This window comes from Grampus griseus (assembly GCF_964374135.1).
Source record: "Grampus griseus genome assembly, chromosome: 13".
In the NCBI taxonomy this organism is placed as follows: Eukaryota; Metazoa; Chordata; class Mammalia; order Artiodactyla; family Delphinidae; genus Grampus; species Grampus griseus.
This window is the reverse complement of record NC_139007.1, coordinates 86,978-231,156: the sequence shown is the minus strand read 5'-3', so window position 1 is coordinate 231,156 and position 144,179 is coordinate 86,978. Positions and strand designations below refer to the sequence as shown.

The window sequence follows — 144,179 nt, the reverse complement described above, 5'->3', positions numbered from 1 at the left end:
GCTGTATCAGTTTACATTCCCACCAACAGTGCAAAAGGGTTCCCTTTTCTCTACAGCCTCTCCAGGATTTGTTTGTAGATTTTTTGATGATGGCCATCGTGACGAGTGTGAGGTGATATCTCATTGTGGTTTTGATTTACATTTCTCTGATGAGCAGTGATGTTGAGCATCCTTTCATGTGTTTGTTGGCAATCTGTATATCTTCTTTGGAGAAATGTCTATTTAGGTCTTCTACCCATTTTTGGATTGGGTTGTTTATTTTTCTGACATAGAGCTGCATGGGCTGATTGTACATTTTGGAGATTACTCCTTTGTCAGTTGCTTCATTTGCAAATATTTTCTCCCATTCTGAGGGTTATCTTTCCATCTTGTTTATGGTATCCTTTGCTGTGCAAAAGCTCTTAAGTTTCATTTGGGTCCCATTTGTTTTTATTGCTATTTCTCTAGGAGGTGGGTCCAAAAGGATCTTGCTGTGGTTTATGTCACACAGTATTCTGCCTATGTTTTCCTCTAAGAGTTTTACAGTGTCTGGAATTACATTTAGGTATTTAATCCATTTTGAGTTTGTTTTTGTGTATGGTGTTAAGAAGTGTTCTAATTTCATTCTTTTACATGTAGCTGTCCAGTTTTCCCAGCACCACTTATTGAAGAGGCTGTCTTTTCTTCATTGTCTATTCTTGCCTCTTTTATCAAAAATAAGATGACCATAAGTGAATGGGTTTACCTCTGGGCTTTCTATCCTGTTCCATTGATCTATATTCCTGTTTTTGTGCCAGTATCATAATGTCTTGATTATTGTAGCTTTGTAGTATAGTCTGAAGTCAGGGAGCCTGATTCCTCCAGCTCTGTTTTTCTTTCTCAACATTACTTTGGCTATCCAGGGTTTTTGTGTTTCCATATAAATTGTAAAATTTTTGTTTCTACTTCTGTAAAAAATGCCATTGGTAGTTTCATAGGGATTGCATTGAATCTGTAGATTATTTTGGGTAGTATAGTCATTTCCACAATGTTGCTTCTTCCAATCCAAGAACACGGTATATCTCTCCATGTGTTTGTATCATTTTTAATTTCTTTCATTACTGTCTTACAGTTTTCTGCAAACAGGTCTTTTATCTCCTTAGGTAGGCTTATTCCTAGGTATTTTATTCTTTTTGTTGCAATGGTAAATGGGGGTGTTTCTTTAATTTCTCTTTCAGATTTTTCATCATAAGTGTCTAGGAATGCAAGAGATTTCTTTGCATTAATTTTGTATCCGCTACTTTACCAAATTCATTGATTAGCTCTAGTAGTTTTCTGGTGGCATCTTTAGGATTCTCTATGTATAGTATCATGTCATCTGCAAACAGTGGCAGCTTTACTTCTATTCCAATTTGGATTCCTTTTATTTCTTTTTCTTTTCTGATGGCTGTAGCTAAAACTTCCAAAACTATGTTGAATAACAGTGGTGAAAGTGGGCAACCTTGTCTTCTTCCTGATCTTAGAGGAAATAGTTTCAGTTTTTCACTATTGAGGATGATGTTGGCTGTGGGTTTGTCATATACGGTCTTTATTATGTTGAGGTAGGTTGCCTCTATGGCCACTCTCTGGAAAGTTTTTATCATAAATGGGTGTTGAATTTTGTCAAAAGCTTTTTCTGCATCTATTGAGATTATCATATGGTTTTTATGCTTCAATTTGTTAATATGATGCATCACATTGAGTGATTTGCATATATTGAAGAATCCTTGCATTCCTGAGATAAACCTCACTTGATCATGCTGCATGACCCTTTTAATGTGCTATTGGGTTCTGTTTGCTAGATGTTTGTTGAGTATTTTTGCATCTTTGTTCATCAGTGATATTGGCATGTAGTTTTGTTTTTTTGTGACATCTTTTCTCGTTTTGGTAGCAGGCTGATGGTGGCCTCGTAGAACGAGTTTGGGAGTGTTCCTCCCTCTGCTATATTTTGGAAACGTTTGAGAGGGATATGTGTTAGCTCTTCTCTAAATGTTTGATAGAATTCACCTGTGAAGCCGTCTGGTCCTGGGCTTTTGTTTGTTGGAGGATTTTAAATCACAGTTTCAATTTCAGAGCTTGTGATTGGTCTGTTCATATTTTCTATATCTTCCTGGTTCAGTCTTGGAAGGTTGTACTTTTCTAAGAATTTTGTCCATTTCTTCCAGATTGTCCATTTTATTGGCATAGAGTTTCTTGTAGTAGTCTCTCATGATCCTTTGTATTTCTGCAGTGTCAGTTGTTATTTTTCCTTTTTCCTTTCTAATTGTGTAGAATTGAGTCTTCTCCCTTTTTTCCTGATGAGTCTGGCTAATAGTTTATCAATTTTGTTTATCTTCTCAAAGAACCAGCTTCTAGTTTTATTGATCTTTGCTATTGTTTCCTTCATTTCTTTTTCATTTCTTTCTTATCTGATCTTTATGATTTATTTCCTTCTGCTAATTTTGGGTGGTTTTTTTTCCTCTTTCTCTAATTGCTTTAGGTGTAAGGTTAGGTTGTTTGGATTTTTCTTGTTTCTTAAGGTAGGATTGTATTGTAATAAACTTCCGTCTTAGAATTGATTTTGTTGCATCCCATAGGTTTTCGGCCATCATGTTTTCATTGTCATTTGTCTCTAGGTATTTTTTTATTTCCTCTTTGATTTCTTCAGTGACTTCTTGGTTATTTAGTAGCATATAATTTAGCTTCCATGCACTTGTATTTTTACAGATTTTTTCCCTGTAATTGATATCTAGTCTCGTAGTGTTTTGAAAAGGAAAGATACTTGATACAATTTCAATTTTCTTAAATTTACCAAGGCTTGATTTGTGACCCAAGATATGATCTATCCTGGAGAATGTTTCATGTGCACTTCAGAGGAAAGTGTATTCTGTTGTTTTTGGTTGGAATGCCTTATAAACATCAATTAAGTGTATCTGGTCTAATTTGTTCTGTAAAGCTTGTGTTTCCTTATTTATTTTCATTTTGGATGATCTGTCCATTGGTGAAAGTGGAGTGTTAAAGTCCCCTACTATTCCTGTGTTACTGTTGATTTCCCATTTTATGGCTGTTACCGTTTGCCTTGTGTATTGAGGTGCTTTTATGTTGGGTGCATAAATATTTACAGTTGTTATATCACCTTCTTGGATTGATCCCTTGATAGTCTTTATTTTAAAGTCTATTTTATCTGATTTGAGAAATGCCACTTCAGCTTTGTTTTGATTTCTGTTTGCATGGTGTATCTTTTTCCATCCCCTCACTTTCAGTCTGTATTTGTCCCTAGGTCTGAAGTGGGTCTCTTATAGACAGCACATATATTCGTTTTGTTTTTGTATCCATTCAGACAGTCTGTGTCTTTTGGTTGGAGCATTTAATCCATTTACATTTAATGTAATTATTGATATGTATGTTCCTATTACCATTTTCTTAATTGTTTTGGGTTTGTTATTGTAGGTCTTTTCCTTTTCTTGTGTTTCCTGCCTAGAGAAGTTCCTTTAGCATTTGTTGTAAAGCTGGTTTGGTAATGCTGAGTTTTCTTAACTTTTGCTTGTCTGTAAATCTTTTAACTTCTCTGTTGAATCTGAATGAGATCCTTGCTGGGTAGAGGAATCTTGGTTGTAGGTTTTTCCCTTTCATCACTTTAAATATGTCCTGTCACTCCCTTCTGCCTTGCAGTGTTTCTGCTGGAAGATCAGCTGTTAACCTTATGGGCATTCCCTTGTATGTTATTTCTTGCTTTTCCCTTGTTGATTTTAATATTTTTTCTTTGTATTTAATTTTTGATAGTTTGATTAATATGTGTCTTGACATGTTTCTCCTTGAATTTATCCTGTATGGGACTCTTTGTGCTTCCTGGACTTGATTATTTCCTTTCACATGTCAGGGAAGTTTTCAACTGTAATCTCGTCATATATTTTCTCAGACGCTTTCTTTTTCTCTCCTTCTTCTGGGACCAATGTAATTTGAATGTTGGTGTGTTTAATGTTGTCCCAGAGATCTCTGAGACTGTCCTCAATTATTTTCATTCTTTTCTCTTTATTCTGCTCTGTGGCTGTTATTTTCACCATTCTATGTTCCAGGTCACTTATTCATTCTTCTGCCTCAGTTATTCTGCTATTGATTCCTTGTAGAGAATTTTAAATTTCATTTCTTTTGTTGTTCATCATCATTTGTTTGCTCTTTAGTTCTTCTAGGTCCTTGTTAAATGTTTCTTGTATTTTCTCCATTCTATTTCAGAGATTTGGGGTCTTTACTATCATTACTCTGAATACTTTTTCAGGTAGACTATTTCCCTTTCATTTGTTTGGTCTGGTACATTTTTACCTTGCTCCTTCATCTGCTACATATTTCTCTGTCTTCTCATTTTGTTTCAGTTACTCTGTTTGGGGTCTCCTTTGTGCAGGCTGCAGGTTCATCATTCCTGCTATTTTTGTGTTTATCTCCAGTGGGTGAGGGTGGTTCAGTGGCTGTGTAGGCTTCCTGTTGGAGGGGACTGGAGCCTGTGTTCTGGTGGATGGGGCTGGATCTTGTCCTTCTGGTGGGCAGGGTTCCATCCGGTGGTGTGTTTTGTGGTGTCAGTGAACTTAGTATGATTTTAGGTAGCCTCTCTCTTAATGAGTGGGGTTGTGTTCCTGTCTTGCTAGTTTTTTGGTATGGGGCATCCAGCACTGGAGCTTGCTGGCCATTGGGTGGAGTTAGGACTTAGTATTGAGATGGAGATCTCTGGGAGAGCTCTTGCCAATTACTACTACATGGGGCTGGGAGGTCTCTAGTTGTCCAATGTCCTGGACTCGGATGTCCCTCCTCAGAAGCCCAGGTGCAACACCTGGCTGTATCACCAAGACCCTGCCATCCACATGCCTTGAAAGAAAAGGAAGAAAAAAAACAGATAGAACCCCAAAACAAATGGTCAAAGCAAAACTAAACAGATAAAATCAAACAAAGAAACATACAGACGCACACACTCATTAAAAGAAAAGACAAACAAGCAAACAAAAAAAACAAAAATAACAGAAAAACGAACAGACAGAACCCTAGGTTAAATGGTAAAAGTAAACCTAGACAGACAAAATCACACAAAGAAACATACACACACACACACACACACACACACACTCATTAAAAGAAAAAAAAGGAAGAGAGCAACCAAACTCATAAACAAATCCACCAATGATAACAAGCACTAAAAATTAAACTAAGTTAAGCATAAAACCAAAAACAAATCAGATGCAGAAAGCAAACCCCAAATCTACAGTTGCTCCCAAAGTCCACCACCTCAATTTTGGGAACATTTATTGTCTATTCAGGTATTCCACAGATGCAGGGTTTATCAGGTCGATGGCAGGGATTTAATCCACTGCTCCTGAGGATGCACGGAGAAATTTCCCTTTCTAACCTCTGCTCACACAGTTCCTGGGGTTCAGCTTTGGTTTTGGCCCTGCCTCTGTGTGTAGGCCACCCTCAGGTATCTGTTCCCTGCCCAGACAGGAAAGGATTAAAGCAGCGGCTTATTAGGGCTCTCTTGATCACTCAGGTCAGAGAGGAGGAAAGGTATGATAGTCATAATTGGAATGCGGGGTGAGCCTGCAGGGGGAGAAGCTGGCGTGACATTGCAACAGCCTGAGGCGTGCCTTGTGTTCTCCTGGAGAAGTTGTCCCTGGATCATGGGACACTGGCAGTGGCAGGCTACACAGGCTCCTGGGGGAGTGTGGTAGTGTCCTGTGCTTGCACACAGGATTTTTGGTGGCAGTGGCGACAGCATTAGTGGTCCGTGCCTGACTCTGGGGTTGCACACAGGATTTTTGGTGGCAGTAGCGGCAGCATTAGTGGTCCGTGCCTGACTCTGGGGTCTGAGATGATAGCTGCAGCTCATGCCTATCTCTGGAGCTTGCTTAGGTTGTGCTCTGCTGTCTGTGGGCACACAGAGCAGGAAGCGCCTCTCCTCGCGCATCCCGAAACAATGGTTTCTGGCCTATTAGGCAGGTCCAGACTTTTTCCTGGACTCCCTCCCGGCTAGCTGTGGTGCACTAACCCCTTCACACTGTCTTCACTCTGCCGACCCCAGTCCTCTCCCTCGGATCTGACCCCCGATCCTCAACTCCCAGTCCCCAGCCCCCCGGCGGGTGAGCAAAGCGTCTCAGGCTGGTGAGTGCTGGTCAGCACCGAGCCTCTTTGCAGGAATCTCTCCGCTTTGCCCTCTGCACCCATTGCTGCACTCTCCTCCGTGGCTCTGAAACTTCCCACACACACACCCCGCCCCCGTCTCCGCCAGTGAAGTGGCTTCCTAGTGTGTGGAAACTTTTCCTCCTTCACAGCTCCCTCCCAGAAGTGCAGGTTCCATTGCTATTCTTTTGTCTCTGTTTTTTCTTTTTCCTTTGCCCTCTCCAGGTACATGGGGATTTTCTTGCCTTTTGGGAAGTCTGAGGTCTTCTGCCAGCATTCAGTAGGTGTTCTGTAGGAGTTGTTCCACATGTAGAAGTACTTTTGATGTATTTGTGGGGAGGAAGGTGATCTCCACGTGTTACTCCTCTGCAATCTTGAAGGTCTCTCTCAGATTTTTTCTTAATGGAAAACACGTTTGTTCTTTCACTCTTAGTCTCATAAAATACTATACATTTTTTGGATAGTATTCATCACAGAAAAATATGTTATTGTGAGATTTTATTTCGCATCTCTCTCCTCAGTACTTTGTAAGCTCCATGATAACAAGAATCAAATTTCCTAATGAATACCTAGTACTAAATTTGAAATACATAAGCATCTTGCTAAGATAGGAATTCAAAAATAATTCTATTGAATAATACTGATTTTGTATAAAAATATTTATAGAGGCATTACTTACAAAAGCAAAGGACAATAAAAAATGTAAGTATAAAAACTGGGGAAAGATGGAGTAAATTAAAGTTTACACCTAGGATTGAATTCCAGTCATTCACTACACATAGTGTTTCAGAAGAAATATTTAACAACATTAGTATTCTCAAGCATGAGAAAACATTATACTGTTTTGGTTATCATTTTCCTCTGGGCACACAACCCTCCCTATTGACAAAACTAAAATGAAATAGAATATTCTTATCATGAGCTGTCCAGACACTGAAATAAATACCCAGTGTAATTTTTTGCTCTTCAAGGAAACCTGAAGTCACATGGCTAAGTACCTGAATAGTCCAGAAATGGAGTACAGACATATATAGACCATCCAGTTTTACAGGGGGTTATCATAAAAGAGGACAGAATGGAGGAAAAAGCACTTAGTTTTCTGTAAAACTAAGCCACAGAGATGCTTGATGTATGGAATTACTGTGGATACACCTGGAAAACTGTCCTGTGTCCATTGGGAGCTGTGTCCATTGGGAGCCAGTCCTCTGACATGGCTCCCAATGGTCCAGTGATAAGGTGATTTATCTTCCTTAACTGTACACAAAGTGGTAAAAAGCATGATAATTACAATAAAAAACTCCCTTTCGTAAAGGTGGACAACGGGAAAATATGCAGTTGTCTATAATATACTTTACTTGTTGGATAGGGATACAAAAACTTCCTGTTCTGTCAGTGAAGTGATTTTCATAGCTTGTGAATCAGAGAGCTTTTATTCTCCTCTCTCAGAGTATAGCCATGTCTGTTGTCTCTGTGACCTTAGAGTGGACAGTGTAAAATTTCTTTTCTGGGTCTGCACCACTTTAGCAATGTACTTTCTGTAGGTGAAAATTCTTGGGACTAGTGTTTACTTTAGAAGGTTTAGCAATCATATACTCTAACCAGGCTTGGGGTCACTTTGGTATACATTTCTTTTAAAACTAGTTATACAGTCTACTTGTTTTCAATTAACTGCATGAATACTAATACACAATCAGCAATTATTTGGGCCTATGAATCTGGAAGTTTCTGGTTTATGATAACAAGCTCTGTGCTCTGTCTGTGCCATGAGACCTTAATGTAACACTTTCCTTTCCTCCTGGTCTCAGTTACCAGGTGATTTAACCAACTGCCTCTGGCACGAATATCGCTGCTTTAGACAGCTGTATCTTCACAATAATCAGACTGTGCCCTTCATCAGTCACACAATGCTTTACAGGAGGTGCTTGGAAGAGGTTTGGGGGGGACAAGTGTTTTGTTCTAATCTTATTTTCTCTCAAATTCCCAAACGTTTAGAGTATCGTTCTTACAAGCCTTAGCTTTTCTAAATTATCCAGGCCCCTGATTACTAAACTTCCAAATGTTTTGATTATAATCCATAAGTGAAGATGACCTCTCTTAGCAGAGACATATTTTTCTCGCTCAGATTTCATATGAGTCACTTGCAGACAAAAGTTTTCTCATATTTAAGGTGTTATGTAATGCCAAAGAAAAGATTCAACCTAGTTCAATCTCATAAATATTTCCTACTAGGATTCAGGATGACTCAGCCATCATCAAAAGTTGACACATCTCAATATACAATAGGCAATAGTTAAACAGAACTTTTCTGTAGAATAACTAGTATTTTCAGATTCCTGTGACAGAAAAATTATCCTTATTGCCTTGTAACAATTTTACTCAATTCCATATTTTAGAATGTTATTTTCAGATTTCCATTTCTAACACAAATATTTTATTCATTTAGGATGCTGACTCAAGGAACTCTGATTCAAACAGCTTAAATATGATTGCTATGATTAAGCTGATACAGAAGAAGTCTAGGAGAAAGACAATCTTCAGAATTTATCAATTTAGGAGCTCATTAGTATTATAAAGGCTCAAGTTTTACTATCTCTCAGCTCTCCTGGCCACAGTATTGATGCCACCCTAAAATTGGTTCTGTACATACTTGTAGAATTACTGCCAAGAATGATCATGATTACCTGCATTTTCCTTCACATCAGTGATAGAAGAAGAAATGTTTCTGGAAATCATTGCTAATTACAGAGAAATGATTTTTCCAAAAGCAAATTTCTTTATGATTCTCTGTGATCTGAATTTCACTACATTTCTACTCCTGAAAAAAAAAAAAAGATCACTGACAAGTAGAATGACAGCTTAACCAGAATGTTTGATGAATGGCACGTTATTGGTTTCCAATGTGTCATCCACAGCCTATGGATATCCAAGCTGCCTGTGGGAAGGTTGATATCTAATCAAAATCAGAGTTGTATGTAAAAGGAAGCAATGCTATGGCTTAAGCAAACAACCATATCTACTGTGAAGACACTAGGAAATTACTGGATTTCTTGATAAAAAAATGTGTTAAGGCTTAGGACATGAAGATTGATAGAACTGATGGAAATATAAGAGCAGTACTACCCCATAGGTAAGTACAGTAATCATAGGGACTCCATATATAGTTTTTCATGATTACAAGACATTCGGGAAATTCAACTAACTTTAGATGTATTTTCTTTGGAGAACTATGTTGTATTTCTTCCTACATTGTTTTACTATATTATTAACAGATATTGTTCCCAAGAACACACATTAATAGCTCTACTACATACAAATCTCATATTCTTAGAGTCTGTTTCCAAGGGAATTCTATCTGCTACAGAATCTGATTGGGCCAATTAGATATTATCGCATTATCCACTACATGGTGTTTCTAATAGGATGAGTTTCTGATGATGAATAAACTCCTGGTCTTCCTTATTCCTGTCTGTACATGGTGGATTTTACCAAGGTGCTAAAAAGAAAACAAAATTGATATTAAGAATATAAACATACCTTTTACAAAATATATAAATAAGTGTATTAGAGTAGGTCTTAAAAAGAATACCAGTCCACAGTATTAGTAGAGAGAGGATAAAATAACATAAAAGTTAATACATTGCTGAGACTGTAAGACGATAAGGCAGGCAATTAAGTTCTCCCACCAAAGAAATAAAACACAAAACAATAAAAATAACAAAAGATGACTTGTAATCAGAGAAGTGATTTTAGTCAAAGAAATCTGAGACTGTCTTAGAGGAAAATTCAATATCAGTTTAGGAAAAACTGACTAAATCATGGACTTTTGCTAAGTTGGGGATGAATCTTACACCTGTATATTAAGTGCAGAGTCTTACTGGGGGCTAAAACAGGAGGGTACAAAAATGTGCCTATCACTAATGGAAGGCTGTAAGAAATCATATTTTTATGCTGTGGCTGGGGGTTAATAATAATATGCCCTGCATGTTTGCAATTACAGATCTCACTTGGGTCTGAATTTCAAATTAGAAGTAGATCTCTAATCATAAAAATCATATATTGATAAATTGAAGCTAAGCTCAAGATAGTTTCCCAGGTTAATAGTGTTCCTTGGAACCCAGAAGAAGCACATTTAAACCTATTTTAGAGGAAATTATTCTCTACTTAAGCCCTCAGAATTTCAACAAACTAAATTGAAAAAAAAATGACCTCAATATCAAATATGAACTATAGATGAAATGAAGTCAAACATAAATAAAAGTCAGCTAAAAAAAAGAACTGATATATATACCATGTCTTTCAATAAATCCAGTGATTTTTGAAAATTCAGTTCTAAATGTAAAGAAATTATATAAAATATTTTATAAAATAAAGACAAAATCAAGAAAAAGTCTAGATCTATTTGCAAAATATCCAATGAAGTTCTTAAGAAAGAAAAATGTTAAAATTAAAATCACAATAAATACATTAAACATGAGATTTAATTTAGCTAAATAGACAATTATTATTATTTATTTATGACATACCCAATTTAACAGGACATAGAAAGTCTGAAGTAGAAGTGACAGAAAGAATCTAAGGGGAGAATACTGATCAAAAAGAAATGGATTTAGTTATAATAATATCAGAAAAAGAAGTCAAAAATACTATCAGGGATTAAAAGATCTTTACTATGATAAAATGTATGAATCATTAAGAAGACCTAGTAACTCCAGCTTCTCAAGCTTCTATAAATATAGCAACTCAGTCTTCACAAGGGAAAATTGAAAATCCACAAACTGGGAAATGTTCTCACACTTCTTTCACTTAATGCTATGTCAAAAAATATTTATAGATATAGATAGGTAGATGACAGATAGATGAATGAATGGATGTGTGTGTGTGTGTGTGTGCACGTGCACATGCATATGTGTATCTTATAAGAGTCTTGAATCAGCAACTGAATTATTGAATCTGACACTGACCTGGAGTAACATTCAGACACTTCAAAAACATCTAGATAAGTGGTCTGAGGTATCAATAACATCTATTAAACAGAAATGATACCCTCTCAAGTTGTTAGCATGAGAGATATAGAGGTCAGGTGATAAACTGAGTTCTGACCCAAGCCCAACTCACAGTGTGCTCACTGGTTCATAATGAAATTTGTGGATATTTATCCCATTCCTGATATATAAGTGGAAAAAACACAGTTAGTGATAGAACACCCCTTGTCTTGCTTTTCAAATTTGTGTAGGAAAGCCAAACGAAACTAAACTGAACTTGTCTCCCATTCCAACAAGCTTGAAATCAACAGCAATACTGCATTTCTGGAATTATTGAAGAGATGTGTATTACTGTCAAAGATATGAAAAATGTAGTAGTTGTGATTCCTAGATATCCCCATTTAATTTTCTTACATGGCTTTAGCACAACAGTGATGGATCATGGCACATAAACATGGACTCCTGTATATTTAACAGGTGGTAGCTTGACTTTGAATTGAAACTGCTATGTCTACATATGATACCCTGACTAGAAAAGCTTGTCATAGACATTATCATTGGAGATTTAGGTGTGCATCTATTGGTTTGGAAAACAATAAATATGTAAATTTTCAATCTCCATTAAGTGTGTGTGTGTCTATGTGTGTGTGTTTATATGGTAAGGACCAAGGACGATAGTTCCACCTTCATGGTTTTATATAAGTATTATGTCAACTCTCTTGCTTTCTATATAATACTGTATATAGGGCATTTATGATCTCAATAATCCATAGAAGATACCAGTAATTTGCTATATTGATTACATCAGAGTGCTCATTTAACCCCTTTGGGTCCCCACGGGAGTGGAGGAAGACTGGACAGAGAGGGAGAAGGGGCCATTGAAGGTACAGTATTTACTATGGGATTTAACTCCTCAAAGGCCTCCCAGTAGCTTCAGATCTTCTCAAGAATCCTTCATGTCCTGCTGGTTTGCAGCGAGTGGCTCACAGCTTCAAGGCCTCCTCTGCCAGATGGAGAACTATTTCAAACATCCTGCCTCTATTTTGTACTGTAGCGATGCAGACAGCAAACCTGACCCCATTTTCAGGTTCTAAAGAGAAATTCTAAGTACCTGAAAGACTGAGGATCATGGTGGCTTTTATTTAAGATGTGGAGATAGAGAGCACATACCTGGACTTGGGCCTGCAGCAGCACCAAATTGCACCAAGAGTTCCCTTTATTTTCTCTCACATCTCTGTTTCTCATTTTCTCTCTGCTGGATTAGCCACGGGGACTCCAAGTTCTTCATTGTGTGGTCCTGGTACCAAGATTCTCCTGGGAATTATAAAGCTATTCACCTTCTACATCAAGCACTTCTTATTTTTTCCCCAGCAACATAAGTCATCCTTAAGAGGGGTCAGGGTGCTAGCTCTTAAATATATTTTAGGCATCCCTTTGCACATTAAATTCTCTTTCGGAGACTGCTCCTGACATGGGGTTCACCGTGCTCCCAGCTGGCCTCCTGAAGTTCTGCCCTGCCTTCCCCACCAGGTACAGTTCAGGAGCTGCCTACCTCAGGGTGATAGGTTCTCTTCTAGTTGCTTTATTCCTTTCCGTTTTACATTTAGAGAGTATAATTGGAATACATAAACTTCTCTGTGACCAGAGCTTTATTTGCAACCCACAGGTTTTGTTATGGCATATTTTCATTATCATTCAATTAATAAAATTCTAATTCCCATTGCGACTTTATCTTTGACCTACATAATGATCAGAAGTATGTTTTTAATATCCAACTATTTGGTAAAATATTGGTTGTATAGTTTTAAATTTCTTGCTTATTCGGAGTCTTGTTTTATAACCAGAATGTAGTCAATTTTATAAATGTGCCATGCGCACCTAAAAATTTCTGCGTAATATATATATTCCATCATTGTTGGTCCAGTGTTTTATGTAAATTTAGGCCAAAGTTTTTAATGATGGTATTCAGATCTCCTATAATCTGCTGATTTGTTGCTGTGGTTCTATGTTACTGATCTAGGTAATTCAGATTTTTCTATTTCTACTTAGATTTTTGGAATTTCCCTTCATATATTGCATTGAAGTTTAGATTTATAATATATTCCTTGTAAAGTAACAGTGGGTTTTATTATCCTGCCTTATCGCCAGTGATACTTTTTGCTTTCAAATCTATGTTAACATTAAAAAATCTTCTTCAATTTTGCTTACTGTTGTTATGACATAATTTTTGAATCCTTTCATTTTCAATCTGACTCTTGTCTCTTGTAGGTGGCATAGAATTCGGTTTTTTGTTTGTTTCAATAATCCTTGTCCTTTAATTTGAGTATTTACAGTTAATGTATTTTCTTATAGACCGTTTACTCCTTGTTTACTATTTGTCCCACCTTGTTATGTTCCTTTTGCTCTTCTTTCTTCCTTTGAGATTTCTTCAAATTCCATTTTCCCTTGTATTAGCTTGTTATTTTTGCATAAGTAGCAGTTACACATGTACCATGACTTATTAGCTCTTTTACTGCTTCTCAAGCAATGCTGAGATCTTAAATTTCTTTTACTACTTTTTCCTCTTCCATTTGTTTTAATGCATTCTAATTTTTTATATATTTTATTATTACTCTTTTGTGCTGTTAGATTTTATTTAGGTTTATCCACTTATTTATCCTTTCTGTTATACATAATTCTTTATAAAGTCCTTATTTTCATCTGTGATAATCTTCCTTCTGCCTGCAGGTCTCCCTTTATAATTTAATTCAGTCAGTTCTGATGAGAAAATATTTTCTAAATTTTGTTTGTCTGCAAATTTCTTTATTTCATCTTTCCTTCCAAACAACATTTTCTCTGCCTCTAGAATTCTCAATGGGAAGTTCTTTTCTTTAGCACTTAAAAATGTTATTCCATTATTTTCTAGTATCCATTCAGTTTCACTGAGAAGTAAACTGTAATCTTAATCCTATTGTTCCTTTGAAAGTAATCTCTCTCTTTTTCGTCTGGCTGCTTCTAAGATGTCATGTTTTTCTTTGCCATTCATGAATTGTACTGCGGTGATCTTAGGTGTGGTTTTCTTTGTATTTGTTCTTGTTGCCTTTTTTTAGTGCTTATTGAATTTATGGCTCCATATATTCTTTTTAGTTTTAGAGAACTCTCAGCTGTTAACATTTCTGAAATATTGTTTTCACCCCAATCTCGGTCTCCTTTTTTCTTTGGACTCCAGTTTACACATATGATAAAAATGTTTACTGTGGCCCATATGTCTCAAATGTGCTTTTGTGTCTTTTTTATTCTTTTCGTTTCCCGTGCTTTAGTCTTAATATTGTTACTACTCTATCTTCCAGTTCACTTACCTCTCTTTACCTGTGTCCAATCCACTACCGAGTTTTAAATTTCGTATAATTTTTAATTCTATCAGTTCAACTTCAATCAGTTTATAGTTTCTAGTTGTCAAGTTAAATTCTTCACCTTGTCATCTATTTTCTTGAACTTGATAATATTTACCAAAATATGTATGAAATTTAATGTTTAGGTCATCTATGATTCTGATTCTGTTTTGTTTTTTATTCTAATTCTCCTTTTCTTGGTAGTCTTGGTTGTTCGTCAGTGAATACCAGATTTGGGATATGACAAGTTGTAGAGAATCTGAATGACATTACAGTTGCCCTTTGAACAACCTGTGTTTGAACTGCACAGATCCACTTATACATGGATTTTTTTTTCGATAAGTAATACAGTACTACATGATCTGTGGTTGGTTGAATCCTCAGATTCAGAACCACAGATAAGAAGGGCCGACCATAAAGTTATATGTGGATTTTTGACTGCACAGGGAGTCAGCGTCTCTAACCCCTACATTGTTCCAGGGTCAACTGTATTTTCTTGAGGAGAGAATTTCCTATTGTTAGGTAGGGAGCAGAGGGGAAGATCACCTCAGTCACTGGACCAACTGCATACTCACTTTCCTAATTTTTAAGATGGACACACGAAAAAAAGTTCCACCTGTATATGCCACCTAACTCAAGCTTTTGGTAAGGATCATATGAAGTAATATGTGAGTGTCCTCTAAAAATTATAGGACTTTAAAACATTACTTTGTAAATCTATCTTACTTTTTTTAATATGAAACCTTTTAGGAATACCACAGTATGGTTGAAACATATTGGAGTTTAGGTTCTGAAATTTAGGATTCACATTTTATTGGACTTACCATGAGCCTTTCTTATAATTGATGCCAATAATGAAATAAATAAAGGAAACTACTGTAATCATGCAAAGTAATTTTAAGTTGTTATTAGAAACAAAATTATTGTGTTATTCTATGTCAGAAATGCTGATTATAATATAAGCAATTAAACAGTGTTGTATTAATAGAGGATAATTGTATTCAGTAAATAGAACCCTTCTCATATTAAAAGGTAGAGTATGATTGTTTTGGGGGGCATTGAACCGTGAGAATTTCCATCAAATTTATTTTAAATGGAGCAAAAACTTGCCTGAAAAAGTCCTTATATATGAGTGCATAAAAATAATATAGTTTCAATTTCAAAACACAATTTTTTTAATTTGGGTTATTTTATTTCTAAGAAACCCTTATTCAAGTTTCAGTCACTATATTTCTATATAAAAATCACAAGTGACATGTGTTGCTTCTGCCTAGATAATTTAACAGAGGGAGTGCCTTTAACTCTCTCTCTCTATCTCTCTGCTCCCCCACCCCCTGCATCTGCCAGCTGGATGTCATTTCCTAAAAAACAAAAAAATCAGCAGCTGTATGCTGAGGATGATCCGGTATCTACCATCACCACTGACTTGCTTTGGACTCTTATGTGACCCAGGAGTAAATCTATTTTGGGGTTAAGCCACTGAGAGGTGGGGGTGACTTATTAAAGCTATTGGTATACCCTAATTCTTAAACACCTTATCTTCATTTAATCAACAAATATTTACTGAGCATCCACTAGGTGACAGGCACCCAGGGGAAAGGAGAGGACAAAACAGACAAGATTCTGCATTTACAGGGCATAGCTTGTGTGGAAGATACAAACATATATTTATGTAATCAAAATAATTTTAGATTATGACTCAACCCATGAAATAAGTAAACCAGGTTATAGAGTAGCTTGGTATCCTTTGCCTGAGCAAATGCATTGTTTAGCTACAAGGGGACTTTGAACATAGCATATAAGTGATAGGTCTAGTAAAATAAGTATTTATTGAATTGAAATTATTTAATCTCTTCTGGATGAGCCACCATTCCATTTGTAGCAAATCACAGCTGTCAGACGTTTTCTATCCTTCTCTTTTCACCCTGTATCTCCATTCTAGAAGTGATCAGTGAGCATCTTTCTGAAGTCTTGCAGAGATGTAGAATGGAGCAGCAGGTGAAATATTAATTTCAGGATATGGGATATGGGAACTGGCTAGAAAAATATCAAAGATTGGTCATTTTTTCCCATACTTCCCTAGTTCCACAAATATACCTGTTTACTGCCCCAGAGCTTAGCTAAAAGGGAGAAAAGGAAAGCAGGAATATATACTTCAATTTTGTAGTTACAGACGGAGGAAAACTAAACATGGCTCTAATTGTGATGTGGGAAAATTTGCCTTTTTTTTTAACCACAAATTTTTTGTTAATTTTTATTTATTTATCTTTTTACCACTTACACCCTGTTGTTTTGTGGACTTTCATATGAAATGTTTGAGACAAAAAATATTTTAATTGGAGATAGGAATAATTTTGTTTCCCTCATTCTGGATGAATAGTGACATAAAAAATTATCTTGTATTTGGACAATTACTTTTATAAAGCCAGTGACTGTTATCATATGACTGGCATTTAGGTAGAGATTTCATTTTAAGTGCTCTCTTGTGGAAAGAAGAAACACATTATTGCACTGCAGCTTAGAGTTGGTGCTTCTTCATTTAGAAAGCTATTTTACTAGATTCTCCTTTGGACCAGTTAGCTGAGAACCAAGTCTTTGGCTTTGCTGCCAGCAAATAATAGACTCTACAAGGATTGTTTTTAAATCATTTTTCATCTGACAGAAGTGTCATGTTAACATTGTCAACTGAAAAAAATGTGCAGCCTAAAAGTTGAGAATTATGTTTTATTTGGTGGACAAAATTGAGGACTTAAGTTGGGGACACAGCATCTCAGATAGCTCTGAGAGACCATTCAGAAGAGGTAAGGGAGAAGCCAGGATATGCAGGACTTTGCAACAAACACCAGGCAGTTTGAATGTGAAAAGATTACTGTTAATTAAAGAAAACCAGGTATCTCAAGTTAAGGAATTTAGTGCTTTTCTGTGTATGGGAACATACAAACGTCAGGGCTCATTGAGATTATTCCTTTGATATGCATCTCAGCTATCTGGGGCCAGTCCTGTGCTTTCTCATCCTGAGTGTCCTCAGGATGCACCTTCAGGGGGTGGCTGTAGCAGTTGACTGGTAGATGGCAGGCATCCTGTTTCTATCCCGAGTTCCCTCAGGGCTCACCCTCAGGCTGCTGTAATGTAATGGCTTGAGGCTGCAACATCCTTTGTTTACTGATATGGAAGGCAACATTTTTTTTCATTGATAACATTAAGTTCAAAAAGTTGTTTTTGTTTAAATCAGTTTATATACTTATAGTATTGAGATGAATATCGCAGTCCCCCAAATAAAGGATATCAACTCTCTTGGCAAATGTATTCTGTTTTTCTGGTAGTATATGGATATTTATTCATGAATATTTGATAGTTTAAATATATTTTGAATGCTCATTAAATATTCATATATTATGCATTCATTGTGTGATAAATTTAATACATGTTAAAATGAATACAACTTTCAATTGAAATAAATTACCTCCAGGTCTCATCCAGAAGCTTTGGTTTTATAGATTGCCCATGTAAGAGGAAAAATCTCAGAGTGCTTGTGGATTTGTGAATGTCATAAATTTCACTGGGAAGAACTGTTCAAGTGCTTCTGCCTGTGGAGTTAATGGCTGGCCTACTCCTCAGCTCCTGCAGTGCCAACCCCTATAGCCCCGAGCCTACTGTGTCCACAGAGTGGGTCTTTACTGAATGTGTAAGTAGACCCTGAGCACTCGCTGTGGGCAGTCTTGTGATACAAAGCCTCTTTCTCAGATTCAACAAAAGATGCTGCTGTGAGGAAAGGTGTTAAGAGGTAGGGGAACATGAAGTGTGATAGTATAGTAAAGTTCATTGAATGGTGGTCATGGGGATTTTCTTATTTTATTATTTGCCTATTCTTGTATAGTAACAGAACTCCTTATTTTCTTTTGGGAACCACTCTTCCATCTCTCAATCAGGTGGTTTCTGCATGCTTGACACCCACAGTCCCCACCCCCCATGGCTCACAGGTGGTCATGTGACTCAGACCTGGCTAATCTGAGTACCACACACTGTCCATAGTGCTTAATCCTCTGTGTTTAATACATGCAAAACCATTGAAAACCTAGAGAATTTGTTTTAATTTTTATTTCTTCTGGAATTATTAGGAAATATGTTGAATCTTTTTGCTGCAATCACTAGCTGTAAGAATCACTTGAATCTAAGAGTCATTGGGGAACACCTTTATTACCACAAGGATTTCGAGTATCTGAAAGGGTGAAGATAACAAAGAGGAAAACGGATTTAAGAAAGACAGAGATGGAGTTGTGTGACATAGTTGGAATCCATAGATTCAGAGTGCCTGACATTTCTCCTGTTCTCTATTATTTCCATTTAGTGTGTGAGCTCCTTTGAGTTTTCAGCATTACCTGCAACTGAAAGCCTCACTCATACAAGAATGTTTTGTTGCCTCATCTTGAAACAGGATTGGAAATGGAGCAGTGTTTTCTGTTCAGTTTTAGATGGGTTTTTTTCACTATTTTTTTGCTATTTCAAAGTAGTTTCAAATTTACAAAATTTGCAATAATAAAAATAGTGTGAAGAAAAACCATTGTTTACACAGACTACCCAGCTTTACCTGTCTTAACACTCTAGCCAATTTGCTTTGCCATCTATTCTTTATCTCCCTCTCTCTCTCCTCCTGTTTTTCTCCATCTTTCTCTCTCTAACATATATATTATAACATGTTATAACATATATATGTCTTTGTGTATATATATATACACACACACATATACATGACATACACACACCACATACATACACACATATATGTATATATGTGTATCTATATAAACACACAGTATATATGTAAGTAATTACATATATACATATATACATATGCACATAATATTTTGAGCTATTTTAGGGTAAGTTACACATGTATAATAGTTTGACCCTTTATCCCTAAATATGTCAGTGTGTGTTTCCTAAGAATAGGGTTACCCTCTTACATTTTCACATCATAGTACAGTTATTAACTTTATAAATTTACATGAATATAATCCTTTAATCTACAGTGCATCTTTCAATTTTGTCAGTTTCTTAATAATGTCTTTATAGAATAACCCCGACCAACTCCTCCAGGAGACAGTCAACTGGGTCTGTGACGAAGCTCCAGTTAAAACTCTAGAAACCAAAGCTTAGGTGAGCTTTCCTGAATGCAAATTCTTCATGTCTATTAGCACACGTCATTGATGAGAGGAGTTAGCAGTCTAAAAATTGATTCAAACAAATGTACCATTAGAAGCATGCAGTTAAAGTAGTGAGTAAAGATGTGATGCTTTATTTCTTACAATTCTTTCTATGAACATCCATACTTTAGGACCATAAAAAGGATCAATGGATGTTCTTTCTTTTTTATTAAATTTGTAAGTCATTGGAAAATATACAAGTCCACACTTCTTTGCTCATATCCCGTTCATCTGTGAGAGAGGGTGAAAATAATGGCTCAAAATGTTTCCCATCTTTGTCAGAGTCATATATCCTATTGATTGCTTGTTTCCAACAAATGGTGATGAGCCATAAACTCTAAAGCCCTCCATGCCCCATCTCCTTAACATTCTCCTCATAACAACCAGAATCAGGTCCATTCTATCTGCTTTTGTGATTTTAATCATTAGTTTGTAACTTTAATACCATCCATTTTGCTATCAACACGGTAGGTAAGGGTTTTTTTTGGATGAAGAAAAATGAACCTTTTGCATTTTAAAATTGCATTTAATAATTTAGAACCACCATGGGTTTCTGTTCTTAGAAACTACAACCAGATCTCATATCGGCAGATTTGATTATTGAAAGCACAGAGTAAAGTTGCATTATAATGTATAAAAATGTTGATGAAGAGCAATGGAGTGCTGTGTGGTACAGCTTTGATTTACAGATCAACTAGGGTGACCAGTTATTGATCATTACCTGTGAATTATTGGTACCCTGAGATCAGTGAAATGGTTTCTTTTCAGCTTGTCTCAGTTTACACTTCCTTCAAAGAATGCAGGTTTTGTTTGTAGGACTGTCTTTGTTTGACTTCCCTGAAACCTAATGGTTCACAGTACTTGTTAGAAGAGGATTCTATTTCATCTTGATATTTTAGGTAAATAAAATGTCTCCTTGGAAGGGAAGTCTTTCCGTTCAGTGTAGTAGTATTACCCCTTTGTATCAGATTCTTGTAGGGTCCTGGTTCTTTTAATATGAATTTGCCTTAATCATGTAACTACCTTTCCCACTTTTCTTGACCAAGTGACATTAGAGGTATTCTTTTCTTTTCTTCATTCCTTCCTCCCTCCCTCCCTCCCTCCCTCCCTCCCTCCCTCTCCCTCCCTCCCTCCCTCCCTCCTTCCTTTCTTTCTTTTTCTTTCTTTCTTTCTTTCTTTCTTTCTTTCTTTCTTTCTTTCTTTCTTTCTTTCTTTCTTTCTTTCTTTCTTTCTTTCTTTCTTTCTCTTTCTTCCTCCCTCCCTTCCTTCCTCCTTCCCTCCCTCCCTTCCTCCCACCCTTCCTTCCTTTTCCTGTCTTTCTCTCTTTCTTTCTATCTTCTTCCTAATGTGAAAAAGTTGTCAAGTGACAATTAAAACCATCATTATTTCACCCCAAATCAGAACCTTGAAACCACTTTTGAGTATACACTCCCCTTTACTCTTCTTGTGCAATTAGTTATCAAGCTGTATTGATAGTTTTCCTTGATATCTCATCAGTCTTTCCCCCCTTATTCTAATTGTTGCTACCATAATTAAGCACTTGCAATAATCAGCTATTTTCACTATCTGGAGTCCTGGCTCTCTATAATACATGATGTTCTCCACTTATAAATTTCAACTGAAGTTGAATGTAAAATACTACAATCAGATTTTGATCTGATTTTTAGAGGAAATCTATGATTAGAAAAAAGTTAAAGATTCCTTCTGTAAATCATCTTCTGGCACATTGCTTTAAATTTTTAACATTATTCTATACAAGTCTGTATGGATGTTCAGAGTGGACAGCTCATCTGTGCAATAGGATGTTTTATTCTAGATCAAAGAACAATTACCACTCTTAGTATGTGAGATATTTTAATGGTTATATTTAAACAGTTTCTTTTCTTTAAAGTTTTTGTTGTCTATTCAAAATCATCAGTGAACTCAAATGCCAATCAACAGGGGCTTGGTTGAATCAATAATGCTGTATCTGCAAAGTAGAATACTATGTAACTATTAAAAGAGATAAATCTACCTGGCTTAACATAGAAAAATCCCCAAGATGGATTGTCAAATAAGAAAGCAAGCTATGAGGGATTTTAGAGTAGATACACAATTTAGTTGAGAAAATAAGTATGTGTTTACATATGTACATCTGTATGTGCAGACAAAGTTTGGAAGGCTATACCCTATTTTATTAAAACAGCTACCTCTTAGAAATAAATGTAAATAGATTTTTAAAAATTTATACATTTAATTACTGATTGCAATTTTCATTAGGAGCTTGTATCACTTTTATATGCAAATTTGAAAGAAAAAAATGACATATACCATGAGCGTTTGTAACTATATAAGCAAGTCTAAAGTTAATATTCAAAGCTCCTCATAATTTAGCCTCTGCTGATATTTCCACCATTACTGTTCACTTTGTTAGGATCAGTTGCAGTTTGCTTCTGGTTTACTAACTCTGTTTTGGCCAAAGCGATCTCCCTTTTCCCGAATATGCCTCATGTGAATGTCTCTGAACACCTTAATTCACAGGGATGAATCCTGGCCTCCTTTACATGTTAGCATGTGTTCTTGCATCATGTTTTCACATACCTAACACTCCTGCCTACCGATACCAAGAGCAGAATTGTCTGAATGACAGGGATTGTGTACCACTGACATTGTTTTCTCCAGATCCCTGTGCAACCTGTAATTTACATAATTTATTTAGATTGCCCCATATTTTCTTTTTTTTACATGTTTATTGGAGTATAAATGCTTTACAATGTTGTATTAGTTTCTGCTGTACAACAAAGTGAATCAGCTATATGTATACATATATCCCCATATCCCCTCCCTCTTGAGCCTCCCTCCCACCCTCCCTATCCCACCCCTCTAGGTCGTCACAAAGCACCAAGCTGACCTCCTTGTGCTATGCAGCAGCTTCCTACTAGCCATCCATTTTAAGTTTGGTAGTGTATATATGTCAGTGCTACTCTTTCACTTCATCCCAGCATCGCCTGCCCCCTCCCCTGTGCCCTCAAATCCGTTTTCTATGTCTACATCTTTATTCCTGCCCTGCCACTAGGTTCATCAGTATGGCTTTTTAAAATTCCATATATATGTGTTAGCGTACGGTATTTGTTTTTCTCTTTCTGACTTGCTTCACTCTGCATGACGGATTCTAGGTCCATCCACCTCACTACAAATAACTCAATTTCGTTCCTTTTTATGGTGGAGTAATATGCCATGTATATATATATGCGCCACATCTTCTTTATCCATTCATCTGTTGATGGACACTTAGGCTGCTTCCATATCCTCACTATTGTAAATAGAGTTGCAATGAACATTTTGGTACATGACTCTTTCTGAATTATGGTTTTCTCAGGGTATATACCCAGTAGTGGGATTGCTGGGTCATATGGTAGTTCTATTTTTAGGTTTTTAAGGAACCTCCATACTGTTCTCCGTAGTGGCTGTATCAATTTACATTCCCACCAACAGTACAAGAGGATTCCCTTTTCTGCACACCCTCTCCAGCATTTATTGTTTGTAGATTTTTTGATGATGGCCATTCTGACCAGTGTGATGTGATACCTCCTTGTGGTTTTGATTTGCATTTCTCTAATGATTAGTGATTTGCATTTCTCTAATGATTAGTGATGTTGAGCATCCTTTCATGTGTTTGTTGGCAATCTGTATATCTTCTTTGGAGAAATGTCTATTTAGGTCTTCTGCCTATTTTTGGATTGGGTTGCTTGTTTTTTTGATATTGAGCTGCTTGAGTTGTTTGTATGTTTTGGAGATTAATCCTTTGTCAGTTGCTTCATTTGCAAATATTTTTTCCCATTCTGAGGGTTGTCTTTTCGTCTTATTTATGTTTTCCTTTGCTGTGCAAAAGCTTTGAAGTTTCATTAGGTCCCATTGGTTTATTTTTGGTTTTATTTCCATTTCTCTAGGAGGTGGGTCAAAAGGGATCTTGCTGTGATTTATGTCATAGAGTGTTCTGCCTATGTTTTCCTCTAAGAGTTTGATGGTGTCTGGCCTTACATTTAGGTCTTTAATCCATTTTGAGTTTATTTTTGTATATGGTTTTAGGGAGTGTTCTAATTTCATTCATTTACATGTAGGTTGTTTGTTTGAGATGTTTCTTCTTTCTTAAGGTAGGATTGTATTGATAGAAACTTCCCTCTTAGAACTGATTTTGCTGCATCCCATAGGTTTTTGTGTCATCATGTTTTCATTGTCATTTGTTTCTAGGTATTTTTTAATTTCCTCTTTGATTTCTTCAGTGATATCTTGGTTATTTAGTAGTGTACTGTTTAGCGTCCATGTGTCTGTATTTTTTGCACATTTCTTCCTGCAATTGATATTTAGTTTCATAGCATTGTGGTTGGAAAAGATACTTGATACAATTTGAATGTTCTTAAATTTACCAAGGCTCGATTTGTGACCCAAGATGTGATCTATCCTGGAGAATGTTCCATGAGCACTTGAGAAGAATGTTTATTCTTGTTTTTGAATGGAATGTCCTATAAATATCAATTAAGTCCATCTTGTTTAATGTATCATTTAAAGCTTGTGTTTCTGTATTTATTTTCATTTTGGATGATCTGTCCATTGGTGAAAGTGGAGTGTTAAAGTCCCCTACTATGATTGTGTTACTGTCGATTTCCTCTTTTATGGCTGTTAGTATTTGCTTTATGTATTGAGGTGCTCCTTTGTTGGGTGCATAAATATTTACAATTGTTATATATTTTACTTGGGTTGATCCCTTGATCATTATGTAGTGTCCTTCTTTGTCTCTTGTCTTTGTTTTAAAGTCTCTTTTGTCTGATATGAGAATTGCTACTCCAGCTTTCTTCTGATTTCCATTTGCATGGAATATCTTTTTCCATTCCCTCACTTTCAGTCTGTATGTGTCCCTAGGTCTGAAGTGGGTCTCTTGTAGACAGCATAAATATGGGTCTTGTTTTTGTATTCATTCAGCCAGTCTGTGTCTTTTGGTTGGAGCATTTAATCCATTTACCTTTATGGTAATTATTGATATGTGTGTTCCTATTCCCATTTTCTTAATTGTTTTGGGTTTATTATTGTAGGTCTTTTCCTTCTCTTGTGTTTCCTGCCTAGAGAAGTTCCTTTATCATTTGTTGTAAAGCTGGTTTGGTGGTGCTAAATTCTCTTAGCTTTTGCTTGTCTGTAAAGGTTTTAATTTCTCTGTTAAATCTGAATGAGATCCTTGCTGGGTAGAGTAATCTTGGTTGTAGGTTTTTCTCCTTCATCACTTTAAATATGTCCTGCCACTCCCTTCTGGCTTACAGAGTTTCTTCTGAAAGATCATCTGTTAATCTTATGGGGATTCCCTTCTGTGTTATTTGTTGTTTTTCCCTTGCAGCTTTTAATATTTTTTCCTTGTATTTAATTTTTGATAGTTTGTTTAATATGTGTCTTGGCATGTTTCTCCTTGGATTTATCCTGTATGGAGCTTTCTGTGCTTCCTGGACTTGATTAATTATTTCCTTTCCCATATTAGGGAAGTTTTCAACTATAATATCTTCAAATATTTTCTCTGTCCCTTTCTTTTTCTCTTCTTCTTCTGGGACTGCTATAATTCAAATGTTGGTGTTTTCATGTTGACCCAGAGGTCTCCGAGACTGTGCTCAGTTCTTTTCATTCGTTTTTTCCTTATTTTTCTCTCCAATAGTTATTTCCACCATTTTATCTTCCAGGTCAATTATCTGTTCTTCTTCCTCAGTTATTGTGCTACTGATTCCTTCTAGAGTATTTTATTTTCATTTACTGTGTTGTTCATCATTGTTTGTTTGCTCTTTAGTTCTTCTAGGTCCTTGTTAAATGTTTCTTGTATTTTCTCCATTCTATTACCAAGATTTTGGCTCATCTTTACTATCATTACTCTGAATTCTTTTTCAGGTAGACTTCATTTGTTTCTTCATTTGTTAGGTCTGGTGGGTTTTTACCTTGCTGCATTATCTGCTGTGTTTTTACCTTGCTCCATCATCTGCATGATACTATGTATAGTATCATGTCATCAGCAAACAGTGACAGTTTTACTTCCTCTTTCCAACTTGTATTACTTTTATTTCTTTCTCTTCTCTGATTGCTGTGCCTAGGACTTCCAATACTATGTTGAATAATAGTGGTGAGAGAGGACATCCTTGTCTTGTTCCTGATCTTAGAGGAAATGCTTTCAGTTTTTCACCACTGAGAAAGATGTTTGCTGTGGGTTTGTCATATATGGCTTTTGTTATGTTGAGGTAGGTTCCTTCTATGCTCACTTTCTGGAGAGCTTTTATCATGAATAGGTGTTGAATTTTGTCAGAAGATTTTTCTGCATCTTTTGAGATGATCATATGGTTTTTATTCTTTAATTTGTTGATATGGTGTATCACATTGATTCTTTTGTATATATTGAAGAATCCTTGCATCCCTGGAATAAGTCCCACTTGATCATGGTGTATGATCCTTTTAATGTGTTTTTGGATTCTGTTTGCTAGTATTTTGTTGAGGATTTTTGCATCTATTTTCATTGGTCATATTGATCTATAATTTTCTTTTTTGTGTGATATCTTTATCTGGTTTTGGTATCAGGGTAATGCTGGCCTTGTGGAATGAGTTTGGTATTATTTCTCCATCCACAATTTTTTGGAAGAGTTTTAAAGGATAGGTTTTAACTCTTCTCTAAATGTTTGTTAGAATTTGCCTGTGAAGCCGTCTGGTCCTGGACTTTTGTTTGTTGGAAGGTTTTTAATTATAGTTTCAATTTCATTACCTATGATTGGTCTGTTTATATTTTCTAATTTTTCCTGGTTCAATCTTGGAAGGTTGTAATTTTTCAAGAATTTGTCCATTTCTTCCAGGTTGTCCATTTTATAGGCATATAGTTGCTTGTAGTAGTCTCTTTTGATCTCTTTTGATCTTTTGTATTTCTGCGGTGTCGGTTGTTATCTCTCCTTTTTCCTTTCTAGTTTTATTGATTTGAGTCCTCTCCCTTTTTTTCTTGATGAGTCTGGCTAAAGTATTATCAATTTTTTTTATCTCCTCAAAGAACCAACTTTTAATTTTATTGATCTTTGCTATTGTTTTTGTCATTTGTATTTCATTTATCTCTGCTCTCATCTTTATGATTTCTTTCCTTCTACTAACTTTGGGTTTTCTTTGTTCTTCTTTTTCTAATTGCTTTAGGTTTAAGGTTAGATTGTTTATTTGAGATTTTTCTTGTTTCTTGAGGTGAGCTTGAATTGCTATGAATATCCCTCTTAGAGCTGCTTTTTCTGTCCTATAGGTTTTGGTTCTGTCCTATAGGTTCTGTCCTATAGGTTTTCTGTCCTATAGGTGTTTTCATTGTCATTTGTTTTAAGGTATTTTTTAAAATTGCTCTTTGATTTCTTTAGTGATCTGTTGCTTATTTAGCAGTGCACTGTTTAGCTTCCATATATTTGTGTTTTTTACTGTTGTTTTTTTTTCCTGTAATTGATTTCTAATCTCATAGCGTTGTGATTGGAAAATATGCTTGATGTGATTTCAGTTTTCCTGAATTTTCCAAGACTTGACTTGTGACCCGAGGTGTGATCTATTCTGGAGAACAGTCCATGAGCAATCAAGAAGAAAGTATATTCTTCTACTTTCGGGTGGAATGTCCTAAAAATATCAGTTAAGTCTCTCTGGTCTATTGTGTTATTTAAAAGCTTGTGTTTCCTTATTTATTTTCTGTCTGTATGATCTGTCTGTTGGTGTAAGTGGGGTGTTAAAGTCCCCCACTATTATTGTGTTACTGTATTTTCCCTGTTCTTTGGCTGTCAGCATTTGCCTTATGTATTGAGGTGCTCCTATGTTGGGTACATAAGTACTTATAATTGTTATGTTTTCTTCTTGGATTGATCCCGTCATCATTATATAGTGTCCTTCCTTATGTCTTGTAACAGTCTTTATTTCAAAGTCTATTTTTTCTAATATGAGTATTGCTATTCCATCTTTCTTGTGATTTTCATTTGCATGGAATATCCTTTTCCATCCCCTCACTTTCAGTCTGTATGTGTCCCTATGTCCAATATGGGTTTCTTGTAGACAGCATATATAAGGATCTTGTTTTTGTATCCATTCAGCCAGTGTGTGTCTTTTGTTTGTGGCACTTAATCCATTTTCATTCAAGGTGGTTATTGATATGTATGTTACTATTACGATTTTCTTAAATAATTTGGGTTTGTTTTTGTGGGTGTTTTTCTTCTCTTGTGTCTCCCACTTAGAGAAGTTCCTTTAGCATTTGTTATAAAGCTGGTTTGCTGGTGCTGAATTCTTGTAGCTTTTGCTTGTCTGTAAAGATTTTGATTTCTTCGGGCTTCCCTGGTGGCACAGTGGTTGAGAGTCCGCCTGCCGATGCAGGGGACACGGGTTCGTGCCCTGGTCCGGGAAGATGCCACATGCCGCAGAGCGGCTGGGCCTGTGAGCTATGGCCGCTGAGCCTGCGTGTCCGGAGCCTGTGCTCCGCGTCGGGAGAGGCCACAACAGTGAGAAGCCCGCGTACTGCCAAAAAAAAAAAAAGCTATTAAAGCAAAACCTATGGATGGAGACCTACATGAAAGATGGAAGAGTATAATAATGGCCAGAGTACATTATTCTGGCAGAAGCAACAGCCCTTAAGGAGGACAACTTTATAAATTACAAATTGGATTTAAATAGACAGGGAATTGAAAGTGGGGACATTATATTCTGCAGAAGATGATGGACAGGAGAGAACAAAGAAAATAAAACTGAGATTGTTAACAAAATACAATGCTAAGCATATAAGTTAGGACTGATTCCTTAACTTTCATTTTTATTAATGACTGGGTGAGTATAGATTACTGACTACACAGAACCAAGCCTGGGAACACATTTTATATTTATGATCTTTGTGCCTAAAACTAGATTCTCCTGCAATTTAATATGACACTAGGACAATGACTGGCCAAGTTTTAGATTAATCACTCTTACACAAAGATTTTTCATTCATATAATCTCAAACAAATACTGTGTCATCAATTAAGTTCCAGATCCTATGCACTCTGGCTGAAGATATAAATATCTTGCAAGCCCAGCGTCACTTTCCTCTTTCTCTGGTAACAAATCACACTTTCTATTATGACAATGGCCCCAGTTATCGGCCCAGGAATAAACACTTGACTCAGGAAGAGCCAATTAAAGCCCTCCTTTAGAGTTGATCAAGAGCTTTAAGGTTAGAGTATTTCAATCTTATGAAATTTTTGTAAAACAAAATTATTTCAAAATCTACTAATTCTTCTTTAAGTTCTAGAAACTGCATTCTGTGACTAAGAGGACAATTTATTTGCTGTCGTTTCTGCTCTGCCCACTTTATGTTTCTGTTATTGTGAGATAAAGGCAGTGGGGAATGGCAAACCAATTCTGATTCATTCAACACGTGAGTGCTTCTTAGGTACAAAACACCATTCTGAACATTGTCCGAGGTAAAAAGATAAATAATACCTACCCCTTATAATACCTAGCCCCTTACCCTCAAGGATCTTCCAGCTTAGCAAGGGAAATAAAACATGCACACAGATGACTGCAACAAAAAGAAGATAATGATTGCTGCCAGATGTTTGGGGAGAATGAGTAGAGCAAAGAGAGAACACAGAATAAGGCAACATTCAACAGTCAGCCAAGAACTATTTGTTGAGCAATTGCAAGCTGTGACCTGGAAATGGAAGAGGAGAACATAGATCTTCACATGGGCAGGTGAAAACTCAAGTGTTATTACTTGTAACACAGCTCTTCAAATATATTTTTTGGCACCAAGTGCCTACTAAATAGCCTTAAATTAAAAACTAAATAAGGATACAGTCGCTATCAAATATAGCCTGAGGTACTGATGCCTAAATACTAGGATCACAGTATTTGTGTTCCCAAGGATGCCTTTCTATTGCTTTGCTTCTTTCCCCCTTTCCAAATTAGCTAATGCTGCCTTAACAGGATATCTATTTCATTTGTTCCAGCCTTTTTGATCCAATGTATTGAATAGTAGAATAGGTGAGTTACAAGAGGATATTTTGACTTCAAACAACAGAAATAAAATACTTTATAATTGAAAAAAAAGAGGCAATCTTTCAGGCACATGTGGATCCAGGAGTTCACATGTTTTAACCAGGTCCCTTTCTCTCTTCCCCACCCCTTCTTCTCTCTGCCTTTTCTCCTCTCTGGTATCTCTCATTATGGGATTCAAATATTTCCCTGTTTATGTGGGAGCTTCTGGCACAGCTGCGGGCTTATGCGCTCGCAGCTCCAGGGCTGGCTGGAAGGGGCGGGCGCATCACAGCATAAGGTTGCACAAGGTGTGCACTTATATAGCAGGGCATCACATCTATGAGTGATTGATGATCACATTGTATACAGGGGTAGCTTCGCGTAGTTTTTACATCACTTTTCTTGAAGATGGCAGTAAAATGGTATGTTTTTACAAAATCAAATAGTGTAACATTGTCCAAAAGATATACATAAAGCATTTAGAGGAAGGAGGCTCCTTTTTCTTTTAACTCCGGCATGGATTGTCTATTGGACAGTGGTAACCCTATGTCATCAACCTCGTTACTCCAGCAGAAGTCCAGGGATTAGCCCTGCATAACTCTTGTTAGCCTCTATTCCCTTCCTTGAACACTGTAGCCAGAAGGTTTTTTCCTCCTCAAACCTTAAGTATTGAAACCTGGAGGAGGGGCATGTCTGAAAAGAAAATGATGGACTGGACTCTCCCTAGAAGGAAGATAAATGGGTGGTCAACAAGAAAAAAAAAATCCTCTGTACCAGGAAATGTTTGAAGTGTTGTTTGGCTATCAAAAAACGGGTGCCCTACACATAAAGCAACAAAGGATATTGGTCTAAAAAGAACACCATGGCCAAAGGTGCATGGCCTATTTCAACAGAGGATTTGAAAGTTAAAAGTTAACCTGTAAAACATTCAATTCAATGTCATCATTTTACAGATGGGCAAAGTAAAACTCAGGCACAGGAACAGAAGTGCCAAGGTCAGACAGGTGGTTGGTGGAAGAGACAACCAACTTCCCAACTTCTGACTTTTTAGGTGCGTGTGTGTGTTGTTTTGTTTATGTGCAAGGACATTTTTCTTTAGTACACTAACATTACAACAGAAAGTATAGTCTTGTTTTGGTTTTCTCTGCGCCCTCAATTCTGTATAAGACAGTTTCGCTGCACTCCAACAGAAAGGCTCAGCAAGAGTAGAGACCACCATAAGCAGTACACGTGGGCACCAAGGGCAGATACATTGCCCTTCCTTGTGTAGGAACTAGGGCCACTTGTTGCTTTAATGGGCCAAGTTTGGGCTGGACCTGCAGGAGGGGACACCTTTGATAAACAGCTTCCTAACTGCACTACAACCTGCTCTGGCATCCTGATTCCACTCCCCAAACCCCCCAAATCTTCAGCCAGAAAAAAAAAAAAAAAAAAAGAATGGATCACTGGATCGATGAGGAGATTTCTGTCTGCTCCTCCTACTGTCACCTCTTTCTTGCTATTTCCTGCCTGAGGAAACCTGACATCAGCCCAAAAGCATCTCTGGAAATGGGTAGGAGGGAGCCTGTCAGCGCCAGAGAAGAAAGTGCGCTCTGCAGAGTTCTCAGTTGTTCCATCTCTCGCGATGAAAGGAAGAAAAGGACCGATTCCGCCACAGATTTACTGGAGACCAGGGTTACTTCATCCGGCTCCGGCCACAGTAACCCCTGAAGACCAAAGATGCATTTCCATTCCCAGCATTTCTTGTTGGCGTCTTTCCCTACAGGCTAGCCCAGTGCCTGGCCCCGGAGAAGTCTCTGCGTAAAGGTTCTTTAGGTCATAAATCAGGCTCCTGTGTGTATGTGTGTTTTTCTTAGGAAAAACTGGCACAGACGAATTAGCAGTAGAGACTGGGGTCTCCCTACTACCCTTCACGCTTGGCGGCATCACCTTCGACTACCTCGCATTCTCCGGGCGCTGACAGCCCCGGCTCCGGACCTCAGGGTTGGAAGCAGTCAGCCCCAGCTAGAACCGCCCTGTCCGGGGCTGATGCCACCCTGTGCCTAGAATGTGCGTGTGGGTGCAGGCGGGCGAGCGAGCGGCTTCTACAGTGAGACCGAAGCAGGAGCTCAGCCTTCGCCTGCGACCTGCAATCCCGATTCCCTGGGGACCTCGAAACTCCCAATCGGAGGTACTCCCCCCCCGCAGCCGCCCACCCATTCCCTCCCCCCTTACCTCAGCACGCAGCCCCTCCCTGCGTGATGATACAAAACCGTGGGGAGGGTGGGCGCTGGGAAGGGTGGGGAGAGCCTGAGAGCGAGCGAGGGTGGGAGGGAGTGGGCGGAGGAGGAGAGGGAGCCGAACGCGCATTTAATGCGATAGGCATCCTCGCTCTCTCCCCAGTGCTGGGCTGTTGGAGAGCTCGAGCTGCTAGCCACCGAGCGCGAGCTCGAGCGCGGCGCGCTGGCCGGGGAACCCGAGAGCGCACGGCGCCCCAAGCTGGCAGGCGCCGCGGGAGCCCCCACACTCGCCGGCTGCCCTTCCCCGGGCGCCCCTACCCTCCTCGCCCGCAGGAGACCCTGGGCTTCCCCGGAGGAGCTCACCCCAAGGGGCCAGGACTCCGGCGAGCCCGCCACCGTCCCCTCGAGTGCCGCCGCCACCACCGCAGCCGCGGGAGCAGCATGGTCCAACTGGGGAAGCTGCTCCGCGCCCTGACTTTGATGAAGTTTCCCTGCTGCGTGCTGGAGGGGCTTCTGTGCGCGCTGGCGGTGGCGGCGCGCGGCCAGGAGATGTACGCCCCGTACTCCATTCGGATCGAGGGGGACGTCACCCTCGGGGAGCTGTTCCCGGTGCAAGCGAAGGGTCCCAGCGGAGTGCCCTGCGGCGACATCAAGAGGGAGAACGGGATCCACAGGCTGGAAGCGATACTCTACGCCCTGGACCAGATCAACAGCGATCCCAACCTGCTGCCCAACGTGACGCTGGGAGCGCGCATCCTGGACACTTATTCCAGGGACACTTATGCGCTCGAACAGTCGCTCACTTTCGTCCAGGCGCTCATCCAGAAGGACACCTCCGAAGTGCGCTGCACCAACGGCGAGCCTCCGGTTTTCGTCAAGCCCGAGAAAGTAGTTGGAGTGATTGGGGCTTCGGGGAGTTCGGTCTCCATCATGGTAGCCAACATCCTGAGGCTTTTCCAGGTAGGGGGGCGCTCCCTCCGGAGCAGAGCGCGCCGTAGCTCCCCGCGCTCTTTATCCTGAAGGCTGGCTTGGACTCCAGGGGTGCGGGGTCTGGTCAGCCTTCGCTCATTTCCACCCTGGAGATCCTGCCGAATCCCTCCCACCTCACCCGAGGAGGTATTTTCCCTGCTTGATTCATTTCCCTTCCATCTCTCCCCTGTCCGCGCTCCACTCCATCCGGCTTGACATTCTGGATTTATGGCCCCATTGACAAGAAACAGTCTCCGAAAAACAAGACGATGATTTAAATGGGTTTGCATTAGAGTGAAATATGGTTCCAAAACAGGCTTGTAAAAGTGCCGGACTCCTGTGAGAGCCACTTAGGCGCAAGGAATATGAAAGATGAGAAGACGCCTAGAAACTAGGCATTTCTCAACTCTCCAGCTTCCCTGCCCCAAGCCGCCCGACAAGCTGCAGCTCCCTTGGAAAATTTCGAGAAGAGCTTAGGGAGGCAGTTCTTAAACCGAAGGCTAGGTCTTCACCTACATTTGGACGTGAATTGCCCATTTCGCTTGGGTTGGATTTCCCGACCTGTAACCTGTCTCTGCGAGGGTATGGGGCGGAAGGCGTGGGGACTGTCCTCAAGCGGGGAGAAGCCACCCGCAGACGTGCCCCCAGGTGATTTGCTCTGGGCAGTTGTTTACACCGTCTAAACTGCCTTTGCGATCCGGCCACTGGCAGGAGCCGGGCGATCCGCTTTCTACTCCTGCCAGCTCAGAGCCCGGAGGTGAGCTCATGCTAACTGCGAAACACAGTCGCTTTTTCTGCACCCACCCGGTGCCCATCCTTTCCCACGACCTCCCTAACGCAGCCCCCAGCCCCAGTCCTGGGTTTTGAGGACGATTCTCAGAGCCAGACAAGAAGGCGCCTGGAGGGAGGCAATAGGGTGCGCTGAGCAAGGCCGGGCGGTCCTCTAGCTCCGGGTGCAGGCGGGCAACGGCGGAAGATGCGAGGACGGCGGATCGGACCCGCTGAGCGGTGGGCGGTGCTGCAGTGCTCTCTCACCGCCTGCTCCCGCAGCCTCGGCCCCACGGCTCCTGTGCCGCCCTGGGTATAGATGGATGGCTTCTGGATGAAGAAATTGAGTTTCAGGGTCTGCGTGATTATGGGTTCTCTTGTTTCTCTGTCTTTCTTCCTGTGTGTCTCTCTCGTTGTGTCTCTTTCTCCCTGCTTTTTTTTTTTTTTGTCTCTCTGTTTTTATGTTCTCCCTTTCAATTTCTGCCTCTCTTTTCCTTCTCTACCCCTATCTCCAAGTTTTTTGTTCATCTCTGTCTTGAAGTGATCCTTTCCTAATGCACAGCTCTCTCCCTGCCTGGTAGGACCCAAGCTCAGTTAGTCCCTTCTCCAGATGTTCTGGCTGACCCTTATGCTCCCTGTAGCTAAAAAGTTGGCTCCCTCTCAAGTGCCTTTCCTGAAGCATGTTGGGTTTCTGGAGGGGACTCCTTGTGAGATTCAAGCTGTCACTACATCAGCACCCAGGGGTATGAAGTTTGTGTTTGTGCCAGAAGGAGGGGTGCCTGTCTAAGGGTGCAGCCTGGTATGGCCCCTCTGAGCCTCTGAGCATCCCTAGCACCTGTTGAGTATGCCACCTCTAGATGTTTGCAAGGCCAAAAGTGCTTCTGGGCAGCCTTCACTTTGAGGTAATGCTTTCAGGAAGAGCCTGGGTTGTTGTAAGCAAAACCCAGAAGCACTTCCTTTACCTCTGAGCTTAAACTAGAGAACCTGAGGAGGCAGCGCTGCAGGGAGGATGAGGCCAGAGGTCACCTGAGAACCACAGGGGCAACTCACAGTATTTTTACTGGAGCTCTGGGGGTTGAAGGCACATTTGCTGTTTGACATTTTAAAAATTATTTTGGTGCCTTCATTTGGAGCTTGGGCAGTACTGCAGATGGGCCTGCCTGTTGAAAAAAGAGTGAAATCTTAAAGTCAAGAGAGAGCTTGCAGACTAGGCTGAAGGATTGTGTTTGCTGAAAAAGATTCCAGGGGGAGCTGATTCCTTCTCTGGTGTGTGGATCTGAGGCACTTGCAAGAAAAGAGAACGCTTGCCTTATGCTTAGTTCCCCCGTTCCCTGGGCTGGGAAGGAAAGGAACTGAATGCCAGCATTAGCAGTGTGCGTTGGGACCAAAACCATTCAGAAAAAACACTGTCATTTTCCTCTAATTTGCAAATTGCAGCTATTCATGTTGGATTGAACAGCTGAGGGAAAAGAGCCCCCAGTTTTCACCTGCATTTATTGAGAAGAGGCTGGTAGTAGGAGGGATGCACCAACTTGTAGCTTGTGCTGCAAGCTGGATATAAGCTTGGTGTGAGCACCCTGGTTAACCACTGCCCATGTTCAAATATACAGAGATAGATTTCCAACAATCTCTTCCAGTATCCTTATTTTTGCATGTGATCTTAGAAGCTCCTGGCATGTAAGTCCAGTCCCCAGTTTCCCAGCCTCTGTAAACCTGCAAAATGAATAGAGAGAATAGTGGAACACAGACCTATTGTTCAAAGACACAGTCACTTTAGGGAAAGAGGAAAAGAACGGGTAGGTGAATCTTCTCTGGGATTGCAGGGTTCAGCTCAATGAAGACTGTCCTGTATAAAAGAAACTCCTCTAAATGGTTGAATTCTTAGCTCTCCGGAGATTTGAGTTTTCTTTTCCCCAGTCCCTGTGGGTTGCTGTGGGGAATGTGCCAAACCTATCATTTGAGATAAAAATTTATGGTGAGGTAAGCTTCTAGGCTGGGGGAAGGAAGACTTAGTGACTGAAATGGGGGATGCTAAGCACTGGGGGGCAGGAAGGAACAAGGAGCTAGTAATGGATGTAACAAATGCTGCAGCTGCCAGCAAAGCCTGGATTGAAGTTCCTTCCTGCAAATGAGGACCCGGGCAAGAATGACCACTCAGATGTAAACAGTGTCTCTGACTGGGAATTCTCATCTGCCTGCCGGTGGGCCAGAGCTGAGCAAGTCCTTTCTCTCCTCTGTATGCACACTGAGTTGGTTAGTAAGTGACATGTCACAGGACATGAATCATATTCAGTGGATCTTTCAAATCCAGGAGTTTGAGGCTAATGAAATTAGTGTGTGGCCAGGGCTCTGCCAACTAGAATTAAGTCACTGCAGCCACCCTGCAATGCATTTTCAGCCTGAAGGGAGCATCAGGGAGGAATTTCGGGAGATTTTTTTCTGAGCCTGTACAAAATAATACTCTCCTAATGCTAAGAAAGATTAAATGTAAATTAATATTGACTACGAGTAACATATTTAAAAAATAATCGCCGAGTGGGGCATGGCTTAAAGTGGAGAGATTATATAATATGGTGTCCAAAGAATAAATCTCCTCTGACCACTGTTTCATGGGCTATAAGTAAGATATATTACAATGGAAAGTAATGGGAACGTTTTTATTCAAGGCTTCTCTGCTATTGACTTGAGAGCAAACACTCTGAGAGTATAAATTACTCTTGCTATGTGCTGACTTTGAATGAACAATATTTCATGTGCAGTGACATGGTCTAAGCTATAGACTTGGAATTGAATGGCATCTGTTTCAATTGTTTTGTTCTCTCAAGAGCAACTAGATAGAAAAAAGTGGTCAATTTGACCCTTGTGGGAGCGTGTTGCAAATCTAAACCTGTGTCCCTCATACCATAAATTAAATACATTTGTAAATTTGTAAGTGTTTTCCTTCTGTTCATTGATGCTTGAGTATAATCTCAAACTTTGGGAGCAACATTTTATACATAAGTACTTGGTTTTCTTCCTTTTTTCTTTCTCTTTCTCCTTTCTCTCTCTCTCTGTTTCTATCTCTCTCTCTTTCTCCATCTTATGTAATTGGATAGAACTGGGCACCTAGGATGATGTGGTGTTACTATAGTGGGATTTTTTTTTTTTTAAAAAAAACAACTCTAACTTACCCTTTTAAAAATTTCATAAATACAGGTGTCAGTGCCATTTGGAATAGTCTCTATAACAATTTCTGTCTCCACATTTACTGTGTTTCAGCAAATTTACCTAACAGATGGTGAGTGGGCAATTTTTAAAGGGGCATTTTTTAAAAGAGCGGAGAGGGAAGGAATAGAGACAGGCACATTCTACATTTGAAGTTACCTCCACGTGTATTTTATGTATGTATACCCATACAATTAAGAAGTCTTTGGATGTTTTATCTTCAAGAGTAATTCAGATAATGGATTACTTGAATTATCATAAACATTTAGGGTTTAACAGATTTGTTACATATAGACGTTGTATCATGGATTTAAAAGACCATAGCCAGCGGGCAGCGGCGGGCGGAGCGACCGAGGGGCGGCGCGGGCTGGGCGGCGGGTGCGGGGGTCCGTGCTTCCTCGCGGTGGAGGGCTGGGGTTCGCCGGAGACGCCGGGTTGCTCCGCGTTGCCAGGTTACCGAGCGCGTGCCCCGCGCCCGCTCTTCCGCCCGGGCCGCCCTCGGCGCTGCCTGAGCCGCGGTGCGGGCTGCGCGGGGCGCCGGTTCCGCGTAAGCCTGGGTCGGGCGCTGCGTGCGGGACTCTCGTCGCGCGTGGACAGGGAGCGAGCGTGCGGGGGACGTAGGGCGCCGACCTGAGGCTCCCCGGCGCTCCGGCTCCGCTCAGGGCGCCCGCTCAGGGGCCTCCGGCGCGAGGCCCCCTTTGTGGTCAAGATGGCGGCGCCCAGGCGGGCCGCGCCGAGGTGAGCTGGAGCCGGGCCCGGAGAGGGGCGAGTCTGCCACGCCCAGGACTTGGACCCCGGGCTGGTCTCCCGTCTCCCGGGGAGCGGCGGGTGAGTGGGCGCGGCCGCGCGTAGGTCCCTCTCGTGGGGTGGTCAGCTCTCCGTGCGTCCGCGGACTTCTGTCGTCTGATAGATCTGGGGTGGCCCAGGTTGGAGGCGAGGGTGCTTGATTGTGGAAACCTGAGGGGTTTAAGGACTCTCTTGGGATCGTTTCAGACCCCAGCAAGAATCTGAGCAAGTTTCCTCCTGACTCTCTTCCCGGCTAAGTTTTCTCGCTTCTCTGAAGGCGCCAGGTTTTCTGAATCACCTTGTTACCCGGGGGGATACAGTTGGTGGTTCTGACCGTGGAACGTAGGACCCGGCGCGGGGAAGCCTGAGCTGGTTCTAGTTACTTTGTTTGCAAAGCACTTGTCTTGTCTTTGGAATCTTTGTGTATGTTACCAACGTTGGGAAGAGCCAGCGTTTTCTCCTCCAAAACACTGCGAGGGGTAACTTTATACGTAAGAAACAAGTGGGCGTTCACATCCATCTCTTTTCCAGCCACTGAGTTTTGGTTGTGTTTCCTTTCTTTAAGTTTGTCTCGTTCTGAAGTGATAACAACAACAACAAAAAAGACCATAGCCAATTACACAAAGTATACTCTAGTCTCAGTCCTGCCATTAATTAGCTTAAGTCATTTAATTTTTCTAGGCCTCATTTTTCTCATGTGATGTTTTTTCATTGAAAAAGTATAGTTTCTAGAAGTCTCTAATCTCTGTGCCATAGTTCAGCTTGGAGAAAACCTGTTCTTATCCAAACTCCATGACATTGTATTTCCAGCTCCAACTTTGGACTTTGAGTGAGTTGGGGGCAACTTTTTAAGGATATTTTCACACAGCTTTTTTAGTTAATATCAGTCTAGCTGACTTGTCATACTCAGACTTTCTCCCATATTCTTTTACCAGTGTGTTCCTTAGTCATATATATAAAGACTGTTGTGGGAAAAATGACCTCCTGGGTCAGCTTACTGCTGATCCTGTTCAGTGGAGTGAGAATTTCCATGGCACTGATTAAAACAAATCCTGAATTGCATGGACTTAAGATAGCAGAGAGGGGCTTCCCTGGTGGTGCAGTGGTTGAGAGTCCGCCTGCCGATGCAGGGGACACGGGTGCGTGACCCGATCCGGGAAGATCCCACATGCTGCGGAGTGGCTGGGCCTGTGAGCCATGGCTGCTGAGCCTGCGCGTCCGGAGCCTGTGCTCCGCAACGGGAGAGGCCGCAACAGTGAGAGGCCCGCGTACCGCAAAGAAAAAAAAAAAAAAGATAGCAGAGAGGCTAAGAGGTTTGAAGTTAGACATCCCCAAGTGTGAATTCTACTGTGACCCTCTTCTAGCTCTAGAACCTTGAGGAAGTTGCTTAAACTTTCTGATCTTCACTACTAGTTTCCTCATCTGTATCTTTTTCAGGACTATTTATCAAGCATCTTCCTGTTCTCTATGCTTGGACGTATCAATGAATAAATTAGACAAGAGCGTTTGCCTGCGTGCTCCTTCTTGCATGCTTTCTCCCTCCTTACACTCTCGTGTGGAAACGGATGTTATAAATAAATTCTATGCTTTGTCACAGGTTGATGGGCGCTACGGGATAAGGAAAAGGATGTGAAGCTGACTGAAGAGGCTTGGGTTGGGAGTGCTGGAGGAGTGTACAGGTAGGTTCTGATTTTAAATAGGGTAGTCAGGGTGGATTTTATAAGTTGACATTTGAGCAAAGACTTGAAGTGAGGGAGTTGTCAGAATGTATGAGGGGGAGACCACTCCCTGGGAGCAAGCATAACCAGTCCCAAAACTCTAAGGCAGAAATGTGCCAGGCAGCTTGGAGGAATATCAAGGAGGCCACCCTGGCTGACTTAGTCAGTGGGGAGGAAGAGACAGCAGGAGGGCTGTAGGTCGGATATGTGATGGGATGGATTGGGTAAGTCCTGGGAGGCCATCCCATGCATTGTGTCTTTTACTCCAAATGTAGGCAGCCAGGGGCAGGATTTCAGCCGAGGTGTGGCATGAACTGTCTCTTGTTTGAAAAGCATAACTCTATCTGTGGTCTTGAGGATGTGGGGAGAGAGTGGAGTCAGGGAGAATCTCGGGAGGTGACTACAGGATCCTCAAGGTCTATGTTGGTGTCCTGCACCAGGCTGCTAGCGGCTGGTAATTCTCAGAAGTGGCACATTGGGAAGGTTGTGACAGCATTTCATGGTAGATTGAATGCAAGAATGGAAAGGAAGAGGGGGTCAAGGGTGAATTCGAGATTTAGGGCCTGGGGAACTGGAAAGGTGTGGTTACTGTCACCTAAGATGGAAAAAGTTTGGGGTAGAGCATGTTTGGGGGATTAAAGACCAGTTTTGGAGGTATAAGATTTGAGATGTTTTCGTGACGTCCAAGTAGAGATGCTGAGTACACAGTTGGATACACAAGTCTGCAGTTCTGAAGAAAGATCTAAACTAGAGATACACTTTAATACAATGGAGATATTAAGAATAATTACATGGAAGCGCTATTTTAAAGATAAAATGAAGTAATGCAATTAGCACTCTGTCTTCTCAAAACATTTAATAACTGTTAGCTAAAATAATTACCTGAAACAAAAAAATACCTATAGTTTCTTTTGTTGTTTGCAGTAAAAGTGAATAAAACGTCACAATTATTTTAATAGTATTTGTGACACAGTAGTTTTAGTTAAGACACCATGACTACAAACATTTACAATAAACCTTTCGATCTCCTACTTTTCACTCTGATAGGGTACTTGGAACCATATTTTGTAAGGTTTAAGTTAGTTGTTATAGGGTACCTCTTTAATTAGAAGTAATTCTGAACTGTCTAGTTCCATGCAGTTTTATATACATATATGTATAATTATTATTTTATGATTTATCAAACTCAGTTGAAAATTTGCATCACTGATATACATTAGAATTTAAGCATTTACCCAGGTATTCAAGGAAAAAAATGTACTTGTCTTGTAATTTCCATAGGGGTACTTACTTTCACATCTTCCCTTCACTTTGCAATTGAAAACATGGCAGGGGAAATATTATCTTACTGGTCTTTGAGTTCCCCTTAGCTATCTGCAAGTCTTTAAACAGCCTTTGTGGCTTAACCAAAATTCTCTTGCATCTTCATTCCACTAACAGATATTGGTCTAAGCATGTACTTATACTAAAAAATGCATGACCACGTTGTCTCTACACATCTATAATTTTATGTTAACACTATCATTATGTAAGCTATACTTTAATTGTAATTATAACAGATTTTATGTCAACACACATCCATTTCTAGTGTTCATCTGATGTTCAAGGGGAGAGCAGCATATCGTAAATTTTATCAAAATATAACATCTGAAGAATAGAACAGAGGGTAATTGTGTAATTCTGTATTCACTCTAACTAAGTTCAGTGGAGTTGGCATAATAGAATTAAGATGGAAAAAAAAAGACATCGAGGTACCATGGCTCCCTCTCCTAACACACCCTGTTCGTATCCGAGAGCAGAGGCTCGGCACCTTTCTGTACAGAAATGGAGACAGGAAGAGGCCAGAGGATGAATGACAGGCACGAATGAGGTGGAACTTGAAGAGCAACATGGAAATGAAATACTGCTTTTGTATTTGGTAGGTGGGGAAAATGTACCAGCGTGTATGCCTACTGGGACCACGTTTTCCAGAACAGTTAAGCCCAGTGTCAACTGTGCTGTCCCACCTTCCTCGTAAGTAGGAACATACTGTTACTTGAATCTTTGCTTCCTGTTTCTTGATACCTGGTTGAGAAGATTATCACAGGAACTGCATCTTGTTAGCAAATACACTGTTTTGAAATGATTGACACTCACTGAAGAGTGGCAACTCCAAGCTTGCTCTCTCTTGATCTTGGACTATTTAAGTCTGGAGTGTAGGAGTGGGTTATGGGGAAAGACCATTGGAATTCTTATGTCTTCAGCATAATGGTTATAGCATAATGGTTAGGAGTGTAGGTGCTGGTTCAAATCTCTGCTTTCCACTTGCTAACCATATGAGCTTGGGCAATTTACCTGATTACCTGAACCTCAATACTCCTGCCTATAAAATGATGTTAATAATATTTCATCCTCATAGACTTGTTTTCAATGTTAAAATGAAGTCACTTACACCAAGCACTTAATACAATGCCTAGAGCATAGTAAAGTCTATTATTATTACTATTACTACTACTACTACTACTATTATTATTATTACTATCACGATGCCAGGTGCTATTTTTCCTATTCCTTATTCCATTATCTTCTGCCCTGTCCCCCCATTTCTGTCTTGTTTCTGTACAAGGGTAGGTTTGTCACAGAGCATTTTCTTTCCCTAGTGTCTGACTCTTAGTCATCAAGGTGACTGGTCCACGACCCGGCATTCATTGCTGCTCGTTGAAGCAACCCATTTTGAGAAGGGGAGTTGGATATTGATGCCAAGTTGGGTCAAGGAGAGAGAATTTTCTCTCTTCTGCACTCCGAGCGCTAAGTGAAATATTCAGGCCTCAGAAGGAGAATCAGGCAAAGGGCAACATGCTTGATTTCATACCTTAGTGATTAAGAACAAGTCAGACAGGCTGGATTTGAACTCATTTCCGTCATGTACTGACAACGGGATCTTAGGTGCATTTGTAACCCCTCTGAGGCTCAGTCAACATCTGAAAGAGACGAGTAACATTATCAGGACCTAGCGTATAGCCTCGCTGTAATAAGTGAGTAAATCCTTTTAAAGCGTTCAGCACGTTGTTTGGCATATAAACACTTAATAAAATATAGCTTCTTTGACTACTACCGCTGCTAATATTATTAAGTAGCTGAGCAAATCTGAGGCCCATTTTTTTCTTAGATTGCACATAATCATTTGGACAACCAGCTCACACTGATCAACCGTTGCTTATATATGAACCCATGAACCCAAAGGTGCTTTAACTCTCTCGCAGTCAGAGCCTGTTCTGGGGGCAGAAGCAACACCGGCACTACCCCCGTCATCTTTGCCTTTATTGTCACTACACTCGCAGGCCGTACTGAGCACTTTCTGTGTGCCAGGCACCAAATTTAGCCCTGCGTATGCACTATATCATGTAGTTCTCACACTCAGGTGGGAGACATTATCATCATCCCCAATTTTCAGATAAAGACGCTGAGGTGTTGGAAAGGTAAGAAACTTGACCCACAGCAAGAGATGGAGCCGGAGTATTCAAACCCTTCTCTCTGACCTCAAGAACCCTTAAATATTAGCCTACTACTACATCCTGGTAAGAAAATCTGCTTCCAGCCACTCTGGTGAGAGTAGAAATGATTCTCAATCCCCACATTCCTCTATTGCCCATGCCATCCTAGCCTCAGGACCAGGGGGGAAAGGAAGTGATCTCTTCAAAGAGCAGCCAAAGGGAGCCTTCTCCCTTCTGCCTTTTCATGATCAACTAACCAATATTTTACTTCCTTCTTAAGAGTCCCCACATGTTCCTTTTGGTACTTAGCTTGGCGTTTTAGAATTCTGACATTCTGTACATGACTCATCCACTGTATTTCATGTTAATTTATTGAGGTCAAGTATAGGGTCTTACTCATCCTGAAGTCCAGTTATCCCCTGTCGCATCTAACTCTGTTCTTTTCTTCTTGTAGGACATCTGCAGATATTTATTTGAATTTCGTTGAATTGTTCTCATCAATAGTACATTAAAAGTTATACAGAAAGGGCTTTCTTATAAGGAAAACCATCTAAATAGATTTCTAGCTGTTTACTTTTTATAGCACTATTATAGAGATTATAGATCTCCAGGTAATATTTTTTATATTGAGTTCTTCATATCATCTTATTTTTACATATAATGATAAATCTGAATTTTCTCTATCAAAGCTCTGAGACTTCACTGGCTTGTAACTTAGCTTGTTGATTATGTGTTGTTGACTTTTCCATTTACAATGATATTTGATCCTGGTAAGGATGGGGCTGGGTGGGAAGGTACATCTTAGGGCCATAAATTGGTTTTGTAGAGAACTAACATAAAGCTCTAAAGTCTCATCATATTTCTGCAGAACTCATGAATCATTTTATTATAATTCCATTCATTCAGGGAGTATAAAACCATTTTCAAATTGTTATTCCTAATTTGTTCATCTTCTCTTCCTTAGTCTTAGTGAGAAGAGAGCAGGCTGAATGGAAGAAAGTCATTACGACCACTGGGGCCACTAGGGTAGGCATCAGTCCCAGAGTTTTGTTTTCATCTCTCCACTATTAATATTGGCTAATGTCTTGAGTGCTTACTTGGTGCAAATTACTTAGCCGACCATGGCAAATGGATTGTGTCATTTCATCCCCTGATAGTCATACAATTAATGTATGTATTATTATGATATCCCATAATGCATACATGGAACAGAGCCTCAGAAGTAGTTATTTGCTCATGAAAATATGGTAGATGTGGAATTTGGACTCAGGTCTGATAGACTCCTAAATCACTCCTAGTGATTTTTACCAGTAAATTAAAGTTGTATACCTCTGGAGAGTAGATAGTTTCTAAAATTTCCTCAGCTGTAACGTTTTATAATTAAATTTTTGTCTGATTGCAAGCTTAACAATTAAGATGGGTAGGAAGGCATGCCAGCCTGTTGAATGGAATTTCCCTGAAATAAGCCTGTTTTATGACACCAGTTCACTCATTCATTCATTCAGCATGTATTGAATGTTTGCTCTGTGCAAAGGCATTTTAGGCATCACAGTGGAGTGAGCGCCCCTTCCATAGACTCTCCTGCAGCACTCAGAGAAGTCTTGGACTGGTTTGCCTGTTATGGAATGGGGCTTGGTGATAGAAGCCTGGTTTGTCCTGCACTGATAAAACTAAGACATACTCATATGAGTTTATAGGCATCTTGAAGCTGTGGGATAGTAACACACATGAATCTTACCATTTTTGCCTGGGATTAATGATATAAAGGCTTTGGATTTGGGTATGGAAAATGGGTGCAATTATGGGCGTGTTGGTTCTACATATATATGGACATCACGTGTCATCAGCCTGCAGCTACCTGCCATTCCTCACTACTCCTTTTCACAAACCAAACAAGTACCTTCTTACCTCTCCTGTGGATAAGCTCTTGACAGTGGCACTAGGGCCTCCCTCAATAAGTACATCATTGGCTAAACCAGTGGTTTCTCAGATATGCTCATTGAACAACCCTTAAGGTGGATTGACATTCCGCTGCCTAGAATAGAATATGGTGTTCTTTAGAAATCGGGGGGAAAAAATAGGCCACCAGATGTACTTTCTTTAATTTAAATCGTTTATATATATATATATATATGAACAATTGTTATATATGTGTATGTATATTTGTTCATATATATGAATGATTTAAAATTGAAGATATATATATGTACATATATTTGTATATAAATATATATAAATATACACACATATATGTATATAAATATATATAAATATACACACACATATATATGTATATTTAAATTTTGGCTTCTGTTAGCAAGTAGTAAATTAAATTATTAGCAGATCCATACTGCAGGGAAATAACCAATCAGATTTCATTCAATAGCTTGCTTTTTTGTAGATTTATGGTTGTGATTTTATATCTGCAGGTATGTTTGCTGAAGAAAATATTTCTACCACTTTTCACAAAATTAAATTCATTTAATACCAATGCAGCATGTCTCAAATGTCTTAATACAGTTTTAATCTTGAATCGCATCAGAAGTATGAAATTAGAAACATACCCCAAAATCATTTGAAGATATAATTACTTTCATTTCCCTTATACTTTTGAGACTTTTGAAAAATAAGTATTTAGTTGTACTTATCTGTTTCTGTCTCTCTAAGGATAGCAAACACTGAAACACAATTCTTTTTAAAAGTCAATATTAAAAATATATTGTCCAAGATGATCAAAACTAAGGAAGTGGCAAAGAAATTCAAAAATTTAAACTTTCAAAGGGTGCTTTTTTTGTGAATGTGTAGTACTTGTTCTTCTGAAGGAATTAATCTTTTTAAAAATTTAATTAACTTATTTTTTATTGACGTATACTTGGTTTACAGCGTTGTGTTAATTGCTGCTGTACAGCACAGTGACTCTGTTATACATAGGTATATACATTCTTTTTCATATTCTTTTCCATTATGGTTTATCACAGGATATTGAATATAGTTCCCTGTGCTATATAGTAGGACCTTGTTGTTTAGCCAATCTATATATACCAGTTTACATCTGCTAATCCCAAACTCCCAGTTCATCCCTCTCCCACCTGCTTTCCCCTTGGCAGCCACCAGTCTATTCTCTATGTCTCTGATTCTGTTTCTGTTTCATAGATAGGTTCATTTGTGTCATATTTTAGATTCCACATATAAGTGGTATCATGGTATTTGTCTTTCTCTTTCTGACTTACTTTGCTTAGTATGATAATCTCTAGCTGCATCCATGTTGCTGCTGCAAATGGCATTATTTCATTCTTTTTTTTATGGCTGAGTAGTATTTCATTGTATATATGTACCACATCGTCTTTATCCATTCATCTGTTGATGGACATTTAGGTTGTTTCCATGTCTTGGCTATTGTGAATATTGCTGCTGTGAAGATCAGGGTGAATGTGTCTTTTTGAATTATAGTTTGGTCTGGATATATGCCCAGGAGTGGGATTGCTGGATCATATGGTAGGTCTATTTTTAGTTTTCTGAGGAACCTCCATACTGTTTTCCACAGTGGCTGCACCAACTTACATTCTCACCAACAGTGTTGTAGGAGGGTTCCCTTTTCTCCACACCCTCTCCAGCATATGTTATTTGTAGACTTTTTAATGATGGCCATTCTGACTGGTGTGAGGTGGTACCTCATGGTAGTTTTGATTTGCATTTCTTTAATAATTGGCAGTATTGAGCATCTTTTCATGTGCCTATTGGCCATCTGTATTTCTTCTTTGGAGAAATGTTTCTTTAAGTCTTCTGCCTATTTTTTGATTGGGTTATTTGCTTTTATTGTCTTCAAGTCGTATGAGCTGTTTGTATATTTTGGAAATTAAGCCCTTGCTGGTCGCATCATTTGCAAATATTTTCTCCCATTCTGTAGGTTGTCTTTTCATTTTCATTTGTTTCCTTTGCTGTGTAAAAGCTTGTAAGTTTGATTCGGTCCCCTTTGTTTATTTTCATTTTTATTTCTATTGTCTTGGGAGACTGACCTAAGAAAACATTGGTATGATTTATGTCAGAGAATATTTTGCCTGTGTTCTCTTCTAGAAGTTTTATGGTGTCATGTCTTATGTTTAAGTCTTTAAGACATTTTGAGTTTATTTTCGTGTATGGTGAAAGGATGTGTTCTAACTTCACTGGTTTATATAAGGCTGTCCAACATTACCAACACCACTTGCGGAAGAGACTGTCTCGTTCCCATTATATATTCTTGCCTCCTTTGTCAAAGATTAATTGTCAAAGATTAACTGAGGTGTGTGGGTTTATTTCTGGGCTCTGTATTCTGTTCCATTGATCCATATGTCTGTTTTTGTGCCAATACCACGCTGTTTTGATTACTGTGACTTTGGAGTACTGTCTGAGTCTGGGGTGGCCATGCCTCCAACGTTGTTCTTTTTCTTCCGGATTGCTTTGGCAATTCTGGGTCTTTTATGGTTCTGTATGAATTTTAGGATTATTTGTTCTAATTGCGTGAAAAATGTCCTGGGTAATTTGATAGGGATCGCATTAAATCTGTAGATTGCTTTGGGTAGTGTGAGCATTTTAACAATGTTAATTCCTCCAACCCAAGAACATGAGATGTCTTTCCATTTCTTTGAATCATCTTCACTTTCCTTTATTAATGTTTTACAGTTCTCAGCATATAAGTCTTTTGCCTTCTTGGTGAGGTTTATTCCTAAGTATTTTATTTTTGGGGTTGTGATTTTAAAAGGCATTGTTTTTTTACATTCCCTTTCCGATATTTCATTGTTGGTATAAAGAAATGCAGCCAATTTCTGTATGTTAATCTTGTATTCTGCTACCTTGCTGAATTCGTTTATCAGTTGTAGTAGTTTTCATGTAGAGTCTTTAGGGTTTTCTATATGTAGTATATCATCTGCATATAATGACAATTTTACCTCTTCCTGAAGGAATTAATCTTGAAGTTCTACTAAGACGTTTGGGATACCTGTTTTAATGAGCCACTACTTCCTGCCTGAGATAGCACTATGCACCAGAGATTCTAGAATTAGCATAATAAAACTAATAATGCAAACAACAACAACAAATCTTCACAAACCTTCCTTGCAAGGAAGTAAAGTCCACTGGAAAAGCAGACAAGTGAAACACACATTCAAAATGGCAGTGATTCTCAAACATTTATGTGCTGAAAAATCATGACAAGCATGATAACCAGGGCAATTACTAGACCCCTTCTCCAGCTGGTCAGGTGTAAGGTCCTGTAACTCTATTTTTGGTGAATGCCTCCAGGAGAGTCTGAGACAGATGTTCTCAGTTGTCGTCGACCTTTAGTGTGCATCAGATTTGCCTGAGAATGTCGTTAAAACACAGATTGCTGGGCTCCAGTGCCAGAGTTCTAACCAGTTCCCAGGTGTGGCTGATATTGCTGGCCCAGGGACCACATTTTGAGAACCACCTTTCAAAACTCTGCAGTATGCGATTGTGTGTGTTGTGAATGAGACGGGCCCAGAGAACCAAAGGAGGGCAAAGGGACTCTGCCCTAAATTAGCCATAGGTAACAATAGCAGCTAGAATTGATTGACCCAAGAAAAAATTATAAGAACTTTACCTGCATTTGCTCATTTAATCCTTTCAGTAAGGTACATAGGTGCTACTTAGTGTTCCTCTTTTACAGGGGTGTCCAGAGAAGGTAACTACTTTGCCCATGTCCTAAACTGGTAAGTAACAGATTAAGAATTCAAGTCTAGGAAGTCTGATTCCAGAGCCCACACCTCTACCCTTTCTGCATGTAGAGAGGAGTAAAGGGTTGTCAGTGAAGCCTTCCTGGGGCCCCTGGCCTCTGAGTGTAGATAAAAGGATGAGTGGACATAAAGATCATTATTTGTGTGTGGTGGGGGTAGGGGAGGAAGTATCAGGGCTTCCAGAAGAGCCCACCCTCCCCATACATCTGCTATAAGCAAGTCTGATGATCAGGAGTCCGGAACATGAGTATGACTATGGGATACGGAGAAGGGTTCTAGAACCCTGAGGTTAGAGTTCTGGATCAGTTAGTAGGTGACAGAAAGTGAATGAGTGATTTACCTTACTTTCCACGGGTAGCAGGAAGTTTGGAGTTAGTCCCTCTAGCGTTAGTCCAGCAGCTGAAGGGCATCACCAGGGGACTGTGTTGCTTAGCTCTTCCAGCTTCCACATCTCTAGCACGTCCACATAGCTTCAAAGTGACCCCAGAATCTCCAATAGTGTTCCAGCAATTTGGGCAGGAAGAAAGAAAAGGGGAAAAAAAAAAGGAATTAAGTAAGAAAAAAAAGGCAGTGTGTAAATCAGAGAGCAAATTTTTTACCACAGATGGTCAGCAGACTTGCACTTAGATCTCATCAGCTCGGATTTTAAACTGGCCACCTTAGCCTTAAGGATAATGGGGTCTCCTAAACCAGGGCTCTGATAGTAAGGAATAAGGAGAGAGTGGTACTGATTAGCAGTGCCTGCTGTCCCAAACAAATATTATCCCCAAACTATTTTTTTTATCCTATATTTTACTTTAAAGAATGAAGGGGAAACATTATGTATCTGTAAATAGCCTTTTAGAAAGGGTACAATTATATAGTTATACAACCCCCTGGAGGGCTCCTTTCTTCTAAAATCTCTTTAAAAACTGTTCAAGGTTAAGGACATTTTTATCTTAATTTAGTAACTTGCAGTGGATTATCTTGGAATGACATCTCTCTCTGCAGATGTTCTGTCAGGCTTTAGAAAATTCTAGAAGTGGACAGAGAAGTGTTATGGTACATGTATTTGCAATATGCACGTCTTTGAAATGAAATCCATTTAGGGACCAAAAGGCATTTCATGTCTTTGCTATACATTTTCACATATTTGCCTTTCCAGAATTCCTTTGAGCAAATCTGTTAGATGTAACCCATCTGTTTCTCCCATCTGAATTCTTTATTACTAAACATTCTTCAGTATGCTCTCACTCCCCTCTGTCAAAGGCGTTTCTCTGGGTCCTCACCCTTCTCATCTCATATGTGAATGTGTATCTTAAACTGGAGCAACAGTCTGCTATGACTTCTCCATAACTTGAAGAACCCGTCTTTGTGGGAAAAAAAGTAGACTTACTAACTTAAAATGCGCACAATGTTTCTGAGAATTAAAAACTAAGATAAAAACATAAGCAATGGAAAAAACTTACAGTTGATCCTTTTCAAATACTTTATTTTACAGAGAAGGCAACTGAGGTTTAAAGAAAAAATGCATTAGTTAAACACTAAATAATAAACCTTAAACCTCAGTGGAGCAACACATGGACGGTTCATTTCTCACTCACTCAGGAGTGTAGTATGGACTTTGGTGGTCTGAGGGTCAGTTTTCTGCTCAGTTATTCAGGGACCCACCACCTTCATCCAGTGGCTCTACGTTTGTCCTAAAAAGGAAAGGAGAGAGGAAGCTGCAAGCTACAATTATCAACTCGTTATCCTTCAGACATAAACTCTTCAGGTCACCTCTGGTCACATTCTTTGGAATAGAACCATACCCAGATGCAAGCGGAGATGGAGAATGTTGTTCCTATCTTGGTCCTAGTGATGCCTCTACAGGCTGGAGGAGCTAATTAAAGTGTAGTCAACAGCTCGTTGTTTCTGCCACAATGAGTGATTAGCCTAAGACTGTGGATTAATTATGTGTGTGTGTCACATATACATATAATACACACAAACATATATATGTGTGTGTATATATACATTTCTTAGCAAGAGTTGACACATGGGGCTTCTGCCGTATCAAAAGAGTACAAAATGCCTCTTGTTGCTTTTTCTTAATTGAAGTTGACTACTACTATCTATTTCCCTTCATTTTGCTACCTCCCCCCCGCCTTTCAGTATTATATGAAAATTCTGAAAGAAATAATTTCAAAGTTTCCAGTGCTTTTTTTTTTTCCAGTGCTTTTAAAGGTAATAGAATACTCAGACCTTAACAATTTTCCTGTGTGAAACTTTTGCCAGACTAAAATAGTTAACTTATGAAAAGAGAAAATAAGCTGATTTTTTTTTTTTTTTACACAAATACCCTGAGCCAGGGTGGAAAATAAATGGAAAATTGGAGGAATTTAGATCCTTTTGTTGTAAATTTAAATATTTTTAATTGTAAAAATAATACAGGCTCATTGCAGAAACTCCAAAATTGAAAGGATTTAAAGAAAAAAGGAAAAATAACTCAAAATCCCATTTCTGATAAATCATCTCTGTAACATTTTTGAGGGTATCTTTTGAAACTTTTTTGTGACGGGGTGCATATAAATACAATGCAAGTATAAAATACCTTTAATTATTATATCAAACTACAATACAGTTCTATAAGATTTTTATTTAGTAATATAAGTGATGATTACTCATCACCTAATAAAAATCTGCAGCATCATTTTTAATGGTTAACAGCATTCTATTATTTATTTAACCAGTCCCTACTGTTCAACATTTAGATTATTCCTGTTTTGCTTTGCTAAACAATGAGACAAGCATCCTTGTTCATATGTCTTTGAGCATTTGTTTATTTCCTTAGAGTGGACTTCTAGAACTTGAATGGCTGGTTGTCAGTTCTGGTACATACTGACATGTTGTCTTCCAGAAAGGTTACCGTGCTTTTTATTTCTACCAAGAATTTAACATCCAGTGTGGTTTCTTACACACACTCATCAGTACCAGTATTATCAATATCAATACCAGTATTATCAAGTTTTTTAAAACTTTGTCATTCTAGTCAGTAAAATATGGCACCTGAATTATTTTATTTGTATTTCTTTGATTAATAATAGCAAGGTTGAACATATTTTCATATCTTTATTGGCTGTTAATACTTTATGTTTGTGACTTTATGACATCCATTTTTCATCGATGTATAACAGCCTTTTATATATCAATGTGTTTATTTTGTTTGTTGTAAATGCAATTTTTTTCTCTTCATTTATTAATTTTTATTTTGTGTGTGTTGAACTTTTTTAATACTGTCAAGTCTATTCAAAAACCCTTTAATGAACACAACAAATGTGGAAAATCAGTCATTCTCCTGCATTTTGTAATCAATTTATTTCCTTTTGGACAGTATGGAAATGTAAGTTCTTATTTCATCTTATGGTTGGAAAGAATCTATTCCCTTGGAAAGGGATTATAGTCTCCATGATGCAGTAATGGGAGATTTTATAGGGTAGGCAGGGTCTACAGAAGAAAAAACCCTAAATCACACTCCATTGGTGGTTGCCTTATTTATAAAAACGGCATTTGAGGTTGTGTGACTGCCATCAGGTAAGCAAAATTAATTTTTAGCATGAAATACTCCTATCAGCAAGAACAGCCTAGGATAGGCTAGCAGTAAGAAGTGAGGGGTTATGGGATTGGGGCATAGCCTCTGTTTCCTCCAATGCAGCTGGAAATTTAAACTCTGGGGCTCCTGCTTGATCCAATCAGCCCAGCTAGTATGTGTTGCCAGGTAGGGTGAATAGACTCAGAGGTACAAGAGCTCATCCTTGGTCCCCTATGGAAATGAGCAGAGAATACTGTGTCAAGCAGAGGTGATCAGTCCATGGTCTGGAGACTTGGATCTCCTCACATAGTCCTTAAAGTCAGGGTGAGACAAAATGCCAATACAAATTATATTGATGACAGTATCAATGAGGTGACATTGAGTCCTTTGACCCAACGTGTGTCTGCAGTGTGCCATCCATTAGTAAATGGGCAAAGCCATTTGACAGATCTATCTGATACAATGAATGAATGTGACACTCATATTTTGAAAAACTGAAACTGTATCCATTTGTCAAGAACAGTGGCTACTTGTTCTGCTTTATTCCCCCTGGTAGAACTAGATAGCATTGCAGACAGTAAGACGTTTCGGCATTTCGCCCTGGAGTAGCCCCAAAACTGAAGAAGCTGTCTTATCAGTAGTTAGCTCCTTGTCACCAAGAATATTAAAGTAGATTTGTATGATTAGCAAATTAAAGAGACTGTAGTGCCTACCACTACTGTATTCACTAAGGCACCCAAGTTATTCTAAAGAAATCCTAATAATACATTAGGACCGTTTTGAATATTTTTATTTGATTAGCCATAATCTTCTAGTTATAACATCCATCACCATCTTGACCACTGAAACTTGGCCTTCTTTTCTTACAGCCTAGCCCTGTGGTCTTGGGCTAATCACTGACCTGCTTAGATACAATTTTCTTCTCTATGAAATAGAAACAATATTATATGCTTTGAAGGACTGCAGGAAGATGAGCTGTAATGTTTATCAAGTGCCTAGTAAGTAGCCTGGCCCATAATAAATACTTGGCTAATTGTAGATTTTTAGTTTTATTTCCAAACATTGCTCTTTACTTTTGGAACTCTAAAATTTGTTTTGAGAGTGGAGGACTTGTTGTTTGGATTCCTCTAACACTCTCTGTATATTCTGTACTTCTATCCCTAGATCATTTATATTAATGGAATAAATGATCTTTGGTCTGGTGATTCCAAGGTGACGAGGAGCTAAGTGGAGGTTCAGTATACACCTGGAAGTATGGATTTTCATGCCCAGTGCAAATGTGGGAAAGGCATTATTCCCACATTATAAAGGGGGTAAAGACCTCCAACTTGAGGAGACTCTGGATTGAGAGATGAGAGATTTATAGGTACTGTGTTTATCCTACAGGGTACCACAGGGGCTTTTATGTTGTGTAGCAAGAATTTGCACCTTATACCCTTGTAGTTAGAAGTAAAGCATACCACATAACTAATATCTAGTAAGCATTAGAGTTAGAATAAATACCATTTATTTAACGTTTCCTTTGTGTTAAGCATTTTACAGTTACAACATATGGATGGATACTATATTGTAATGGTTAAGAGTGTAGTTTTTTGAGCTAGATAATCCTGGATTGGAATCTCGTCTTTATTACCTCTTTTTTTTTGTTTTATTGAGGTATAATTGACAAAATTGTAAGATAGTCAAAGAGTATATCATGATGATTTGATATACATATGCGTTGCAAAAGGATCCTTCCCATCACGTTAATTAATACATCTAACAGCTCATGACACCTTTTTCCTTTTTTTCTTTTTGTGGTGAGAACACTTAAGTTCTGTTCTCTCAGAAAATGTTAGTTATACAATACAGTATTATTGACTGTAGTAACTATGTTATACAGTAGATCCTCAGACCTTATTCATCCTGCAGCTGAAAGTTTGTACCCTTTTACCAATCTTCCCCTCTTTTCTCCACCCACACCCCAGCCCCTGGCAACCAGTTTTCTACTCTCTCTTTCTATGAGTGTGGCTTTTTTTCTTTTTAGATTCCATATATAAATGATATCATTCGTATTTATCTTGTCTGGCTTATTTCATCAGCATAATGCACTCCTGTTTCATCTATATTGTCACAAATGAAAGGATCTCCTTCATTTTTTAAGGCTGAATAATATTCCATTACCTCTTAAATGAGTGACTTTTGGTACATTGTTTACACTTTCTAAGCCTCAGGGTTTCTTTTCTTCTGTAAAAAAAAAATATATATATATATATATACTAACAGGTTATTTTCTGATATGTGGAATGTTTGTTGAATCAACAAATAATTAGTTGAGATCATAAATGTGACACTTAGCACTGTATTAACATTTATTAATACTCTCCCTGTTAATTTCTACAATAAATTGTATAATAAGTAACAATAATAATAGTACTACTAGTAGTTTTAGAAAATGCATAGGATGTGCCAGGCATCATATACTGTACTACCCTCCTTCATGTGTACCACAAGTTACATGTGGATATCATCTTCCACGTTGTTTCCTTTAAAGAAAATTGAAGCTCAGCAAGATTGAGTAGCTTGCTCCAGGTATGAACTCAGGTCTGAATCACTCCACATATAGGTTCTTAATTACTCCATGTCTTTAATTCCACATCTGCATTTGTTTGTTGTTGTTTTTAACTTTTCAAGCATCTGATCTGAAATTCCTTTCTCTTTGGGGAATTTTCCACTTTGTGGATCTTGATGAGAAACAGAGCCTTCCTCTTGTTATACAAGCTGAACATGTCAGATACACTGTTTACTCACATGCTCAGTCTCCCTTACAGATGGAAAACAGTCGGGCGACCTCGGGTTGGCCAACTGCACTCCTCTCTTGGATTTTGAATTACAAATAAATGATGTAAAGAAGCAAGGCCAGCAGTGCTGGGTCAACCTCCTGTTTCCTGTTCCTGCTTGGTAGCAAGGCCAGCTAGGACTTATAACATCACTTTGGCCTGATCCTATAATTGCAATAGCATAGCCTTGGCTTTCGGTTGTTTAGTCTGCTTCTAGTTACTGAGACCTAACCATAAACTACCAAAAGTTTCCTTTTCTGCTCAAATTAGCCGTATATGGTTCCTGATGATTACAAATAAGACCTTTCCTGATATACAATGGTGACCTACTTATCCAGGCAGATGTAACATCGTCCTGGCAGGGACAGAGGGCAGGCAAGTTCCTTGAACAGCTGAACAAGAAGGAAAAGACCTAAGAAGGAAGAATTGAAGCCAGTTCTGCTTGTGTTATAATTCTACCCGCAGCTGCCTCTGTTTCACAGACCACATGCTAAGGACCATGTCCCTTCCCCTGTAACAGACGAGCAAAGTAGACCCAGGCCTTCCAACCCAGAGACCAGCTGAGCTGTACCATGGACAATCTAGGATGTGAAAGACTTCACTCAATGTCTTTGTCACTTGACACGTTGTTCCTCTCTTTGGGAAGTAGCTTCTTTGTGTGACAAGAATATGCTAAACCAACACTTAAGTGGACAGAGGTGAAAGATGCCAAAATTAGCTACAGAAAAAAAGGCTAAAGACTTGTATTTTCTGTTATTTGAAGGTGTTAAGACCCCACATAGAACATGAGTCCTTTAAAGGAAAGTTGTGAATGGCCCAGGGAATGTTGAATTTCCATGTGGCAATATGTTCTTGATCGGTCATGATGATGATGATGGTAGCATCAGTAGCATTTATCAGTGTTTCCTGGGTGAGAGGCACTTTATCCTAATGACCTTTTATCCCCATGACGACCCTGTGAAGTAGGAAATACTGTTTCAGCATCTTCAGTGTTTTTCTTTCTTTTTTTTTTTAATCAGGAATTTATCCTAGATCACAGTTGGGTGGTAGAACGACCAGAACTGGACACTAGCCTTTCCTGAATTCTCAGAGTGTGATCTTAGCAGTTGTATTGCCTGATGCAGAGCCATGTAAATGTTGCCAAAGCAATGAAACGTGTACCTATTTCTAACAGATTCTAACTCAAGCTCTGGGGTTAAGTGCAGAGCAGTTGAGTGTGATTGTCTTTACAGACAGTAGATAACTTAAGAGAAGTTGTTTAAAAGTATATTTGCATATTGCACTACACTGTCATATCTGTGATTGGCTAGCTATTGAGTTACTAACACAAATCCCAATCCCATCTCTAATCTCATTCATCTCTTGTATGATATTTGACCTAATAGAGGCAGTTTTTTTTTGTTCTTTCCCACAAACACACATCGAACATCCAAAACATGCTTACCATTTGTGAGCATATTCTCTTAGTTATTTAGGAGTTGAGTAAGAGTGAGAGGGAAGGGCTTCCCTGGTGGCGCAGTGGTTGAGTGTTCTGCCTGCCGATGCAGGGGACGCGGGTTCGTGCCCCGGTCCGGGAGGATCCCACATGCCGCGGAGCGGCTGGGCCTGTGAGCCATGGCTGCTGAGCTTGCGCGTCCGGAGCCTGTGCTCCGCAACGGGAGAGGCCACAACAGTGAGAGGCCCGCGTACCGCAAAAAAAGAAAAAAAAAAAAAAGAGTGAGAGAGAAAAAGACACATAAATATGAAATACGGTCATCATTTTTTTAATATCCTTTATGTTGTTAATCCCTCTTAGCATTTACTGCCATTCACTCATTTGTATTATTTGGGGTATAGCAGTTTATTCACACAGCATTTTTACATATGGCTTATCATTTGTATTCTATTTTAATAACACTAATAATTATAGACTATCGACAAACTCATCAGACCCTACATATTCATTTCAAAATCATGAAAATAAGGTGGAAAATGAGGTGTAAAGTGGAAAATCTATGTGTATGTTTTCATTGGTGGAATGAGCAGCTACCTGAATATCACTCCTTTAGCTTTTCCTTCAAATGGTGTACTTTTTCCTCGATGCATAGGAGTCACTTCCATTAGGTAAACAGTAGTCTTGAGGGCAAACCTCAGAAGTAGAAACAGGAGAACTTTTCAGTTATGGTAAAATCAAACATATTTTTCTTCAGTAGTGAAAAAAAGTTCATCCATCGTGAGTTCCATGGTGAAAAACTTTCCCCTTATAGATGCAACTTCCCCCAGAATTCTGAGAAATGTCGGTAGTAGAGAGGGGTGTTGCATACACCTGTTTCATTTCCCTCTGACTTTTCCTTCTCCTTTCTCTATTGACATTAAAATCTATAGTGAAAGCACATAGTAAGCGGTCTTGCTTACTTGTCATTGATATGACATTTGATCTAAATCTCCAAAGTCTATTTTAGATGGGGATGCTATGAGAGTCACAGGAGGGGAAAAAATCTAGAATTATTCTTATGTGATCAAATGTACTAAAATAACAAAAGCAAATCTTATTTCTAGCTAATGAAATAGCCTTCCTTATATGATGTCATATTATGGCAGAAAAGAAATATATGTGTCTATTTTCTTCTATATTAAAACTGCTAAGGAGTGGGGACCGATGAACTAAATCAATTGTTTTGGGTTCAAGTTGTAGTTTTTAGTAGCCATGCTTCTTAGCAAGTTTTCAGAAGCAAATGTAGTTCGTTTACTATCACCAGTAAATGTGCAATTGTGTAGATTTGTGGGGAAAAAATCATTTAAAATGATTTGTGTAAATTTATCTATTCATATTATTATTCTCCCCAATCAAAATCTACTATATACTATGTTTTTCTTCTATAGCTTAAAAGGGGAATGTATGTTGAAACTTATTCAAATATTTATTAGGTGTCTACTAAGTGCCAGGCACTCTACTAGGCAGTAGAGATGTTGTATTAGAGGTGGAAAATGTCCTTGACCTCCAGAACTGATACTCTTGTAAGAGAAATACTGGGTCAAACTAAGTCAACAGTTTCTTTGGCTACAGAGCTTTTTACGAGTCTTGTGAATTGTGAGTCTCTGATAAGGAGATGTAGTGGACAACAGATCCCAAATTTACTTGAAATCTTTTCCTTCATGGACTGTCTCATAGGATTTATGATCCACTGAACACACCTTGAGAGACACTAGTATTCTGCAGTGGTTAGTTGTTTTCTATTAAACAACTATATACTGAATCCATGATATTATTATCTGGATGTTTTGGAGGATACAATGATGTACATGGCCACTGTGATGATAAGGGGGTCCAGTTTAGTTAAGAAGAGAAACCACAGGAGTTATAACTTAATGTAACAAAGAAATACACACACATATACATATATTTATATGTAAATTACTATTTATATAGTATACAATGTCTTCTGAAGAAGATAGAGTTGTTTGTAACTTGGGATCTCACAGGAGGTTTCACAGAGAAGGTAGACCCTGAGCTGGGCAGAATTTCAGTAAGTTAATTTGGTTCTGACCGTACGATAAAATCAGGTATTTGCACTGGTCAATCTGACCTTGATGGAACAGCATTCCATTTGCAGGGAATAGTGTGATCAAACATGCAGTGGTGGAGATTGCCATCAGATTGTAATATTCCAGTACCTGGAAAGTGTTGAAACATCTGCTTTCTCCACGGTCTAGAAAAGTGAATCTCAAGTGAAATGCAAGTATAATGGAGGCCAGTGCTCTTTGCTTTGTACACTGCTTTGATTCTACAACATGCAACAATGTAGTGATCTGTTTCAGATTGTCATTATTCGAGAGGGTTCTTAGTAACAGGAGTGGAAAAGGAAGACCTCTCTTCCTGTGTTTCTGCCCTATGCTCTTAAGCCAGAAAAGGTACCAACATCACTGACCTGACCTTGTCTCAGGTATCTATCAGGATCTACTAGAATCATTCTAGTGAAAGGTAACTAGACGTCCAAAGGACTCAAAAGATACACTATAACCTTTGTATACTTTATATACCTGGTGAAACAAAAATGTCACCTGAGTGGTCCCCTTCCCTAGAAATACCAGTATGTTTTTCCAGTGCATGGCAGAACTTTGCAGGTAAAACTGGGATAAAGGTGAAGAACAGTCTTAAAATTCTAGTCCTTGAACAGCACCTAACACACAACAGGTTTTCAATAATCTTAGCAACAGTATTCACAAATAATGACCATCAGCGTAACTGCTCTTTCGTGCCAAAATACATTACCATATTACTTTTTTTCCTTCAGCTTTACAACTTGGGTTCTATTATTGTTTCCATTTTACAGATTAGGAAAGTGAGGCTCAGAGATGCTAAGTCACTTGGGCAAGGTCACAGAGCTTGTAGGAGATAAACCTGCACCCTTACTGTTGGATCCTACAAACCAGACCATAATTTAAGTCCTTCAAACTATACCTCAGAACATTTGAGTAAATTAATGAATAAATCCTCCTAGTCAGACTGACCAGATCATTATATTAGGTTCAGCTGTAAGTGGAGGAAAGTCATAATCATAGTTGGACAGTTAATACAGTAATTTACTTGCTTTGAATTTTCTAAATGATGTTTAGCTGGTAGTTTCATGATGATAACCATCGAATAAAAACAGGCATATTTTTGGTGTGTGGAATAAGATCTCATATTGAGTGAAATACATATTGATTCCTAGACCTATATGATGTGAGTAACAGATGACATTGAGATGCCATCTAGAAGTACTCCTGTGCAGTTCATCATGTCAACCCAGCTAATAATTTTAGAATGTTCAGCGTGAATAATATATGCAACCATAAAGCATATTTCTAATCAATGCAAATAATGTTTTTCCTATGCTAAACCCAGAGTTAAGTTATAACACGCATCATAAGATTAATGGGCCATTTTTTCTTCATCACTTTGCTAAATTACTTAGTCTGGAAACCATTCAGAAGGTTGCGAATTGGGGCTGAGCAGTAGTAGTGAGACTGTGCCTCTGATGATGAAACTATTTCCACCCCGACCCCTACCGCTCCCTTCTTGGGAAAGAAGGCAACATTTCTCCTAGAAAAAGTCACAGGTTCATAAGCTGGCTTGTATAATACGTTTGGAGGAATAGTGTGTCTTTTAAGCAGAGCCTATCTCGGCATATAAAATAATTTTTACCTACCATTTAATGAAATTAACACTCACTTTGAGGCTAGGTCTTTTGCCATTTGACTCCTGGATCACGTCTATGGATATATTTTTTTCTTGAGACGAAGTATGAACCCAATATAGTATCCATCATTCAGTCTATCTAGCTGATGTACATCATCTGAAGCACAAGCTCCCTGAGGCCAGGCACTTTATCTGCTCTATCAGTGTAGCCCTGATGCCTAGTGTCTAGCTTTTGGAGATTCTTAATAAACATTTGTACTGAATAAGGTATGTATATGGTGAGCAAAAGTTGGCTTCCCATTTTACCGTCAAGAGTACCCCACTCATGTTCTGTGAACACTGGATAGCAGAATCTTACTATGTTATTTTTATGTTCCCTTTGCAAGTTTCCTGAAAGGGCATTCCTGTCCTTAGAATGTCCATCTCCTCCCATCTTCCTGGAGAATAACTCTTCTTTCTTAAATACTTAGCCCCATTATTGACTCTTTAAGATTGAATGTATTACCTCCTTACAAACAGAAAAATGCAGTGGTTTTTTTTTTTTTTTGGACATTTATCACCAGAAAATTATTCTAACACCTGAAATTCTGGACCTAAAATGCCTGGACTAGTGGTTCTCAAAGTCTGGTACCCAGACCAGCACATCAGCTGCACGTAGGAATTTTTAGAAATGAAAGTCTTGGGCCCTGCTCCAGACCTACAGACTCGGACACTCTGGGGGTGGGCCCACTACCTGTTTCAGCAAGCTCTCTTGGTGATGCTGATGCATACTCAAGTTGGAGACCCACTGCTTAGACCTAGAACTTAAGGTTTAGGCTTTGGACAGATCTGAGTCCTAAACACTACTGAGACACTGGAGTGACCACGAGCAAGTTACTTCTGGGAACCTCTTAGCATCTGTGTGCCTTGCTTAGCTAATAGTGATTTTAATTAATTAGAATAATGCACACGGTGTACTCAAGAGAGTAACCAAAGCATACTTTATGTTCCATAAATTCTAGCTGTTTACCATTATCATCAATCAGAGCTTACTGACACGTCCTGAAGACATTCTTCTAATAAGTGTAATAATGTGGTTTGTAAAATTAACAGCTTAGAAGAGCATATTACGAAGTTCATCAGACAGGGTCTCAGCAGGAAATCAGGGGTACATCAATAAGGATAAATTGAGCCCAATGTAGAGAATCAAGAGATAGTGTAGTGCCCTGGGTTCAGTAAAAGTGTGGCTACTTTATAGGAGATGAAAGAGAAAGGAAGACTTGCTGGAGAGAGAGTCCTCCCCAAAGATGCTGTGACGCCCCACAGAGAAGCACTATACGTTAGTTGGGGGATGCGGCCAACTCCCAGCAATTTGGCAAGAATTAATACCCTAACTTCACTCCCCTCCTTCATTCCCTACAATCTTCTATTGGTACTCTTCATTGGTGAGCCAAACAGAAGCCAGAGCAAGGACACTTACTAAGCTAGGCCATGCAAGCCATCCATATAGAGTTGGGTGGAGAAAGGATGTGGAAGGGCAAATAGGACATATTTCCCGCAGGTGGTGAGCGAGCTGTAAAATCACTCGCCCTTCTAACATCATTGCCATTGCAGGAGCACGGAGGAGCAAGTGGTTAGTTCTGACTTGGCAGATCCAGGAGACTGCAGGACAGAACTGGTGTATGAGCTGGGCTTTAAAGGTAGATTTGAATTTTAATGGAGAGTATGGAGTAAGAATTGGTGAAGAACCAAGGGAAAGGGAGATTCGTTGCAAATGGAGAAAAGAAAAGTGGCATAAAGACAAGAAAAGTCAAGACTTATGGAAGAGATAGCAAATACTCTGCGTGTGACTGGAGCAGAGAACGGGTAGACGAAGGCTGGAAGTTAAGATGAAGTCATCCTTGAATAACATTAAAGTTTCCTCCTTTAACCTCAATTTCCACCTTCTACTCGCTTCATTAACATTGGAAAATTAAAAGTGAATTTGAGTGGGCTGGTGACAATGGCAGTATGAAGCAAAGAGAGGAGAATAAGAGTAAAAAATTTAGTAGTACCTTGGTGAAGCTGGGTAAATGATGGGTGGTGGTGTCATGTCAAAGCATGGGCAAGTGATTGTGACAAATACAGGCTTATTTCTTGACTATATGACTTCAGTTAAGGTACTTAAGCCCTCTAGGCTGCAGTCTCCCAACCTGTAAAATGGGGATAAAACCTCGCTTCCTCCAAGGTTTCTGTGAGGATCTAATGAGCAATGGAAGTAAGAGTTGAGTCCAGTAATCAGTTTTTAATACATATAAACTAATGTGAGGATAAGGGTAGGAATACTTGCTATCATTTATTGAATACTTATTATGTGTCCAATATTGTGCTAGTCTATTTACATATCTTTTCTCACTTAGCTTTCTTTTCTCTTATCTGCCTTTCTATAGGCAAGAGATAACTGATGGCCCAGTTATGAGGAAACCCAGTTGTGAGGAAAATGTCAGAGGGAAAATGTACCAGAAAGTTAATTCCTAATGGATCTGTCAGCCTTAAACAGAGCATGTCTGTGCTAAAATGTGTAAAATATCTGTGCTAAAACTACTTAATTGGACAAGTTTTGATAAAGTATTAACTTAACGAATAGGCATAAACAGCTTGGAGCTTTTTGGAGGGTATGTGGTAATATTAGTATTGGTGTGATGACTTTTGAAAGTTCTATGGCGTATAGAAGTCAAAAAGAAGACCCAGAAAGGGGGAAAACTCTCTCTGAAAGTTATTGGGGAAGTCTGGCTAGTAAGACTCCAAAAGGGAGAATCAGTAAGAGGCCAGGTTATTCATAGGCCTTCTAAGAATGTGTCCATGAGAAATATTTACAATGATTGGATGCCGGAATAAAGGAGAACACTGGCTCCATAAATGGTAACTTATTTTATACAAACAGGCTAATGATAAAAATAATGAAAATCTGATGGATTTTTGAGAGTTTCACTGACCAAACTGAGACAAAAGTGCATAACAGCTAGATGCTCATAGTTTTAATCAGTTCACTTTGGAGTCAAGTAAAGATAGCACCTGAAATGGTAAGGGACGTTTATGCAAGGTCACAAAGATTTTTGGTGGTGCATTTGGGATACAAACCCATTTCCATAAGAATTCTTTCAGAAGTCAAATGTTTGCTTGTCAAAAATAGCAGGAACTTACTTCCAGGAAAAGTTCCTAAGAAAAAATAATTTGAGTAATGAAGCACACTGATGTAACAGTTAATTTAAGAACCCAGAAATAGAGGTAAAGAGTAAAGCAGTTATGGGTTAAGAGTCTGCATAAATTCCCCTGGAAGGGGGATATGGTCAGAGATGGCAATTTGAAAACAGTGAGTCACCAAAAGTAAAAGTTTAAATTACAAGCTGTTTTGGGGGTCTTCAAGAGAGATTTTATAGATTGAACAACAGCAGCAGCAAGGATAAGATATAACGCTGTCATGTAGACTGCAGCCTGAAAAGAAAGCATTGCAGAGAAGCCACATCATCCTGAATTTATATTTCCGTGCATTTGAACAGATTGGAGAGCAGTAAAGTTGTTTTAAGAGCGAGTGATTTAAGTCAGCCAGCTTGTGAATAATACGAGATATTTTTGCATTTACATTAACTTATGTCCATAAATAACGAACTTTAACAATGAACAAAATCCATAATCCTGATAATGCTAAGAAAACTGGAAAGGTACCTTTACCTTGAAAAGACAGGATAAAGAAGACAGCATAGAAATTTAGGGAGATTGCAGTTTTGGAAAAATCATATTAACATTTATTAGCTGCTACAGGTTTGAAATGTGATGATTTAAAGAAAGAAGTAGACTGTTGATTTCTAAAAGGTAATGTGTTGGCTGAAAGAGAAGAGAATCTTGTTGAGACCTAAAGTGTTCTTTTAAGGATATATTTCAATGTCATTTCAAAAAATAAACACATTTCCCATAACAAAACAGTGAGGTTAATGGAGTAATGCAGGTGAAAGCTTTTTGGCCCAAAGGAGTTCCATCCTTTGGAACAAAGTTTTATTGTTAAACACACCATGACCCAGGCCTGTGAGTGCCAGCACAGTGGCTGTTTTTACAAGATCTGGTACAATATTCACAGTAGTTCTGGCCTTAGCACTAGGCAAGGATCATTCTTTTTGTATCTTCCTGATTGCTTCCTCTACAGAAATGGGATAATCCCTCCTCTTCTAAACTGGAAAGTAGTTTCTTCCCTCAATAAAACTAGTTTCTTCTCCAGGTTGAGCTTTTCCAACTCTCAGAGGTCTAAAATGAATGATATGAAACATACTGTATTTGCATCTATTTTTATTTAAGAGTTATCTAAGGAGATTTATCTAATTAAATAGGAATTTCCTAACAGATGCCAAAATAAACAATCAACAAGTTTTCTTTAAAGATCATATATATTATATAACAAGATCCACGTAAGAGTTAAAATATAAGTAGGTATACAATTTAACTATTTGAAGATAATTTTTCTTCTTACCACTGAAGCAATAAGCAGGTAGTAGTACAATTTGGGGAAAACAATATTTCTGGCTTTTGTTTGTTTTATTTTAATTTGTGATATTCATGAGATCTTTTGTGAAGCCTTTGGGTATATAGTAAAATTAATGGGTTTTTAACTTTGTATTGACTCGTATTTTTGTAGGTTTTAAATTTTTCTTCTGGCTTCAATTTATACTATCTCCTTTTACTTCTTCATTTAGAAATAACGTATTTTTCTCAGGATTGCAATCTCAGTGCAGTCCTCTACTTTTCTATTTGTTGGACGTTCTCTTAGACATCTACATTTTTGTCTAGTTAGTACATTTCTAGTTTTTTATATAATTGATAAGAACTCTTTAATCTTATGAATTCTTTATATTTTCTCTTTGGAGACAAGATTTATAGGGATTTCCTTGGGCTTAAACTAGAAAGAAAAAATTTGCATATGAAATGTTGAAGGCTTTGTTACAAAGTGGGTTAACATTATATGTATGTTTGAAATAAACTACTTCAACCAGAGCACCTAGCTGTTAACCTCCAGATTAATATCTATCATAAAATATGTGCATGCTTCCAACACATGGCATTGCCTCCTATTACTGCATGTCCAGGAGAAATTGTTTTGTCTTGTAGCAAAAGGCATTAGCTCTTCGCACATTTTTTTTTTTTTTAAATGACAGCTATCCAAAAATCAAGCTGAACCCTTGTATGTGAGGGCAGAAAAGGACAATTTTTAGATGGGTCTAATATCCAGTTGTACCTTTCAGTCACTTAGAGAGAAGGCTTAGACCCCTGAAGCCCAAAGTCACAGGTTTTTTAGGATTATGGTGGTATATACCTCCAGTTTATAGAAAAAAAATGTGTTGTAGAAAATCCAAGTTAAATTAGGACTAAAATCCAAGTTAAATCTAGAACTAAAGTTTTACTGCCCCAAATACTTGTAAACTCTAGGTTACTGCTCTGTTGTCCATTTCATCAGTTGCAGAATATTCAAGTTAGTCTTTCAATGCTAACAAGAACATAAAAATGCATTATGTCTAAAAGCAGAACATGATTGCCAAGCCAGATCTGCGCATTACCTGAGAGTTTGGGGGGCCACCCAAGCGGCATCTACTTGTTTGCTACTGACCTTCAGTTAGACTTGCTCAAGAATTGTTACAAGGTAATAACATACACGCTTATGTACTCTTGAATTTATTGAAAACACACAGCAAATGTGCACACACACATACATACACACCAGCACACCAGCACGCACCTACTCTAGAGCCTAGCATTTTAAGAGTCAGAACTTTTTATTTGCTTCTGGATTAAGATGGACCCTGTATTTCCTCAGCATGCTAATTAGAAACTCTATAAACAATTCAAAACCAGCTTCTTAAAATTCTTTTTTACAAAAATTGATGTTAAATATTGTCCTCAGAGAGTTCTACTCTGACTTTTTAAATTGTTTTTTTCTCCCTTCATGGGATAAACAGTTAGGGTTTCTTTTTCTTTGTTTTTTAATCTCTCATTGTAAAAAATTCTATCTTAAAAGCTGATTTATTATTTCTTCCTTTGCATGGATGACATGGGAACAAAGATGATATTTCATCAGTCTTGTTTTTATTTAAGTTGAAAGGTTATATATTTCTACTATCTATTGCAATAATGCTAAATATTTTTATAGTGCTTGTAAATCTTATGACATTATTTTTTTAGTTTGTATTTAAGGCATTTACTCAAAAGGGACCATATGCCTCAGTTCATGTCACTCTATCATCAGTGTGTATGGTCACTCTATTTTCTAATACTTTTAAGATTGGTTTTGGCCCCGATATTCCTCTGCCAGATTTATTTCCTTTATTTTCCCCTATATAGCACCATTTGGGCCATTTAATATGTAATTTCCCAACTCACCTTTCATAGTTATTTTAAACATATGTATATATTTGAAATAGTGAATTGTTTTGTATTTTCTAACTTTTGCAAAAGTAGTATCGACTAAAAATCATATCCTATTCTTTTATTTTTTTCTACACAAAATTATTGTTTTAAAATTTGTCTATGTTGCTTCATAGAAATTATTGCTTCTGGCCACTGTCTAATATTCCACCATATGTTAATACCATGTTTTGCTTATCCATTACCCTGGTGATACATACTTAGGCTATTTTCAACACTTTATGTCCACCATAAAGCATTAATACACTCTTTCCACATGTCCCCTTGAGTAACAGTGCAGAGTAACAGTGCAGCCGTGGAATGGCTGAGGTAGAAGTCATATATATGCCTTATTTCACAGATTCCTCCCCAGAATAGCTGTACCATTTTCCCCTCACCAGCAATACTTGGAATTTTTCTCTTGCCATATCCTTTGTCACCACATGCTGTTAATCTGCATTTTTAAAAAGTAATCAATTTATTTATTTTTGGCTGCATTGGGTCTTCGTTGCTACACTCAGGCTCTCTCTAGTTGCAGCGAGAGGGGTCTACTCTTCGTTGCGGTGCGCAGGCTTCTCATTGCAGTGGCTTCTCTTGTTGCGGAGCACAGGCTCTAGGCGCGCGGGCTCAGTAGTTGTGGCTCCCAGGCTCTAGAGCGCAGGCTCAGTAGTTGTGGTGCGCAGGCGTAGTTGCTCCACGGCATAATTTGCATTTTAACTTCTGGAAATTTGGCATGTGTGGATTCATATGAAGTAAGGTGTTTTAATTCTGCATTGCTCTGATTCTAGAAAAGTTAGGTCTTCATATACTTTCTTGCTATTCATGTTTTCCATTCTATGAATTGCCTATCATGACCTTTGCTCATTTTTCTATTGAGTATTCAGTGTCTTTAGAGATGTAGAAGTTTTTGTATTCAGATTTTGAGTCCTTTATTGGGTTTTAGATAATGTATATGTCTTCTACCCATCAACTGTTTTTCAGTCTGACTTCGGTATCCTTTATTGTACATAAAGTTCTAATTTTTTATTAAAGTACAATTGATTTACAATATTATGTTAATTTCAGGTGTACAACAATGGTGTTTCAATATTTTTATAGATTATGCTCCATTGAAAGTTGTTATAAAATATTGGCTGTATTCCCCATGCCCTACAATATATCCTTGTATCTCATTTATTTTATACATAGTTGTCTGCACTTCCTAATTCCCAGTCTGTATCTTGCCCCTCTCGCTTCCCTCTCCCCACTGGTAACCACTAGATTGTTTTCTATATCTGTGAATCTGTTTCTGTTTTGTTGTATTCATTCATTTGTCTTATTTTTTAGATTCTACGTATAAGTGATATCATTACAGTATTTGTCTGACTTATTTCACTAAGCATAATACCCTCCAGGTCCATCTATGTTGTTGCAAATGGCACAATTTAATCATTTTTTATGGCTGAGCAGTGTTCCATTGTGTATATATGGCACGTATTCTTTATTCATTCATCTGTTGATGGACACTTAGGTTGCTTCCATATCTTGGCTATTGTAAACAATGCTGTTATAAACACTGGATGTGGGTGCATGCATCTTTTCAAATCAGTGTTTCTGTTTTCTTCAGATCTATACCCAGGAGTGGAATTACTGGATTATATGGTTGTTCTGTTTTGTTTTTGTTTTTATTAACATCTTTATTGGAGTATAGTTGCTTTACAATGGTGTGTTAGTTTCTGCTTTATAACAAAGTGAGTGAGCTATACATATACATATGTCCCCATATCTTCTTCCTCTTGTGTCTCCCTCCCACCCTCCCTATCCCACCCCTCTAGTGGCTACATCAGTTAACATTCCCACCAACAGCGTACCAGGGTTCCCTTTTCTCCACATCCTCGCCAAGGCTTGTTCGTTTTGTTCTTTTTTATGATAGCCATTCTGACATGTGTGAGGTGATCTCTCATTGTGGTTTTGATTTGCATTTCCCTGATGGCTAGTGATGTTGAGCATCTTTTCATGTGCCTGTTGGCCATCTGTATGTTTTCTTTGGAAAAATGTCTATTCAGCTCTTCTGCCCATTTTTTTAATCAGATTTTTTATATTAATAAATTTATAATTTTAATATAGTTAAATTCATCACTTTTGCTTCATACAATGTATGCTTCTTTATTTTTCAAAGATCTATTTCATCTCTTACCCTGAAATCACAAATATATTACCTTGCAATTTCTTTTATTCTCTCTAGATTTTATTTTTCACATTTAGATATTAAAACTGTTGTATTTTATTTTTGTACATTAGGTGGAATTATATAACATAATGGTTAATAGAATGATTTCTGTGGGGTTTAAGTTCCAGCTCCACCATGTACTTCTTAGGCTAGTCATTTTATCTCTCATACCTCAGTTTTTCCACCTGTAAAATGAGGATAATAGTTTATGCCTTGTGGATTTTTTTGTGAAGATTAGGTGAGCTATATAGGACTGGGTACAACATAAGTGATATCACTAGGTTAAGATCCAGTCTCATATCTCTTTTTAAAATGAGACTGTTTCCCCAAAAGCTGTAATTCAGCTTCCTCCATTGGACTATGATTCCATCTCTTTCATGTGCCAACTTCCTATCTGTATATAGCTCTATTTCTAGGCCACCTGTTTGATTTGTTTTCTTGTTTGCCGTTTCTTCCAAGGGCATCACACAGTTCTTATCTATCATGACTTCTCAATATATCTTAATGTATAGGGCACATTCTCCATTTTGAGCTTATTTTTCAAAACTACCTTAGCTGTATGGAGAACTTTATTCTTCCAGATACTTTTTATTTTATTTTATTTTAATTTTTTTATAGGAGATAGAGCAATCTGCTCTTTTTTTTCTTTTTTGGGGCTGCATTAGGTCTTCATTGCTGCGTGCGAGCTTTGTCTAGTTGCAGCGAGGGGTGGGGCAGGAGGCTACTCTTTGTTGTGGTGCACAGGCTTCTCACTGCAGTGGCTTCCCTTATTGCGGAGCACAGGCTCCAGGCTCGTGGGCTTCAGTAGTTGTGGTTCGTGGGCTCTAGAGTGCAGGCTCAGCAGTTGTGGTGCACCAGCTTAGTTGCTCCGTGGCATGTGGGATCTTCCTGGACCAGGGATTGAACCCATGTTCCCTCCATTGGCAGGCGGATTCTCAACCACTACACCACCAGGGAAGTCCCCCAGATACATTTTAGAATCACTTTTTTATGCTGTCCCTCAAAAAAAAAAAAAAAAAAAAAAGCTTGGCCTTTTATTACAGTTGCATTTAATTTTATGGATTAATATAAGGACATTTATATTTTTATAGCAAGTCATCTCATCCATACGTGTGATATATATTTCTTTTACTCATGTGTCCTCTAATAAAGTTTTCATTATGAAGGTTTTCTGCATAATTTATTAGGTGAAACCCCATACTTTCTATAGGTTTTGTTACTATGGTAAATTCATCTTGTATTGTATCTAGATATTGATGCTATGGAGGAACACAATTGATTTTGGTGTATTAATTTTTTTCCAGCCCCTATGTTGAGCTCTTTTCTTAGATTTAATAGCTTATTGATTTTCCTGTGTTTCCAATGAAATACATAATCAAAACAATCTATAAATATGACATTTTTATCTATATTCTTCTAAACCTTCTCTCTCTTTCTATTTCTCTCAATACACAGCTCCAAAAAGGTCAGTTCCAATAGACCAGTAATGTTAGAAATCTTTATCTCAATTCTCTCCTTAAAGGAAATGCTAATTTTTTAAAAAAATTAGTAGTATAATAATTTTTGTTAGTGTATACATGTGCCATGTATTTTTGGTATATAACCTTTATCAAGGAAAGATAGTTATTATTTGGATCTAGTTTTATAAAATTTACCCTACCCAATAGATTTTGAACCTCATGGGATGCTTTTTATCTCCTCTATCTAAAAAGAATGATGATATGATTTTCTCCTTTTTTTTAACTAATACAGTGAATCACATGAATTGATTGGCTGATACTGAACCAACCTTGCATTCTCAAGGATAAACCCACTTGACCAAATCGTATTAGAGTATAGATTAGCTTTTGCTGTATTACAAACCACCTCACAACTTAGTGGCTTAGGGAGATCAGCTTGGTGCTTTGTGACCACCTAGAGGGGTGGGATAGGGAGGGTGGGAGGGAGGGAGACACAAGAGGGAAGAGATATGGGAACATATGTATATGTATAACTGATTCACTTTGTTATAAAGCAGAAACTAACACACCATTGTAAAGAAATTATACTCCAATAAAGATATGAAAAACAACAAAAAACTTAGTGGCTTAAAATAGCAATTACTTGGCAATTTGGGACTGGATTCATCTGGGTAGTGTTTACTTTTGGTTTTATCTGGGCTCCTTCGTGCAGTTTTAGTCAACTGATGGATCAGCTGAGTGAGAGCTGGTCTGAGACAGCCTCACTCACAGGTTTGGTGGTTGGCATGGACAGTGGGAGCACCTGGTCCACTTGTCTTCAGAACCTAGTGGGCTAGTCCTCGGCAACTGAGCCATCAAGCTCTTTTGCTATTGTCTCATCATGTGGGTTGAGTATGCCAAAGCCCAGTCCTGCTGAAGTGGTGACTCAGGAATGAGGGTGTCAGAAGGGGATTGTACCATAATTTTTGAAACATCCTATCACAATGTTTTTAATATACCTTAAAACTCCGTGGAATAATAGTGTATTTAGGTTTTTGACTTATATTTTTAATAAGGAAAATTTGATTGTAATGTTTTTTTATATTGCCCCTGTTTGGTATAATATTCTTCTTGCACCTCTAGCCCCATTATTCTAGCTTGGGGTACTTAAAATGTATTGAAGGGGATAGAAATGAGTATTGCATCTTAAATAAAATAGTCGTGGATAAGTGGTTCCCACTTATCACTGAGGTTGTTCAAAAGGCTGCATTCTCACAGTGGACTATTGAACCCTTATGCACACCAAGCATTACATCTCACTTACACCTTACTAGCATTCTTGTGCTGGTTCCTTGATTTTAATTTAAAATGTAATAAGTACTTGAAAAAATACAAAGTAAGAAGCAAAAACCCTCCATCACCCTAGTCTCTTTCCCTCACAGGGGAAGCAACTATAAAGTTAAGATGTCAATTTAAAAATATTTACAAGATGAAAATGATTCTTAAAAGTCCTTGGGGGCATTTAATCATTGAAGGGTATGCTGAAGAAGGTAAGTAACAGTTTGACCTCCAATCCAGAGACTATTGGCAATAAGTGTAAACAGTGCTCTAACAACATGGCCTAATAGAACTATAGAACTAAAGAAAAAGCTAGGATTAGGATTATTGGGTCCAAATTCACATTGTTCATAATGAAGAACCTTAAAAATCATGAAATATTGACTGATCTCTAATTCTAAGTCATTCCAGAATGCTATTTTCTATGTCAAAGAGTGGAGTTTGAGAGAGAAATAAGAAGGAATAAAGTCCAATTTGGTTTTAAAGAATCATGGAGAAATGAAGATTATTTCTTTCATAATTTCCCTGTAGATAGAGCTCTTCTATGAGTGACTGTTTCACTAAAGCAGGGAAATACACGGTGTTATCCAGAAAATCATATCAGTTTACTTCAAGTCAGTCCTCTTCTGGGCAAACACATCTTTAACTTCATTTGTATTATATAGTATTTTAAATTATGAATTGTTTTGTCTTCTCAGGTCAGTTTCTTCTAGCCACGTGGGTTTGTTCTCTATTTATTCCTTCCTTCTTCCCTCTCTTCCTTCTTCTCTCCTGTACTCCCTTTTTTATTAGTGAATTGGAAAGACGATTTCCTTATATATGCTAAACTATGCAATAGCAAAACCCCAAAATATAACTAACATTTTATGAAGAAGACAATAACGAAAAAAATTATAGTGGAAAAATCTTAGGAAACTGGAAGGAATTTGGGGGTCTTTCTGTCTCGAAGTAGATTTGGAATGTGCATTTCAGGCTCTCTTTTATAATGCAGGGTTGCTAGTTGAGCCTTTATTTTGTTTCCAGAAAAACAATCAGCTTACATATTTTTTTTAAACAAGGTTTTCTTCACCTTTGGAAATTAGTAATGATTAAAAAGAATATTATACAGTTAAGTGATGTCTAATTTTTTTCCTCATGAGTTCACCGTACTTCAGGTTATAGCCCTGATCTGTTTAATCCTCCAACAATCCTGAGAGGGAGCAAAGGGGCAGATGTTCTTTCCTCATTTCACAGATGAGAAAACTGAGGTTCAAAGATTCAAAGTGAGGTTAAGTGCTTCTGCCAAGGTCATTCTCTGAGGTGAAGCTGGAGCCAGGAATAGCACCTCATCCTCTCGTTTTCTCTCATGTGATTCTCCATCCGCTGACCCACTCTGACTATAAAAACGCACTGTACCAGGCCTCACACAGTCCCTGAAACGTCCTTTTAGTAGGACACTATGGTAGTGACAAGATTGAACAGATACAAAGAATGCTTTAAAAAAGGACCTGTCTTTTTTGTTGACTCCATCCCATAAAATTCCACAGCCACACTGCATGAGAAACATGAGACATCCATTAAGATCATGTTCCCATTAGTTCCCCAAAACTAGCTAGAACTAGATTTTGCAGAAATTGAAGACACATCTTGTGGCCTGACTGCTGAAAATGAGTGTCTCGGGAGTCAGAGAGGCATTGCTGCTCAACGAAGTCAAGAATGCCCTTTGCTAATTGTTTCTCCTCCATTTCTGAGGGAATTTAAATTCATGATCGGCACCATATATTATACTTCAATACTGTTCATCATCCATCTTGTACGTATTTGCAGGAAAGAATGTTGCCCAAGTCATTATATCCCGCCATGATTCACAGTCGTATGACCTTAGGTGGCAGCTCAGCAGGAGCTTACCGGTGCCTTAAGTCATCCCTGTTGTGGACATACAAGAGCATGACCTCTGACTTCCCAAGCTGTCTCTTCATGAAATGAAAATGGAACTGAGAGTTTAGGGGAACGTTTTGAAAGTGTCTGGCTCTTGTAGTCATCTAATGAGGTCCTCATTTCTAGCTGCTAAGCATGCCCTTTAATTGGTGGTCACTCGAAAATCAATGATAATATAACTGTCCAACTCTTTGGAGCTATTTTTCTCTCTGCTTTCTATCCTGCAAGTACACGATAAAAAGCAACCACCCATTCAGCCATTATCTTGTGTCACTTACTATTCAGAGATCAGTCTTCCTTTATGTGCTCCTTCAGGAAAAACCTGGATTGTACTTTTCACTTGCCTTTCAGGCAGAGAGTAGAGTCCTTGGCACAGATTAAGTCCTCAAAAATGTTAGATGGGTGGATGGGTGGGCAGTGGATTGCAGCACATGAGCAACTACAGTAGCATTGTGATACATGACAAGGAAATGACCTCAGTTGGGGAAATAAATGCCTAGCACATATGCCACCACTTTCCCCTTCCATCTTCATTACAGTCCTTACTAATCTATTATGACATTTTTCCCCATTGGGTCTAGACATGACCTCAGGATCCTTGTAGAATATAAACAGTCCTGTGCAATGTAAACCTTGTATAATGTAAACAATGCTTTACTGTTTGATTTGAGTTGGGACACAAGAAGAATCCTATTTTCCGTCCATAACATAGACGTTGGGAATAATAACTAATGCTCATGTAAACATATAGATTCATAGGATAGAAAAAATAATTTTTAAGAAATGACCTAGTACAGACTCAGGGGGAAAATATATGTTAACTTGATTATAGAAATTTGGTTCAGCCACTCAGCTTCAACCTTCAAAAATCATGTCACTTTTTATTTTAAATCAACATATGAATCCAAGGTATAGCAAAATAAACCATTAACCTTGCAGAACAGGGCACTTCTAGATACGATCTCGTTAGGACCTGATCCTCCATGGTTGTATCTACACAGAGGGGTAATGCCAGTCCCCTACTGGGAAGTTGAATTGGAGGAAGAGATAGACATAGAGGTACTATGGATAATTCTAGACTGACATGGTCATCAAGAAGTCCTATGAAAAATAATTTCTGGTGAGTATAGAGTAAATCAGCAATGAGAAATGGAGAGGATTGGAATTAAGTAGACTCATCACTAGTCCGTGGTTATTACCAGTGTACCAGTTTAGCAATGAATTACTCAAGGTAATTGATGCTAGGTAGTATAACAAACACTCCTGAAAGCCAAGTGTCTTAACTTAATATGTTTATTTCTCTTGTCAGAGACCCGTGTGAATTAGGTGGTTCATTCTTAGCAGATTGCTTTCAAGTAGTGAATCAGGAACCCATGCCCCCTCCACCTTGAGGTGTTGTCTTAAATGCATGACTACCTAAACTACAGCAGAAGGGAACATGGGCAATCATGCATAATATCTCCTGACCAGGCCTGAAAGTGGTAGACCCATACCCTTTCAACAAGAATGCAAAAACTTGACCTCTGCCTGGCTCCAAGGGAGGTTAGAAAAGGTTTTGTTCTGTGTGTCCAGGAAGAGGAGAATGAAATGCATCTCACTGTCTCATCCATAGCTGAAGGCAGGTAATCTGTGACAGAGAGCAATGTTTGCAGATGGTGATACATGAAGATTGAGGAAGATTGATTTCTCAGTCATTGAGGAGTACTGTTCCATCTAACTGAGTTCGGAATGGTAATAAAGTCATCCGCTGAAAACTTACCAATCTAATTTGTGTGCAAGATATTATGAATTATAGTCTTACCATTAATTTAGCAGACCCACAAATATTTACATCTACCAAGCACCATGCTGGCAACTGCAGCTTACCAGTACTTCTTTCCTGGGCCCTGGATAATTTCCAGTAGTTGGTATCAGGATCTAAGCTATCCACTTGATGTGACACTAGTCCCCTTGTAGCCCTCTCACAGGAGCCTTTAACCATTCGTGGCCAAAAACAAAGGAAATGGGCAAGAGTTACTGCTCTGCTTATCAGAAAGTGTCTCCTAAAGTCTTGTCTCCTAAATCATTTTTCTGGCCCCTTTATAGTAATTCTTTCTTTATTCACATTTCTTGGCCTACTGAACACTATAATCAAATCCTCCCTCAATTTTCTTTTTCCTGAAGTATATAAAACTACATTTTCTTCAGCCTTTTTTTAAAAAAATGATAATTATCTTGTTTATTTGTATTTGGAAAATCTAATGAGATCACATATTTAAAAATCACATACTATCAAAAGATAGAGAGTAGTAGTAATTCCTTCTGGAATATTTTTCCCCCTCATCCAACCAATGTTAGGTCCCTTACCCCCGTTCTTAGCAACTTTTATTAATTTCTTATGTGTCTATCAGAAGTTTTTTGTGGCAAAGGTACATGTGTATGTTTCAGAGGTTACTGTTGTCATGAATTCACAGAAGCCAGAGCCTGGAAAGCATTAAGTGGTCCTGAGCACCCCATTTCCAATGAGAGAGCGTAGCAGTGCTCAAACGGCTGGGTGTCCTATAATTCAACTGAATTCTGGCACTATCTACCTGTAGATAGCATCAGATCTCACATGTTAAGGGCTCAGTCCAGCAGGAATGCACACACACACTTCAGGTGCCAGTCACCAAGTATATGTTGTCACCTGTGCTTCTGACCCTTGTACCACAGATCAGAGGTTCCAACGACCCCCTTCTTAGCTTTAATTAATTTGCCCAAGTGACTCATAGAACTCACAGAAATATTCTATTAACTAGATTAACCGGTGTATTATAAAATGATAAAACTCAGCAACAGCCAGATAGGAAACATGTATAGGACGAGGTATGGGGAGAAATCATGGAGCCCACTCTCCCCAAATCTCCATGTGCTCACCAACTGGGAAGCTCCCTGAACCCTGTCCTTGGGGGTTTATGGAGGCTTCAGTACACAGGCGTGACTGAATAACTCATTGGCCATGGGCAATTGAGCTCAGTCTTGAGTGGCTCTTCCCTGCCCTGAGGGCAAGGGGGTAGGACTGAAAGGTCCAACCTCTAATCACAAGGTTGACTCCACAGGCTGCCCGCTCCCATCCTTAGGTGCTTTCTAAAGATCACCTTGTTAACATAACAAAAGACACCATTATCATCTCATCACTTAGGAAATACCAAGCGTTTTAGAAACTCTGTGGCAGAAACTGGGACAGAGACCAAAAATATAATTCTTATTACTCCTAAAGCACAGTTATCTAGGTAAATGTTTGTATCACCCCAAACAGGCAGTAGTCACCAGGGAAAATAAGTTAATTGCCAGTCTTTTCTATTAATTTTTAAAAATCAGATTTAAGAAGAGAATTTTTTTAATGGCCAGTGAAAATGTCTCTTAGTTCAGCTCTTGCCCTTTTCTACTTATTATTTATTTTTTCAATTTTTAGTTTAGTTTTGAAAAGTGTCTTTAAGTTATTTTAAGGTTAGAACCGAACCTTCCAGGGTTAAAAAAATATTGCATCTCTTGAAAGAGATTATTTTAGACTTAGTGAAATGGATTTGATGCTAGAAAACATGTGACATCATACATTTGACCTTTTTGAAATGATTTACATTATATCAGCTACACAAAGTCCAGCAACTGTAACCAAAAAAAAGAAAAAAAACCCCTACTAATTAAGGCAACTTTGCAGATTGATGGCGTTAGATTATCAATTAAGATCTCAGTTTTAAACCAGATTTTTCCTCTAAATAGTGATCCAAAGAACACTAGTTTTAGGGTCAGTCTAATTAGTCAGACAGCTTCCTAATTGTTTAGCGCCTTCACTTGAAGTTTGTTAAATATTTTGAATATCACCTATGCTCCCATGGGACATTAGTGAATGTGAAGTTAACAAAAAAGAAAAAAAAATGTAAGAAAAAGGATTTTGTAGTAAAATAAACTTGAGAAATCCTGGGTTCAGTAAATTTAAACATGTTTCGTGACTGCAGGACTTTTGAGATGTGGAATGAGCTATAATGTGCTCTGTGAATTTCACTGTTAAGTAGAGTTTGGTCTGAAGTGTTTTTAAACTTTATTTGGCTCTACAACCCTTTGTCAATGGAACATTTTAAAGGCCTCTTTGTTTCTAGCAACTTTGGAAAATGCTGTTCTGGTCTCAGTTAAGCCCTTGAAATCTTAGCATTTGGAAGGAGATCCACACACAAGCTCATCCAATTTCTGGTACAGAAATCTACCATGTATCCATGCTATAGGCTCACTCAGCTGTGGATGAGTATTTTGATAACAAAATGCTCACTTCCCATAAATCAGCTGATTCTATAGTCGGAATGCTGGTCTGTTAGGAGGTTTTAACCTTTTAAGTGCCTTTTACTATTAGAAAATTTTAAGTTTTAAAATTTTGTCTATTGGACCTAGATCTGATCTCTGGATTAAGATAAGTCCTACTCAAGTAAAAGAATCCTTATTTTTCAAGGATGATTTGTACATGAAAAAAAAAATCCATATACTTAAAATCATCTGTAGTGACTGAAGAGTAATTGAAAATACATTTGAAAATAATTTTCATTTGAAATTTATGTCAAAATATGTTATTATATAAACGAATCCAGTATATTTTCTCTTATAGCCAGTAAAATTTAGGTTAAATTTTAATTAAGCACAAGTGCCACAATTAAAAAAAAAGAATTACATTTTGTTTTGAGTGATTATTTCAGCAAAACTGGTTTATGGGACAGTAAACTGTCCTTCACTGCATGTTCAATGTTAGCAGCTCAAACAGGCTAATTCTGGTAAAAATTCAACAGTTTTCCAAGGCCTTCTCTTAATTATTTGATACTCAATTGTTTTTTCTTTTACTTCTATTGTATCTCTTTTTTAAATTGTTAACTACACATCCTCATTTATCAATGGCTTTGTATGTTTAACCCAGCAGATCTCTGGTATTATTGACAATGGCTTCATGATATTATATCTTTAAAATTCAGAATTTCACTTTAAAGTTGAATTTTATTTCTATTATACGGTATTATGTTTATGTTATGAATCCATCAGTGAGTAATTTGCTGAAACAGGATGATCAGTTTGCTGACTTAGAAGGGCTGGAATCTATAGACACCTTAAAATTAGGATGTAGATAACGAATAGTTGGATGACAAGAAACCCTGTTATATGAAAACAGGGATAATGAGTGTTCCAAATCTTATCTTTTCTGTTCTTACTTTTCTCCAAAGGTTAGCTCTAGAGTCCTTAATTCTCCATTCAGTATTAAATTATTGACTATTTTGCCACAACTACTGAGTCTGCGCTCTAGAGCCTGCGAGTCACAGCTACTGAAGCCTGTGTGCCACAACTACTGAACTCCATGCACCTAGAGCCCGTGCTCTGCAACAAGAGAAGCCACCAAAATGAGAAGCCTGCACACCGCATAGAAGAGTAGCCCCCGCTCACCGCAACTACAGAAAGCCCGCGTGTAGCAATGAAGACCCAACACAGCCAAAAATAAAATAAATACATTTATTTTTTTAAAAGTGGATGTATTTTAAAAAACCCCAAAAGGTCCTACTGTATAGCACAGGGAACTATATTCAATATCCTGTAATAAACCGTAATGGAAAAGAATATGAAAAAGAATGTATATAAATGTATAAATGAGTCACTTTTCTGTGCAGCAGTAATTAACAGAACACTGTAATTCTATACGTCAATAAAAAATAAAATTTAAAAAAACTGCCATAAAAAATCACAACAGAAGGGGGACTTCCCTAGTGGTCCGGTGGTTAAGACTTCGCCTTCCAATGGAGGGGGTGAGGGTTCGATCTCTGGTTGGGGAGCTAAGATCCCACGTGCCTTGTGACCAAAAAACCAAAACATAAAACAGAAGCAATACTGTAACAAATTCCATAAAGACTTTAAAAATAGTCGACATCAAAAAAAATCTTTAAAAAAATCACATAAATCAGAAACAAATGAAACATAATAAAGTCCATACATTAAAAAAAAAGAGCATGGGTTCTGGTCACATCCCAGCTTCCCACTTACTTACAGCTGTGTAATTCTGGGCAACTCACATAATGTCTCCTCAGACTCCTCATCTATAAATGGGGATGGTAATAGTTCCCTACCTCATAGTGTTGCTGTAATCCATAAACACGGTTAAGTGCCTTGGTAAATTGTTTGATGCTCTCTGGTTATTGTGAATTAAAATATGTCAATGGCTTCTGGCCATACGATTTATAATAGTTTGACAGTTAACCAAATGGTAAAACTATTCCATTTATTATTCCCATCTCTTTTTACCCCTTACCCTGTTTTGTTGTTTATGTTTTCTCCCACCACAGAGTGTTAGTTCCAGGAGAGCAAAAGCTTTATTTTGTTCACTGCTGAAAGCAATAGCACCCAGAAAAGTACTGTACATATGAAGCCCTCAGTAAACACTAGCTGAATGAATGGTGCAAACTGTCACAAGGAAAAATACACCAAAACTTTCATTATAATAAAAAAGTATAGATAAATCTTTCTCTAATGGCTTCCAGTCAAGTATTTTTAAACACCATATGCTATAATAAAAACATAAATAATTTATTAAAATTTGAAGGCAAAAACATAATTTTAAAAGATTTTAAAAGATTTAGACCTATGTTAGGCGTGATGGAATATGGATGCTTTCTGGAAATTCACAATCAGATCCAAGAGTATCACTTTCAGAATGTTCTAGTAGACTGAGTTTACTTTTAGTTGTCTTTGAAGAAACAGTCACTATTGTACTCTCTTTCTTAACAGAAATGTGTTTTTTCGAAGACTCACTTCTAATTGGTTCATTAAGCAAAGAATTATTTTGCCCAATTCCTTTGCTTTTCTGCTTTACAGGTGAGTCAGAGCAGGAATGCAGGTCCTTCCCAGGTTGTTTCTTAGCAGAGTAGTTTTTGGTATATTATGCTCTGGTCATTTTCTCTGAAGAAGACCTGCTATTTCTAGGTAATTCCTCTTCTTTTCTTTGACTTCCAGTTCCAGAAATGACGTCTGCTGAAGGAGAACATGTTCTAGCAATGAAATCTTCAAAAGACTCCTGCCGCTGCTCTGTGACTGCGACCCCCAGCTTGTCTTTGGAAGTTTCTAAGGCCTCCTGAGTAGAGACTGGAACATGGAAGGAGTCGACAGGCAAAGGAATCCCAGCATCACCTGTAATTTTCTGAAACTGGAGGGAAAGACAAAAGACAAGGCAAAAATTCAGTGATGAACAAAGCCAACCATTAAAAAGTAGAGTTCAAAACTTCAGTGTTACTCTGTGATCTTATTATTAACACAGTCAATTGATTATTCAGAAGATTTCAGAGCCAGTTTTTCTCTAATTATATCCTGCCAAGTGATTCTCAGCTTAACCTAGCTATATCCAAGGCTATGTCCGCTACATTTTCAGACTTTGGTGACTGGGGTAGTTATTACCCATTTCCTTCCCCTCACTAAAAATAAAACCCTACTCTGTAAGAAAATTAATTTCTTTGCTATCCTCCAGGCACATGTAAACAGTATATAATATAGTTTGTGACCAGACTGTCAGTTCCCAAGACCAGTCAGTTCCTAAGACCAGTCTGAGATTGGCTGAGCTGGGCGAAGGGGGCTCCAAGTGAGGCTGGAGGAAAAGCTGACAGGTTTCCCCTCCCATTCCCATGACCAGGTGAGTCACTGTAATATCTTACGTATCAGCTATGTCAAGATTACTTATTTTAAAAATTATATCAGTACGTGTACCTCCATTAGTGTTCCTTCATTGTTAAGCTGACTGCATACAAATAGAAACCTAGATAAAATATGAATAGAACAGACATTTATACAACTTAAAATTTGGGATATTTTCTGTAATGTTTTCTTGCTTCATTAAGGAGAGTTTGCTTTAACTCATACACTTTCTAAAGAACTTCCAGTTTTCTTATGTACAACAATACAGTATCATGAAACGGGCCCACATTTACTAATCTCAGATTTGGAGAGGACTCCAGAGTCTTCTAGCTCCCGAGCACGTGAACTATTAGAGACTGACCATTATTATTTTCTCTCTGACTTGGTCATTTCCTTTTTGCTAATCACTCTTAGAATCCTTAAGTGCTGTCCTCTCCACTTACTTGGAGATTTTGCGTTGGTCCTGGGGCACTCTGCTTTGACTCTGATTTTTCTTCTTCAAGTGCCTTCTTTTCCTCTTTAGGTGGACTACTAACAGTAGAATTCATCTGGGGACGACCTAGTAAATGAAAATCTGACTGATCTATACCAGCCATTGTGGCCAGCTGCCCAAGCCTGGACCAGAGGAGGAGAGGAGAAAAGATAAAGGTTATTATAATCACAGAAGAGCAGTTTAGATTTCCCCAGACCTACAATCATGAAATACTTCTAAAATCTTAAAAGCCAACATCCTACTCCATACTACAAGCCTCTCTCTCCCCCAAATTCTCAGCCCTTTCCAGATTCATCCTCTAGGAGACATCCCACTGTCTCACTAGCAGCTTCAACATGTACCGTGCACCCCGTCCACTGCCAGTCACACCTCCATTCCCACACTTCTTTACCACCTTTCCTCCAGTTTCCAAGAATGTGTTTGTTCCTTCCTTCCCAACACCAACTCATTCACTGACAAAACACCACTCCATCAACTATCAATCTCCACTTCCCTCTTTCAGCAAAATTGCTCACGGTTGAGAACCACTGACCTATATCTTCCCTGCAGATTAATAATAATTTTTATGTCTAAGACAAAAATAACTTTAATTCAAACTTATCAAACAAGCAAAGTAAATGAAAGATAGGAAAATTCTTATCCATTCCCGAATATTTTCAATGAAAACTGCTTTCAATTTAGTCTTTACAAAAAACTGTACCTACTAATTACTCTGTCTACAGGTTACTCTTTTATAATGGGCTCCCCACTCTACCAAAGCAGGCTCCCCTATTTGCATTTCTTAAAAAATTTAATTCCTCCTTTTAAAACGTCAACTATATTACCTATAATTACACTAAATTTGGCTAAATATGGCCACATAAGTGATGAAAATTGCTCCAGTTCCTCAGCAAACTACCATTATAGTCGCAAAGGGAAGAACGCCATGAAGAGAAATGAACTAACCCAGCATCTTTAAGGAGATCCAAGAAAGCATGGAACTTCTGAAAAGAATTCTCAATGCTGCCCAAAACACCTTCATCATCCAGGATCATGCTTGTGGACATGAAGGGCTTCAGACAAAGAGAAAGTTACATTTCTTAACTGGGCATTTTCATGTTCTAGCTATAAAAGAAGACGGAAAATGTCTGACGTGATTTTTTTCTCATTGTCATCAAAAGTAGTCTTGCCTAGTTTCAAGGAACAAAACTAAAACACTCAAAATGTAATTAATCTGTAATTAACCTAACTCTCCACCAGTAAAGACAGAGACCATTATCACATAATAACCAAAACCCCCAGGCACCCAACAAAGTTTCCTATATAACGCTTAGGTGGTATATAAGTAAACCAAAGTTATCGTTTTATTAATGATCTTTCACGAAAGATCACATTTTTAACTGGTTCAATTCATAATGGAGCCTCATTCCACATCAGAAAATTACCTGCTTTAAGTTTCCCTTAAATTAGAAAGTGAATTATAGAATCTGATCTGAACAAAACATATTACAACTCTGCTGAATGTTAAGAATTAACTTTAGTGAACAAAATATCTAATGCTTACGTTTAAAAGTCCTAAATCATACCCAACCCAATTTATTAAATGTACGATCACCAATGTTTTCTTTGGCTCCTTCAAAATATTCACTCCCGTGCACTCTTCCCCTTCCGCTCATCACCTATGCACTTAAAACCCCCTATAAGGTCAACTCCAGTATTTCTCAGAAAGGCTGTTATGTTCATGATGCCCCTTTTGCCTTATATAAGCAGGTGCTCACCATTTATTGAATGAGTGTCCGCCAATCCAGTGGATATGCACTTTGAAAAATTCCTCCCTACGCTCAACCTCTGATAAAGTATATTTAGAACTTTTTAGATTATGCCCTGCTTTCATGCACATTACCTAATGTAATTCTTATAGTATATATTTTTATCTTTCATTGCATTCTTAGAAGTTTTCCAATATCTTAAATTTATTTAAATGATTCACTTTCCTAATTCATTGCCAGGAGAGTCTCATCATGTCTTTTATGCTACTGTATATATAGTATATGCACAAGAAGTGCTTTCTTGAATCAAAGAATCATGAACAGATCATAAGCTAATGTCATAAAGCGCATGTGGGCGCGCACACATACACACACACACACATACACAAACACACACACACACACACAAAACGAGATTTTCATATTTTTAAAAACATGCTTTCTGGAATATAGATCATATGATCACTAAATACCAGTAAATGCAAAAGTCCATATGATACAACCAATTTGCAACATATTACAGTTTTAAAGTTTACAAACTATGTGTATATGGATTAAAATCAAATCGAAATAAAACCAAAACTCCCAAAAGTATAAGCAATTGTTTACTTCATTGACTCATTTATCAGCCTTAAGTCTTATTACTCTTTCCTCCTTTAACTGCTTTAGGCACTCCTCCAGTTTTTCCTAAACAAACAGAGTAAATGTTATAACTAATTCGTAGTATAATATCCAAAAGCCTTTCCAGCTATAGGACTCATCAGGATTTAGGGGCAGAGCCAGAAGTGAACTCAGATTTTAGTCTGCTACTGGTAATATCGTACCATGCTAGTGAAATGAGTTATCAAAATCTATCAAATTAGCATAGTAAAGATTTATTTAAATTCCACTTTTTCCAACATAAATTTGTGGCAGCCCACCATAAAAGGCATATACGTATAACATAGCAAGTCAGAAATAGTTAAGAAGAAAGAAAAGTTCTATTTTTATTTGTGGGTCTCTTTATAGTAGGAACTCCTATTAATGAACATGCTTAACACACCTGAATTGCATAATTGCAGATTCAAAAGCATTTTTTTTTAAAAGTAACCACTTCATTTTATTTTTTTTATTGCGGTACACGGGCCTCTCACTGTTGTGGCCTCTCCCATTGCGGAGCACAGGCTCCGGACGCGCAGGCTCAGCAGCCATGGCTGACGGGCCCAGCCACTCCGCGGCAAGTGGGATCTTCCCCGGATCGGGCATGAACCCGTGTCCCCTGCATCGGCAGGCAGGTGGACTCTCAACCACTGCACCACCAGGGAAGCTCCAAAAGTAATCACTTTTAAAGCAATTTACAGTCAAGCACTGTTCCTGGAGTTCCCTGGGCATTAAATCTAATCATCAAAACCCTAAGAGGGGGCTTCCCTGATGGCGCAGTGGTTAAGAATCTGCCTGGCAGTGCAGGGGACATGGGTTCGAGCCCTGGTCCAGAGAGATCCCACGTGCCTCGGAGCAACTAAGCCCGTGCGCCATGACTACTGAACCTACGCTCTAGAGCCCCCGAGTCAAAACCACTGAGCCCGCGTGCCACAACTACTGAAGCCTGCGCGCCTAGAGCCCGTGCTCTGCAACAAGAGAAACCACCGCAATGAGACGCCCGCACACCACTACAAAGAGTAGCCCCCGCTCGACGCAAGTAGAGAAAGTCCGAGAGCAGTATCAAACACCCAGCGCAGCCAAAAACAGATAAATAAAATAAATTTATTTAAAAAACAAACCGTACGAGGAAAGAACAATCACTAACTCCATGTTATTTTACAGATGAGGGAAACAGAGGCAGAGAAGTAGAGTAAGTAGAGCAGCACAGCCAAGGTCACACCACTAAGTAGCAGAGCCACACTGTGGACTCAGGAAGCTGGGTGCCATTCCTGCTCACGGAGGTGGTAGTCTTCCCATTCACCAAGGTCACTGAAATAAAATGAACACTGATAAACTCCCTTAGGAGTTTCAGGAACTAAGACACTTCGGTCCGTGAAGTGGGGACACTGCTTGCAATAGGCAGAATTCTAACAGAGCCCCTAAGACTCCTACTTACTGAAGTACACAAACCTTCCACTTATCCAATCAAACTCTAAATCTAGGTGCTGCAGTGAAGGGATTTTGCAGATGGAATTAAGGTTCAAAATCAGTTGTTTTTTTAAGATGGGGAGATTATTGTAGGTGGATGTGACCTACTCAGGCACCCCATGAAAAGGACCTGAACTCTTCCTGAATTGAAGTACAAAAGGGACAAGAGGGAGACTCTCCATTGCTGGCTCTGAAGAAGTCCAATGGTGTGGCAGGGAAGGCAAGTGAGAGGCCTCTAGGAGCTGAGACTGTCCCCCGAATGACAGCCAGCAAGGAAATGGGGACCTCTGTCCTGCAACTGCAGAATCTGAATTATGCCAACAAGCCGAAGAATCTCGGAGCCATTCTTTCCCAGAGCCTCTGGATGCTAACACAGCCAGACTGACATCTTGATTTCAGCTCTGTGACCCACACAAACTATGGTGAACATCCAACGTTTGGGGCTCAATGTCTTACACTTAAATTTCACGTGCTTTAATACTCTCAGGAGGGAACTCACATGTTCCCGTGTGGATCTGAGCAGGAAACCCAGTCATGCTGTGCCTGGACTTCTGACCTGCAGAACTGTGAGCTAGTCAAATAGGTATTGTTTTCAGTCAGTAAGAGTGTAGTAAAAGAATCAATATCCTACTCAACCTCCAGGTTCGTGAACAAAATAAATGACTGTCATTGTTTTAGGCCACTGTTTCGGGGTGGTTTCTTATGCAGCGATAAACAATCAGAATTCCTATACTTATGAAAACAGTACGGTATATTTATACCTTTTAACTGCTTTGAACAATCACTTAAAGAATGAGGAACTCTATTATATGCCATCATTGGGAGAGGAACTGGTATCACTTTCTGGAGAGTAACTCTTGGTACCTAACAATAATCCTACATCAGGGGTTTACCCTAAGGAAATCAAAGATGTGGGCAAAGATTTATCTACCAACATGATGTCATAAGATTGTTTATAACCAAACCCTAGAAGAAAGCTAAGAGCCTCCAAATTGGGACTGGTTTAAAGAAAAACAGCTCACCGTCTGAAGGAATGCGCCATGAAGCCACTAAGAAAAGAATGACAAGAGGTCTCAACCAGAGTTAATGAATGGGCTTCAGGAGTTCTACATTCATAATATATCTGTGCGTTTTTCCTGGGAGATGATGCAAAAGCTTAATCAAATTGTCTGATGTAGAAGAGTATTTAGTGACATGGCAAAATATTTTTGATACTTTTTTAAGACAAAAGAGCAGATTAGGTGTGTGTACATGCAGAGGTGGCTTCTATTTCCTTCAAGAAGCTGTTCATTGTTTACAAACATTTGCTCAATGAACATAATTTTTATATTCAGAACATGTTTAAAAAACTGAGAGTCTAAGAACTTCAAATTCTTTAATGTTCCATTACTAAAGCCAGTCAAGTTTTCAATGGGGAAAAAGGAAAAAAAAAGCAAAATTCCTCTAATTTTAATACGATGGTTTAATCAATCTTCTAATTGTGTTAGAAGTGTTAAGTTTTTGTGAGAAAGTGTATCCTCCTCCTACAAAGTATTCATAATTCATGTCCCTTACATGGAAATATGGACCCAAAAAAGTTAGAAAGTAAAATTGCTTGATATTCTATTACTTAAGTAAGACTAATGATAAGGCTTTGGAATAATTTTCCTTCCTGTCATCTGCTCTCCTTCCTCCCTTCTGTACACTGGCTAGGGTGATTTTTCTGGGACAAAGCTTCCATCATATTGGATATCAAATTTTATGTTCAACTTTTCTCCATTTAACATTGAAATCAATCATTTCTCATATAATCAGGGGATTCATAACCGTGATTTTTTTTTGTGGGCTACAAAATATTCCACTGAGTGGGTTTACTGGTTAACCATTTTACACATTTAAATTCTTACCAACTTTTCAATATTATCAGACAATAACCGTTTTTATGCATGAAAGCTTTTTTCCATATTGAGAATAACGTTCTTACAATAAATCCATAAAAATGAGTTTGAGATCAAAGCAAATGAACATTTTTAAGGCTCTGAGGTACCTGTCTCCAAACTTCTTTCCAAAAGATTTCTGAGATTTTACACTGCCATCAGCGATGTATCACTTGGTATATAACCTCTACTATAACTGTTGGCTTACTTCCTCACTTAGAGTGCAAGTTATTTGAAGATAGGGGTGTATTTTATTAAGTGTTTACCCCCAGCACCTGTGCCTAGCACAGCGTAGACGGTCAATAAATAATTGCTTAATAAGGAAAATCCCTGCCAATACAAGATGTATGTGTGTGAAAGACAGACTGTGTGTTTTTCTCTAACTGGATAGATGAAAACGTGTCATCTTCTTTAATGTGCAATTTTTTTGCTTATAATTAGTAATTAAATTTCTCTTTTAGATTATATTGTAAAAATTCAGATTCTCTGAGGCAAATGGGCCTGGCACTACCCATTAGCTATATAACCTTGGACAAGTTCTATAACTCTAGGCCTCAACTTCCTCATCTATAAAATGGAGATAAGCTCCCATATCACAGAGCTCTTGTGAGGATTACATGAGTTAAAACACATATAAAATTAGAAGAGTGCTTGGTACACAGAATATGTTCAATTAATGCTGAATGAATGAACATGCGAATGCAAACAGTAATGAAGGGCTTAAAATGAAATGGTCTCATCCCACTCCCACATCCAGCACTCAAGAAGCGACCGATTCTTTACGCAGGTTTTTAATTGTAAAATACGATATGTGTACTGAGAAGTGCACAGAACAAAACTGTCAACGTGACAAATAAAAAGAGAATACTCACATAAACACTACTCGAATCTGAAAGTATTGATACTTGTCAGCATCTCAAACCCCCCCCCCCCATATCCTTTTCTCATCACAAGCTCCTTCCCTCTTCCAGGTTAAACACCATCCTCACTTCTTGACAATCATTTCCTTTAACCTGCATGCATCCCTAACAAAAGAGTTTCGTTTTGTCAACACCTAACTTTATGTAGAGGATCATAGTATATGAAGTCTTTTCTATCTTATTTCTTTCTCTCAACGTTGGTTTAAAAAATTCATCCACATTGCTGCCTGTAGCTCTAGTTCATTCAATTTTATTGCTGGATAGTGTTCCCACTGTACGAATACACAAAATTTATTTAATTTTTGACTCTTAATGGACATTTGGTTTGTTTTCAGTTTGTGCTAATGCAAATCATGGACAGGAATCCTGCTGTACCAGTTATTCTGGTGCATTTACACAGGGCGGGGGTGAGGGCTGCTGGCTCACAGGCTATTTATATACCTTCAGTTGATGGAGAGTGCTAAATGCTTTCCAAAGTAGTTGTGTCGATTTATACTCCAGTATAAACAGGGTAGAAGATTCTCATAGTACTTCAGGTCTACAATACCTGAAACTACCAGACTTTCTTTATGTATTTGTCAATCTGATTGGCATGTAGTTTCCTTGGTTTTGACTCACTTTTCTCTTATTAATGAAGTCATACACTTTTCTGTGTTTACTGGCTGTTTGGATTTCCTTTTTCATGAGGTTTACATCAATAGTTATTTTTTATTTATTTTTTTATTACTATTTATTTATTTTTGGCTGTGTTGGGTTTTCGTTGCTGCGTGCAGTCTTTCTCTAGTTGCGGCGAGCGGGGGCTACTCTTCATTGCGGTGGCTTCTCTTGTTACGGAGCACAGGATCTAGGCACGCGGGCTTCAGTAGTTGTGACACGTGGGCTCAGTAGTTGTGGTTCGCAGGCTCTAGAGCGTGGACTCCGTAGTTGTGGCGCACGGGCTTCGCTGCTCCGCAGCATGTGGGATCTTCCCGGACCAGGGCTCGAACCCGTGTCCCCTGCCTTGGCAGGCAGATTCTTAACCACTGCGCCACCAGGGAGGTCCAACTATTGTTATTTTGAACTCTTCTCCATTTCCAAGTAATACTCTTACATGACTATTTTCTCACTAAATTGGAGGCATTATCTGTTCACTTTCTAACTTACTACTAAGTAAGGGTTTAGTTCCTTTACACTCTTTCCTATGTCCACACTGCTCTGTAAAGTTATGTCATCATGAGTTATTCCACTGCTCATGATCTCTTTGACTTGTAGTGATATACTTAAAAACCTACATTGTTGATCAACTATAAACTCTCTCAATGTCACGCTTTGTAAAATGAGGACATTCATACCATCTTCCCTTTTTTCTACCTCCTGTCTACCTTCCAAACCTAGCTTTTATGTTGTCAAAGTTGAAATTTATACTCTGTTCTATGTGCAGTTAAGTCTTCTGTTATTCGAGAGTCAGTAAGGAGTAAGGTTTAAGAGAACAGGCAGAGAGCCTCAACTCAAAGCCTCAATCCAACCTTAAAATAGGTACAGCCTGGGCAAGTTCCTTCCCTGTCTTAGTTACCTGTTCTCAAAAGTGGGAATGGGGCATCCCTGGTGGCACAGTGGTTCGGAGTCCGTCTGCCGATGCAGGGGACACGGGTTCGTGCCCCGGTCTGGGAGGATCCCACATGCCGCGGAGCAGCTGAGCCCGTGAGCCATGGCCGCTGGGCCGGCGCATCCAGAGCCTGTGCTCCGCAACGGGAGAAGCCATAACAGTGAGAGGCCCGTGTACCGCAAAAAAAAAAAAAAAAAAAAGTGGGAATGATATTAGCACCAACCTCATAAGGCTATTCAGAGGATTAAATGAGTTAATATATGCAAAAACACTTAGAGCCTAATATATACTAAGTACATACTAGTACACAATACATTTCAGTACATACCAACTTAATACTAATACATACTAAGTACAGTTTACTTTAGTTATTAGTGATTACATGCAAGTTGACGATAAAAGCTGCAAACCAAGACAGTATTGCCATTATTACAATTACATTAATATTGCCCACTGCAGATGTACTGTGTCTCTGTGTACAGACTACACCTTGTTCCATACTGTGCCAGTGTCACTGCCCTTGTGCAGGGTGACCACATACCCCAAGCCGCCTTGGGCTGTTCCAGTTTATACCTGTTGTCCTGATGTTACAGCATTAGAGTGCCTCCTTACACTATTGAAGTGTAAGGAGTTTGGACAAGTTCTGGTTTGGACAACAAATTAGACAGGTGGTCATTACCCCTGTGTGTCACTGAAAAGGGGGACATCTATAGTGTCAAGTTTAAGTGGATTCTTCTCTTCCTCACCAATAGTATGTTAAAAATCAATGATAGTTTAGTTTGCTTCATGTTTATGTCCATATAGCCTTTCGTCCTCTGGAGTTCAAGTTCCTTCTCCTCTTCCTCTCCCTCCTCCCTTCCAACAGTGCCTAATACCAAGTAAGTACAATATGCCTCAAGGTGTTTCTCAGCTCTCAATCACACAATCAATAGAAGCCTCTCCACCCTAGACTAGCTGCAATCTGCACCGAATCCCCTACTACCTTCCTTCTTGGTTTATTGCCTCATTTTGCTGGATTATTTCTATAAATAGCTTAAGGTGTAGCACAGGAGGTCAAATTTTCAAATTTCTTTGTGTACAAAGTATCTTCTTCAGCCTCCACTTATGACTGATAGTTTGGCTGGATACAAACCCCCAGGGTGAAAATTATGTGCCTGAAAAACTTTGGAGGTATCTTTCTAATGCCTTCCAGGATCCATGGTGCTGATGACAAGTATGATAAGGTCAGATTTTAACTCTTTTTTTTAGGTGGCCAGTATTTTTCTCTCTGGAATGGATGTATCCTCTCAGTATTTTATTCTATTTTAATTTATTTTTTCAGTATTTTAAAGTTTCACAATGAAGGGTGCCTAGGTATGAGTCTATTCTTGCTCATCTTGCGTAACTGTTTTCAATCTGAGGCCTGATGTCTACTTTCAGCTGTGGGGAATTTTGTTGCCCTTTGACAGCTTCCTTCCATTTTTGTTCTGGGTCTGGAGTTTCTAATAGTAACATGTTGGATCTCCCAGATGCAGCCTCTCTAACATATTTCTATCACATTTTCCATTGTGTCTTTCTTTTTTATATACTGAGAAAATTTTTAAATTCCTACTGAATTTATTTCAGCAACCATATTTTCATTTCCAAGAGACCTCTCTTGCTTTCTGACCATTCTCTTTTTAATTAACACCCTAATCTTATTTTATAGCTTTTTTATAGCTCTTTTTAAACCTCTCTCAGGATACTAATTAGGGTTTTTTCTTAAATTATTTTGTTCCCTAAATTGTCCCTGGTCCTACTAGGATACGTTTTCACTCTTTTTCCCCCTCTCACGTTGGAAGCTTTACTCAACTATCACGCAAATGAGTTATTTTCTATTTAAGAATGAGTGCAGAAAGCTCCCTGAAGTCAACGATTGATTGGTTTCTTATGCAGGAAAAAGCGGGGAGTAACTGTAATAGGATCTCCCCCAAACACAATTTTCTAGGGTGTAAAAACTCACACTAGCTGCCCTAGTTCTTGCCAGTTTCACTGGTTTCAAAATGAAATCATCTCATTTCAGGAGTGTGAGGGCGGGGCTGGGAGTCCACTCCTCCAAACACAACCCTTCAATGAGCTCCCCTATTTCAGTCACACTTTTAACTAACTCCACCCTCTCTCCTACATGCGCATCTGAGCATGGGCCTACTTCTGCAGGTGGGGTCAGAATCCTCCTCAGTTGCAGGTGGTCGCTGTGCATATTCTAGGTGATGCTTTCCCTCTGTTCTACTGCTTCAGTTTCACACTCTTCCACTTGTCTTCCGTCTTTCAAAACTATGTTGAAACCTCTTGATTCTTGTGGGCTTATATACTTAAACCCTTTGATACCATCATTGTAGTGTCTTGTGAAAATGGAGAAGAGCTAAAAGGGTTCTCAGTGCCTTCTGAATCTGCTATTCTGTGGTCCAGTGTTTAAACTTCTTGGTCTTCCCCAGTGTCTATCATTGCTTTTAGAAATACAATCTCCTGGTCTATTCGTGAAGGAAATGAATACATCACATCTAAAATGACAAGGAAGGCGGGTTAGATGCTCTAGGGTCTTGTCGTACTCTGCCATTTACTAATAAACCACTACGTGCTACAAATTGTAGGTGCTCATTTATAAAACGAAAGGGGGTAACCCTACACGAACTATAGATTTCTCCTACTCTAACATTTCATAATTTTCTAAGTTCTTTTCTTAAAATTTCTCTATATTATCATTAATTTTAATTAAAAAAATAAAAATCTAGCTTTCTCTTTTGAAAATCAAAGAGTAATTCCCATAGTCCTACAATAATGGAATAATTAGTTCTGAAACCTGTCAAGTTTCATGTTTCATATGAAAAGAAAATCACATTAAATACTTTTTAAAAATTAAACATGAACTTTGTAGCACAAAGACAAGGTTCCCCCCAAATGGTGTTCCTTTATTTACTAGAAATGTTCAGCTCTGCATTAAAGTTGAAAAAAAAGAAATATATTATTTTTGAGGTACAAAAATTTCTTATGAAAATCAATTTTTCTTTTCTGTCCATACAAACAAAAGTATGGAATGACATTAGAGGTCAGGTTTAGTTGGTAATAGAATGTAGCTTCTTGATATTTTTTATTTTAGGAAAGGAGAATATCAACATCAAAACTTTTTTTTTACTTTTATTTAAAATGAGGCCATATTTTCCTCTTATAAAAACAGAGTTCAGCTAGACCTGTCAATTTTCTCATCTGTAAAACAAGAACACTGAATCAGCTGACTATATTCATTCAGAACTCAATTTCTTTATCGTATGATCACTAAGGTTCTCCCTAAATCTAATATACTAAGGTTCTAAGGAAAGGAAAATATATTACTAACGACATGTTTTGATTTTTATTTCTTAGAGTTCAAATGTCCACCATTCACCTTGGTCTAAGCTTAAGGAACCATTCAAGGGGATACAATGCAGATGGGAGGGGAAAACAGAACCCTCACACAAGCTGTGCCGTGTTGCAATCAGGCTTCCATTTGAAAAATAACCTTGTCTATAGCTTTAAAGTGATAACTTTGTACCTGCAGTGCTTCTTGTTTCAAACGGATTTTCTCTGGCTCTTCCTGAACACTTTCTGAGGAATCATTGACCTCTTCGATTTCTGAGGAGGAAGGACTCTCTACTGTCACAGTCACAGGAAATTCTGATGGACCTGAGTGTCTGAAGAAGAAGATAGGAAATCACAGAGTTGTTACACTAAAGTGCAAAGAAAGAAGACAAGATTGTAAAAAAAGATAAAACAAGCCAGATCCAAATATCCAAATATTAGAGGACATTTAACAAAAGTGATCTGAGGTATCATTATTTATAAATGTCTCTCACTGCTCCTTAGTCTAAAACAGGCAATGACTAAGTAAAATTACAGGAACTTATTTTTGCTATGTTACTGCACAGACCTCTGTTGTACATGGTTAGGATTAGTAATGGGAATTGCCCATATTATTTTATTAAGTTTCTTTCACAGAAGCCAAGTGAAGAGCCAAGGTAAACATTTTTTTCTCAGATCAACTTTATACTGCAAATGAAAAATTTATTCTTCACCATCAGACACAAACAGTCTGGAAGAAAATGTAGTTTTTCAGAGGAAAATACATCAGTAAAGGGACTGATGAATAATCAGAAAGTCAACATATCTAAGCTGGGAATAACAGACATTAGAATTTTAAAAAAGAAATCACATACACATACACAACTAAAACTAACCCATCAAAAATTTCATCTTCTCACCACACTTAAGCCAAAACTAGGGTAACAGTAATACAATTCTCCCATCAAGATTCACTGCCACTGCAATGTTGTTCAATAGGACAGTTCCAAACATTTAAAACCTGACCTGGCCACAACCCCATAAAAGTCTACAGATCATAAAGAAGTGTGCTGGGATTATATAACCACGCAGAAGACAAGTCACTAGGACATCATTTTGACAACAAGTAGCAAACCCTGCAGCACAGGAAAACCGTAACAGGAGAACGAGGTGCACACCTCTCTCTCTGGGCGTGCAAGGGCAGGACTGACACCCAAGATGCTCTTCTCTCAACCTCAGCAGTGGTGCCTTTCACAGAGCAACTATGCAGTCTCCCAGAACCACTGGGAAGGAGAATCTGATACTGACAGTATTAGCTTGCCATGAGGCCATAAGCGAGGGAATGTGTGTGGCCTTGGTGAGAGAGCAGAGGTTTGGGAGATGTCGCTTTATATTGGTTTTCAGATCAGGAATTTGTACATATAGCCCGCAAACAACGTTTCTTGAAAACATGTGAACATTCTTCAGTATGAGAGCTCCACGTGAGGGGTCAGAAATGGCACTCAAGTTCGTTTCACTGGGTAACAGCTGATTTGCGGACTGGAAAACAGGCTTCCTTGTTTACAGGCATAACCACAAGGCTGCCAGTTGTGTGCCAAATCCACAAAACTACACAGTTGCATTGGGAGAGCGACCAAACATGTTTTACATGGATTTATTTCAGAGAGGGAAATGCTTCTTGTAAGGCTCTGTCAGTTTAAAAAGCAAGGAGAATGACCATCCACCTTTCCCAATTCAAGTCCTATATATCATAAATATGATAGCTAAACACCAGCAACTGATTACATACATCACGAGCTTTGATGAATGGAAAGCCCCTAAAAAGATATCAACAAAACGAAGTTAGATCTTCATGTAAATACATCACCAGTTAAACCCAGTTAATACAACTATTTAGTATTATGTACAGTATCCACACAGAATTGTGTATAAAAATAAATAAGCTCAAAACAAGGACCTGGAGGGCTCTGCTATGGAGAAAACCGAACAGAATTCAGGTGACTGGCGGTAATAACTCTCCGAACTGCTGAGAGGCCCCTTCAGTTCCTACGTTCAGGATGCTTGGGATTTCAGTCTCACTTCTTTAAATGGTGATATTAATCATTCTCTAATTTACCACCCTGTGTGAGGAGGATGGACCTGAGATTAAGTGTCTCAGGAAGAAGATAGGAAACCACAAAGTTGCTAAACTCAAGTGCAAAGACTGGGGATTCAACACTATAGTTTATGCGAGAGCAATTCACATTGCCATTTGCAAAACAGTAGTCGGTTGTCCAATGGGGATTACAAACATCCATTTAACATGAGCAACTGAACAGATATTTTACACAGTAACTACTTCAAGTACTATTTAAAATCAATTCTCTTTGTTTTCTTAAGCAATTGTTAATCCCCAATTTCGTGAATACTACCAAGTCAGTCACTTGAAAATCATCTAGAGCAATCTATTTCACTTAGCAAGCCTAAAGCTATAGTTCAACCATTTTATTTACTGTTCTGTGACAAAAATTACTATGAACAGCTATCCCCTGGATAAGAAATCAGGTAAAGCTAGTTTGACTCACTAAATCTGATTTACTGAGTTAATAAGCCAGTTGTTTTAGAATAGGTCTAATGCATAATTTTCATCCATTCTGTATTAAACTATTTCCCATGTCTAAAATGTCTTTTTGCCCATTCGTACATATCCAAATTCCTACTTCTGTGCTGTAGGGCTTCACGCAACTACACCTGCCTTTAATGAAACTTTTCTCACATGCACAATTGGTGATAATTTTAGTCTCCTCAAGACTCCCACGGGGTTAGCTCTGTTGTGACACTTGAGAAACAACTTGAAACTCCCAATTACTTTTTGTTTTTCTTCCTTAGAGGGCTCATTGGGCAGAAGCCATGTGTGAGTTATCTTTTTTCCTCTATAGAAAGCACCAGAGACCGCTCACATAACAGAAGTTCCAAAATAAAGGACTCTGAATGATTGAAAAAGACAGGGAATGCAAACACGTTACCTGTTGCTTTTTGCATGTTCTGCAGTACGCCACGGCCGGAAACCAGACACACCAGGTGGTAGAGGTTCAGGACCATAACATTCTTTACCAGCAGAGTGTTTCCTTCCATTACTTACAGGTTGCTTTGTGGCCAAGCCTATGTTTGACAAAGCATGAAAAGAAGGAATCAAGATGCACCAAAGGTCTACAGAGCAACTGTCACATGTGTACACTTTGAGAGGAATCAAACAGGCACTTGACAATGATGCCAAGGCCATTAAAAAGAGGATCGTTTTGTACAAAGGTTTTACATAAGCCAGCATTTTTAAAAAATGTAAGTTCTCTACAGTAACAAGTTATTTTAACTAAAACAAAAGTATTGAGATGTGCAGAAATGCAAAAATAAATTTTTAAAATAATCCCGAAGTATGACACATTTTATGTATTATGCAGAAACACTCAAGTTTACTGAATCTTAGAACACCTTTGGCATTTCTGAATCTCAAGGACACAGAAACACAGATACACCCATGACTTCTGCCAAACAGAATCTTCAGAATTAGACCAAAATTTCAATTTAAGATGAATTTTTCTATGTAAAAACAATAAAAGTTATAAGGCTGCAAGTTGCTGGGTGGTAGGTGAGTCAATGTTACTCTCCTATAAGCCTGTCAACCTTCACTGCTCCTTTGATTTCATACAGAAATCACACAAAAAAACAAATGAAACCCACTGGATAAAAGAGTGAAATGTGGAGACTTATCCTATATTTCAGTAATAAAGAGGCAAGTATCTTTATATGAAATATTTGGTTGCAAAAACTAGACCTACGTGTTAATATTTTATTTAGAACAAGCCACATATTAAAATTCACATTTAAATATTTAATTTGAATTTACTGAAGACAAACATCATAGGTTAAAATGGTTATATTTATCCTTCAAAGCTACTATATTTTGTGTTATTTTATTTATTTATTTTAATAGATCTTTATTGGAGTATAATTGCTTCACAATTCTGTGTTAGTTTCTGTTACACAACAAAGCAAATCAGCCATATGCATACACATGTCCCCATATCCCCTCCCTCTTGAGCCTCCCTCCCACCCTCCCTATCCCACCCCTCTAGGCCATCGCAAAGCACCGAGCTGATCTCCCTGTGCTATGCTGTTGCTTTCTACTATAGTTTAGCAGCATTAGGATGCAGGGTAAAATGGAGTGTATGTGGTAATATAGGACAAATATTTCATAGAGTGTAGCTTATTGATAATCACCACACGATCCTGTGTGATTTATATGCCTCTTAAAAATATATAGGAGCTCAGTTCATTTTGTGCTATTTTATTGTGTTTTTTAACTTAATTACGGTCAAAAAAATGTTTGTATGCATGTGGTTTGTATGTGTTAGCTTCCTTTACTTTCAGAAACGAATGCAAATACATTTGTATTAAAAGTTTTTTAAATTACACTTTTCTTGTTAGGAGATAAAAAAAATTTCTAATAAAAGTTCCCATCTGGGGCTTCCCTGGTGGCGCAGTGGTTGGGAGTCCACCTGCCGAGGCAGGGGACGCGGGTTTGTGCCCCGGTCCGGGGAGATCCCACGTGCCGCGGAGCGGCTGGACCCGTGAGCCATGGCCGCTGAGCCTATGCGTCCGGAGCCTGTGCTCCGCAGCGGGAGAGGCCACAACAGTGAGAGGCCCGTGTATGGCAAAAAAAAAAAAAAAAAAAGAATGCTTTAAAAGTTCCCATCTGTTTTTAGGCATACATAATGACAATATAAATGTGACACAATTCACACCATTATTTCACCCTGTACTCACCAGGATCTAGGTATATACCCAGATACTGATTGGCTTACCTCTATGTCTCCAAATAGAGGCAAATAGAAAAAAAAAGCCCAAGAAATAAAATTACTCTTAAAATAGCTCAATGAGTTTGTATATTTCAGTTATATTTCCACTTTGTTTCATCATGCTAAATAAAAAAAAAACGTTTAACTGTTTTCTTCTCATTCCATGATGCCCTATTATATACCACCAGGTACTAATTTTACAGAATTCCTAATATACATGCTTTATTAATATATATATTTCCATTTCTAATATCATAGCAAAAGTCAACTTAGCTATTTTAAGAATACTGTACACATGATATAAATTTTTAATAATAATATCTAATTAGTGTGATACCACAAATCTTAACTTCTTTGTATGTACTATTTGATTATTCAAATATCACTCTCTTGAAATAACAATTGGCAGACAATCATAAGCTTTCTTTTGACTTCATAAACACTCTTAACAACTTATTTAATACACTATTGTCCAAGCAAGTTGATTAACAGAGAATCAAAAACATACATCTTTAAGTAGAAAAAAAAAGCTGTATATGAAGATGTTTACAATAGTTTATTTTAGGTTATTTCCAATTGTTCACCAATTTTTTTTTTTTTTTTTTGCGATACGCGGGCCTCTCACTGCTGTGGCCTCTCCCGTCGCGGAGCACAGGCTCCGGACGCGCAGGCTCAGCGGCCATGGCTCACGGCCCAGCCGCTCCGCGGCATGTGGGATCTTCCCGGACCAGGGCACGAACCCGTGTCCCCTGCATCGGCAGGCGGACTCTCAACCACTGTGCCACCAGGGAAGCCCTTGTTCACCAATTTAAAAAATTGACCAACTCAATGAAACCTTGTGAATACAATGTTAAAAAGTATAACTATGAATCACAGAATTTAAATTTAGTATGAAAAGAATGGCAAATTATATTGAAGTTATGTGGAATTATGTTTATAGACAGCAGGAAGAGAAAATAAAAATGTAAATATTGCTAGATAGGATAATGCAATTAGAGGTGGTCTTTTAAATTTTTCATTTTTATGCTAATACAATACCTTTATAAAACCCAAAAATCTTCAAACAACACATTTTAAAAAAATTGTGGTAAACTACACAAAACAGAAAAGTTATCATTTTAACCATTTTAAAGTGAACCGTTCAGTGATATTAAGTCAACAAATTTTTAAAACTTTCAGAGGGAACCTGAATAAAAGATGTGTTTTCCATTGGTGATTTTAATGTATCTGGTATATAACTAAAGTCACCAGAAAACTCTTTCTGGGAAATTGGCAGATCATAAACATAAAATATTTATTTTGCTTTATATCAAACCTTATTGTTTTGCTGTTTCAAAATTCAAATTTACTCACAAGAAAGAGTCAGTTTCATATTAGATTTGGTTTCACAAATGCTGCTCCTGCTATTCATTCTTATCACCAAAAAAAAAAGACTATTTGTGACTAACGATAATAAGTTCCAGAAAATAAAAAGTTAAAAGGTTTTCAATCTGCATTTCTGGGAACCTAAATTAAAGCATCACACAACATTTTCAAAAACAGAAAAGCCATTTGATTTGACTAAAAACTTAGTTTTAAGATGGCAGAAAGTACCTTGATAATTTTCTTTTAAGAAAGAAAGAAAAACAAGCCATTAAAGAGAAATTCTTCCGAGCGAACTGAAACATGTTATGTATGTCTGACTTGGCACTCCTTCCACCTGGAGAACTTTTTTGATAATTGCTTTCATCACAGAATGATCTAAAGTAAAATGAATTGAAGTTAGAGTAATTATTTCCCAGTGAGTGGCTATTTCCATTTAAAACCAAAAGCCAACTAATTATTGCTTTTCCCATAAATTTAAATATGAAATCTACATTATGTAATTATACACTTAATACCCCTTTGTGTATTCTAATTTCTTCCTCAGAAACCTAAGATGCCATCTTGCAGACTGCCCACAATGGCTACTATTTTGGCAGCAACAAAGGTCAACTTTAAACATTTTGCATCTAAAGTGGCTTTGGATACCTTTGGATAGAAAGTACAGTCTGAGCACTGTCCAGACACTTAGATACCTAAAGGGCATCTAAGATAACAAATCAAAGTCCTGATATTCCCTCAAAAGCTGCTCCTCCCATCAGCCCCCTTTTTCTAAGTGATACCACCCAGTTGCACACATAATCATCAACGACTTGTCTCCTTGTTACTATTCCCTTCATACCTCACAACTAATCTATCTGCAGGTCTTGTTAGCTACACCCTGAAAACACAACCTGAATTCAACCACTTTTCACTTGCTGCAAACTTCCAACCTAACCTAGGCCATAAACATCTCTTATTTGGACCCCTGTGATAGTCTCCTAACTGGTCTCCCTGTTTCTCTTCTTTATCCTCCCAAGTCCATTCTCTATACCAGGTCACCTTATTCAGATACTATTTGGATCATGCCTTTTTCCAGTTCAAAACCCTCTACTCATTTAGAATAATCCATATCTTTACTCTGGCCTTCAAGACTTTACAAGAGCAGACCCCTGGCTAGCTCCTTGACCTCATGTCACACCACATTCTTCTTCACTCAGTACTCTGCCCAGATTGGCCTTCTTGCTTTTCCTTAAATACTCCACCGACCTACATGCCTGCATACTCATTGCCCCCTTGTCCTGGAATGTGCTTACCCCAGATCTTCCATGGCTTGCTCCTCTCTTCATTCAGGTCTCCATTCAAATGCCACTTCTCCAGTGAAGCTGGCCCCTAACTAACCTGTCCAATGGAGTCCTACCTGCCCCCCTCACTCTTCTTACATTAAGATATTTTTGCACTTCCTACTCTCTAAAATTATATTACTTATCTCTTTACTAATTTCTATCTCAACTCCTTCACTAGAATGTAAGCTCCATGAGGGCAAGACTTTTGTCTGTCTGGTTCACTGCTTTATCAGTAGTGCCTAAACCTGTATCTGGCACACAGAAGGTATTAAAAAAATTACTTGTGAAACTGACAAATGAATAAAGTACTCCTTGCAAGAATTCAGAGGTTGCACAAGAAGCAAATAATGCTCTTGGTGGAAGCAGGCTTAGTATCTAGGTTCACCTCTATTCAGAGTAGAGATAAGAACAATTTACAAGTATAAATCACTTTAATCAGTAAATTACCTGCTCAAACCATAAGGGAAGTACAACATTAGAAAAGTACTGTTTTCTAGGATACAAACAATTAACAAATTCAAACAATGTGTGTATAGAGAATACACACTAAAAACCTATCATGAAAGTATGATGGTCAAGAACTCTTGCGGTAAAAGGTCAGACAAAAACCAGAACAAATGATCATGAATTCTAGTAGTTCTGGGGCTGAACAACCTACTCATTTAATCAAAAGGGATCATCGCAAAAGCACAGGTATTAAAAAATATTACATGAAAGGAAACTATCATGAGTCATTTAAGTGTTGAGTGGACCATCACATTAAAATAACTAGAGTCTTTCAACGCCCCATGACATACAGAAATAGCAAGTCAGACATATGGATCTAACAGCATATGATACAACCCTTACAAACTGTCACTACAGAAGAAGGGACACCCGGTGTAATTAACCAACTAGCCAAATGAATACAAACAGCCAGTAAACCTCACCAGTAAATCAAATGAATACAAAATAAAACAAAATGTGGTTATTCTCCTATCAGATTAAGCCAAGATTCTGTAAGAGAAGTCTTTAAAATGTCTATACCCTTTTGATCCAAAATAGTCAGAGATATAGGTAAGGATATATATCAGAGTACTTTTTGTAACTGAAAAACTGGACATACCTTTTATACAAGATCGGATAAGCTATGTGCACTGTGGCATATTCATATAATGGAACACTGAAGGGTCACAAAAAAAATGATGCAGTAAGGCTTCCCTGGTGGCGCACTGGTTGAGAGTCCGCCTGCTGATGCAGGGGACACGGGTTCATGCCCTGGTCCGGGAAGATACCACATGCCGCGGAGCGGCTGGGCCCATGAGCCATTCCCGCTGAGCCTGCGCATCCGGAGCCTGTGCTCCGCAACGGGAGAGGCCACAACAGTGAGAGGCCCGCGTACCGCAAAAAAAAAAAAAAAAAAAAAAAGATGCAAATTTACTGACATGCTAAGATGGTCATACTGAATTAACTGAAAAAAGTTATAAAATTTGGAGTAATCCCACTTGCATAAAAAAGGGAGAGGTACTCATTTTTGTAGTCTTACAGTTTTTAAAAAGTGCTACCAGCCAGTGTTTGTGAGAGGCAGGCTTCATTCACATCCACTCTTGGGGTGGACTACAAATTGGCATAGCCTTTCTGGGTGGTAATTTGGCAATGTGTATGAAAAGTCTTAAAAATATGTCACACTTAGTCATTCCACTTGTAGTACCTTATTCTACAGAAGTAAGCCCGATGGACACAGAGATGTATATATAATGTATTCACATTGTTTCTGACAGGGAAAAGCAAACTGTCTCAATCTAATTGCAAAGAATTGATTAAACTATGGGACATCAATATGATGGAACACTACATGATACCTCATTAAGTGAAAAAAGCAGGAATATGAAATAGCAAGTATACTACAATTCTATTTTTGTAATCTCTAAGTGTACAAATATATTTATAGAAAACAATAAAAAGACTGAGAATATATACACCAAAATGAACAGTGATTATGTCTGGGTGTTAAATTTATAGGTAATTGTTCTCTTGTTACTCTGTATTTTCTGTAAAGAATATATGTAACTCTTAGAGAAAGTTTAAAAGCAACATAAAAGCTATCAGAAAAATGAGGCCTTAAAAAAAGTCCTATCACAACAGTATCATGCCAAAAGCTAAGCATATATTACATTAAAAATTCAGTATTTTCAATTTAAGAATTTACCTCCAAGCCATAAATCCTCACTAAGAGATTCTGCAAAAGCACGAGCACCCAGGTCACCAATGAGCTTGTTGCAGTTCAGAGCGATGCGCCTCAAACCAGGCATACAGTCAAGATCAGGTCTCCTGGAACGAAGACTCTCAGCCCAGGTTTCTTCATGCCTTCTGATAGTCTGATACTTCAAAGATTTAATGGGATGAAATTAAGATGTTTCAATAAGGAAACAGGATGTGCCTACTGAGCATGGCTTATTATGTCAGAGATTTACACACACACATATCACGCATATGTGCCAGGAGAATCAAGCTGAGAAATTAAACAGTCAGTTCTGCTTTACGAGTCCAGTGACCCACATTCTAGTCGGTCAGTGATTAGATTCCAGCCACTGGATGACCTGTTTTTGAACAGTTATGTAAAGTTGGATAACTCAATTACAGTCTAAGAATTATTTTCCTTATCTTCTAAGTCAGGGAATTGATTCTAAATTCTATCATTGCTGAGGCTCTAAATTTCATCATTCTGTCCTCCAATGGTCTCCAAACACCTGACTGGGCAACCCATAAGAAAACTTTTTAATATGCATCTTATTTTTTAACAAATTATATACACAAAGTTCTATACATATAATTTAGGTACATTATAAACTACACAGATATTTTTTTAATGATACAAAGCTAAATAGGTTCTAATATTTTCTTTTCCTAACTCCTAAGGCATTACTGAATTTTATTTATTTTTAAAAAGTATTTATTTATTTATTTGTTTCCTTGTTTGGCTGTGTTTGGCTGTGCCAGGTCTTTAGTTGCGGCCTGCCGGATCTTTTACTTATTGCATGTGGGATCTAGTTCCTTGAGCAGGGATCGAACACACGCCCCCTGCATTGGGAGCGCAGTGTTAACTGCTGGACCGCCAGGGAAGTCCCAGGCATTATTTTTAAAACTATATTTACAAAATGGATCTTACATGCTACCTAGGGTGTGGACACAAACTTCAGAGGCCTGGACCATGCACAGCCAGTTTGATGTGCCTTGGGAAGATAATGGTTTGACATTTAACTACAAGTCTTGTCTTAAAGACATTCAATTCTTTATATTCATAAAATCAATTTTGGTAACAGGGAACACTGACTTTAAATCAAAAAAGTCTTGTTACATTCTTGAAAACATAAAAGACTCAAAGTGCCTTTGACACTCTAAAAGCAAAATCATTAGTGTCATTTTCCTATTAACAATGGCTTATAAAAGCTCCAAGCAGAAATAACAGCAATCACTTACACAGTGCTTACTATGTGCCAAGCACTATTTATACAAATGAGTTCATTTAAACCTCACAACGAGGCATAGACGTTAAGTGATTTGTCCATGGTCACTAGCTATGAAAAGGGAGAAAGGGAATTTGAACCTAGGCCATTTGGCTTCGGCACCCAAGTTCTTGACTGTTCTCTACCCGAGGGGTCAATGGACTTGCCCTGTATAGGCTCAAAGAATTTTTCAATTTCTAAAATCTAAATTTAAACATTTCCAGCTTTGTGGGCTATACAGTTTCTGTTGCAACTACTCAACCCCACTGGCGTAGGCTGAAAGTAGCCATAGCTACCATGTAAACAATGGGTTCCACTATGTTCCAAAAAACTTTCTTTAAAAAATCAGGCGACGGGCTGGATCTGGCCCACCAGCCATAGTTTACCTATCCCTGATCTGCACCATCAAACTATTAAAAAGACTTCATGTCAAATTATTAAATAATTTAGGCCTAAATACAGTAATTATAACCACTGTAAAGTTGTTAAGGCATTAAAAACTGTATTTACAAGTTGCCGATGTAGTGATGTTTATTAGTTTATAAACTACAGCAGCTAATAGACACTTGATTCATTTAAATCTTGAAGACTATAAAGGCATAGTTTCTTCACAGCATCACAATCAATGTTTTCAGTAACTAAAAATACATAGAAGTATTATTATCTATTATATATTAAATCTCCTATTTCTAAAATTAAGTGGACTATCTTTACTAAATGGTAGAATCCCAAACTGAAAACTGGTCTTATTCTTTCAACAAAACGAAAGATGCACTCACAGGTATCAAAAGACAAAAATTAACTGCCATCTGTGTCAATGTATTAATGTGCTTCAATCACATATGTTTTCATGAAAGTTTAAACATAAAATCACCTTTAAGATCTTGGCCATGTAATCTGCTCCCTGCCATGTCAGATTATACCCCGTGAAGTTTACTGTCTTAAGAGTGATAGAGTTCTTTACACCTTGCCAAATAACTAAAAGGAAAAAAAAAAAAACCCACACACACAGTAAGATGAAGAGCCTATACATTTGTCAATCTTGACTTATTTGCTTTTCTTGAGTCAATTGGAGGTTTACAGCCACATTCTTAAAATCATTAACTACAATCTTCCCAAACAGGTAATTGATGAACTGATGCATTCTAAAGCTTGTCAGTAACAAAGTTATTCCAGTTTACAGCAACAGTTTAATTCTATTTAGATACTAAAACTGAATACACTGGATACTGCAAACTTTCTTCCCAACCACTCAGTAAAGTACTACATACTTTTGAGACAAAGGAAAAAAAAGAAAAACCTAAAGAGCATAAGACTCTTCCGATTTTCAGTTCCAATGATACATGCCAACCTTGATGATCAATCAGCGATTTAAACGTCAACTATAAACCCAGTATTTTATTAGCTGCTATGCAGTATACTAGAGCAATAGAAGAGGGAGCACCTCAAACCCTCTGTTTCCTCAAATTGAAAGGCAGGCTTCCTTACCACTTCAGACCACTAATGGACACAGGGAACGTACACTAATGTTTCAGGACCCCAATCAAGAATCACCTGCTTTGTGATTAGGTCCATCATACACCCTCACCAACACCACTGAGTTTGCTGCTCCTACGGGATGTTACATATATTTCCTATTTGAATACATACCACAGTGCATTAAAATTATGATTGCAGATAGATGTTCTAACAATTTAAAGAGAATGATGACTTTTTTGCTCTTTACATCTTGCTATTTCCCTTCCCATAATATTTCTTGAAGAGAAACCATAAAAATATAAAGAAACACAAAAAACAGGAAATATACAAAACGTGTGGTTTGTGGCTTAACACAAACTTAAGTAACATTAATTCTGACAGTATCCAGCATGACAAACTTCCATGGTACAAATGAGAATGGACCAAGGTTTGAGCAGGTACAGGAGACAATCCACGCATGCACAACACCAAGAAAAGGTAGACAGGAAAAGGTAGACAGACATGGTGTGTAGGAAATCACGAGACCAGTCCGATGGGAAGAGACTTAAACAAGACTGAAACTCACTTTCGAAACCTCCGTCTCCAACTGGACAATTCGCAAGACACAGGTTCACCAAAGTGGCCAAATATTCAATCCCTTTAATGGGGAGGAACAGTTTAAAATTTTATTGCTTTAGTTTGCCCCAAAAGCAACTATCAAAGGTTGGCAGGACACAATGAAGGCTTAATTTTGTTAACATAGTTAAGTCTCTCTCTCTCAGAACTAGCCCACTTAGCTCCAGGTTCCTTAGCGCACCCGATGCACTTACACAGCCTTCATGAGCTTTACACAACTGGAAGGTCACATATTTATTCCTTACCACAGGAACACGACTTCTGTAAACTTCATTTCTGTCACAACCTAAAGCAAAAATATTGTAAAATGAGTGGTTTAAACCATACATTTTATCATCATTAAAAAGCACCTAAATAAAAAGAAAAAAAGCATCTGCTCTGTGCTAAGGATTAGAAACGACTCCTGCCCTTAAAGCCTTCATTAAGGAGGAAGATGTATAAACTCAAAATTTCAATCACATGAGATAAATAAACATAACCTTTATGCATAGAGGTGCCTATGGAGGCAAAAAGTTATATCTAAGTGACAGCTTCATGAGAACCCTGAAGTAGAATCTAGAAAGATGAGAGTATGCAGAGTTGGAGTAGGAGGTGCATTAACTGCAGAGGGAACATCTGTGAAAAGACACTCAAGCCTGACTCCTGCTGGGCACTGTAAATACTTCAGGTGGGGACGACTAAAGGCCAGGGGTCCAAGTGTGAGAAGAGACACAAAGGAAAATAGAGATGCTGGCAGAAGCAAGCCTGGGAGAGAGCATGGCTTTTATCCCACAGGTGACGAGGCCTGGGACTACCACTAGCTGAGTAAGGGTGCCTCCGCTGATTAGAAAAAGGCGCCCCGCTGCTGAAGGACCAATTAGACAAAGGGAGTGATCCCAGAAAGTTCCCCTTCCTCAGGGCCAAAGAACGCCATGACGGGGCTTCCCTGGTGGCGCAGTGGTTGAGAGTCCGCCTGCCGATGCAGGGGACACGGGTTCGTGCCCCAGTCCGGGAAGATTCCACATGCCACGGAGCGGCTAGGTCCGTGAGCCATGGCCGCTGAGCCTGCGCGTGCGGAGCCTATGCTCCACAACGGGAGAGGCCACAACTGTGAGAGGCCCGTGTACCGCAAAAAAAAAAAAAAAAGAGCCCCATGAGGCTTGGCCCAGCACAGTGCAGACTACACGCCTCCGTGTAGAGCACACGCTGGGTGGCTAGTATGAACTAACTCTGTGTGGGCAAGCCATTAGCAGCATTATTTTAAGCATAGCTTTTTATGTTACAAGATCACTCAACCCGAGTAGGCAGATGAACTTAGAGGAGCTGAGCCCAGGAGCTGTGAAAGCACCCAGGAGTTTCTGCCATAGTCTGGGCAAAATGTAATATGGATGAAGAAGCAAATTTAAGAGGAGGCCAAAATCTACAAGCTAGCCCCACTGGATTCAAGACATAAAGGAAGTTCAGTGAAGGAACTCTGAAGAGAAAGGGCTCAACAATAAATTTTTGTTACATTCAATGTAAAATATGTGGCAAAATTAAGTACAGTGGCCTTTAAGGTCCTTTCCAGCTCTAATTTCTTTTGATTTCTAACTTATTACTCTGCTTAAGTAAAGTCCCTTCAGAGGTACAGAACAGTTCTTACACCTGAATGGGATGCAAAGAATAATCTGACTTCTGTTCACCAGGGGATGAATTGAACTGTCCTTGCAGGAGAGAGAACAGATGGTGTGAACCCCAGATCCTAGTAAAGGGCCAGGCACACGATAAGTATTCAGCTTTTCGAAAACAAACGAACAATCATTTCCTTTCCTAGATCTTCACACCCTTCCTCTGCTGGCTACTTTCTCTCAGCTTATAAACATCCTCAAATATACCCACTTAAAAAACTCTCAGACCTATGACTCTTTGGATATTCTTGTGGATAACCTAAGTCTCTCCCATGCCTTCAAACACCTGTCCTTCCAGAAAGCCCAGATCTGTATCTTGGGCCCAGACCTGGCCCCTCTACCAGGCCCCTCTAAAGCACTGAAGATCAAGTAAGATCCTCTCCCCACCTCCAATCCCTCTCTACTGTGCTCTGTATCTCACAAAAAGATGCAGCTGTAAACTGTCACCCACACTTGCTGCCCTCCCTTTTCTAACTGGTCACCAGGTCTCACCCATTCTCTCTCAGATCTGCAAAATCCAGTTCCACCTTTTATAACTTAAGTGGGACCCTTTGATTACAATTCACGCTGCACCCAATCAACTGCCTTCCACATGGAGGTCCCAGTGAGCCTCTAAACCAGAATTCCATTTCACTGTTCTTTGGTGTTTCCCACAGCCTTCAGGATAAACATCCAAACTTCTGACATGACAAACAAGGCCCCTTTCTGTGGGGCCCCACTAGGTTTCCAGTATCAACTCTCATTGCTTTCCCAAACCCTGAGTTCCAGTCCTGTACCTGAGTTTTGCCATATTTTTTTATATTTCTCAAACTTTGACACACACTGCTCCCTCCTGCCACCCCAGGAGCTTCTACATATCCTTAGAAAGGATGGCACCTCCTCCAAGAGCCTACCCTGAACTTTCCCTTCCAAGATTCTATGCTCTGCAAAGGGGAAAGATGGCGGGGAGGGATACATTAGGAGTTTGGGAATAACATATACACACGACTATATATAAAATAGATAATCAACAAGGACCTACTGCATAGCACAGGGAACTCTACTCCATATCCTGTAACAAACTGTACGGGAAAAGAATCTGAAAAGGAATGGATATATGTATAACTGAATCACTTTGCTGTACACCTGAAACTAACACAATATTGTAAATCAACTATACTCCAATATAAAATAAAAATTAAATTAAAGAAAAAAGAGATTCTATGCTTTGTAGCACCAGAACTCACTTCTTCCAGAACACTGACTACTGTGCTTGTGTTTACTTGCCACCCAGTATAAGGGGAGCTTACCTAGGGCAGAAGCGTCGTCTCCAGCAGCCCTTGGTTCCGACAACTCATTCAAGTACCAGGATACTTTACACACATAACCTGCTTAATTAATTCTAAGAACCCACAGAAAGAGTGGTTTTTAATGTCATTTTACAAGTGTGGGGATTGTAGCGCAAAAGAAACCTGCCCAGGCCACAGAGAGCATAAGCCCTGGAATTCAAACTCTAAGCTGCCTTCACACTGGTGCTCTTTCCACTATAGGATACTATTGAAAAAAAATTTCTTTTTCCTGAGCCCTGTTTGAATGGAAAGGAAATGAAGCTGGGATATATCAATTTCCTAATCGCTTTGGTCTGTACCAGGCAAAGTCATTCAACACACCAGGTAACATCTGTGCAACCATTAACGACGCTCCAAACTGTGCTAAGTGTTCTACATTGTAGAGTCTACAAGCATTAACAGAGTGAGACCTTGTAACCTCCACAGAGAGTGGGTCCTGTTAAGCCCATGCAACAGATGAGAACACTGAGACCTAGAAGCCTTAAAGCACTCGGCCGGGGTCACCGAGCTGGCAGGGGTCCTAAGCCGCACGCCCCGTCTAGTGCACGCACACCCGGGCACTGGGCACCGGTTCTAGTGCCCACCCTCCACCTTGCACCATCTAAAACCCCGCTTCTCAGCGCCCACATGAGGGCCACTGGAAGCGGGAACTACAAACCTGTCTCGCCAAGCCGTGGCTGGAAGAAACTCTGGATACAGATCACGGGCAGAGGGTGCTCATGAGCGGCGTCCAGTCAACCCCACGGAGGCGGTCGGCGTTGAAGTCCAGCAGCCCTCCCGCAGGGAAGCGCGAACGGCGGGCAGAGGCAGCGAGTCCTGCAGCGCACACAGCTCCTCACAGCGCCAGAAGTCGGCCACGCTGTCGCGGCGCAGCTTCACCGAGTGATCATGGCCGGAGCGTGGCCTCGGGGACGCTGGCTGCGGACACGATGCCCACAGCCGCCTGGCGGTCCCTGCTCGCCTCCCGGTCCCTCGGGCGCCCACCGCCCGGCGGCTGCGGCGCCGCAGCGTGGGCAGGACCCACGTAGCAGGCGGAAGACGCAGGGCCACGGGCCCCAGCTACGCCGGCCCCCTCCATGCCACGACCCCGTGACCCCGCATCGCCGGCTGTTGGCGCCGGCCTCAACGCCCCGCGAGACGCGGCGCGGCGGTTTAAACTTCCGGGCGGGACCTTGGGGGCGGGGCTCGAGGACGTCAGCGCACGCCCTGTGCACCAGCACGCAGCCCCGTCTCCCAAGGGGACCCGGCTTGAGGAGCAGTGGTGGAAGCTTCGAGACTAGGACGGCGCGAAAGGTAGGCGGTGTGGAGAATTTGGGGTTTCGAAAACGCGTTTGCTGACTGATCCAAACAAAAGTGAGACATGATTGTATCAGCGCATTTTAAAAGTAAACTCCCACTAAGTGTCTGTGCTCGCGCCGCCCAGGAGAGAGTGTGCACTTCGTGAGGGACACAGGAAAGGCTGAGTGAACGTTTGCCTGTGGTCCGTTACCTGGTGCGCGGGTGTGTGAATTTCTGCGGAGAGCCCTTAATTTCTGTAGTTTCTGCTGACTTGACACGGTGGTTGGCAAACGGTGACGTGTTCCGTGCATTCAGGACATGATCGTGGTTACTAATAATCACTTTGTTTATTTATTTGTACTGACAACTCCGAGAATTTACTACTGAATATCCACTTTACAGAGGAGAAACTGAGGCGTAGGAAGTGAAGTGACTGAGTGAGAGGAAGGACTCAGACGATTGGTGTCAGTAAATTAACCCTGCAAGGAGGCCGTTAGACCGCAGTGGCTCTAGTGATGCGGCTGCTTACGTAAACCAACCAAAATCTAAGCCTGTCAACGCCTCAGGGTGACGAAAACCGCTGAGGACAACCAGTCACAAACCACCAGCTAGGCGTTAAAGCCATAGCAAATCAGTCATTTCCTTGCTCTGCTTCTGCCCTTTTAAAATAAACATCTCTGCAGCTCCTGTGGCTGGAGTGCTCCTCACCTCTTCCGCTTTGTGGTGCCTGAATTGAATCTATTTTTGCTCACATAAAGTGTTAAAACTTTAAATATGCCTCAGTTTGTCTTCTAAGATTGGCCGTAGAAGTTGGATTTGTGTCCAGTTTCTAGAACAGTGGTCGTCCTCTGGTCAGGCCTTAGGCGTTACGCGTACAACGTTCCTCTCCTACCACCACCTTCTGGATGCCTCCACCCACTACCAGCTCCCACGCATCAGATCCCCTAGATGTGGTCAGCAGTGGCTTTTACATGCAACGTGCTCACATTATAACATCGCAGACACTCCTCCGTCCTCCAGCCAGCGTGTGAAGTGAAACATTACCATTCCTGTTGAAGAGTCCCTGGTGTGACCACTTTCCCAAACACAGCCACTCCCCAGCTGACCCTGGACTGTATTTTCTTTGGGGTCTGTTTTTCTTCAGATGATTTTCTAGTAATTTATACAAATATGTGAATCTGGATAAACTAATATATTTTACTCTCAATTTCAGGTTGCGTCCTTTGCTCTCCAGCAATCATTGGAGTGCTGTTTTCAATATGTCCACGCAGGGATTCAAAATAACAAAAATGCTTTTGAAAAATAATGTCGTAGGTTGACAGAGTGGTTTATAAATTATAGCATATGCTTATGCTCTTAATTCTTCCTCACAACCCTGCTTATCATGGCTGGAATTGCTGCTACCCCTGTGGGGTCAGCTGTGGGCTGGCTGTAGCCGGGCTGGGGGACTGACGGGGCCACATGCCTCTTATGCCCCAGCTAACTGGGGCTTGTGCTCATGGCGGTAGCAGTGCTCCGAGAGGGAGAGTAGAAGCATCGTGGGACCTAGTTCTGAGCTGGCACACCATCGTTTCTGCTGCCTTCTATTGGCCATGGCAAGTCACCTAACTTTAAGGGTGGGGAAATCAAGTCTGCCTCTTGATGGGAGAAGTTGGAATGTTACATAACAAAGAGTGAGGACACAAGGAGTCAACCTGGAGCTATTTTTGCAATTTGGGATGGCGCTTGTTGCCTTCCTCGAGGAGGACATCCAAAACCATTTTTCAAACATCTGAGGTTCCTGTAAATCTCCACCTCTGGTTTGGCGACCCATAAAAATTCCCAGTCAGTTTTGGTGAGGGGACACTTGGTGACAGTGTTGTCTTTCGAAATGAGTAGTTCCGTTACCGACATTACATTGCTCCCGATACATTATTTATAAGGTTTCCCTGTTTGTATGTGCAAACTATTTGTGTGTATATTTTGAGAAATACATTGTACAGGCCTCTTTTTTATTTCTTCCACACACCCTAGAGATGTCATAGAGGCGGTAAATGTGTCCAACTTTTTGAGAAATTGGAACAATCAAGACTTACCTGTATGGAATGCTGTTAACGATGTCAATTCCCGCGACAGTACCTTTCGTCTGAGACACTTAGGGACTGTTAACAGATTAAAAGTAGTAAAAGACACGGATAGAGAGAATTTTCATTATCTTGTGCTCTGAAATCTTGGATTTTCGTTGGTTTGAATGGGCCTGAAAATGTATTTTTTTTTAGTAGGGACATAGAAGCCTCTAGCGGTATTCTTAATAAAGCAAGGTGAGTTATAAGCAATCATCTGATGGAGGGTAAATGTACCACACTCCAGTTTAAGAAAAATACAATATAAAAGTCTTACCATGTTAGAAAATCTTTATATGATCTTTTGTAAAAAAAAAAAAAGCTTCAAGAAACATAAAGACATGACACCATATTCAGTTTCAAGTCAGTGACTTGTAAGCAAGGCAAAGCAAAGACAGTCTGATTAAGGCCGTTGCATTCTTCTGGCATTTTTTAGGTCTCACCCATTTCTGTGGCCTTTTTAGAACCTAAGCTTCTAGGGCACAGAGAACTTGATCTTGACGTAGGGCTGAGCAAATGCACGAGCATTTCTCAATAAGTAGGCATTAAATTCTTAGTCCAGAAGGGGCCTTGAGATGCCCTCTCTTTACTCCTTGGTAGAACTGTTTTAACCATCCCGCGAAAACAGATTTTTTTCTTTAAATCTCAAAATTCAGAGATTCCACAATCAGAACTTCCTTCTCATATTGCCATGTGGTCTGCTGTGGGCATCTGTCGAATGGTGTGAACTCTGCGTGGGGAGTCTGGCCTACCCTCGAGGCCCACGGTTTGGGCTGCGGTGGTGCCATGCTGTGCTCAGGGGCCTTCTTTTTTGGAAGTCTGGGCTCCAGTGAGCCTTGGTCATGCTCTTTTATGGAACCTTGGGTGCTAGACCACTCTGACCCTCAGTCTCATTTGCAGGTTCTGGGGAGGATTAAATGAGCTCATGTGATATCCAGGTGACTGAGGCAGAGTCGGCTCGGGATGAATCTTTGCTTCGTTTTCATTAGCTGCGGAGAAGACGATGACAGCTTGGTGCCTCTCCAACTTTAATATGGGTATGCCTCTCTTATGGATCTTGTTAAATGCAGGCTGGTATTCAGTAGTTCTGGGTGGGGCCTGGATTCTGTGCTTCTAACAAGCTCCTAGGTGACGGTGACGCTGAGGGCAAGGGTTTGGCACCTGCGTTTCTCCCTTTCCGGAAGAGCAGGATGTCTGCCGCACCCCCACCCGAGAGGAGAAAACATCCGCAACGTGACTACTAGGAACCAGCTTCCCTCACAGGCAAGGGACCTGTACCACTGCTCCCAACCATTCTGTCTGAGGCGCAGCAAGCCAAAACACTGAAATGCTGAGGTTTCCAGCAAAGAGGAGGTTTATTCACAGGGCAGCCAAGCGAGGACGTGACGTGACAATAGGTCTCAAATGCGCCTCCCCAAAGGCAAGGGGCTTTGGGTATCTGTGGGATAAAGAGTAAAGAAGCAGGGCAGTATGAGGCATGGGGAGCGTGAGGAAAGGTGATTGGAAAAAGGTGTGCTCATCATTGTTCTGAGCTGGCGTAACTAGGCTACAGGCCTTGGCACATTCTCAGGCTGGAGTTGGGGAAAACAGGAGCAGAATGGAAGATGACAGCGTGTGAAGGAGGTGTGGTGTCCATAGGTTCGGGGTCTGACGTGCTTCCTGCTGAAGCACCGATGCCCGCCAAAGCAGTGAATGGGGTGCTGGGGAAAACAGGAGCAGAATGGAAGATGACAGCGTGTGAAGGAGGTGTGGTGTCCATAGGTTCGGGGTCTGACGTGCTTCCTGCTGAAGCACCGATGCCCGCCAAAGCAGTGAATGGGGTGCTGGGGAAAACAGGAGCAGAATGGAAGAGGACAGCGTGTGAAGGAGGTGTGGTGTCCATAGCTTCCATATTAGAGGTACTGCCTGCCTGATCTGAGAGCAGAGAGTGAAAGTGGGAGAGGCTCTTCCTAGATTCTAACTCCTCTGAATTTATAGCACTGGCTCTGCCTGGCTTTATGACATATCCATTGTAAGTGTCACAGAGAAGGAGCGGGCGGGGCAGGGGGTGAGGCAGGGGTCACATGCAAGCCCAGCTGGTGGCTTAACCCCAGCCCAAAGGCAAAGGGCGGGGCCCCTTCTGGACTTTCTAGTGGCTGGGACGTCTGGCTGTGGGTGGCAGGTGTTTGGCACCAGTTGGGCCACCATGCGGAGACTGTTGGAGACTGTGGAAGCCTCCTCCAGAGCTCACCCTGCCTGGGGACTGGCTCTGCAGGCCCCTCAGCCCTGCGTATGTATCGGCCAGGCCTTCCCCACCACGGGGCCCAGAGGCCAGAGCCTGCTCAGACCTGAGGGCAGGAGGCAGCCAGAGCTTACCAGGGTGGGGGCCACCTCGTCCGGAGACCTCCCCAGCTCCTCTGCGAGACCTGGAGACAGGATCGCCTTCTCCAGGGCTGCTCAGCTGCCAGCATCACCATGAGCCAGGTGGCCAAGGTTTCTGAGCAGGAGATGCAGAGCCCTGATCCGACTGGATGCTGCACCCCACGATGTCCCTTCCTGGCAGATAGGTTCTTTCTTCACTTCTTTTTTGCAATTTGGTAAAAGAACATTTAAACCTTGGCCTGTCCTTCAGGGTATATAGATGGTAGTGGCTTAGCCGGGATTCGATCCAAGCCTGTGTGGTTCCAGAGCTTGTGCTCTGGACTGTGGTGCCTCCTTATCGTATATGCTTCATGTGTTACTTGTTTTTTTTTTTCCTTGTAGTCCTTATGGTACTTAGCCCTAAGTGCCATACCTGTAACAAACAGCTACACTGCCCTGTAGGAGGTCTTCTTTTGTTCAACGCCTGAATTGGTCATCCACCACACTGTGTTCTAATCTCAGAAGATACAGGTCAGGGCCCACCAGTTGTCAGCATGGCACCATTCCATATTTCTAATTGAGGCTTGAAGCCCGTATTTTCCCTTTGTCTAGTTTGAAGGATCCAGATATGTAAAGATGATATTCTAGATAAATCATGGGCTATCCTGAAAGAAATTCACCAGTGAATTGTTCCGTATGGATTAGAAGCCAGCTTCTCTGGCCTTCCTGGAGTATATCCAGTAAGGCGTCTCATTCATGTCTAGAAAGCAAATATATCATTTATTGCACCTTCAGCGTGGAGCGATGTATTGGTATAAAGTACGATCAACACAATTTGGTCATTGTGAGTATGACAGCTGGGTCCACTCTTTACTACACATATGTAACTCTAGGGATTCTTATGCCCAAGGGAGGAGACGTACTCTTGGCTGTCTAGGACAAGGGAAGCATATGTTGTTATTCAGGAGCTGGAAGCTTCAGCATGACAGGTAGGAATTGAACAATCCTGGTCCACACATCACTTGACCTTGCTTAAAACTTGTTTCTTTGGCTTGCTTCATTGGAGTGTTTTCTCCCTCATGGGGCTGACATTGTCTGTTATGTATCACGCATGAGACATGTAGAAGTTTCAGAACCCAAAATCATATAGATCAGTAAAAATGTATATATATATATAAAAACCTGTTGAAACTCACACTGGGCATAATTCATATATTCCAAAATCAGTTTGACCCACTGCTCATGAGATTCTTTTTATGGTATGTCCCAGCAAATCTGGGCTTCCATCCCCAATAAATTTTGGGGTTGGAGGACACAAAAGCTTTTGCTCAGACCTAAATTCTGTGTGAAAAAAAGGGAAATATTATAAGCCCTTTGTAACCTCTCCAAGAGCAGAAATGATTTACAGCTGTGGCATTGAACCATAATTGCTCGATCTCATTTGAGAAGAGTTCAGTTAGAAACAGTGTCTTGATTTTTGTTTCTTTTGTTTCTTCCCTGTTTTCTTGTCTTGCTTACCAACAATCCATTGTAATACATGAGTTAGTATGGCAGCAGGCTGAGTGTTCCCTGGAGCTCATTAAATGAAGTGTTTTTCCTAAAATGACGTTTGTCTCCTTGTTTTCAGCCCCTCTTCTTTCCTCTGCCCTTGACTATAACCAGAGCTCAGCAAAAGCTGAGTGACTTTGTGCAGACCTTACTTAGGCTCAGCCTTTTTTTCTTCATTATTTTATTCATGGCTCCTCCATTTCATTGTTTGCCTTCTCGAAATGTGTTGAAATCTTTCTGTGGTTGATGACTTCCAAAATATCTTGGCTTTTATTGGTTGATTAATTTTGGTATTTCTACAGTTTTATTTAGATATGGTTTCAGGAGGAACAGAAAGTAAATATATTTCCTAGTCTGCCATCTTGAGCTGAAAATCCCTGTGGATTTTAGCATCCAATGTTCCCATGGGAAAACACCCAACCATGGCATTAATAGATGTAACACTCAAGATTTCAGCTTTTCTTGAGCAATCACTAAGGATTTCCTATGTGGTCACTTCTAATGGGGAAATTATAACTATCTCATGACGTTGATTTGAGGATTAAATTAGATAATGAACATGAAAATGCTTTGTAAGATTTAAAAATCTGTAAAAATGTTTTTTGTTATTATTTGATTTGTTGCTATTTCAACTTCACTTGACAGTTGTTTATGACCTTGCCTATGTGAGAAAATGCCCTCTGGGTTATTTTTTTGAAAGCCAGAATGTATTTTTCAACAGCTCAATGGAACTGGCATCATTTGTGAAGGCTAAGGGTGAAGGGGTAAATGTTTCTTGACACCTATCACTTTACAGTGTTTTCAGGAACTAACTGACTCATGTATTCCTCTTCCAAATTTGGTTGAGGACCTCCTACCAGCCACATGCTTTACGTCAGGTGTTGGAAAGCATTTTCTGGATTTTAAATATCTTAGGCTTTGTGGGCCATATACAGTTTCTGTAGCTTCTCCTCCTCTTTCCTCTTCAACAAGCTTTCTAAACGTGAGAACCATTATTAGCTCACAGTCCCCCAGATCCAGGCTGAGAGCCTGATTTGATTCGTGGCCATTATTTGCCAATTCCTGCTCTGCGTCTTCACTGAGGAGGGGGACCATGTTCGAGTAATCCGTTCTTTGAATCAACTGTTGGTCTTCTGGGGCTTGTCCTTGCGCTCTCCTACAGTCTCTAATCAGCGTGGCATCCAGAGAGATCTTGTTAAAACATAAGTCAGATCATGTCACGCAAATTTCTTCCATGGCTTCTTCACAGAAAATGCAAAGTCCTCAGAGTGCCTCCACAGACCTAGAAATCTGGGTGTCTGTTTCCTCTCTGACTGTTTCCTTCTCCTCTCCAATTTGCTCGCTCTGTTTTCCACACGCTGACATCCTTTCTGCTCCTTGGATACTCCAAGCCTACTCTTGCCTCATTGACTTTCTGCCGCAGGCCAGCCGCAGAAAGAGGATTTCACCGCCCAGGGTCAGAAGGGAAGGGGGAAGGAACTGAAGTAGCACCGACGAATGGGGTCAGAAGCCCATGGGGTCAGAAGGCTGCAATGAGAAGCCCACTCACCACAACAGAGGATAGACCCCCGCCCGCCGAAACTAGAGAAAGCTCGCATGCAGCAATGAAGACCCAATGCAGCCAAAAATAAATAAATAAAACATAAAGTATAGAATCTTAAAAAAATCTATAAAGAATATTACAAGAATAGAATCACAAGCCAGTTTCTCCGTTGAACATGCATGTAAAATGTGTAAAGAGAAGCACAAACTACATCCATGGTATGTAAAACCATCATATATCAGAATCAAAGTAGCTTTATTCTGGCAATGCAAGGTTGCTTTAATGTCCAAATGTGAAACTGATCCCAGGAATGAATTAGAGTGGGAGAAAAGTCATTTAAAACTGAAATCTTGGGACTTCCCTGGTGGTCCAGTGTTTAGAACATGGTGCTTTCACTGCTGGGGCCCTGGGGTCCAATCCCAGGTCAGGGAACTAAGATCCTGCAAGACATGAGGCAGGGCCCCGAAAAAAAAAAAAGGAAAGAAAGAAGTCTTAACCAGGAGAAGCACAAGATCGAATAAACATAACAGGTAACACCTTATGAAAAGTAGGTGAAGATTATGGAATATTCTAAAATTTAAAACAAAAAGAAACTTTTAAAGATTCAAAAGGAGGTGACAAATATTGTACATAGGCAAAAATAAAATGAAATAAAATATACAAGTGATGGGAGCCCAAAATTCCAGATGCCCAAGTCCTGTCTCTGAAGATTCTCATTCAATGGGTTCAGGATTTCCTCCTTATTTAAAAACCTACAGGTGATTCTGGTACGATTCACAGACACAATGTAAAGCTTCTCTTTTACAGGAAAGAATACCAGATTATTTTGTTATCTTATAGTTCTACTAACAGGTTGTACTATTGACGGATAAGTGTGCTGTGAAAATGCACCCCCACTAGGGATAAAAAAGGAACTAGTAGTCTCTACTGCTACTTGGTGGCAGCACGCACGTATTGCAAGGGCAATTATTGTAGCAATCCAAATTAGTGGAACATTTTAGAATTGGAAGACGACATACAGATCATCTAGTCAAGCTTCCAACTATTATAGTTGTGAAAACTAAGGCCCATATAAATGAAATGATTTATCTCCAAAGAGCATTAGTGAAAGTATGAAATAAAAAATATCTCTGAACTTTTAATTTAGTGCTGTTTTTATTAATCTCAAGTATTAGCTTAAACTTCAGTGTGACAGATTTGGGATTGAATTCCTGCTCACGTTTACTGATTGCGTGTCTTTTAGTAAGTTACTGAAACACTTTTTTTTTAAATAGACGTATTTAATTATTTATCTTTGGCTGCCTAGGCTCTTCGTTGCTGTGCACGGGCTTTCCCTAGTTGCCGTGAGCGGGGGCTACTCTTTGTTGCAGTACGCGGGCTTCTCATTGTGGTGGCTTCTCGTTGTTGCTGAGCACGGGGTCTAGGTGCGTGGGCTTCAGTCGTTGTGGTTCACGGGCTCTAGCACGCAGCTCAGTAGTTGTGGCACATGGTCTTAGTTGCTCCGCGGCATGTGGGATCTTCCCGGACCAGGGCTCAAACGTGTGTCCCGTGCACTGGCAGGTGGATCCTTAACCACTGCGCCAACAGGGAAGCCCTACTAATACACTTTTAACTTTGCTTTTCACGTATGTAAAATGGTGAGCCTTGACTGATACAGAATATGAGATAACCTAGCACTGTTCTTAACACATATATGTAGTTAAAACTTTTTGGCTCTCATCCCTCTTAAACAGCCTCTATCCTCTTAATAATGAATGTGTCTTTCAGCTAGCAGAGCACCCCAGAGCTGACCACATTCTGGCAAGAGATATAGGATTCTTTTTCTTACTGGGGGTTCTTTATACCTGATATTTGAAGTGCACTTAAACATGAACAACTCTTGTTTATACTGTATTAATGGATTTGATGGATGAATTTTAGAAAGTAATATGCAGGAATTGAGCTGCCTTACCCTCAAGAAATATAATTCGATAGTGGTGGCTAGAACGATAAACAGTGTTTGGACAGGGAGTCCGTATTGGATGTGAACTTCCTGTACTCCCATTCGTCTATTAAGAATAAAGAGAATCCTTTCAAAATGTGTTTTAAAGGGCAGTTATTTCTTTCTGCCTCATTTAAGTTACCTGCAAGAAGAAGACAATCTCCTGCATCCTTGTTTAATAGGCTTTTAATATAAAGCAGATAATTTTTTGCAACATTTCCCAAACTTTTCATTATCGAATTGGCTGAGGCTTCTCAACGATTATCATTTCACAACAATATCTCCATCTTCAGCCTCTTTCAATGAATTGGCCTAATAGATGTGCCATTAAAACAGAGCTTCACTCTCAACGTATTTTTAATTTTGTATTCAAAGGGTATGAAGGATTCAGCCATAACAGTGAGTGGATTTCTGATACATGCTACATGATGGATGCAACTAAGTGAAAGGAGTCAGGCATGAAAGGCTACATACTGTATGGTTCCATTTATATGAAATGTCCAGCAGTGGCAAATCCATACACACAGAAAAGATTCTACATCAGTGGTTGCCAGGGGTTTGGAAGAGAGGGAAATAGGGAATGACTCCTTAAAATGGGTGTAGGTTTCCTCTTGGTTGATGAAGATGTTTTGCAGCTCGGCAGTGGTGATAGTTGCACAACATTGTGACAGTAGTAAATTCCACTGAATGGTACAGTGACTTGTAAAATGATGCAAATGGTGAATTTTGTGTTATGTTCATTTTACTCCAATAAAAAGGAGAAGGAATTCGGGAAAGACTTAGAGTTTGGGAAACTAAGGTGAACTGGTCAAGAAAAAGACAGCTCTATTGTTCAGTTTTCTCTCAGCTCTCCCAGTGCATTAATCCTCAGCAAAAAGTAGGCTGAACTTGTAGATGATAGTCATTCAACACAGTCCAGGGAAAAGTAAATAAAGTAAAACCCAACTCTTCTTCTTTAGCACATGTATGAAAGGTTAACTTGCTGCTCAGCCACGTGGACATTCATGAAGACGTTTCACTTTAGGTGTCCTCTACTTCAGTACTTTACTCAGAGCGCATTCACACATGTAGGCAACAGCATTCCTTAATTCGATGGAATCTGCAGCACTGGTTGTGATCAGTCTCATGAAAAGAAAAGGAAAGGTGGCGCGGAAGCCAAGGGAAGAGATTTTCAAGACAGAGACGTTGTTTAAGATCTAACTCGGCTTGGCGGTCACAAAGATAAGGATTGAGAAGTAGTCCCCTGGACTTGTCAACGGAGAAATCATTGGGGGCTTCAAGGAGATCAGTTTCACGAGAGTAGTGGGGCAGAAACCAGATCGCAGTGTAGATGGGAGGGGAGAAATGGGGGGCAAGTCAAGAAATTGATGGCAAAGGGAAAGAAGGGAGGGGTGGATAGGAGGACAGGAGAATGGAATGGAGGAGAGCATTTCCTTGTGGCTCTTTAATATGGCTGGGAGGGGCCAAAAGAGAAGGAGAGCGTGAAGACGTAGGAAGAGGGGGTGGCATCCCGAGCCCAAGGAGGACTGGCCCCTGTCTTCAGCTCCCACCAGCTGGATGGTCCCTCCCTCTAGCTTTCCACGTAGGCTGTGGAAGTTGCCCCTTGCCTCCTTGGATCAGCTGCCCTTGATTCGTTCGTCCTTTTCTTATTTCTCAGCACATCTGGGTCATACGTTATGTGAAGACAAACAAATCACCACTGATGCTTAATTTTCTTGAAAAATGCCCCAGGCAGGTACCATTTTGGAGAACTACCTATTGTGCCTCAGCAAGCCAAAGTAGCCCATTTTTCCTCTCTCATTGGGAGAGATTGCTGTTTCTTGGAGAACCTGATGAAGAGGGTGACTCGCGCTTAGGAATAAGGTTGCTTGAAAAGTGCAAAAGGTGAGGTAGTTTGGCTCTGAGGGGCCTCTGAGGCCTGAGACTTCCTGAGAGATGGCAGACTCACAGCTCCCATTTCCCTCTGACCCTGGGCTATGAGCTCATCAAATGAGATGGTAAATAAAGTCACTGACATGGTTTAAAGGATAATTTTGTTCTCTCTTGTTCACTCAGAGCAAATTGAATGGAATTTGCATACAACATATGGATGAACTATCCATACGATGGGGCTTGACCATATCCTCATGGTTCCCCTTCCCTTTTCTACCTCTGGGCCCTTTAGCTCTGCAGACTTAACCCCACACCATCAGTCCACCCAGTCGGTCCACTGGACGTCTCTTCCTCTTTCGCATCTGGTCGTTGTCGTCACCTTGTTCTCCACTACCGCCTCCTGCCGTAGCTGTTAGGTCCAGAGAGGTTGGTTCACTGTGAGCAAGTAACTGTCAACTCCATGGACAGGTGGAAGTGACTTGGCAGCCGGGATGCGCCCACCCTGAGTTCATTATACCAATGAGGGTCAAGGAGAATGGGGATGCAGCTGGTCTGCAGAGCCCCGGCAGTTCTGAGACACATGTTCCTGGATCCACACGTTGCTCCATACCCAGCCTTGCCTTTCTTTTTTCTCTCTCTTGACTCCATCCAGGTTTCTGCTCTCCTTGTCCCTTTGGGGAGGGAGGCCAGTACCAGTCCAGGTGTAGTCCCCCAAAGCGTCCTACTTCCAAGCGTTACGTAGGCTTGTATATCCACTTGCTTGGGTTGCCCTGGCATTCGTGCCAACAAGTTGAGTGGTTTAAGCCCTAGGCTCTCCTTTCTGGCAAGAGTGTGCCTAAAAATCTCCACCTCTGGTTTGGTGGCCCCTAAAATTTCCCAGTCAGTTTTGGTGAGGGGACACTTGGTGACAGTGTTGTCTTTCGAAATGAGTAGTTCCGTTACCGACGATACTTTGCTCCCCATACATTATTTATAAGGTTTCCCTGTTTGTATGTGCAAACTATTTGTGTGTATATTTTGAGAAATACATTGTACAGGCCTCTTTTTTATTTCTTCCACACACCCTAGAGATGTCATAGAGGCGGTAAATGTGTCCAACTTTTTGAGAAATTGGAACAATCAAGACTTACCTGTATGGAATGCTGTTAACGATGTCAATTCCTGCGACAGTACCTTTCATCTGAGACACTTAGGGACTGTTAACAGATTAAAAGTAGTAAAAGACACGGATAGAGAGAATTTTCATTATCTTGTGCTCTGAAATCTTGGATTTTCGTTGGTTTGAATGGGCCTGAAAATGTATTTTTTTTTAGTAGGGACATAGAAGCCTCTAGTGGTATTCTTAATAAAGCAAGGTGAGTTATAAGCAATCATCTGATGGAGGGTAAATGTACCACACTCCAGTTTAAGAAAAATACAATATAAAAGTCTTACCATGTTAGAAAATCTTTATATGATCATTTGTAAAAAAAAAAAAAAAGCTTCAAGAAACATAAAGACATGACACCATATTCAGTTTCAAGTCAGTGACTTGTAAGCAAGGCAAAGCAAAGACAGTCTGATTAAGGCCGTTGCATTGTTCTGGCAGTTTTTAGGTCTCACCCATTTCTGTGGCCTTTTTAGAACCTAAGCTTCTAGGGCACAGAGAACTTCATCTTGACGTAGGGCTCAGCAAATGCACGAGCATTTCTCAATAAGTAGGCATTAAATTCTTAGTCCAGAAGGGGCCTTGAGATGCCCTCTCTTTACTCCTTGGTAGAACTGTTTTAACCATCCCGCGAAAACAGATTTTTTTCTTTAAATCTCAAAATTCAGAGATTCCACAATCAGAACTTCCTTCTCATATTGCCATGTGGTCTGCTGTGGGCATCTGTCGAATGGTGTGAACTCTGCGTGGGGAGTCTGGCCTACCCTCGAGGCCCACGGTTTGGGCTGCGGTGGTGCCATGCTGTGCTCAGGGGCCTTCTTTTTTGGAAGTCTGGGCTCCAGTGAGCCTTGGTCATGCTCTTTTATGGAACCTTGGGTGCTAGACCACTCTGACCCTCAGTCTCATTTGCAGGTTCTGGGGAGGATTAAATGAGCTCATGTGATATCCAGGTGACTGAGGCAGAGTCGGCTCGGGATGAATCTTTGCTTCGTTTTCATTAGCTGCGGAGAAGACGATGACAGCTTGGTGCCTCTCCAACTTTAATATGGGTATGCCTCTCTTATGGATCTTGTTAAATGCAGGCTGGTATTCAGTAGTTCTGGGTGGGGCCTGGATTCTGTGCTTCTAACAAGCTCCTAGGTGACGGTGACGCTGAGGGCAAGGGTTTGGCACCTGCGTTTCTCCCTTTCCGGAAGAGCAGGATGTCTGCCGCACCCCCACCCGAGAGGAGAAAACATCCGCAACGTGACTACTAGGAACCAGCTTCCCTCACAGGCAAGGGTCCTGTACCACTGCTCCCAACCATTCTGTCTGAGGCGCAGCAAGCCAAAACACTGAAATGCTGAGGTTTGCAGCAAAGAGGAGGTTTATTCACAGGGCAGCCAAGCGAGGACGTGACGTGACAATAGGTCTCAAATGCGCCTCCCCAAAGGCAAGGGGCTTTGGGTATCTGTGGGATAAAGAGTAAAGAAGCAGGGCAGTATGAGGCATGGGGAGCGTGAGGAAAGGTGATTGGAAAAAGGTGTGCTCATCATTGTTCTGAGCTGGCGTAACTAGGCTACAGGCCTTGGCACATTCTCAGGCTGGAGTTGGGGAAAACAGGAGCAGAATGGAAGATGACAGCGTGTGAAGGAGGTGTGGTGTCCATAGGTTCGGGGTCTGACGTGCTTCCTGCTGAAGCACCGATGCCCGCCAAAGCAGTGAATGGGGTGCTGGGGAAAACAGGAGCAGAATGGAAGATGACAGCGTGTGAAGGAGGTGTGGTGTCCATAGGTTCGGGGTCTGACGTGCTTCCTGCTGAAGCACCGATGCCCGCCAAAGCAGTGAATGGGGTGCTGGGGAAAACAGGAGCAGAATGGAAGATGACAGCGTGTGAAGGAGGTGTGGTGTCCATAGGTTCGGGGTCTGACGTGCTTCCTGCTGAAGCACCGATGCCCGCCAAAGCAGTGAATGGGGTGCTGGGGAAAACAGGAGCAGAATGGAAGAGGACAGCGTGTGAAGGAGGTGTGGTGTCCATAGCTTCCATATTAGAGGTACTGCCTGCCTGATCTGAGAGCAGAGAGTGAAAGTGGGAGAGGCTCTTCCTAGATTCTAACTCCTCTGAATTTATAGCACTGGCTCTGCCTGGCTTTATGACATATCCATTGTAAGTGTCACAGAGAAGGAGCGGGCGGGGCAGGGGGTGAGGCAGGGGTCACATGCAAGCCCAGCTGGTGGCTTAACCCCAGCCCAAAGGCAAAGGGCGGGGCCCCTTCTGGACTTTCTAGTGGCTGGGACGTCTGGCTGTGGGTGGCAGGTGTTTGGCACCAGCTGGGCCACCATGCGGAGACTGTTGGAGACTGTGGAAGCCTCCTCCAGAGCTCACCCTGCCTGGGGACTGGCTCTGCAGGCCCCTCAGCCCTGCGTATGTATCGGCCAGGCCTTCCCCACCACGGGGCCCAGAGGCCAGAGCCTGCTCAGACCTGAGGGCAGGAGGCAGCCAGAGCTTACCAGGCTGTGGGCCACCTCGTCCGGAGACCTCCCCAGCTCCTCTGCGAGACCTGGAGACAGGATCGCCTTCTCCAGGGCTGCTCAGCTGCCAGCATCACCATGAGCCAGGTGGCCAAGGTTTCTGAGCAGGAGATGCAGAGCCCTGATCCGACTGGATGCTGCACCCCACGATGTCCCTTCCTGGCAGATAGGTTCTTTCTTCCCTTCTTTTTTGCAATTTGGTAAAAGAACATTTAAACCTTGGCCTGTCCTTCAGGGTATATAGATGGTAGTGGCTTAGCCGGGATTCGATCCAAGCCTGTGTGGTTCCAGAGCTTGTGCTCTGGACTGTGGTGCCTCCTTATCGTATATGCTTCATGTGTTACTTGTTTTTTTTTTTTCCTTGTAGTCCTTATGGTACTTAGCCCTAAGTGCCATACCTGTAACAAACAGCTACACTGCCCTGTAGGAGGTCTTCTTTTGTTCAACGCCTGAATTGGTCATCCACCACACTGTGTTCTAATCTCAGAAGATACAGGTCAGGGCCCACCAGTTGTCAGCATGGCACCATTCCATATTTCTAATTGAGGCTTGAAGCCCGTATTTTCCCTTTGTCTAGTTTGAAGGATCCAGATGTGTAAAGATGATATTCTAGATAAATCATGGGCTATCCTGAAAGAAATTCACCAGTGAATTGTTCCGTATGGATTAGAAGCCAGCTTCTCTGGCCTTCCTGGAGTATATCCAGTAAGGCGTCTCATTCATGTCTAGAAAGCAAATATATCATTTATTGCAACTTCAGCGTGGAGCGATGTATTGGTATAAAGTACGATCAACACAATTTGGTCATTGTGAGTATGACAGCTGGGTCCACTCTTTACTACACATATGTAACTCTAGGGATTCTTATGCCCAAGGGAGGAGACGTACTCTTGGCTGTCTAGGACAAGGGAAGCATGTGTTGTTATTCAGGAGCTGGAAGCTTCAGCATGACAGGTAGGAATTGAACAATCCTGGTCCACACATCACTTGACCTTGCTTAAAACTTGTTTCTTTGGCTTGCTTCATTGGAGTGTTTTCTCCCTCCTGGGGCTGACATTGTCTGTTATGTATCACGCATGAGACGTGTAGAAGTTTCAGAACCCAAAATCATATAGATCAGTAAAAATGTATATATATATATAAAAACCTGTTGAAACTCACACTGGGCATAATTCATATATTCCAAAATCAGTTTGACCCTCTGCTCATGAGATTCTTTTTATGGTATGTCCCAGCAAATCTGGGCTTCCATCCCCAATAAATTTTGGGGTTGGAGGACACAAAAGCTTTTGCTCAGACCTGAATTCTGTGTGAAAAAAAGGGAAATATTATAAGCCCTTTGTAACCTCTCCAAGAGCAGAAATGATTTACAGCTGTGGCATTGAACCATAATTGCTCGATCTCATTTGAGAAGAGTTCAGTTAGAAACAGTGTCTTGATTTTTGTTTCTTTTGTTTCTTCCCTGTTTTCTTGTCTTGCTTACCAACAATCCATTGTAATTCATGAGTTAGTATGGCAGCAGGCTGAGTGTTCCCTGGAGCTCATTAAACGAAGTGTTTTTCCTAAAATGACGTTTGTCTCCTTGTTTTCAGCCCCTCTTCTTTCCTCTGCCCTTGACTATAACCAGAGCTCAGCAAAAGCTGAGTGACTTTGTGCAGACCTTACTTAGGCTCAGCCTTTTTTTCTTCATTATTTTATTCATGGCTCCTCCATTTCATTGTTTGCCTTCTCGAAATGTGTTGAAATCTTTCTGTGGTTGATGACTTCCAAAATATCTTGGCTTTTATTGGTTGATTAATTTTGGTATTTCTACAGTTTTATTTAGATATGGTTTCAGGAGGAACAGAAAGTAAATATATTTCCTAGTCTGCCATCTTGAGCTGAAAATCCCTGTGGATTTTAGCATCCAATGTTCCCATGGGAAAACACCCAACCATGGCATTAATAGATGTAACACTCAAGATTTCAGCTTTTCTTGAGCAATCACTAAGGATTTCCTATGTGGTCACTTCTAATGGGGAAATTATAACTATCTCATGACGTTGATTTGAGGATTAAATTAGATAATGAACATGAAAATGCTTTGTAAGATTTAAAAATCTGTAAAAATGTTTTTTGTTATTATTTGATTTGTTGCTATTTCAACTTCACTTGACAGTTGTTTATGACCTTGCCTATGTGAGAAAATGCCCTCTGGGTTATTTTTTTGAAAGCCAGAATGTATTTTTCAACAGCTCAATGGAACTGGCATCATTTGTGAAGGTTAAGGGTGAAGGGGTAAATGTTTCTTGACACCTATCACTTTACAGTGTTTTCAGGAACTAACTGACTCATGTATTCCTCTTCCAAATTTGGTTGAGGACCTCCTACCAGCCACATGCTTTACGTCAGGTGTTGGAAAGCATTTTCTGGATTTTAAATATCTTAGGCTTTGTGGGCCATATACAGTTTCTGTAGCTTCTCCTCCTCTTTCCTCTTCAACAAGCTTTCTAAACGTGAGAACCATTATTAGCTCACAGTCCCCCAGATCCAGGCTGAGAGCCTGATTTGATTCGTGGCCATTATTTGCCAATTCCTGCTCTGCGTCTTCACTGAGGAGGGGGACCATGTTCGAGTAATCAGTTCTTTGAATCAACTGTTGGTCTTCTGGGGCTTGTCCTTGCTCTCCTACAGTCTCTAATCAGCGTGGCATCCAGAGAGATCTTGTTAAAACATAAGTCAGATCATGTCACGCAAATTTCTTCCATGGCTTCTTCACAGAAAATGCAAAGTCCTCAGAGTGCCTCCACAGACCTAGAAATCTGGGTGTCTGTTTCCTCTCTGGCTGTTTCCTTCTCCTCTCCAATTTGCTCGCTCTGTTTTCCACACGCTGACATCCTTTCTGCTCCTTGGATACTCCAAGCCTACTCTTGCCTCATTGACTTTCTGCCGCAGGCCAGCCGCAGAAAGAGGATTTCACCGCCCAGGGTCAGAAGGGAAGGGGTGAGGACCTGAAGTAGCACCGACGAATGGGGTCAGAAGCCCATGGGGTCAGAAGGCTGCAATGAGAAGCCCACTCACCGCAACAGAGGATAGACCCCCGCTCGCCGAAACTAGAGAAAGCTCGCATGCAGCAATGAAGACCCAATGCAGCCAAAAATAAATAAATAAAACATAAAGTATAGAATCTTAAAAAAAATCTATAAAGAATATTACAAGAATAGAATCACAGGCCAGTTTCTCCTTTGATCATGCATGTAAAATGTGTAAAGAGAAGCACAAACTACATCCATGGTATGTAAAACCATCATATATCAGAATCAAAGTAGCTTTATTCTGGCAATGCAAGGTTGCTTTAATGTCCAAATGTGAAACTGATCCCAGGAATGAATTAGAGTGGGAGAAAAGTCATTTAAAACTGAAATCTTGGGACTTCCCTGGTGGTCCAGTGTTTAGAACATGGTGCTTTCACTGCTGGGGCCCTGGGGTCCAATCCCAGGTCAGGGAACTAAGATCCTGCAAGACATGAGGCAGGGCCCCGAAAAAAAAAAAAGGAAAGAAAGAAGTCTTAACCAGGAGAAGCACAAGATCGAATAAACATAACAGGTAACACCTTATGCAAAGTAGGTGAAGATTATGGAATATTCTAAAATTTAAAACAAAAAGAAACTTTTAAAGATTCAAAAGGAGGTGACAAATATTGTACATAGGCAAAAATAAAATGAAATAAAATATACAAGTGATGGGAGCCCAAAATTCCAGATGCCCAAGTCCTGTCTCTGAAGATTCTCATTCAATGGGTTCAGGATTTCCTCCTTATTTAAAAACCTACAGGTGATTCTGGTACGATTCACAGACACAATGTAAAGCTTCTCTTTTACAGGAAAGAATACCAGATTATTTTGTTATCTTATAGTTCTACTAACAGGTTGTACTATTGACGGATAAGTGTGCTGTGAAAATGCACCCCCACTAGGGATAAAAAAGGAACTAGTAGTCTCTACTGCTACTTGGTGGCAGCACGCACGTATTGCAAGGGCAATTATTGTAGCAATCCAAATTAGTGGAACATTTTAGAATTGGAAGACGACATACAGATCATCTAGTCAAGCTTCCAACTATTATAGTTGTGAAAACTAAGGCCCATATAAATGAAATGATTTATCTCCAAAGAGCATTAGTGAAAGTATGAAATAAAAAATATCTCTGAACTTTTAATTTAGTGCTGTTTTTATTAATCTCAAGTATTAGCTTAAACTTCAGTGTGACAGATTTGGGATTGAATTCCTGCTCACGTTTACTGATTGCGTGTCTTTTAGTAAGTTACTGAAACACTTTTTTTTAAAATAGACGTATTTAATTATTTATCTTTGGCTGCCTAGGCTCTTCGTTGCTGTGCACGGGCTTTCCCTAGTTGCGGTGAGCGGGGGCTACTCTTTGTTGCAGTACGCGGGCTTCTCATTGTGGTGGCTTCTCGTTGTTGCTGAGCACGGGGTCTAGGTGCGTGGGCTTCAGTCGTTGTGGTTCACGGGCTCTAGCACGCAGGCTCAGTAGTTGTGGCACATGGTCTTAGTTGCTCCGCGGCATGTGGGATCTTCCCGGACCAGGGCTCAAACGTGTGTCCCGTGCACTGGCAGGTGGATCCTTAACCACTGCGCCAACAGGGAAGCCCTACTAATACACTTTTAACTTTGCTTTTCACGTATGTAAAATGGTGAGCCTTGACTGATACAGAATATGAGATAACCTAGCACTGTTCTTAACACATATATGTAGTTAAAACTTTTTGGCTCTCATCCCTCTTAAACAGCCTCTATCCTCTTAATAATGAATGTGTCTTTCAGCTAGCAGAGCACCCCAGAGCTGACCACATTCTGGCAAGAGATATAGGATTCTTTTTCTTACTGGGGGTTCTTTATACCTGATATTTGAAGTGCACTTAAACATGAACAACTCTTGTTTATACTGTATTAATGGATTTGATGGATGAATTTTAGAAAGTAATATGCAGGAATTGAGCTGCCTTACCCTCAAGAAATATAATTTGATAGTGGTGGTTAGAACGATAAACAGTGTTTGGACAGGGAGTCCATATTGGATGTGAACTTCCTGTACTCCCATTCGTCTATTAAGAATAAAGAGAATCCTTTCAAAATGTGTTTTAAAGGGCAGTTATTTCTTTCTGCCTCATTTAAGTTACCTGCAAGAAGAAGACAATCTCCTGCATCCTTGTTTAATAGGCTTTTAATATAAAGCAGATAATTTTTTGCAACATTTCCCAAACTTTTCATTATCGAATTGGCTGAGGCTTCTCAACGATTATCATTTCACAACAATATCTCCATCTTCAGCCTCTTTCAATGAATTGGCCTAATAGATGTGCCATTAAAACAGAGCTTCACTCTCAACGTATTTTTAATTTTGTATTCAAAGGGTATGAAGGATTCAGCCATAACAGTGAGTGGATTTCTGATACATGCTACATGATGGATGCAACTAAGTGAAAGGAGTCAGGCATGAAAGGCTACATACTGTATGGTTCCATTTATATGAAATGTCCAGCAGTGGCAAATCCATACACACAGAAAAGATTCTACATCAGTGGTTGCCAGGGGTTTGGAAGAGAGGGAAATAGGGAATGACTCCTTAAAATGGGTGTAGGTTTCCTCTTGGTTGATGAAGGTGTTTTGCAGCTCGGCAGTGGTGATAGTTGCACAACATTGTGACAGTAGTAAATTCCACTGAATGGTACAGTGACTTGTAAAATGATCCAAATGGTGAATTTTGTGTTATGTTCATTTTACTACAATAAAAAGGAGAAAGAATTCGGGAAAGACTTAGAGTTTGGGAAACTAAGGTGAACTGGTCAAGAAAAAGACAGCTCTATTGTTCAGTTTTCTCTCATCTCTCCCAGTGCATTAATCCTCAGCAAAAAGTAGGCTGAACTTGTAGATGATAGTCATTCAACACAGTCCAGGGAAAAGTAAATAAAGTAAAACCCAACTCTTCTTCTTTAGCACATGTATGAAAGGTTAACTTGCTGCTCAGCCACGTGGACATTCATGAAGACGTTTCACTTTAGGTGTCCTCTACTTCAGTACTTTACTCACAGCGCATTCACACATGTAGGCAACAGCATTCCTTAATTCGATGGAATCTGCAGCACTGGTTGTGATCAGTCTCATGAAAAGTAAAGGAAAGGTGGCGCGGAAGCCAAGGGAAGAGATTTTCAAGACAGAGACGTTGTTTAAGATCTAACTCGGCTTGGCGGTCACAAAGATAAGGATTGAGAAGTAGTCCCCTGGACTTGTCAACGGAGAAATCATTGGGGGCTTCAAGGAGATCAGTTTCACGAGAGTAGTGGGGCAGAAACCAGATCGCAGTGTAGATGGGAGGGGAGAAATGGGGGGCAAGTCAAGAAATTGATGGCAAAGGGAAAGAAGGGAGGGGTGGATAGGAGGACAGGAGAATGGAATGGAGGAGAGCATTTCCTTGTGGCTCTTTAATATGGCTGGGAGGGGCCAAAAGAGAAGGAGAGCGTGAAGATGTAGGAAGAGGGGGTGGCATCCCGAGCCCAAGGAGGACTGGCCCCTGTCTTCAGCTCCCACCAGCTGGATGGTCCCTCCCTCTAGCTTTCCACGTAGGCTGTGGAAGTTGCCCCTTGCCTCCTTGGATCAGCTGCCCTTGATTCGTTCGTCCTTTTCTTATTTCTCAGCACATCTGGGTCATACGTTATGTGAAGACAAACAAATCACCACTGATGCTTAATTTTCTTGAAAAATGCCCCAGGCAGGTACCATTTTGGAGAACTACCTATTGTGCCTCAGCAAGCCAAAGTAGCCCATTTTTCCTCTCTCATTGGGAGAGATTGCTGTTTCTTGGAGAACCTGATGAAGAGGGTGACTCGCGCTTAGGAATAAGGTTGCTTGAAAAGTGCAAAAGGTGAGGTAGTTTGGCTCTGAGGGGCCTCTGAGGCCTGAGACTTCCTGAGAGATGGCAGACTCACAGCTCCCATTTCCCTCTGACCCTGGGCTATGAGCTCATCAAATGAGATGGTAAATAAAGTCACTGACATGGTTTAAAGGATAATTTTGTTCTCTCTTGTTCACTCAGAGCAAATTGAATGGAATTTGCATACAACATATGGATGAACTATCCATACGATGGGGCTTGACCATATCCTCATGGTTCCCCTTCCCTTTTCTACCTCTGGGCCCTTTAGCTCTGCAGACTTAACCCCACACCATCAGTCCACCCAGTCGGTCCACTGGACGTCTCTTCCTCTTTCGCATCTGGTCGTTGTCGTCACCTTGTTCTCCACTACCGCCTCCTGCAGTAGCTGTTAGGTCCAGAGAGGTTGGTTCACTGTGAGCAAGTAACTGTCAACTCCATGGACAGGTGGAAGTGACTTGGCAGCCGGGATGCGCCCACCCTGAGTTCATTATACCAATGAGGGTCAAGGAGAATGGGGATGCAGCTGGTCTGCAGAGCCCCGGCAGTTCTGAGACACATGTTCCTGGATCCACACGTTGCTCCATACCCAGCCTTGCCTTTCTTTTTTCTCTCTCTTGACTCCATCCAGGTTTCTGCTCTCCTTGTCCCTTTGGGGAGGGAGGCCAGTACCAGTCCAGGTGTAGTCCCCCAAAGCGTCCTACTTCCAAGCGTTACGTAGGCTTGTATATCCACTTGCTTGGGTTGCCCTGGCATTCGTGCCAACAAGTTGAGTGGTTTAAGCCCTAGGCTCTCCTTTCTGGCAAGAGTGTGCCTAAAAATCTCCACCTCTGGTTTGGTGGCCCCTAAAATTTCCCAGTCAGTTTTGGTGAGGGGACACTTGGTGACAGTGTTGTCTTTCGAAATGAGTAGTTCCGTTACCGACGATACTTTGCTCCCCATACATTATTTATAAGGTTTCCCTGTTTGTATGTGCAAACTATTTGTGTGTATATTTTGAGAAATACATTGTACAGGCCTCTTTTTTATTTCTTCCACACACCCTAGAGATGTCATAGAGGCGGTAAATGTGTCCAACTTTTTGAGAAATTGGAACAATCAAGACTTACCTGTATGGAATGCTGTTAACGATGTCAATTCCCGCGACAGTACCTTTCATCTGAGACACTTAGGGACTGTTAACAGATTAAAAGTAGTAAAAGACACGGATAGAGAGAATTTTCATTATCTTGTGCTCTGAAATCTTGGATTTTCGTTGGTTTGAATGGGCCTGAAAATGTATTTTTTTTTAGTAGGGACATAGAAGCCTCTAGCGGTATTCTTAATAAAGCAAGGTGAGTTATAAGCAATCATCTGATGGAGGGTAAATGTACCACACTCCAGTTTAAGAAAAATACAATATAAAAGTCTTACCATGTTAGAAAATCTTTATATGATCTTTTGTAAAAAAAAAAAAAAAGCTTCAAGAAACATAAAGACATGACACCATATTCAGTTTCAAGTCAGTGACTTGTAAGCAAGGCAAAGCAAAGACAGTCTGATTAAGGCCGTTGCATTGTTCTGGCATTTTTTAGGTCTCACCCATTTCTGTGGCCTTTTTAGAACCTAAGCTTCTAGGGCACAGAGAACTTCATCTTGACGTAGGGCTGAGCAAATGCACGAGCATTTCTCAATAAGTAGGCATTAAATTCTTAGTCCAGAAGGGGCCTTGAGATGCCCTCTCTTTACTCCTTGGTAGAACTGTTTTAACCATCCTGCGAAAACAGATTTTTTTCTTTAAATCTCAAAATTCAGAGATTCCACAATCAGAACTTCCTTCTCATATTGCCATATGGTCTGCTGTGGGCATCTGTCGAATGGTGTGAACTCTGCGTGGGGAGCCTGGCCTACCCTCGAGGCCCACGGTTTGGGCTGCGGTGGTGCCATGCTGTGCTCAGGGGCCTTCTTTTTTGGAAGTCTGGGCTCCAGTGAGCCTTGGTCAATGCTCTTTTATGGAACCTTGGGTGCTAGACCACTCTGACCCTCAGTCTCATTTGCAGGTTCTGGGGAGGATTAAATGAGCTCATGTGATATCCAGGTGACTGAGGCAGAGTCGGCTCGGGATGAATCTTTGCTTCGTTTTCATTAGCTGCGGAGAAGACGATGACAGCTTGGTGCCTCTCCAACTTTAATATGGGTATGCCTCTCTTATGGATCTTGTTAAATGCAGGCTGGTATTCAGTAGTTCTGGGTGGGGCCTGGATTCTGTGCTTCTAACAAGCTCCTAGGTGACGGTGACGCTGAGGGCAAGGGTTTGGCACCTGCGTTTCTCCCTTTCCGGAAGAGCAGGATGTCTGCCGCACCCCCACCCGAGAGGAGAAAACATCCGCAACGTGACTACTAGGAACCAGCTTCCCTCACATGCAAGAGTCCTGTACCACTGCTCCCAACCATTCTGTCTGAGGCGCAGCAAGCCAAAACACTGAAATGCTGAGGTTTGCAGCAAAGAGGAGGTTTATTCACAGGGCAGCCAAGCGAGGACGTGACGTGACAATAGGTCTCAAATGCGCCTCCCCAAAGGCAAGGGGCTTTGGGTATCTGTGGGATAAAGAGTAAAGAAGCAGGGCAGTATGAGGCATGGGGAGCGTGAGGAAAGGTGATTGGAAAAAGGTGTGCTCATCATTGTTCTGAGCTGGCGTAACTAGGCTACAGGCCTTGGCACATTCTCAGGCTGGAGTTGGGGAAAACAGGAGCAGAACGGAAGATGACAGCGTGTGAAGGAGGTGTGGTGTCCATAGGTTCGGGGTCTGACGTGCTTCCTGCTGAAGCACCGATGCCCGCCAAAGCAGTGAATGGGGTGCTGGGGAAAACAGGAGCAGAATGGAAGATGACAGCGTGTGAAGGAGGTGTGGTGTCCATAGGTTCGGGGTCTGACGTGCTTCCTGCTGAAGCACCGATGCCCGCCAAAGCAGTGAATGGGGTGCTGGGGAAAACAGGAGCAGAATGGAAGATGACAGCGTGTGAAGGAGGTGTGGTGTCCATAGGTTCGGGGTCTGACGTGCTTCCTGCTGAAGCACCGATGCCCGCCAAAGCAGTGAATGGGGTGCTGGGGAAAACAGGAGCAGAATGGAAGAGGACAGCGTGTGAAGGAGGTGTGGTGTCCATAGGTTCGGGGTCTGACGTGCTTCCTGCTGAAGCACCGATGCCCGCCAAAGCAGTGAATGGGGTGCTGGGGAAAACAGGAGCAGAATGGAAGAGGACAGCGTGTGAAGGAGGTGTGGTGTCCATAGCTTCCATATTAGAGGTACTGCCTGCCTGATCTGAGAGCAGAGAGTGAAAGTGGGAGAGGCTCTTCCTAGATTCTAACTCCTCTGAATTTATAGCACTGGCTCTGCCTGGCTTTATGACATATCCATTGTAAGTGTCACAGAGAAGGAGCGGGCGGGGCAGGGGGTGAGGCAGGGGTCACATGCAAGCCCAGCTGGTGGCTTAACCCCAGCCCAAAGGCAAAGGGCGGGGCCCCTTCTGGACTTTCTAGTGGCTGGGACGTCTGGCTGTGGGTGGCAGGTGTTTGGCACCAGCTGGGCCACCATGCGGAGACTGTTGGAGACTGTGGAAGCCTCCTCCAGAGCTCACCCTGCCTGGGGACTGGCTCTGCAGGCCCCTCAGCCCTGCGTATGTATCGGCCAGGCCTTCCCCACCACGGGGCCCAGAGGCCAGAGCCTGCTCAGACCTGAGGGCAGGAGGCAGCCAGAGCTTACCAGGCTGTGGGCCACCTCGTCCGGAGACCTCCCCAGCTCCTCTGCGAGATCTGGAGACAGGATCGCCTTCTCCAGGGCTGCTCAGCTGCCAGCATCACCATGAGCCAGGTGGCCAAGGTTTCTGAGCAGGAGATGCAGAGGCCTGATCCGACTGGATGCTGCACCCCACGATGTCCCTTCCTGGCAGATAGGTTCTTTCTTCCCTTCTTTTTTGCAATTTGGTAAAAGAACATTTAAACCTTGGCCTGTCCTTCAGGGTATATAGATGGTAGTGGCTTAGCCGGGATTCGATCCAAGCCTGTGTGGTTCCAGAGCTTGTGCTCTGGACTGTGGTGCCTCCTTATCGTATATGCTTCATGTGTTACTTGTTTTTTTTTTTTCCTTGTAGTCCTTATGGTACTTAGCCCTAAGTGCCATACCTGTAACAAACAGCTACACTGCCCTGTAGGAGGTCTTCTTTTGTTCAACGCCTGAATTGGTCATCCACCACACTGTGTTCTAATCTCAGAAGATACAGGTCAGGGCCCACCAGTTGTCAGCATGGCACCATTCCATATTTCTAATTGAGGCTTGAAGCCCGTATTTTCCCTTTGTCTAGTTTGAAGGATCCAGATGTGTAAAGATGATATTCTAGATAAATCATGGGCTATCCTGAAAGAAATTCACCAGTGAATTGTTCCGTATGGATTAGAAGCCAGCTTCTCTGGCCTTCCTGGAGTATATCCAGTAAGGCGTCTCATTCATGTCTAGAAAGCAAATATATCATTTATTGCAACTTCAGCGTGGAGCGATGTATTGGTATAAAGTACGATCAACACAATTTGGTCATTGTGAGTATGACAGCTGGGTCCACTCTTTACTACACATATGTAACTCTAGGGATTCTTACGCCCAAGGGAGGAGACGTACTCTTGGCTGTCTAGGACAAGGGAAGCATGTGTTGTTATTCAGGAGCTGGAAGCTTCAGCATGACAGGTAGGAATTGAACAATCCTGGTCCACACATCACTTGACCTTGCTTAAAACTTGTTTCTTTGGCTTGCTTCATTGGAGTGTTTTCTCCCTCCTGGGGCTGACATTGTCTGTTATGTATCACGCATGAGACGTGTAGAAGTTTCAGAACCCAAAATCATATAGATCAGTAAAAATGTATATATATATATAAAAACCTGTTGAAACTCACACTGGGCATAATTCATATATTCCAAAATCAGTTTGACCCTCTGCTCATGAGATTCTTTTTATGGTATGTCCCAGCAAATCTGGGCTTCCATCCCCAATAAATTTTGGGGTTGGAGGACACAAAAGCTTTTGCTCAGACCTAAATTCTGTGTGAAAAAAAGGGAAATATTATAAGCCCTTTGTAACCTCTCCAAAGAGCAGAAATGATTTACAGCTGTGGCATTGAACCATAATTGCTCGATCTCATTTGAGAAGAGTTCAGTTAGAAACAGTGTCTTGATTTTTGTTTCTTTTGTTTCTTCCCTGTTTTCTTGTCTTGCTTACCAACAATCCATTGTAATTCATGAGTTAGTATGGCAGCAGGCTGAGTGTTCCCTGGAGCTCATTAAATGAAGTGTTTTTCCTAAAATGACGTTTGTCTCCTTGTTTTCAGCCCCTCTTCTTTCCTCTGCCCTTGACTATAACCAGAGCTCAGCAAAAGCTGAGTGACTTTGTGCAGACCTTACTTAGGCTCAGCCTTTTTTTCTTCATTATTTTATTCATGGCTCCTCCATTTCATTGTTTGCCTTCTCGAAATGTGTTGAAATCTTTCTGTGGTTGATGACTTCCAAAATATCTTGGCTTTTATTGGTTGATTAATTTTGGTATTTCTACAGTTTTATTTAGATATGGTTTCAGGAGGAACAGAAAGTAAATATATTTCCTAGTCTGCCATCTTGAGCTGAAAATCCCTGTGGATTTTAGCATCCAATGTTCCCATGGGAAAACACCCAACCATGGCATTAATAGATGTAACACTCAAGATTTCAGCTTTTCTTGAGCAATCACTAAGGATTTCCTATGTGGTCACTTCTAATGGGGAAATTATAACTATCTCATGACGTTGATTTGAGGATTAAATTAGATAATGAACATGAAAATGCTTTGTAAGATTTAAAAATCTGTAAAAATGTTTTTTGTTATTATTTGATTTGTTGCTATTTCAACTTCACTTGACAGTTGTTTATGACCTTGCCTATGTGAGAAAATGCCCTCTGGGTTATTTTTTTGAAAGCCAGAACGTATTTTTCAACAGCTCAATGGAACTGGCATCATTTGTGAAGGTTAAGGGTGAAGGGGTAAATGTTTCTTGACACCTATCACTTTACAGTGTTTTCAGGAACTAACTGACTCATGTATTCCTCTTCCAAATTTGGTTGAGGACCTCCTACCAGCCACATGCTTTAGGTCAGGTGTTGGAAAGCATTTTCTGGATTTTAAATATCTTAGGCTTTGTGGGCCATATACAGTTTCTGTAGCTTCTCCTCCTCTTTCCTCTTCAACAAGCTTTCTAAACGTGAGAACCATTATTAGCTCACAGTCCCCCAGATCCAGGCTGAGAGCCTGATTTGATTCGTGGCCATTATTTGCCAATTCCTGCTCTGCGTCTTCACTGAGGAGGGTGACCATGTTCGAGTAATCAGTTCTTTGAATCAACTGTTGGTCTTCTGGGGCTTGTCCTTGCTCTCCTACAGTCTCTAATCAGCGTGGCATCCAGAGAGATCTTGTTAAAACATAAGTCAGATCATGTCACGCAAATTTCTTCCATGGCTTCTTCTCAGAAAATACAAAGTCCTCAGAGTGCCTCCACAGACCTAGAAATCTGGGTGTCTGTTTCCTCTCTGACTGTTTCCTTCTCCTCTCCAATTTGCTCGCTCTGTTTTCCACACGCTGACATCCTTTCTGCTCCTTGGATACTCCAAGCCTACTCTTGCCTCATTGACTTTCTGCCGCAGGCCAGCCGCAGAAAGAGGATTTCACCGCCCAGGGTCAGAAGGGAAGGGGTAAGGAACTGAAGTAGCACCGACGAATGGGGTCAGAAGCCCATGGGGTCAGAAGGCTGCAATGAGAAGCCCACTCACCGCAACAGAGGATAGACCCACACTCGCCGAAACTAGAGAAAGCTCGCATGCAGCAATGAAGACCCAATGCAGCCAAAAATAAATAAATAAAACATAAAGTATAGAATCTTAAAAAAATCTATAAAGAATATTACAAGAATAGAATCACAGGCCAGTTTCTCCTTTGATCATGCATGTAAAATGTGTAAAGAGAAGCACAAACTACATCCATGGTATGTAAAACCATCATATATCAGAATCAAAGTAGCTTTATTCTGGCAATGCAAGGTTGCTTTAATGTCCAAATGTGAAACTGATCCCAGGAATGAATTAGAGTGGGAGAAAAGTCATTTAAAACTGAAATCTTGGGACTTCCCTGGTGGTCCAGTGTTTAGAACATGGTGCTTTCACTGCTGGGGCCCTGGGGTCCAATCCCAGGTCAGGGAACTAAGATCCTGCAAGACATGAGGCAGGGCCCCGAAAAAAAAAAAAAGGAAAGAAAGAAGTCTTAACCAGGAGAAGCACAAGATCGAATAAACATAACAGGTAACACCTTATGAAAAGTAGGTGAAGATTATGGAATATTCTAAAATTTAAAACAAAAAGAAACTTTTAAAGATTCAAAAGGAGGTGACAAATATTGTACATAGGCAAAAATAAAATGAAATAAAATATACAAGTGATGGGAGCCCAAAATTCCAGATGCCCAAGTCCTGTCTCTGAAGATTCTCATTCAATGGGTTCAGGATTTCCTCCTTATTTAAAAACCTACAGGTGATTCTGGTACGATTCACAGACACAATGTAAAGCTTCTCTTTTACAGGAAAGAATACCAGATTATTTTGTTATCTTATAGTTCTACTAACAGGTTGTACTATTGACAGATAAGTGTGCTGTGAAAATGCACCCCCACTAGGGATAAAAAAGGAACTAGTAGTCTCTACTGCTACTTGGTGGCAGCACGCACGTATTGCAAGGGCAATTATTGTAGCAATCCAAATTAGTGGAACATTTTAGAATTGGAAGACGACATACAGATCATCTAGTCAAGCTTCCAACTATTATAGTTGTGAAAACTAAGGCCCATATAAATGAAATGATTTATCTCCAAAGAGCATTAGTGAAAGTATGAAATAAAAAATATCTCTGAACTTTTAATTTAGTGCTGTTTTTATTAATCTCAAGTATTAGCTTAAACTTCAGTGTGACAGATTTGGGATTGAATTCCTGCTCACGTTTACTGATTGCGTGTCTTTTAGTAAGTTACTGAAACACTTTTTTTAAAAATAGACGTATTTAATTATTTATCTTTGGCTGCCTAGGCTCTTCGTTGCTGTGCACGGGCTTTCCCTAGTTGCGGTGAGCGGGGGCTACTCTTTGTTGCAGTACGCGGGCTTCTCATTGTGGTGGCTTCTCGTTGTTGCTGAGCACGGGGTCTAGGTGCATGGGCTTCAGTCGTTGTGGTTCACGGGCTCTAGCACGCAGGCTCAGTAGTTGTGGCACATGGTCTTAGTTGCTCCGCGGCATGTGGGATCTTCCCGGACCAGGGCTCAAACGTGTGTCCCGTGCACTGGCAGGTGGATCCTTAACCACTGCGCCAACAGGGAAGCCCTACTAATACACTTTTAACTTTGCTTTTCACGTATGTAAAATGGTGAGCCTTGACTGATACAGAATATGAGATAACCTAGCACTGTTCTTAACACATATATGTAGTTAAAACTTTTTGGCTCTCATCCCTCTTAAACAGCCTCTATCCTCTTAATAATGAATGTGTCTTTCAGCTAGCAGAGCACCCCAGAGCTGACCACATTCTGGCAAGAGATATAGGATTCTTTTTCTTACTGGGGGTTCTTTATACCTGATATTTGAAGTGCACTTAAACATGAACAACTCTTGTTTATACGGTATTAATGGATTTGATGGATGAATTTTAGAAAGTAATATGCAGGAATTGAGCTGCCTTACCCTCAAGAAATATAATTCGATAGTGGTGGCTAGAACGATAAACAGTGTTTGGACAGGGAGTCCATATTGGATGTGAACTTCCTGTACTCCCATTCGTCTATTAAGAATAAAGAGAATCCTTTCAAAATGTGTTTTAAAGGGCAGTTATTTCTTTCTGCCTCATTTAAGTTACCTGCAAGAAGAAGACAATCTCCTGCATCCTTGTTTAATAGGCTTTTAATATAAAGCAGATAATTTTTTGCAACATTTCCCAAACTTTTCATTATCGAATTGGCTGAGGCTTCTCAACGATTATCATTTCACAACAATATCTCCATCTTCAGCCTCTTTCAATGAATTGGCCTAATAGATGTGCCATTAAAACAGAGCTTCACTCTCAACGTATTTTTAATTTTGTATTCAAAGGGTATGAAGGATTCAGCCATAACAGTGAGTGGATTTCTGATACATGCTACATGATGGATGCAACTAAGTGAAAGGAGTCAGGCATGAAAGGCTACATACTGTATGGTTCCATTTATATGAAATGTCCAGCAGTGGCAAATCCATACACACAGAAAAGATTCTACATCAGTGGTTGCCAGGGGTTTGGAAGAGAGGGAAATAGGGAATGACTCCTTAAAATGGGTGTAGGTTTCCTCTTGGTTGATGAAGGTGTTTTGCAGCTCGGCAGTGGTGATAGTTGCACAACATTGTGACAGTAGTAAATTCCACTGAATGGTACAGTGACTTGTAAAATGATCCAAATGGTGAATTTTGTGTTATGTTCATTTTACTACAATAAAAAGGAGAAAGAATTCGGGAAAGACTTAGAGTTTGGGAAACTAAGGTGAACTGGTCAAGAAAAAGACAGCTCTATTGTTCAGTTTTCTCTCATCTCTCCCAGTGCATTAATCCTCAGCAAAAAGTAGGCTGAACTTGTAGATGATAGTCATTCAACACAGTCCAGGGAAAAGTAAATAAAGTAAAACCCAACTCTTCTTCTTTAGCACATGTATGAAAGGTTAACTTGCTGCTCAGCCACGTGGACATTCATGAAGACGTTTCACTTTAGGTGTTCTCTACTTCAGTACTTTACTCAGAGCGCATTCACACATGTAGGCAACAGCATTCCTTAATTCGATGGAATCTGCAGCACTGGTTGTGATCAGTCTCATGAAAAGAAAAGGAAAGGTGGCGCGGAAGCCAAGGGAAGAGATTTTCAAGACAGAGACGTTGTTTAAGATCTAACTCGGCTTGGCGGTCACAAAGATAAGGATTGAGAAGTAGTCCCCTGGACTTGTCAACGGAGAAATCATTGGGGGCTTCAAGGAGATCAGTTTCACGAGAGTAGTGGGGCAGAAACCAGATCGCAGTGTAGATGGGAGGGGAGAAATGGGGGGCAAGTCAAGAAATTGATGGCAAAGGGAAAGAAGGGAGGGGTGGATAGGAGGACAGGAGAATGGAATGGAGGAGAGCATTTCCTTGTGGCTCTTTAATATGGCTGGGAGGGGCCAAAAGAGAAGGAGAGCGTGAAGACGTAGGAAGAGGGGGTGGCATCCCGAGCCCAAGGAGGACTGGCCCCTGTCTTCAGCTCCCACCAGCTGGATGGTCCCTCCCTCTAGCTTTCCACGTAGGCTGTGGAAGTTGCCCCTTGCCTCCTTGGATCAGCTGCCCTTGATTCGTTCGTCCTTTTCTTATTTCTCAGCACATCTGGGTCATACGTTATGTGAAGACAAACAAATCACCACTGATGCTTAATTTTCTTGAAAAATGCCCCAGGCAGGTACCATTTTGGAGAACTACCTATTGTGCCTCAGCAAGCCAAAGTAGCCCATTTTTCCTCTCTCATTGGGAGAGATTGCTGTTTCTTGGAGAACCTGATGAAGAGGGTGACTCGCGCTTAGGAATAAGGTTGCTTGAAAAGTGCAAAAGGTGAGGTAGTTTGGCTCTGAGGGGCCTCTGAGGCCTGAGACTTCCTGAGAGATGGCAGACTCACAGCTCCCATTTCCCTCTGACCCTGGGCTATGAGCTCATCAAATGAGATGGTAAATAAAGTCACTGACATGGTTTAAAGGATAATTTTGTTCTCTCTTGTTCACTCAGAGCAAATTGAATGGAATTTGCATACAACATATGGATGAACTATCCATACGATGGGGCTTGACCATATCCTCATGGTTCCCCTTCCCTTTTCTACCTCTGGGCCCTTTAGCTCTGCAGACTTAACCCCACACCATCAGTCCACCCAGTCGGTCCACTGGACGTCTCTTCCTCTTTCGCATCTGGTCGTTGTCGTCACCTTGTTCTCCACTACCGCCTCCTGCAGTAGCTGTTAGGTCCAGAGAGGTTGGTTCACTGTGAGCAAGTAACTGTCAACTCCATGGACAGGTGGAAGTGACTTGGCAGCCGGGATGCGCCCACCCTGAGTTCATTATACCAATGAGGGTCAAGGAGAATGGGGATGCAGCTGGTCTGCAGAGCCCCGGCAGTTCTGAGACACATGTTCCTGGATCCACACGTTGCTCCATACCCAGCCTTGCCTTTCTTTTTTCTCTCTCTTGACTCCATCCAGGTTTCTGCTCTCCTTGTCCCTTTGGGGAGGGAGGCCAGTACCAGTCCAGGTGTAGTCCCCCAAAGCGTCCTACTTCCAAGCGTTACGTAGGCTTGTATATCCACTTGCTTGGGTTGCCCTGGCATTCGTGCCAACAAGTTGAGTGGTTTAAGCCCTAGGCTCTCCTTTCTGGCAAGAGTGTGCCTAAAAGTCTCCACCTCTGGTTTGGTGGCCCCTAAAATTTCCCAGTCAGTTTTGGTGAGGGGACACTTGGTGACAGTGTTGTCTTTCGAAATGAGTAGTTCCGTTACCGACGATACTTTGCTCCCCATACATTATTTATAAGGTTTCCCTGTTTGTATGTGCAAACTATTTGT

At 40.1% G+C, this 144,179-nt stretch overlaps 1 pseudogene across 1 annotated transcript; it reads right to left on the bottom strand.

The window, feature by feature from the left end:
• Nucleotides 1-37,518: 37,518 nt before the first annotated feature.
• LOC309831826 (centrosomal protein of 78 kDa-like) lies at nucleotides 37,519-110,326 on the bottom strand (annotated as a pseudogene). The gene is made up of 16 exons: nucleotides 110,210-110,326; nucleotides 109,907-110,166; nucleotides 106,375-106,560; nucleotides 106,225-106,296; nucleotides 105,055-105,158; nucleotides 102,884-103,058; nucleotides 96,179-96,314; nucleotides 94,945-94,990; nucleotides 93,388-93,518; nucleotides 83,920-83,997; nucleotides 82,508-82,666; nucleotides 81,513-81,684; nucleotides 81,142-81,190; nucleotides 80,197-80,587; nucleotides 38,079-38,222; nucleotides 37,519-37,817 (listed from the first exon to the last, which is right to left on the bottom strand). The product of its transcript is annotated as a centrosomal protein of 78 kDa-like (transcript).
• Nucleotides 110,327-144,179: the final 33,853 nt, after the last annotated feature.